At 43.2% G+C, this 144179-nt stretch overlaps 4 protein-coding genes across 8 annotated transcripts; 2 read left to right on the top strand and 2 right to left on the bottom strand.

The window, feature by feature from the left end:
• Positions 1-2876: 2876 nt before the first annotated feature.
• On the top strand, positions 2877-3815 carry LOC121172209 (olfactory receptor 5B3-like). Its single transcript, XM_041004060.1, has one exon. The coding sequence runs from the start codon at positions 2877-2879 to the stop codon at positions 3813-3815; it is 939 nt and encodes a 312-aa protein (XP_040859994.1).
• A 56967-nt stretch (positions 3816-60782) lies between these two features.
• CNTF (ciliary neurotrophic factor) lies at positions 60783-67956 on the bottom strand. Its single transcript, XM_041004241.1, has 3 exons — positions 67869-67956; positions 64696-64861; positions 60783-63284 (listed from the first exon to the last, which is right to left on the bottom strand). Exons 2-3 carry the CDS (start codon positions 64807-64809, stop codon positions 62799-62801), a joined length of 600 nt encoding a protein of 199 aa, XP_040860175.1. The 5' UTR covers positions 64810-64861; positions 67869-67956; the 3' UTR covers positions 60783-62798.
• ZFP91 (ZFP91 zinc finger protein, atypical E3 ubiquitin ligase) lies at positions 65219-91300 on the bottom strand. Of its 3 annotated transcripts, none has more exons than XR_005886215.1 (12): positions 90882-91292; positions 87523-87551; positions 75469-75681; positions 74937-74973; positions 74312-74413; positions 73831-73965; positions 73065-73115; positions 72336-72414; positions 71476-71590; positions 70328-70427; positions 67869-70077; positions 65219-67257 (listed from the first exon to the last, which is right to left on the bottom strand). XR_005886215.1 is itself a non-coding variant. In XM_041004239.1 (12 exons), the coding sequence occupies exons 1-12, from the start codon at positions 91247-91249 to the stop codon at positions 67974-67976; spliced, it is 1617 nt and encodes a 538-aa protein (XP_040860173.1). In that variant the 5' UTR covers positions 91250-91292; the 3' UTR covers positions 67704-67973. The 3 variants fall into 3 exon arrangements, 2 of the variants coding, with proteins under 2 accessions (XP_040860173.1, XP_040860172.1); XM_041004239.1 differs by lacking the exon at positions 65219-67257 and having other exon boundaries at positions 67704-67988; positions 69705-70077; XM_041004238.1 differs by lacking the exon at positions 65219-67257 and having other exon boundaries at positions 69478-70077; positions 74312-74410; positions 90882-91300.
• A 1508-nt stretch (positions 91301-92808) lies between these two features.
• LPXN (leupaxin) lies at positions 92809-136723 on the top strand. 3 transcript variants are annotated; one of them, XM_041003965.1, is made up of 9 exons: positions 94002-94116; positions 99970-100127; positions 108012-108058; positions 113842-113941; positions 118181-118348; positions 119069-119242; positions 119329-119410; positions 135528-135676; positions 135986-136723. In XM_041003965.1, the coding sequence occupies exons 1-9, from the start codon at positions 94104-94106 to the stop codon at positions 136253-136255; spliced, it is 1161 nt and encodes a 386-aa protein (XP_040859899.1). In that variant the 5' UTR covers positions 94002-94103; the 3' UTR covers positions 136256-136723. The 3 variants fall into 3 exon arrangements, with proteins under 3 accessions (XP_040859901.1, XP_040859899.1, XP_040859900.1); XM_041003967.1 differs by lacking the exons at positions 94002-94116; positions 108012-108058 and adding an exon at positions 92809-92922; XM_041003966.1 differs by lacking the exon at positions 108012-108058 and having other exon boundaries at positions 94010-94116.
• The last annotated feature ends 7456 nt before the right edge of the window (positions 136724-144179 follow it).

Raw genomic sequence — 144179 nt, 5'->3', positions numbered from 1 at the left:
GAGGCAGTTTGCTTGCTCAACTTGGAGCACAGAAATGCAAGTTTGTGAAACACTGAAGTTAAGTGGTGTGGGCCATGTCATGATTGCATCAACAGGGTGCTTGATGTTACTTCCTGCAACTATTGACAGAAAGATGGAATAGATGAGGCTTTAATTCACCAGGTGGTGGTTTCAGTTTGTTTATGAGCTGTTGGCTTCTAGTCAAAGATTTAGAATTACATTATGTCTTTCTTTCTGTCAAGCTTATTTCATTTAACATATTGTCCTCCACTGGCATTCATTTTGTTGCAAATGGGAGAATTTCAGTCCTTTTATAGAGCTGTGGAACATTCCATTGTGTGGATGTGTATAGATTTTTTTTTCACTTGTCTTAAACTAGGAATCATGTAAATAAATATTAAAGATATAAATTGCATTTTAATATTTTCCCCATACTCCGTAATCATGTCTTTAGTATTTTTATTGACACATATAAAGTAAGTAGCGATGTTTCTAAAAGCACATACTTTGGATTAGAGCAGAACTCAGAGATGTACTGAATCTTGCTTCTTCACAGTAGCTATAGGGAACTGTAGATATCACTGAACTTCAGAAATCCTCATAATGATAAATCAGAAATAATAGTATCCATCTCAACCACAAACACACACTCTTACCATCACACAGCTATGCATGATTTTTTTAAGATCTTTTTAATTGGTAATTCAGATATACAGAGAGGAAGGTTTTCTGTTTACTGATTCACTTCCCAGACAGCAACAACAGCCAGAGCTGCACCAATTTGGAATCAGGACCCAGGAGCCTCCCCTCGGTCTTCACAAGGTGCAGGGTCTCAATGTTTTGGGCTGTCCTCGACTGCCTTCAGAGGGCACAAGCAGGGAGCAGGATATGGGTCCCAATATTGATCCCAGAGTACATATGGTAAGGACTTTAGCTGCTAGGCTACCAAACCAGCCTCGAGGGCATAGGTCTTAAATTTGTTTAATGTTCACATTTTTGTTGGAGAGCAAAGTATATGATTAAAGTTCTATATGTATTAAGGTATTCAAGCATAGTATAATCAGACTGGTAGAGAAAACTTGTGGAGGATTAAAAGAGGACTGAGCTGGAAGAGCAGTTAATGTGGGATGGAAATGCTGCTTAAGGGACAAAATACTAAATTATGTGAAATATCAGCATGACAGTAAGTGAGATTCTAATTTAAAATGTTAAGCTCCATGCTCCCACCAAAACAGATCTGCAAGATAATGGGAATCTACAGTTCACTATTTCTGATGTCAATGTGGCACAAAAATGGAATTAAAAAAATAGACACAGTCAAACTAAAGACCCATGAGCTCTATGGGCAGAGCATGGACAGAGCATGAACTCCTAGAAGGCACATAAGGTGCCAGCAAATAGTCACACAAAAAGAGAAACACCAAAGCAGCAGAGAGGTGAGGCTTCGAGCCTCAGTGCACACACAAAGCCACTACTTCTTGCCATTGACACTTCTCAAATGATGTAAGGAGTGTCATATGATCTTCATAATAATAGTCAAAACGTCCATCAGGCTGAGCTAAGCATCCAATATTTTGCTACATTAGTTTGTGTTTTTCAAATGTGTTGTCTCATTTAAATCTTACAGTGATATCTTGAGGCAGATCTTGTGTCATCTTCATTGTGTAGGTGAATAAAATCTGAACCAAGGATTTTACGGTGGGAACAGTGATTCCCACATTTTAGATAAAGGATTGGCATGCATCTCCTCCCAGAACTCAAGCTCCATACCCCATACACGCCTTCACCCTCAGAGTTTTATCTGTTGATTAGACATCCCCTGTATTTCACCAAAAATACTACATATGTATTTTTAAATTCTTTTTAGTTTCTATAAAATTTTTAGTTTATATAAAATCAATGGATTCCACATTTTTCATAAAACAGATTTAGAAGCCAAGGGGTTCCACCTTCCCATTTCAGGTTTTCTCTTCATTCCCTTATTATTTTTTCCCAAATTGTTTCAGTAACATTTTCACTCACTTCACAGTAATAAGCTTGATTATCTGATATTTAAAGGTATGTTCACAAAGCAAGTATACGGGGAGAAAAAGGAAAAATAAAAGTAAACTAAAATAAAAATGGATATTTTGGTTTGATTCATGATTACCACTATATAGGTAATAGTTACTCATGCTAATAAGGCCAATTAATTTCCAATGCATTGATCTCACTCACAAGATTACGTGCATTTATGCATGTATTAGTAAATTTGCTGTGGAACTCCAAAGAATGTGGAACAACAGACAATGATTGATTGTAAATGGAGATAAAACTATTGGATTTTGTGGTCATTCTATGTCCAAAGCTTGGCATGCCAGTAAAGAATTCTGCTAATAAAATATATTCCTCAACTTTGGTACCTCACTATCTAAATTAAAGCAGTAGTTGTTCAATATTATAAATGTGTTGTGAAAATAGATGCAAAATTATCTAGACAGAATTGAGCACATTGACAACATAGCATCTAGGAATGTACCAGTGTGGGAAAGGCTGAAGTGCTAGAGTTACTAAACAAATTCAAAATTCAATGCTGGGAAATCCATTAAATTTCTGAACTTGCACGTTACACATAAATAGAATTTAAAGTCTCACAAGTGGGTCTAGGAGCACCTCCTATTCAACCTTTTGGAGCCACATAGAAAATTAATGCACTAAATTTGGATTTTAAATTCATGATTTACTTGTGAAGACTCATGAAACACATGATATTCCTAAATTGAAATAAGGCACATTGCACTTACACATTTAGATTCACTGCAGTCACCCCTAGATTTAATGTGCTGTTCTTTGTTCTTCATCATTACAGGGCATCGTCTTACTTGCAAGCAGCTTTGATGGGAAACAGGACAGAAGCAACAGAGTTCATCCTCTTAGGAATCACCAATGACCCAGAACTGCAAGGCCCCCTCTTTGTATTATTCACTCTTATCTACTTCTCCAACATGACTGGGAACCTGGGACTGATGGTGTTGATTCTCTGGGACTCTCGTCTCCACACTCCCATGTACTTCTTCCTTGGCCACCTGTCTCTGGTGGATGTTTGTTACTCCTCTGCTGTCACTCCCACAGTTCTTGCTGGGCTACTACTAGGAACCACCGTTCTCTCCCGCAGTGCTTGTGCTGCCCAGATGTTTTGTTTTGCAGCCTTTGCCACAGCAGAAAACTTCCTGCTGGCATTAATGGCTTATGATCGCTATGTAGCAGTGTGCCAACCCCTACATTACACCACCATCATGACGAGAAGTGTGTGTGCTGCTCTGACCATTGTCTGCTACGTTGGGGGTTTTCTGAATGCCTCCATCCACACTGGGGACACATTCAGTCTCTCCTTCTGTAACTCCAATACTGTCCATCACTTCTTCTGTGACGTTCCAGCAGTCATGATTCTCTCATGCTCTAACAAACGAGTTAGTGAGATGGTTCTTGTTTATGCAGCCAGTCTTGTTATCTGTTCTGCCCTCCTTGTTATCTTAGTATCTTACACGTTCATCTTTGCAACCATCCTAAAGATGCGTTCCACTGCTGGATACCAGAAAGCCTTATCCACCTGTGTCTCTCACTTCACTGCAGTCTCCATTTTCTATGGGACTCTTATATTCATGTATTTGCAGCCCAGCTCCAGTCATTCCATGGACACAGACAAGGTAGTATCTGTGTTTTACACCATAGTCATCCCCATGCTGAACCCTGTGGTCTACAGCCTGAGGAACAAGGAGGTGAAGGGTGCATTCAGGAAAGTTATTGCAAAGGCAAAATTGCCTCTATGTTTGTGACATGACCAGTGTGGGAAGCCTAATTACTGAGTTACCCTCCTCTCTTCTCCAAGAATTAGTGACCTTTTAAATCCCTCATTAACATGAAATATCAGAAGTTAAAATCTGCATTTTTAAAAAAGCAGACACCTTGATCATGAATGTTACGCCTGGATTGCGAGACCTGAAATACAAAATGTTTGGGTTTTACATGTATAGATAAGAAGACTTGACTTGTTGTATTTTCTCTCTCTCTCTTACGCCAGTACCAACAGAATGTGAAGCATGAGTGAAAACAAGTGTGACCCTGGGCACTTACCCTTGGGAATGGGAGATTAGGTAGGAAAGGGAATGCAGCTTTTCAAATAAATCAACTTACACCGTTAAGCCATTTACTAATGCTGCATTTTTTACTTGAATAAATGTAGCAAAAGTATTAGGTTAAAGTGGCTAATTTGAGAATAAAGTATCGCATTGTTTTAGTTGAAATATCGTTCGAAGGTTATTTAGCTAATGCATTTGAAACTATTTAGTATATTTAATTTGAGCCATTTTGTAAAACCTTCTTTTAAACGTCGCACTTCTCAAAAAGGTAGACCAACCAATGCATAATGAAAATGGAAGAAAACTAAAGGCATATTTGATTTATTAATATGTCACAACTAAGATTTTCTTTATTTAAAATGCCTTGAGGTACAAATAATAATTGTTGCTTATCTCTGTTAGTTTTTAGGAACTGCTAATGCTGCTTATTAACTGTCTTATCACTCCCCCAGTCTTCTGTCCTACTCCCATGGCACTGAGCTTCGTATTTCTCTATAACAGCTACACTTGTAACTTATGGCATTGACACTGTCCACCTGTTCTCTGTCGAACTTTTATTTATTCCCTTCAGTCTCTGCTTAAATAAAAGTTAACTGTCATTGGAGCCCTTCCCTGACGACCTTTATAGAGTAGTCACACTTACCTGCCCATATTTTTCTCACGCAATGTTATTCCTCATACTTTTCTTATCAATACATTCTTAAACTGTATTTACTTACCTACTGGCTATCCATTACCACTACCCCACTATAGCAATAATTTTACTTGGTTTCTTTACATGATTTCTGCTTGGTATAAATATGCTTACTTCACTGTAGGCTTTTCAATAATTATTTGTGATATGAATGAATAAAATAATTAAGTTTTCAGTACAACTGACTCAAAATGATGAGTTATTAAGGATGATAGCAAATCATTCATATTATAAACTTTCTTTTTTTTTTTTAAATTTTGATGATCTTTACATAGTTGATTAGGGCCCAGAGGGTCAAGGGCTACAGGAAAGTGGGTAAAAACATTGTTTCTACATTCTGTTTTTTCTTTCCTGCATCTGAGGGAAGGAGGGAGCTAAAGGAAAAAGCCACACCCAGCCTCCCACCCATCCCAGGGTCCCCGATGTGGCACATGCTCCCAGGGTCCTGCTCAAGTGGTTTCGATAGTTCAACTGTTCTGAATTACTGCCGATCTCACCACTCCAAGCATGATGAAATCTCTCCAGAACCCACTGGTTGACATAGTCCACCTTAGCATCTCCACTTGCCCAGATTTTTAGTGCCAACACATGGCTGGTATAGTTGATCAATTTGTTCTATTCTCTGTTGTGGTACCAGGTATCCTATGCAGGCTCCAATATACTACCATATTCTCCATGTGCACCTGGATATGCTGTCTGTTACTCCACCTGAGACACTGAGGTGGCTCAGCTTTGACACATGGACTCCATGGTCAGATCATGGAACCTACAGTTGTCTTCATGGTTGGGGTTCTGAGCCTGGGAGTTTGATCAGGGGAACCCCAAAGAAATTTCAACTGAAGTGATCCCAGGCCTGATTCTTGTGTGTGCTTGCCAATGCAGGGTCCAGTACAGTCTGTCACCCCAAGCAGTTTATGCACATGCTGGTGGTTGCAATAACTGGGTCAGTTCCAACATTCAGTCAGCCTGTGAAACAAGGTTACGTTCGTCTGGGTTCTATCCCAAAGATTCAAGGGTTATTCAACATTCATAAGTCATTAAACATCAGAATTCACATCAACAGAATGAAGAATAAAAGCCATGTGATCACCTCAGTTGGTGCAGAGACCGTGTCTGACAGAATTCAACATTGCTTCATGTTAGAAAACAATCTTGTACCAATTCCGTTTACAAGGACATACCTCAGAATTGTAAAGGCAGTAAATGGGAAATCAGCAATCAATATCATACTGAGTGGAGAGGTACCGAAAACATTGCCCTTCATATGTGGAACAAAACAAAGATGTCCGCGTTCACCATTCTGATTCCGAAGAGTACCAGAAGTATCAGCAACAATGATTAGGGAGGAGAATGAGATAAAGGTCATCAAAACTGGGAAGGAGGGAATCAAAGCAACTCTATTTGCAGGTGTCATGACTGCTTTATATGGCGCCAAAAACCACCAGAACTGGTGCATGAGTTCTGTAAAGTTGCAGGTTTCAAAGTTAGCATAGGAAAAAAGAATAGCTACTTTATTGGCCAATAATAAACTCACCCAAAGAGAAATCACAAAATAAATCCCATTCATGATAGTCACCAAAAAAATATATATTTAGGAATGAATTTAACCAAAGAAGTGAAAGATCCATGGTATAAGTTACAAAACATTAATAGGAAACATAAAAGGCATGAGAATTGATAAAAAAAAAAAAATGCCCTGTTCATTGATTGGAAGAATCAATAGAATTGAAATGTCTATATTACCTAAGCAATGTACAGCTCCACTAAAATCCTTATCAAAATACCAGTGACATTCTTTACGGAATTAGAAAAAAAAATCTGAAAGTTCACATAGCATCCCAAAAGACCGACAATAGTCAAGCTGATGAGACTGGAGGCAACACTGCACCTGACTTCAAGGCATGCTGCGCTGATGATACTAAGACAGCATAAACATTTAACTCCCTATAAGTAGTAGCCAACTGACTTTTTAAAGGGATTATTTATTTTAGGTGAAAATTAGAATTACCGAGAGGAGCAGGAGAGAAACAGAGATCTTCCATCTGCTGGCTTAGTACCCTGAATGGCCAAAGCTATTCTGGTCTGAGGCTGGAAGCCAAGAGCTGCTTTCGGGTCTCCCGTGAGGATTCAGGGGCCATTGTAATTATTGCTATAATTGTCATTTAAAATTTGCCTTGCATTTGGCCACCAGAGCAACAACAACAAAAGAACAAAACACTGAAATACTTTTTCTAAAATCGTTCATCTCAGGAACATAAAAAGGATGTAATATAATATTACAAACCTTGACTTGTGTTAGTATAATCTGAGTTTATACACATGCATATGCACATACACACATATTTTTTCTCTAATTATTCATAATTTAGAAAGACTCGAGGAGGTATGCAGACTAGTTTTTGTGTGGTTTTTTAAGTTACCCAAATTATTCATGTTATTAATGTCCAGCTTTGTGGAGGCACAATTTATCTTCAATTAAAGTTTTCCATACTCAAAAATGCTATTGTAAAATGCCATTACATCTTCATTCCTGTTTTGAATATACATAAGACAATTAAATGCTTTCCATGTTGTATTTTTAGCTAGACAGATGCTCACTTTGCCTTGTTGGGTTATGAGTTCTGAGACAAGAGGAGAGAGGTACTTCGTAGTTTACTCTGAGCTCACAGCTGCTCATTTTTCAGGACATGTGTATCAAGCAAAAGCCGAAGAGCCAATCTGCTATAGCAAGCCCATCTTTAGGGTCACACATGCTAATTCAGCAGTTCCTGCAGGGCTGACATGGAAGGTGGGAGCACGCAGGAGGCGGCGGGGAAAGGATGGTGAATTCTCTGTGACTTGGCAAGGCGTGGACTTCAACGCAGACAGACTGAGGTCGTCTCCGTGGTTGTTGCCTCTGGCCTTGGGGAACCGTTTTTGGGTTCCTTATGGAAGTGCAGACTTACACACACACACTGTCCAGAGGACAGAGAGGCTGAAGGTGGATCTGGATGTGGGAGACCGTGAAGCACGCGCCAGCCCAGCCGTGCTTCCTCTCCTCGGGGATGACCTATGTGAATGGCTGCACACTTGATTGAATTCTTCAGTTTCTCCAAAAAACAAACAAAAAACCCTCAGTTGTGGCTTCTCATCATCTTCCCACCCAGCATTTCCACCCCTAAAAAATGCACAGGGGAGGGAATTCCAGGGTTTTAGCCTGGGACTATACCATACACAACCGCAATAGTAAGTTCTCGAGTAGTTTGATTGACTTACTGACCAGATGGAATTAGCGAATAAACTGACAGTCGAGTTTCCAGGTTATTCACTAATATCAATCCGTTATGTAGCTGTCACTTAGGAGCTTTTAAATAATAAACACTCTAGACCCAGTTCAGCTGTTTAAAGACACTGCCAGATAGAGGAGGATATTGATTTCAGTAAGGAAAATACCCATATCACAAGATGTGCAAACAGGACAAGGTGGGAACACGGTCTGTACTTTCCTAGGGAGAAGTAAACAAAGTACGCGGAGTATCTTTCTTCACAGAAAGGAACATCTTTCTTCTGGCCGGTGTTAGCCCTGAAGGAGAGTGACTCAAGTTCAGAGTTCTGTGGGGAGGAGAAAAGCTTTCGTTGCATTTGGCCAACAAGCACTTTGTTCCCCTGGGTCCGTGAGGGTCACATTAGTTAACCACTCGCGAGGGAACAACAAACAAAGCTACACAAAACTTAGTGAGAGGGAGAGGGATGATGAAGAGGCAAAGAGGACAATGGCAGATCAGAAATTTGCCTGCGTCCAACCGGTTTTGGTAGTGGTTGTTGGGAAGGGCTGTGAGCTGACTCCCCTGGAGTGGGTAGGGGGACACTGATGTTACAGATTAAATTTCCGGAACAAACAGTGAGCAGAGGGATTTCTTCAACCACGGCTGTTTTCACAGGTCTGGGGTAAAGGTCAACACTGTTAGTGATTCGAAGAATTGCATCTGAAAAACACTTTGGCCTTAACCTTTTGGCTTCACCTAAGAATTAGCTCTGAAGACCTTTTTGCCAAAACAAACTAATTTGAAGAGTATTACAAAAGAGGTTTTTTTAAATTGTGTGTATGGTTCCTAAGTGTGACTGCATAAGAAAAACCACCTGTACATGTGTTACAGATAATATGCAGTAAATGCATTAATGCACTTTATACGCTAATAATGAGAGTGTAAAAGAATGCAGACGCTGGAAAACAGGTTTACCTTATAAAGCTAAAATACACTTACCATACAACCCTGGAAATGCACTCTCCTGGAAATAAAACATAGGTCCACACAAAAATTTGTAGATGAATGTTTGTGATAACTTTTTTCAGAATCCACTTGAACTAGAAAGTACTTAAGGTCCTTCCAAGGATTAACTGGTGAAGACCGGCTGATATGTCTGTGCAATGGAATGACGTTTATCAACAAAAGGAAATATAACACTAACTACACAACCTCTTAGATTTACTGTTTAAAAGAAGTCAGTCTCAAAATGTTACATGAGAAATTATATTCACTTGACCTTCTGTAGACAGGTAACTTCTGATTGCATGAAGTTGGGAGTCAGAGAAGAAATTGGATCATAAAGGAATAAGAATGAATCTTCTGGAAATGTGGGAAACGATCTTGTCATTATTATGATGTTAGAAATACAAGTATCTAAATTTACCACAACTCAAAAAAGATTCATTCAAAATGGATGAATTTAATTAGGTATAAACTGTGCCTCCAAAAAGCTGAACATTAACAACTCAAAAAAATTGGAGAACTTTAAAAATGAAACTAGTCTGCATTCCCCTTAAAGTCTTAAACCACAGGTAGTTGGGGCAGAGCAAAAAAAAAGTGTGTGTGTGTGTGTGTGTGTGTGCAAAAGTCTCAGATTATACTAATACATATTCCAGTTTTACAAAATTGTATTACATCCTGTTATGTTCTTGAGATAAATGACTTTAGGAAAGGTTTCCTTTTTATTGGCTCTGGTGGACAAATAAAAAGCTAAGTTTGAACAATAATTCTAGCAATGGTGATATTGGCTGGTGCATTTAAAAAAAAAAAAAGACTTCTTGGGCCCGGCACCGTGGCCTAGCAGCTAAAGTCCTCGCCTTGAATGCACCAGGATCCCATATGGATGCCGGTTCTAATCCTGGCAGCTCCACTTCCCACCCAGCTCCCTGCTTGTGGCCTGGGAAGGCAGTCGAAGAAGACTCAAAGCCTTGGAACCCTGCACCCGCGTGGGAGACCTGAAGAGGTTCCTGGTTCCTGGCTTCGGATCGGCACAGCACCGGCCATTGTGGTCTCTTGGGGAGTGAGTCATCGGACAGAGGATCTTCCTCTCTGTCTCTCCTCTCTCTATATCTGACTTTGTAATAAAACTAAATAAATCTTTTTTAAAAAAGACTTATTTACTTTTATTGGAAAGTGAGATATACAGAGAGATGGAAAAAGACACAGAGAGGAAGATCTTCTGTCCATTGATTTGCTGCCTAAGTGGCTGTAATGGCTAGAGCTGTGCCAATCCGAAGCCAGGAGCCCTGAGCCTCTTCCGGGTCTCCCACGTGGGTGCAGGGTCCCAAGGCATTGGGCTGTCCTCAACTGCCTTCCCAGGCCACAAACAGGGAGCTGGATGGGAAGCAGGGCTGCATAGGTTAGAACCAGTACCCATATGGGATCCCAGCGTGTGCAAGACGAGGACTTTAGCCACTAGGCTTCCGCATTAGACCCAGCTGGTGCATTTTGAGAACTACTCAAGCCTAAGACTTTGCGGAAAACTTAAAATTCAGCTTCATGTGCCTTATTATTACATGAATCACTCGTATTTAATCCTCTTACATTGGTCTCAAATCTGTAAGAGGTTGTTGTAGTGTAAGTTGAGTGTTACTTCTGCTAATGGCGGTAATAAAACGAGTATTCGCAGTAGTAATTGTTAACTGGGTGCTTACTTATCTCTGATGTTCTAAACATGCTGCATTAACGTACTTGTTTTCGTTTCCTCGGTACTCTGGGTTGTGTAGAATAGTCGTGGGCAATTACAGATGAGAGCGCCAAGGCACTGAGGACTTTCATAACCTGCCCAACGTCATACAGCTCCTAAGTGGCTGCCCGAGCCTTGTCGTGAATAATAACTTAACCTTAATCATTATTTGAGTGTTCATAGTCTAAAAAAAAAAAACCCAGCACATCCTTTATTATTGGAATTTTTCACGTTATATAAGCAAAAAATGGAAAATTCAGAAATATTCTAAACTTTCAAAAATTAAATTAGACATATTTTCTTAAAGGGACACTAGTACTCCCCACTACGTTCATTCTTTCGTGGCGTTAGTGAACCTGCCCGTGAATGGGACGTCACGGAGCAGCGGGATGCAGACCAGACCACCAACTAGAACCGCTTGCCCTGCTTCACGGGTTCCAGCGCCTCTCGTCTCTCAATGCTTCTTCATCATCTTTTGGGTTAAGCTCTCTGCCAACAGGTTCCATTTGCAAACCTGAGTCAATGCAGGTGCTGGAGAAATCTGAGGAAAAGCTTCCCTAAGTCTCTATGGGTGAAAGCGTCAACTTTTTAGGGAATAAAAGACTAGCAACTATGCGTGAAAGAGAATATATGTCTGCTCTGGCCAGGCGCTCATTTAGTTGACACCATCCTGAGCCAAGGTGGGCAGTGTGCATTCCAGCACATGTGGAAGAAATGGAGGCTCTCACACAGCTTGACCGGGATCCTGCCCACAGCAAACAGCTGGACTGTAATTTGTATTGTGTGATGACTCAAAATCATTCCTTTGGACCCCCTTCCCAGAATTAAGTTGCATAACACTGGAAATTTTCCCAGAGTTGCAAAGTTCACCAACACTAGCACATTAATGTTTAATTGGTTCTTTCTAAATAATCTTGTGTATAGCAAGATGACAATGCATAATCCTTGTTTGAAATTAATTACACATTCATTCTATTTTGTCAAATCTTATACGAATTATGCGTAATTTAGAATGGGAACAAAGTTTTGTTTAAAAAATGAGTTGATAATCTTGTGCCATAGAAATTTTTCCCGCAATCATATATGTTGAAGCAGGACTAGAATATTAGCAGCAAAATAGTGCCTTTATATGATGTTAAAGGTGTTAATTCACCCAAATCATAGAAAAATACTGAAACATATACATGTAACAGAGGCTTAACGTATGTAAGACAAACATACACATTTGGTATTGTGGGAATTAATGATTGGAAGCAAAGAGAAAAGATACAGACTTGCCAGTAAAAAGACAAAGGTTTATGAAATGAGGGCATCGCTGGGAACTCCACGGGCCTTTGAAACACAGCGCGAGCGTAGTCTTCTCAAGGTGGCCACCCCTGACCAAAGCCCAGTGAGTGTGAATATAACACATTATCCTGTTTCTATAAGAAAAGCTGATTCTATCATCCAAAACTTTGCAAACTTTGCTGCAAAGTATGATTATTTCTTTCAATCAATGGAGATGGATGATGGCTTTAAGAGCAATTTCTATACCCAAGTGAGGAAAGAAATATTAATCAATTCTACACAAATGCTTTCAAATTCTTGGCGGGGGGGGAAACACTTTTTAGCTTATGTTACGAGACCAGAATTACATTGATATCAGAACCAGAAGTAGACATTACAAAAAAGAAACACTGAACTGTATCCATCGTGCACATAGATGCAAATATCCCCAATAAAATGCTGTCAATTAGTCAATTTGAGTAGCATGTAAAAAGAACAATGAATAACCTGAGGAAATTTATCTTGAGAATTGGTGGTGGCTTCAACATTCAAAAGTTAATCAACATAATTCTCCATATATATGAGGAAGAAAAACCTTTCCAATAAAAATAAATAAATCTTTAAACAAATAAAAGCTGCACTAAAGAAGGCAGAAAGAAAGAATTTCCACATCAGTTTCTCCACCACCTCCCCAGTTCTGAGCAGTTTGAGCTAGGCTTCCCACTAAAGGGAAGGAGAGAGAATCAACCTCAAATCTTAGATTTGAAACTCAGTACCACGCCAGTCACTATAAAACCCAGTACCACCAGTGACCCACGATCCCTGTTCCTAAGGCAGTGTCTCAGAGTGGTCCTTTACACTTCCTCTGCCAAGCGGGATCTGTATGTTAGCAGGCTGGTGGGCAGTGGATGGCTCAGGGAAACAGGTCTGGAGATGTGTGGGAACAAGGACTGCTGAGAGAAAATGTGACAGGTGAGGAGAGACTTCTGGGGGGCTTCCACCAGCCAGGCTACTGCACTTGCAGATAAATGAGGGGGCTGAGAGCAGGTGGCTTGAGGAGGGGACCCGAGGACCTCTCAGAGTCAGACCAATATACCTACCCATGTGGAAATCCTAAACTGGATGGTTGGTATCAACCATGATATACAGCATACACAAAAGCCATAGCTGGGGATGCTTACCTGGCAGGGCTCAACCATGGTACCCGCCAGTGTCAGAGCAGAGTGTGGACATGTTAAGCCGGGCTATAACATTAACCAAAAAATGAGAGAACTGGGTCTGGGGGCAGATTCTGTGTGGGATTTGTGATCTCATCCCTATGGAACTGTCATACCAGCTGGTTTGTTCGAGGGCTGATATGGGGATGGGTCAAGCTAGGCATGACCATAGAACTCACCAACATTCATGGGTACTAGGGTTGGGAAAATGCAAGACTGGTCCAGGCTGCATTACTGGCAGGTACACCCAAGAATTGGATGTGAGCTGAACTGGGCCAGCAATACCTACCAGCACACAGAAAGGTCAACACTGGGAGAACAGACTGTGCCAGGTAAGGGCCTAACACCCACTGGCACAACTGAGATCTGAGTCTGGGAGTGGGCGCATTGGGCCATAGCTCCCACGGTGAGCATGTGAGTCAAGGCTGGGTGCTGATCAGGCTGGGTAGGGCTGCTTCGTTTTTTGGCAGGTAAATGGGTTGGCTCTGGTGGGGTTGGGGTTGCAGCAACTGTGCAGGACTAGGCCAAACCGTAGCTCACTGGCATGTGCGGGAGTCTGGATACAGTGGGCTAATCTCCAACATCTAGTTGTGCTCACAGGAGCCAAGAATCACTGGCATGAGGAAGAACTGCAACTGGGAGCTGACAGAGGAGCTTGGGGAATTCCTCTGTTGGGTGTGATCCCTGCATGTAAGTGCAAGAATCAAGACTGGGAGCAGCCCAGACAAGGCTAGGTTACAGTACCTGCTGGCATATATGTGGGTCAGGTCTCAGAGCAGGCCAGGCTAGGCCGATTCACAGTACCTACTAGCAGATATGAGAAATAGAATGGGTGAAGGACAGGTCAGGTTGGGTCACAACACCACTCAGTTCACATTAGGGCTGGACCTGGAGGTCTGTACGGGATGGGCTAGACTATAGCACCCACCAATATGAGCTCGGACAGACTGGGCAGAGCCAAGCTGTAGCAACCACTGGTGATGACAACTGGACCACAGCACTCACCAGCACACATAAGACCCAATTTGGGGGTGGCGAGTCTGTAGGGGGCCAGTGAGGATTCTCCTGCTTGGCCACTGCTCCTGCTGGTGAGTGTCAGAGCTAGAAATGGGGTCACACTAAGCTGGGCAGGACCGTAACACCTGTCAACCTATGTGTGTGCTGGGTTAGCAGGAGAGCCAGGCTGGACTGAGGGACCGTATCCACTGGTGCATGTATGAGCCAGAGTAAGTGTGGGCTGCTTGGGCTTTGCTGCAACATTGGCCAGCAGGTATTGGGGATGGCCACAAGTACTGTCAGCTTAGATTGTAGAACCATCTGGAAAGTGCGATTCCTTGGGCTGGGAGAAGACCTAGTAGGGAAATTGTGGATACCCCTCTGCTGGATTGCAGCTCCCCCCTCCCAGTGAGCATTAGAACAAGGGCTGACGGTAGACCTGGCTGGACAGGTGGTAGCACTTGCTGGCATTGGATAGTGGGGGCAATCAGGCAGAGCTAGGTTGCAGCACCCACTGGTGTATCTGAGAACCAAATGGGATGCAGAACAGACTGGACCAGTCTGCTGCACATACTGGCATGTACAGTATCCTGGCTGGATGTGATCTGGTGGGGGTTACTGGGGGTCACTCCAACTAAGATGTAATTTCTGCTTCTGTGTGTGAGCATCGAGTGTGTGGTGGGTGGGGATGGGATGCAACACCCATTAGTTTGTGTATAAGATGGGGCTGGGGACAGAACTGACTGGGTGACGACAATCTCCAATGCGTGTGTAGGCTGATATGGCTAATGGACTTCTGGACCTTGAACTGGCTGGCACACACAAGAATCAGGTGTGGGGTCAACTCTAGTGAGGTTTCTTTTGGGACCCCCTCCTGGACCATTGAGCCCAGGACTCCAACCACAGGGAAAACCAAAGGATCTGTGGTCTGACCATGGAATGTGTGTCAGAACTGTGTCTACTCAGTTGTTGACATGACAACAAGTTCACTGAGGTCTGCAGAGGGCATCTAGTACCATGGAGGGCAGGACCAATTGGACAGCTTTCCGAGCCAATCTTTGACAGCAAGTATCTGGGCGAGTAGAGACTCTAAGGTGGACTATGTCAGCCAATGGAATTTCTCAAGCTTGGGGCAATGGAATCAACCACATCTCAGAACTATCAAAACCACTTAAGCAGTGCCCTCAGAACTGGCTCCACACAGGGACCCTAGGATGACATTGGGTGGCCGTCCCCCAGCTCCAGGAACTGATGTGGTTGGGCTGCTGGAAGCTGCCCTTTCTGCTTCTCTCCCCTCAGATACAGGAGGAAAAAGGCATTCCTCCAGTCTCCCTACCCTAATCAGTGGTCCACGTGGGCATGCATCTTTCTCAACTATGTAAACATTATTAAAAATAAAATAAATACGTTTAAGAAGTTTAAAAAAAAAGATTCCAGTCAAAAACTGTCTTGGAACCCAGTGCCGGTCCGGTTGTGGCGAGATTCCCAACCCCAATAAGCTCAATGTTTCCCGCACCGCTGGTCCTCCTCCTCCCTTGTATTTCTAGAAATTCATCCCAAATGTGAATGTGGGCGAGGCCTGGGATGGCGCTCCCTCTGGTGTTGAAACAGGGACAACACACTAATTGCTGCCTTGCGGCTAACGTTAAGTTAGTCTGCCATCTAGTGTTGATATGCTGACACGGCAGCACAGTTCATAAACAGAAAACAGCAGGTTCGTTTAAAATTCTCCGGAAGCAGTTAGATAAAAAGCCAGATTGTGAACACAGGGAAAAAATTTCTAGCTTTTCAATTCACACGATATTTTCTGCCCATCATGTCAACAAGTTTCTGAGAATGAAGACCTCACCTAACGAAGTAAAATATCAGAAATTAGGCAGCAAATTCTCAGATCCTGAGTCCAAGTTAACTGTAATAATGAAACTGCATAAGATTTGGAAATTCTAGAGAGAAATAATTTATTACTTCTTACAGAAAAAAACAAGACACCCAAACAGAAATCTTTCAGTTGGAAAGTACATTAAGCAAAATTAAATTTAAAACCTCAATAGCAGGATGGGCCAACCAGAAAAGGAAGCAGGAGGTCAAATACAGACTATTGGAAAATATACAGTGATTGGAGAGAAAAAGAACCTACAGGAATGGGAAAAGATCATGGGAACTGTGGGTCAGCATTAACAGAGCAAAGTGAGTTACTGGGAACCATTAGGGATTTGAGACTATCACAAGAATAGAATGTATATTCAAAAAAAAAATAATAAAACCAGAGAGCTTCTGAAGCGTGAAGACACAGTTTCCATGTATATAGGAAGGTCACCAGTCACCAGTCAGACTCAGCTCAAGCAAGCCCACCTGAAAGGCATCAAAGTCAAGGTCTCCAAGAGTAAAGACAGAGGCTTTTCAAGGAAGAAAGAGAGCATGCAACACAGAGAGGGTCCCGATTGGCCTGGCTTTTCTTAACAGACATTTAAATAAAAGACCAGGTGAGAGCGAAGCGATATTTTCACTGTACTGAAGGAAAGCTGCCAATCCAGGACACAGTATCCAGTGAAGCTCTCCTTTAGACACCAGAGACGCCAACATTCCTAGACAAAGAAAAGCTGAGGCAACTTCGGACTAGTAGACCTATCCTACCAGACAGGTTAAAGGAAGTTGTGCAAAAATAAAAATAAAAGGTTGTTAACAAAAAAGAAAATAACAGAAGATAGAAACTCATTGAGTAGAGAAGCTAGAAGTAAACCCACTCATCTACAACCAACAGAAGTACTGAGAACATGAATTTGAGAAACGAATGTCTTTTCAATAAGTGATCCTGGAGAAAATGGATATCTATAAGGACACAAATATAACTGCACTTTTACCACACTGGGAAATCGACTAAAAAAGATGGAAGACCTAAATGTAATATCTGAAAATATGCAACTATTGAAGAAACTCCAGGGAAAGGGCTTTGGTAGTTATAATGAACAAGGATTTCATGAGTCAGACTCCCACAAAGCATAGGAAAAGCTAGAGTATTTCATCAGACTGAAATGTTCCCACATAGCAAATGAAGCAATCACTAACGTTAAAAACAGAAAACATAAAGAATGTTAGAAAGAACTTAGAAACTTAGAGCCAGCATGGGGGCACAGCAGCAAGTTCAAGTCCCAGCTGCTCCACTTCTGATCCTGCTTCCTGCCAATGCATTTGGGAAGGCAGCAGAAAATGACACAGTACTTGGGCCCTTACCACCCACATGCCAGACCCAGATGGAATTCTGGGCTTGTGACTTCCTCCGGGACCACCCCAGTCATTGAAGCATACCAGTAGTTGCAAATTAATCCTATTGCAGAGGATGCAACTGACCCCAAGTGACGTCTCTCCAAGAAAGACATACAAACAGCTAACATGATGCATGAGAAAGTCCTCGGTGTTATTTGCCATCAGGCGAGTGCAATGGGAATCACAATGAGAAGTAACCTCCCTCCAGTTAGTAGACAGTGGAGAAAACATTATCATGAGGATGTGGGAAAAAGGAAACTCCTGCTCAGTGTCACTTTGAGCATAAATTATGGTAATCAGTATGGAAATCAGCATGCAAATCCTTCCCCCCAAAATCAAAAGCAGAATGTAAGTCCTAGCCAAGCTAGCACTGTGTCACTCTGGTTGTAGCTAAAGGAGGTGACAGCACTCTGTTAAAGAGACAGCTGCATCCCACGTTTATTGCAGTGCTTCTCTCAACAACCGAGAAGTGGCGGCCATCAGTACGGCCTGCTGATGCAAGAACAGAGAAAGCAGGATTTGCACGTGTAATACTATTCAACCACTGAAGGGATGATAAAATGCTGTCGTCTCAGACAACGTAGAAGTCACTCTGGTAAGGGAGATAAGTCAGCCACACACAGACAAGTGCAAATGTGGAATCTGAATAATAAATGATCTTATGAATGCTAATAATATAACTGCTATCAAAGTCTGAGAAGGAGGGGGAGGAATGTGGAAGAGAGAAAAGAGTGATTAATTAATTCAACATTATAGCTGAATAGGAGAAAGTTCTGGTGTTCTATTGCATTGCCTAGTGACTATAGCCATTAATATAGAATAATGTATATATGTGTGAATGCATATATGTACACACACACTGTAACCAGTGAGGTTACATCATACACACACGCGCGCGAAAAGGTTTTGTATATTTTAACCAAAAAGAGACGATTGAGGTGGGTGTTGTGGTGCCTCAGGTGAAGCCCTGCACTCCCTTTCAGAGTGTGGGGTAGATCAGGCCCAGCTGCTCCACTTCTGATCCAGCTTCCTGCTAATGTACTGGGGAGGAAGCAGGTGATGCCCCAAACATTCGGTTTCCTGGATAGAGCCTGAATGGAGTTCCCAACTCCGGACTGCTGCTTGGTCCAGCCCTGGCTGGTGGATGTGTGACTCCCTGGAGCCTTGCCAGGAATCCTGCTGGGCACGCCTGGCTGGCAATAGAGTTGCAAACATATGCGGCTGATAGAAATTGGACAATGATATCCATTAAAACTCTCCAAAGGTGGGGGACCTCTCAAAGCCCCCAGTCCTTAGAAGTTAGCTGCCTGAAAATAAAGCAAACAAATGCAAAGCAAAATCGTGTGAATTCGCCTGCACAAACGACCCCCTCAGTAAGTCTCTCTAAGTCTCAGACTAATTATCCCTTTCGCTTCAGGATAATTTTGTCCTTTCTGGTTGGGACCGCATTAGCTGTTAATAATGAATTATGCAAATGCAAGGGGCAATTCTCTTCTAACCCTGTAATTTGCATTTTCTAAGCTGTTTACTGGTTTAGTCACTTTAAAGAATTCCTGGAGTTTACTGCTGTGTCATAGCAAGTTAGGCGACCACCTGCAGTGACATGGGTTGAAGGCCTGTCTGCTCCACTGTGATCCGGACTCTGATCTGGGGAAACAGCAGAGTGTTGGAATCGCTGAATCCATGTGGAAGACCCAGAGGAGGCTCCTGGCTCCTGGCTTCATCCCCGCCCAGGAACAGCCATTGCAGACATTTGAGGAATGAACTGGCACATAATTTGTCTTTCAAATAAATAAATTCAAAAAGAATTTCTGGACATGTTACAATTGATGACCATGCATTCCGTTGGTGTTATTAATATTGATTTTGAATAATGATTTTCTGGTCTGCAACTAGCCTTTAGGAAAATTATATAGATATTATTGGAACACATTCATAAAATGCTAGGTGAAATAATACATTTATGAAAATTTGTTAAGAAGAAGCTACTAAATTTTATATAAAAGCTTATGACTTGAACTAATTGAGTCCGGCCAACTCTTAACTATTCCAGCATTTGGTCCACAGTCAGAGAATTTCCTCTGTAGGATAGCAAAGTGAATCGCAAAGGTTCAGACATTTGAGGTTTAGCTATTCATAACACGGTCATGAAACATTCAGAAGTCTCAGGCATAAAAACACCAAAAATAGTATCAAAGGATGTTACTCTATTGTTATCAGTAATATTCCTTTTAGACAGTAGATAAAAGAAGAAAATGTCCTTGTGCTAAAAAAATGGAGATACAAATATTCCTGAGACAAAAATCAGATACAGGAAACTTACAGCATCAGTAGACTTACCCACATCCTCCGAGGAGCTTCTGGCTTCTTGTGCTATAAAGGAGTCAGAGATAATAAGCCATGCTGTCTCATTAGTGTGTGTGTAGCAAAAGCCTGAACCTGAAGGCTTGTGTTAGAATGTAACTTAACACTGGAACTTACAGCAACAGCATCATGGAGTGCTGGTTCAAGTCCTGGTTGCTCCACTGCCACTCAGGCTCTCAGCTAATGTGCATAGGAAGGTTTCAGAAGATGGCCCTGGTGCTTGGGTACTGGTCCCTCACGTGGAAAACCAGGAGGGAATGTGAGGCTCCTGGATTTGGCCGGACGTGGCCCTGGCCATTGTGAACATTTGTGGAGTAAACCACTGGCTGAAAGATTCATTCTCATGTTCTCTCCCCCCAGTGTGTATGTGTGTCTTCCTTTCTCTCTGTCAGTCTTCCTTTCAAATATATAAATCGCTCCTGTAAAAAAAAAAAAAAAGGGCTGAATCTAAAACCCTATGTAAAATCAAATTAGGCCTTTAATTTAATCAAGCCTAATTTAATCAAAGGCTTAATGTTACGTCAAATAAAGGATTCAACTGACCAAAAGCAGAAAGACCGTAGTTCTTTCCTATACGAGGAAACTAAAAATCTACTAAAAATAAAAAAAAGTGTTTAAACTTTGGGGGAGATATATTCGCTTATGTGTGGATTATTTCTGTTTTCATTTAGGAGACATCATTACACATTTGCTCTCCACCAACCCCGCCTGTATCACAGCTTGGCCTTGAAGACCATCAGCGTGTCTGTAGGAAACCTGTTCTTTTGTAAAAGTAACAGCTTCTGCAGGCCACCCATACGTGTTAATACAGGAAGACAACAAACGAAAGAAGTTCTACTCTCCCATACTTTTTTCACATTTCCTAGGAAGAAGAAGAATTGAGTCAAAACATCTTAGAGCTGAAGGGAACTCAAATGGCTTAGATAATATTTAAGACAATTCCTCTTCACAGATGAGAAATCAACCTGAAGAAGTTCAGTAATTTGTCCAAGGGTTAAAAAGAAAAAAGGGGGAGAGACATCTGAACTCAGATCTTATTGCACGAATAGCAGAGTTTTTTCCACTTCATGATTAGATATGGGTAGTCCTGTGGACCTCAAGGGATCATGGGACACAGGAGTTGGGAGTACTGCTGATTGAAGAAGGACACGGGGGACCAAGGAATCCACCATATAAACAGTTTAATGTGAGGCCTGGTGCTGTGGCCTAGTGACTAAAGTCCTCGCCTTGCAGGATCCCATATGGGCACCGGTTCTAATCCCGGCAGCCCTACTTCCCATCCAGCCCCTGCCTGTGGCCTGGGAAAGCAGTCAAGGACGGCCCAAAGCCTTGGGACCCTGCACTCATGTGGGAGACTCAGAAGAAGCTCCAGGCTCCTGGCTTTGGATCGGCTCAGCTCCCTTCATCGCGGCTACTTGGGGAGTGAATCATCGGATGGGAGATTTTCTTCTCTGTCTTCTCTCCTCGCTGTATGCCTGACTTTGCAATAAAAATAAGTAAATATTTTTTTTTAAAGTTTACTGTGGCTCATTTTTGTACTGTGCCTTTCATGCAAAGCCAAAATATCCAGACAATGGTAAGTAAAATATTATACAAAGCAAACCTGCAGTACACATGGACTTTCGCCAGGTGCTTTCATAAGAACACACTTCAAGGAACACTTTCTTCTGGTCAACATGTGGAGGCAGCATTCCAAGAACAGGATAGAATGTAGCCAAGGGACAAAGAGTCACAGAGGCATAGCCTCCGGGGGACCTCTCATGCGTATCCCTGAGTTTTCCCAGGGACCAAAACTCTCCTCTGGGGTTGCTCATGCATGTGCTGATCCTTGTCCCATCCTCATCCCCGCCTGGTTACAGAGTGCAAGGAGTCAGCACGCAGGAGTAGCTGTCAAGCTCAGGGAACTGTGAGGCCTGCAGCCTGTGATATGAAATCAGTCCTTTGCATGACAGAAGCCCCATCAAATCAAAGAGCCTACAGGAGAGACTGCATCGATGCTCCTGGGAAATGCACGGTGGTTGATTCTCACACAGACTCAATTGTGAGAACTAAGTTTGAGAGAGAATGTTTTCAAGTAGGAATCCACTTACATCTTACACAGTTGGATGGGAAGGAGTTTAGGCTTGAGTATCAAACCATTTCCACGAGAAGAAGCCACAGCTAACACATAAATAAAGGACTTGACTGTGTTCCCATGAAATTTTACTTGCAAAACCATGCTGCATTTCCCCACCACCCTGCAGAGCCAGAGCGGTTGGAATGGATGGAGCAAACCACCTGTAGCGTTGTTACATCATCACCCTTGAGCTCTCCAGGTCTTTATTCTCCTGTTGGAAGTCTCTCGACCATCCTTAATGAGATGATTATTTACGATAGGGAGGAAAAAGAACTGACAACTTCAACAGCAATAACAATGGCCAACTTCCTTCTTGGTCATTTTGGAAAAGTCAGGACTGAAGTGTGTTAGCTGCCAGAGTCCCCTGTGCCTGCATCTGTAGGATCATGTTTCATGTTGGACACCCCACATCCCTTTCCTCTGAGCTCTGGACACACATCTGCTCTCCATTCCTTGTCACCGGGTCCAAACTGAGTCAGAATGTGAACACTGCAACACATTGTGTCCACACGAGAGATCATAAAAATGTGAGTTTTTTAAAAAGATTTATTTATTTTTACTGAACAGTCAGATTGACAGTGACACAGAGAAAGATCTTCTGTTTGCTGAATCACTCCCCAAGTGACTGCATCGGCTGGAGCTGAGCTGGTCCAAAGCCAGGAGCCAGGAACTTCTTTCGGTCTCCCACACAGGTGCACGATCCCAAAGCTTTGGGCCATCCTCAACTGCTTTCCCAGACCACAAGCAGGGAAGTGAAATAGAAACCAATGCCCATATAATGCCCGTATAAGATCTTAGTGGGTTCAAGGTAAGGATTTAGTCACTAGGCTATCAAGCCAGGCCTAAAAATTTAACTTCTAGTTGCTAATTTAGTCTCTTTTCTCTTGCATACTCAATCAGACAACAATGGTATTGCTTTTTTCAAGCACACACACACACAGAGAAAACAAAAATTTTTTAAGGGGGAGGAGGGAGAGGCATTGTGGCATAGTCAGTTAAATCAGTACCAGCATCCCATACGGACGCCATCTGATCGCCTAGCTACTATACTTGTGATCCAGCTCCCGGTTAATGTCCAGAGAAGAGCAGAGAAAGCTGGCCCAAGTACCTGAGCCCCCTGTGACTCATGTGAGAGATGTGAAGGAAGTTCCTGCTCCTGTCTTAGGCTTAGCCCAGTCTGGCCCTGGCCATCGTGGTCATTTGGGACATGAACCATCAGATGGAAGATTTCCTCCTCCACTCTCTGCAACTCTGCCTTTCAAATAAATACCTATTTTAAAAATACACATACAGTTAGGGGGCAGGCCTTTGGGTAATAAATGAGCATCTCCCCAGAGCTGACAATCTGGGAAGGTTTCGGTCAAACCAGACGAAGCAGCAGTAGCTCCTTTTTGTGCAGCGTTTACTATGGTGGTAGATCTAAGTGTTTAGAAGAATTGGCTTTTCTAAACCTCACAATGATGTTCACATATCTTTAGACAGGCTCCATCTTTTTGGGCCTTTTCAGGGGAAATTGTGCACTTTTTTCATGGTCTGTGAGATACGTGAAGGCACGTTGTTCCCTTCTGCCCACGAGCAGCCCAGGGATGCTCATGGTTTCATCTCTGGGTTATTGATGTTGTCTTCAAGAGTGAATTCTGAGTTTTCAGAGACAATGAGAGGGGAACCAGAAATTCATCAAGGGTTCCATCTGGAACTCCCTTAGCTTCTGTCTTCTCGAGCCTGAGTGTCCCTCTAGATCCTAGACCCTTAGGGAGCAGGGTAGAGAGTGAGAGGCACCGGGGCTACGTCTGAGGGTCAGACTTGGTTCCAGGGTCATCGCTAGGGCGGGCCCTGGAAAGTTTGACTTCCCTATGTACTACTATATGCACACCCTGCAAAGAGTGGCTCTTTTCCTGTCGTTTATCCATGAGATGTCACTGGAACCAGTGGGATTGCATGCCTCCATAAAGTCAGGCCTGACGGTGCTGGGTGGGATGTGCATGTGGCTGGAAAAATGAGCAGATGAATGGGAAAAAAAGGATTACCTCGTAATGGAGTGGATTCTGAGTTCTGGAAAGCAGAGATAAAGGTGAACAGGATCTTCTGGGTCTCTGCCCATCATAGCTCGCGTGCTTCACCTGGCTCCCTCGGTAGGAAGAAAGACAGACACTCCTGCTTCCAGATCAACACAGCTCCTGCATCGCTGGGGTCTTCATGATGCCTTCCAAGCAGCTGTATTATTATTGTTTGTAAGACAGGGTTACAGAGAGAGACAGAGAGACAGACTTTTCCATCCACTGGGTCACCCTCCAAAATCACTGCAATGGCTGGAGGTGAGCCCATCGAGAGACAGGAGTGTCCTCTTGGTCTCCCACGTGGGTACAGGAGCACAAGGGTTTGAGTCGTCCTCCCCTGCCTTTCCAGCTACAATTTTCCCCTCTGAGTTTTTGTGGCTTTTCTTTTTTTCTTTCTTAAATTGCTATAAAGTAAATGAATTTCATACATTCCATGATGTAGACGTAGAAGCACATGGGGCTCCTCCCTTGCCCCTCCTCCGCCTTAGTTTTTCCCCCAATTCTTTCAATGGCACATTTGTCATTCGCTTTGCAATCACAAGCTTAACATTCCATTAGGTAAAGTGACACAGGAAAGAGAAGAGCAAAGAGAAGAATATATGAAGACCCTATAATTGAGAGGTACGACCCAGGCTGTAAATGGTATTTAAATCCCACAATATTAATCTTGATTATAAAGATCATAATTTTTGTGTGTGTGTTCTGAGTATTACTTGTCACAGATGAGAGAAATAAAAAGCTTTCCAAAGATCTTTGTGTTTTGGTATCATCATGAATCCTTGGGTGTTGTTATAGTGGAGACACTCCAAGAATGCAGGTATTAGGGCCAGAGGGAGACTCTTCAAGTTGGTGTCACAGTCCTTTGGACATTTCCTAGTAAGCTCTGACAGTTTCCTTCCTTGCTAAGTTAAAATGGATTCTCTAGGCTTATCTCATTCATTTCCTTTCTCTGATCTGGAAGGAAGCAGTTCTCTGAAAGTCACCTTCACTTGGAAATCAGAGTTCAAGTTCAAGGTTCATCGTTGTTGGCAGGTGCTTTTCCAGCATGAGCCTGAAACATACGCGTGATCTTAGAAATGTGTGGCTACTTTGTCCTAGGAGAAAAGAAATTGCCATTAATTCATTTTATTTTTGTTTCACTTTCAGATTACATAATTGTTACTTGTTCTTGTTATTCTTCCACTTCATAGTAATATAATCTTGGTTCCTAATACAATTCGTGTAATTACTTAAATGCAAAATATTATTCATTTAGTTGCCTAAGCTTCTTATTACATCATTGTTACTTATTTTTAATTCTTTTATTTCACAGTGATAATCTTGAATCCTAATGAAATAAGCACAATATTTTGAGTTACGGAAATATTTGACTATGTGACACATATAAATACGATATTTCAGATCAGCTCCTATTATTAACAGCAATATTGTTACTAAAAGCATTATTTTGATCTTCTTTCTTTTCATTCCTTAAGACCTATTATACTGTGGACATATAATAAAATTATTGGCTTTAAAGTAAGTAGCAAGAATTTATTTCTGAAGTGGTCCAGTCATAAATGTGAAACAAAACTTGCTTTTGTTTCATCCTGATTTTGACTTTCAATTTTGCTTTATTTTCTATTTTAGAAAATAATTACATTACTAAAATCAAATGCTCAACACCAAGTATATCCAAAGAATTCTAGCTTTATTCCTATCTTCTTTATCCTTTCATTTCCTTCCAATATGATTATCATTTTCATTAAAATGAAGCCAAATATAAACATTGCTGTGTATTTTTCCCAAAACATATACTTGTGAAATATCTCTTAGCAATAAAATAACAGCTCAATTTATTTTTTTTTTCATCATCTGTAGGTGCCATAACTTATTCAACCTATTGAATTGGTGGTTTATAAAGAAACAAAAATAATAACACATAGACACAAATGATATAAATGAGTGTGCATAGATTTGTTATAAGGAATTGAATCATGTGGAGGGTGGGAATTTCTAGACTTGCCATCAGCATCTGGAGACAGATCTAGGAGAGCTGGTGGTGTGCTTACAGTCCAAAGTCAGGAAAAGACCCATGTCTGTCCGAGGCAGTGAGGCAAGACAAGTTTCTGTTGGTCACCTTTTCATTCTATCCAAGTCTTACTGTTTTATTCTTTCTAAATTACCTTTCAACCTATTAGATTGAGATTCCTCATTGCTATTTGCTGGCAATGCTGACAGGTTTTGTGTTTGCTTGTTTTATTGTTGTTTGTTTCTTCGCTTTAGATTGATTTGTTTTTATTCAAAACGCAGATTTGCAGAAAGAAGGAGAGACAAAAAAAAGATCTTCCATCCACTGGTTCACTTCCCAGATGGCTGCTATGGCTGGAGCTGAGCTGACAGGAAGCCAGGAACCAGAGTTTCTTCTGGGTCTCCCTTGCAAGTGCAGAGTCCCAAAGCTTTGGCCCATCTTCTGCTGCTTTCCCAAGCAGAGAGCTGGATGGGAAGTGAAGCATCTAGGACAAGAGCCAGAGCCTGTATGGGATCCTGGCACTTGGAGGTGAAAGATTAGCCATTAGAGCCATGGTGCTGGTCCCTGTTTTGTTCAAGTCTTCAACCGACTTCACGAAGCCAATCCACATTAGAAATAGCCATCTGGGCCCGGTGCGGTGGCACAGTGGTTAAGGTCCTCGCCTTGCACACCCTGGGATCCCATATGGGCGCTGGTTCTAATCCCGGCAGCCCCGCTTCCCTTCCAGCTCCCTGCCTGTGGCTGGGGAAGGCAGCCGAAGACAGCCCAAAGCCTTGTGACCTTGCACCAGCGTGGGAGACCCGGAAGAGGCTCCTGGCTTCGGATTGGCATAGCATCGGCCATTGCGCTCACTTGGGGAGTGAATCATCGGACAGAAGATCTTCCTCTCTGTCTCTCCTCTCTGTGTATCCGCCTTTCCAATAAAAAAATAATAAAAATAAATCTAAAAAAAAAATAGCCATCTGATATACTAAGACTCCTGTTTCCAAAGTTAATCTCATCCAGAAACACCCCCAGAGACACACACAGAATATTTGACGAAATTTCTGGGACTTTTGATCTATTCAAGTTTAAATCACACATGAAATTAACTTATCACAGATACTGATCAACATTTGATTGCATACAAAGTCTCGCATGCACATTACATGCCTTAGACTTGAACTGTACCTCTTCTTCACGTTTTCTGTATTTTGTTTTTGTTCCTTCTACTCTTCTGCTCCAGACATCTTTTTACTACCCCCTCAGCATCTGATTCTTCCCTAGCGGCAAAGAGTTACCTAAAGAGTTGTCATGGATGAACGTTTCAGATTTAGAACTCCCTTATTAGATGTTAAAAAATTACTTGTTCCTGCCTGGAATTTCTGTCTTCTCTGGCCTCCTCCCTAGCTGTGTCTTACTGACTCAACTTGCTTCCTAGGTTTTCCAGGGGAGACCTTGACAGGTGCAGTATGCCGAAACAGAACCAGAATTTGTGATGTAGCACCACTAGAGAGATCAAATATTCACCTTCAGAGGTGAAAGTCTTCCTTAGAAGGAATTCTCACTTTTAACCTCTGAGATTCTTTAGGTTGATGTTTTCCTGGAGTTTAAAAGGAATAAAATTGAAACACAGTGAATATGGAGGAAAATGTGTATAACAAAGCTTTTCAACATTCTTGTTTTATGTTGACACTTGTTACAAAGTTGTAATTCTTATGGGAAATATTTTCTGTGTGATTTTTCTAGGAGGTATACATACCATATTTTCTTTATCTAGATACCAGTCAATGAATATCTGGGTTGATTCCATATCTTAGTTATTGCGGATTGAGCTGCTACGTGGGCGTACAGATAACTTTCTCATATGCTCATTTAATTTCATTTGGGTAAATTCTCGGGAGTGGGATGGCTGGCTCATATCTTAGATCTAGTTTCAGATTTCTGGAGAATCTCCACACTGTCAATAAAATAATAAAATTTAAAGATAAAACCCAAAGCACTCCCTCCTTGTGGAAGTCACTGCATTCAACCATGAGTGAAGCTTGTCCTTATAAGAGATACCTGCCTGTTTAAGCTCTGGAATGTCTAAGTGACACACAGGGATGTTGCCAGTGTGGTGATAACGAATGGCTATTTGCCTTTACATAACGTTGCAAGAGTGCAAGTTTGCTTTTCTTTTCATTCTCTTTTTCTTTCATTCTTTTTCTTTGTTTTTTTCTTTCTTTCTGATTCATGTATTTTTCTTGCAAAGGCAGATTTACAAAAAGAAACAGACACAGAGAGAAAGATCTTCAATTCCGGCCATTCCCAAATGGCCGCAACAGCCAGAGCTGAGCTGATCTGAAGCCAGGAGCTTCTTCTAGGTGTCCCACATGGGTGCAGGGTTCCATGACGTTGGGCCATCCCCAACTGTTTTCCCAGGCCACAAGCAGGGAGCTAGATGGGAAGTGGAGCAGCCAGGACACAAATTGGTGCCCATATAAGATCCCGGCACGTGCAAGGTGAAGATTTAGCCACGGAGTCATTATGCTGGGCTTGTTTTTCTTTGATAAAGTTGCCTCCTGGTATATCATTTCCATCATTTTGTAGTTGGGTTTCTATCTCTGTTTATTTTCTGTTCATTCCAGTTGTAAACATACAATGTCTTCAAAAGAAAACTTCAAAATTTATATTTTGAAAAAAGCTACTCCTAGGATTCAGAAATTTTTGACCAAAGTAAGCTTGCCTTTGTTTTGTTTTTCACAGATATTTTGAAGTACTCTCATAAATCACTTCTTTCATGAGTGACTCTAAAACCTCCAAGGTTTACAACAGCCAGCGTTTGTCTGTCTTGCACACAGGTCTACGGTTTGGCTCTGTTTTAGACCCAGCTGCTGTGTTTATACACGTTCCACATCTTTCTCATTCTCGTCTACTTTCTTCCCGTGATAGAGGATAGAATTGCAAGAGTGGTGAGGGTCTTCAGATAAAACTAGCAAACTGTCAGTGCTGCCTATATTTCTATTGACCAAAGCCAATCCCCAACATCCCTGTGTTTTAAAATGGGGTCTTCTGGTCTGGTAGAAAGTCACGTGACAAGTGAAAGTTGAAGTGTAAGAATGCGGAGTCTCAGCTGAAGACCACCCACCAGGTAATGCGGTGTGGCAGCGGTGTTTTCTCTGTGGAAAAGCACTGGAGGTAGTTAAGGTGAACTCGTCCATTTATTAGTAACCAAGCACAAGTTTATATAGGGTGAGTCAGGAAGTTAAATCTCCAGATAGCAACAGTAATTTTATAGGATATTAATATATATTATGCATTACACGTCAATCAGCCTCAAGCTCATGTACATCTCCGGGTAGCACTGTGTAGCCCACCCACATCCTGAAGTTGTTTATAAAGAAACAGGTTTTTGGTAAGGGTAGGTGGGGGGAGGAGGTGACCCAGTTACCAGAAGGGGTAGAAGGAGGGAGGGAGGTATACTGGGTGATTTGACCCCCTGTTAAACACTTTAGGCCAAGGTCAGGAGGCTTCCAGACATCTGCCGAGTCCAGGGGGACCTCTAGTTGTGCGCCGAGTTTATGGGGTCTTTAGGCAAGTGTTAAGCCTGTGGACCCCCAGATGTGTGCCTTAGTCCAGGGGGTCTCCAGGTTTGTTCCAAGGTCAGGAAGTCTCTAGGTGTACTCTGAAGCTTTGGGAATTCTAGGTGTCTGCCAAGGTCCTGTCTGGGACCTCTGGTCATTAGCATAGGATAGGTAGGCTCAGTCCCATTGGGGCACCGGCTTGCCCACATAAGACGAGAAACTAGAAAGTGAAAGTCCATTCTAGCACATTACTAACAAGAAACCCAAAACATCTTTACCTCCTGAGACATCACAGTTTTTCTATTCACTGCCATCTGCTGCCAATACTTCTACTAACGGTCTGTCTACAGATGCTGCCGGAAAGGATTGAACATAGATGAACCTATCCCTAGGCTGAATGTCTTGCTTGGCTTTCCATTGGTTCCTCAGAGGTAGGCAGTCTTTTACTCTGCCAATAGCCATTTGGATAGTTATAACAGCATGTTCAGGTGTTATAAAGTTATAAGCCTAATATTAGCCTGATACAGTTTTATTGAACTTCAAATGTCACTTGTGGTTGCCTTGGCAAGGCCAGACTAAATTACTTCACAAGTCTTACACAATACGGAGGCTAGATGTTCCCTAGCCCTGCAAGCAGTTACAGCTGCAGTGTATTTCTCATTTCAGAAGCACCTGTTGGATCACATTTCCGTTGATTCCAGGAGCAGGATAAAGGCACAGGATTCATATACAAAAGTGCCTTTATCATGGTTTGATTTGTTTTGTCCACATGGAAGTATACAGGCAGGTTGGAATTATCTACCTTATGAAAACACATACCAACCATAGCGGTCACCAGTCCTTTCCCCTGATATTTGGGAACAGTGCCTGCCACCCTCAGCTCTCTTGTCTGGTCCATCAAGACCCAGGAAACAGGAGTCCTCTCTGGGCCAAGAAGACAAATGTTGGGAAAGTTCTGTATACAACGCTGGATGAATTCCATGCTCCTCTGAGTTCACCGAATGTCCACGACTGATTTACCAGGTGCGCATGGCTTACGTCTGAGGATGCTTCTTTAAACCTGTCATGATTTCTGTAGAGAACAAGGGAAAGGTAAAATGAAACAACATCGAGTTGCTTTCAGAGGCCAGTTCATTATTTTATGCTATTTGATCTTTAAAAATCCATCTGAAAAGGAGATACTGCCATTTACAGTTAGCTAATGACCTGGAGGTCAATATGCTAAGTGAAATGATCCAGGTGCTGACAGAGCACACATTCGCACTTACACAGAAGATCTCACGAAGTTGAACTCAGGATCTGAGCGTGGAATACTGTCAGTTTACAGGCTGGTGGGGGAAGGGCAAGGGGAGTATTGATGAGACACTGGTCGAGGGTATAGAATTTCTTTAGGCACGAGAGATTGTACAACATGGTGACCAAAGCTAATAATAGCATATTAAATACTTGAAAGTAATCGAGAGTAGATGTTCTCACTGCAAAAAGTAAGCATGCATGAATCAGCTGAATTTAGCCATTGTGCAATATATACACATTTCAACACATCAATTATAGCTAACAAATATGCCTTTTAGTTGACAAAAAGTAATAAAAAAAAGAAAATAAATAAACTTGTCAGTGTGAGGTCAACAGCAGAAAAATGTGCATTTGTCAAAAAATAAGGAAATAAGAATGTAAGTTTCATTTATTACAACAGCACATTGAATGCTTAGACATTCAGAGTCTTAGTCTTCTGTGGTTCAACAGCGGCTGGGAGCACCAATGCCAAAGGATTTTACACAAAGGACATTGAAGTCCATTGATTTGGGATTGCTTTTATAAAGTCAATATGAGGCACAGACTAACCTTGGATGCGAATCTCTATGCACCTATTCTGATGTCCTTTGCTCTTTAATTCAAATTTTCCATAAGAGTACTGAGATTTTCTACTTAGACTATAATGGTCAATGGGATTTTATAAGCAGAGAGTCCACTATTCCCTTAGACATAAGATCCCTATTGTATTTCCATTGAAAAAGAATGTGGCCTCAAACCATTAAAGAAAAAAGTTCTGTGTACACAATGAAGTTTGCTAAAATCTGGCTGTCTACAATTTTTAAACTCTGAATATAGAAAGCAGTTTGGGTAATGAGACAGTGCAGAAAATCTACATAAGAAACAAAAGCCTGGATGAATGAACAAAGAAGATGCAGTATGTATATGCAACAGAATATTATTCAGCCATGAAACAGAAAACTTATCAATTGCAGCAAAATAGATGAAACTGAAAGATGTCATGTTGAGTGAAATAAGCCTGACACAGAAAGACAAACACGACATGCTCCTCCTCGTGTGTGGGAGCTTAAAAAATAATCTGTCGATTCCTAGAGGCTGGGAAAAATAATGGAGCACTGAGACAGTTGAGATAGTGGATATCAACCAGAGACTGAAGGAATAGGTCCCTGGCATCACCAAAAATAGAGCGGTGACCCAGCATATATTGTCCACAGAAATGGAATAAAGAAACTCTAAGCATAAAGAAATGTCAAAAGGGAAAAAGTGGTTGCCATGATTTGATCAATGCATATGTATTCAATCATCACAGTACAGTCCACAAAAATGTACAATTATTGCCAGTTCAAAACAGAGCAGCAGTTCAGAATCACATCTCATTTCTGTTGACCAACTGAGTGTGCAATTATCAAATCTGAGTTTCCATATTAAAATTGAGTATATTTTAGACAAATCTTAAGTAGGTCATCCAGAAGTTTAAAGCCACCTTCAATGCTATAACCACAACCTGCCCCCCCCCCCCGCAAAAGTTACGGAAGTAAAAGTCACCATAAGTAAAATAAAATATAAAATAATAGCGGAGTAAAATTAAAAAGTAAAATAAAAGATGAAAGCCACCAGAAGTGAAATGAGCAGAGCTGAACCCATGAGCAGAAGGCCACGCCTCATTCTGCTGCTTGGCATCTTTGTGACCTGTACAAGTTTTCCTATTCCCAAGAAAAGCTTTGCTTATTCGAGAAATCTGCAGGTTGTTCAGATTGACAAGGATCCTCTGCTTAACCAGAATTCAGTCACGTTTGCAACCTTCTCCCGGGACACATATGAACACTTCCTTGGAAAATCCAGTGTTAGCAAAGGATCTTGCCAAATTCTTCACCCTCAATATCTGATCAGTTTCAATATCTGATCGAATACTATCACCTCGCAGGCGATAGCTGGTCGCTGTCCTAGCCCCAACAAGAACCGGCTAGGTCGGTTTAGTGAGTATCTTATTCCTCATGCTCTCTTCTCGTCATGTTTCTACTACCCCCGACACAACTCCTTGACATAGATTCTCCTCTGTTCGTGCCTCAATCAGAACTGGATCTGACCCACCTCCTCCACTCCAAGGCCCCATTGTAGTGGCCCCTATGTCAATCATGATCACGTCGAACAGAAATTTTAGATTGTTTTAACAAGCACCACTCAATAATCTTATCTTTCACAAGATGAAATCAGAAAACATGTTCAGGAACACAGTTTGTATTCCATACATGATTTTGTTCCTTGTGAGGAAGCAATTGGATAGGGTTGTCTCAAGGAGCGGTCAATGGAAAAATGGAATGGAAATCTGGACAGTGACTCTGCTTTCATGGCAGGGGGCACAGTTGGTGTGCTAAGCATGGGACGTGTATGGGGGTGCACATATGCATGCACTGTCCTGGGCTTGGCAGCATACGATATCACTTTCTTTTCATGTAACAGGGAAGAAAGCACTTTCTTTGATGTTTTCAAGGACACAGAGATGACCCGTTTTGATCTTGAGACAGTGAGGGATCTGGAAGCTGCGAAATTCTTATTTAAGCTGGACTGAGAAGCTGTGAAGAGCACAAGAGAATGTGACTGCTCGGCGACAACTCTGGGGAGGGTTGACGTGGAATCCACGCATTCCATAAACATTTGCTAAGTAGGATGCTAGGCGCTGTGCTGACTGACAAAGCAGTGGCTAAAACAGACAATTCCTGACCTCACAGTATTGCAATGCTAAGGATAGTGGGGAATTTAAGACGAGGAGTCTACTGGGGACTGTTGTGCCATTAGAGGCACTGCCCTTGGATGGATTTAGGGTAGTTCTTAGAGTACTGTGGTTCATGCAGGAGACTTATGAGAAAGAGCGAGCCTGAGCATTAGTGTTCAGCGTATTCGTGCTGCCACAGCCTGTATCAGAGCACCTGGGCTCAAGACCCAGCTGCACCTGCCATTCTAGCCTTCTGCTACTGTGCAAGCTGAGAGGCAAACAGATGCTGGCTCAAGTAGTTGGGTTCTTGCCATTCACCTGGGAATCCTGGATTGAGGACACGGCTCCAATCTTCAGGCTTACGTCTGTCTCAATCTCTTGCTGCCCTATCCAGTCTCTCTTGCTCACTATGTGATCTTGCCCTCTCATTAGCACTTGCACCATGATATCATATGCCGTATTGTGATATTGCCAAGGGGACCCTTATCAGAGGCCAGCTGGATAGATGAGGCCATCTGATGTTGGAGTTCAGCCTCCACAACTGTTAGCTAGATAAACTTTTCAAGTTGTCCGGTGTGAGTCATGACAACAATAAGTAGATTTTCCTCTGTGATTCTTTACCCTTGTACTCACTCCCACTTTCTGCTGTGATTGCCTGGTTGCCATTCTCTGTCCACCTCCTGACTGCAAAGAAAACATCTTCAAGGACATCCTGCAGCGTGCTGCCTACAGTGGCGCCTGCAACACACGGGGATGCTTCCTGCCGCTTCTGGGCTGCTCCCTTCACTCTTCTCACACTTTTCTGGAGATACTTAACACAATAGAATCTTCCTTTGTATCAAGTAGCTTTCTGCTGAGATGATGACACAGGTGGTTGTTGACTTCAGAGGCAGGGCTGCCTAACTCCTGGGTAGCTAAATGCCAGGGCTGTCAACTCCAGGGCCACGGGGACTATGGAACTGCCCTCAGCAGTCCAGGTGTGCTCTGATGATAAACGTCTCTTTCCTAATGCTAAGGCAAATGAGTTCATTTGTTTGAATGATTATATCATATTCAAAAAGTCGTCTTGGAAGAAATGAATGTCAAGGTTCAGATGTAAAGTGGGAGTGCTTACACATCCCCGCAAAGATTCCAGGAATGACAGAAATGACCTGGGAGGGTCACATGTGTTGGAATGCCAGGCCTGAACCCACAGCCTGAGGAAACTGAATGCAGAGACCAAATCCAAAGGCTAATGCAGGGCTTCTTGTTCCAGAAAAAAAAAAAAAAAAACATATTTTCCCTATTCCATTCTCCTAAAATAAAGTCTAACCAGTCATCTCCTCTCCTTTGAACTCTAAAATTCTAAACTATAATCTAAAAACCTAACAATGTCAGTAGAAATGGGAGAGTAAAGATAGTTAGCAATCCTCTTGTTGAAGAAAGCAACAAAAACATTAGGAGACTCATAAAATGTCTTATTAGAACAGGTTTGGAGCAGCCCAGAAGCAACATTCTTTGAGGGTTGTCATCTTTTGACCTGTCAGGCAGTCCTCTGCAAGCCCTTACATTATCCAAGCCAGGGCTTGCCCTCTGAAAAAAGTCTTTTTTTTTTTTTTCACTTGATCTTAGCCAAAAGGCCGAGAAGCGATGGCAAAGCCATTTTTCTAAGGCTCAAAACAACCAGCAATAATTATATATCAGCCCACAGCTGCTGGCTGGGGCAAGGACCTTTGGGCAAACAGGAAGCCGAACTAAAGGCTTAAAAGAATGCACTTGGGATTGAAACACCCACAAGGGGCTTTGAAGGTTCTGACATATTTCTAGGATGCTCAAAGATTCCAGGAACGCACAGGGCTGTATGAGTGCCTGATACTGTGGACATGACCAGGAAGGAACACTGAAAGACTCCAAGGTTTTACCTCTGGCTGACCTTGAAACTCTAAACACGCAGGAATTCAAGATTAAGGCAAAGTTGTAAACTTCCTGCCCAACCATTGTGGGCATGACCTAACGCCAATAGTGTGCTCCTCAGCAAATCTAGGGGATGAATGATTCCAGGCAATTAAAACCACGCAATTCATCACTAAGCTAATCAGAGACCAGTGGCAGCACATGACAGACGCTATGAACATACCTCCACCATTCGGCTGTAGACTTCTACTGCAACAAAAATGATTACTAAAAACAAGTGCACAAAAGGTGAGCCAGTTAAAACAACCATTGGCCAAGGTCCAACAGGTAGCTCATAGAGAAAAGATCAGTATCGACAAACATATAAGAGGAGGGGAAGGAAGGGGAGGGAAGGGGAGAGAAAGGGAAGGGGAGAGAAGGGAAGGGGAGGGGAGAGGAGAGGAAAGGAAGGGAGGGAAGAGGAGGGGAGAGGAAGGGGAGGGGAGAGAAGGGAAGGGGAGAGAAGGGAAGGGGAGAGAAGGGGAGGGGAGAGAAGGGAAGGGGAGAGAAGGGGAGGGGAGAAAAGGGAAGAGGAAGGAAGGGGAGAGGGAGGGGAGGGGAGAGGAGGGGAGGGAAGAGGAAGGGAGGGGAGAGGAAGGGGAGGAGACAGGAGGGGAGGGGAGAGGAGGGGAGGAGAGAGGAGGGGAGGGGAGAGGAAGGGAGGGAAGAGGAAGGGAGGGGAGAGGCCAGTTCTTGGCCTTTTGGAGTCGCAGACATTGTCCCAGTAATCCCTTGCACATCAGATCTAGTCCAGATGTCTCAGAGGACCTGGGCTAAGTGAGAGAAGGCGCTCAAGGATGACAACAAGGTCTTCACATCTAGGACACTGCAGAGAGGGAGACGCCATTTCCTGAACGGATGCTCTCATGAAGAATGGCCCCACATCCTTCTATTTGTTGTGTATGTTGCTAGATAATTCCAATCTCTGCTGCCTAAGTGGCCTTGTAAGGACCCTGGCAGTTAACAAGAGAGCTTGCATTCCAAGACAGCCCCTTCCTCTGGATTGTGCCAACTCCATTCAGCCAGCAGAGGGCAGAAGAGAGAGAGCCAAGGCCTGTGGAATAGTAATCTCAGGGTCCCGATGAGATGTCAGTCCACTTCAGCTGGCTGCAATAGTTTCATTGGGTGCTGTCTATCTTACTACAGCCAAGCTTCCGGTGTTTAATTTGTGAACAAGCTGATGTGTTTCACAAAGGTAGCCTTGACTAGTTACTCCTGGAATGTGGGAGCTTTGTGCATCAGTAGGTTATCAGAAGCGCGTACAAAGTGTGGATTTTCACAAAACATTGCCAGGACAACTAAGCACTGTCGACGGCAGTGGCCTACTGGAAACTGACACCTGTGTCACCTGGACCCACCTGTGTATCCGTATTCTTCCCCCGTCATAATCCATAACCATGCACGATCACTATAAATGTAGGATGCATGAAGAGCAGACTGGGTTCATGCTACGGAGATGGCAGAACAAGGATGGTCTTTAACTCCCCACCGTTTCTGAGTATCGATCCTGAACTTCTTCAGAAGTTGGTCATGAAAGAGCCCTCATTCCAGGAAACCTATAAAATCATGGAGTTTTACAAGCTCACCCTCTCATAGCACTTGTAAGGCAGGAGAAAGCACTTGGACATTTTGCTAACAGCTTATGCTGTTCAGTGGCTGCACTACAAAAAGAAGAAAAGAAAAGCACAGACAGAAATGCCACCGGACCAGCCAAGGCACCCTGGGGCACCTGCACACCCGCACGCACCTGATGGGGACTGGCAGGAGAGGCACCCTCCCAGAGACAGGCCTGCAGGGTTGGGTCGGAGCACATGTCCCAGCAAGACAAGTGGCTCTTTTGCCCCAGCCTCGATTTGCACTAGGGCAGGGGCAGATCAGATGTTCTAGGATATGGCCACCTTCTCTTGCATCTGTCTGGCTAAATCCATCCCCGTGTGAGCAGTCTCCTTCTTCAGGTCCTATACCAGCGACCTGATAAGAAATAACAGGACCTGGGCCTGGCGTGGTAACCTAGTAGCTAAAGTCCTCACCTTGTACACATTGGGATCTCATATGGTCACCAGTTCTAATCCCGGCAGCCCTGCTTCCCATCCAGCTCCCTGCTTGTGGCCTGGAAAAGCAGTCAAGGACGGCCCAAGGCCTTGGGATCCTGCACCCACATGTGGGAGACCTGGAGGAGGCTCCTGGCTCCTGGCTTTGGATCGGCCCAGCTCTGGCTGATGTGGCCACCTGGGGAGTAAACCATCAAACAGAAGATCTTCCTCTCTGTCTCTCCTCCTCTTTTTATATCTGACTCTGCAATAAAAATAAAATAAATCTTAAAAAAAAAAAGCAACAACAGCACAAATAAGTAAGTTGATCCCTATGTCCTGGCCACGACCCGTACACCCCTCTTTTTACCTTCCCCCTCCAAAGGGACACGTCGGAAGTTCCACAACCAAGACAGCTTGTCATCTAGCTCAAGGTAAAAACATTCCTCTTTTGACATGCCCTGCCAAACTTCAGTTATTGGTACACCTGTCAAAAACTTTTCTGCCACACACTTCTTCTTAAGAATCATACAAAGACTTTCTGGCTTTTGGTGTTTGGGTTTTTGTTTTGGTTTTATTATTATTATTATTATTTTTACTATCTTACTGAGATGAAAAACATTTAAGTATATTTATTCCCCTGCCAAAAACTCTGACAAGATCCCATGGCTGATGGCAGGAGACGGAGTCCACGCCTGCTCTTTACGGAAAAAAGAAGCGGGCACGAGGTGACTGTGTGGGGACAGCCTCTGCTCTCCAAAGCCTGTGCTCGCCGATGCACCTGCTTTTTTGGTTCATGAAACATCAGCTCTCCCAAGTATCCCATCTTTCTGGGTCCCCTGCAGGCTAAAGATTCAGCTGTATTCCTCGCTGCCTCCAGCTTCCAGCTACTGCTAGTCCTGTGGGAACCAGGAGCTCCAAATCCTTTTGAGTTGACCTTTTGAGTCGGAGTCTGAAGCTCCTAGGGCGTGTGTGTTCAGAAGGGACATACAGTTTGTGATCCCATTAGCACAGTTACTGCCTTCCAGATGTAAACGATTCCCTCAACGTAGTCACAACACGAGAAACCTTGGAGTGCGTGCTCACCATTCACGAATTATCCCGAACAACAGCTCTGCCCAAATCTTTTCCCCTAGCTGTTTTTAATTACTAACACGGTTGCCTTGAGTCACTTTTTCATTGCCCGTGAACTCTTTCTTTGAAGCGCCAAAACCTCAGTGGGTGTGAAGGAAGCACTGGGCAACCTGCCAAAGGTTTCTGACATTTAATACCTGAATATATACAGGCACGTATATGTGTTATTTATCTTGCCTAGCCCCCTGCCAACAAGACAACCAACTAGAGTTTTCAATTCCGCTTGGCGACAACAACAGCTGGTGTTTAAGGTGCGTGCACAGCATGTGCCACGTATCATTTTAAAAAGTGTGCGATTTTCTTTGATGCTTATAACAGGAAGTGCTATTGATACTTCAGTGATAGATCAGGAAACTGAGGCAAAACGTGGTTAAGTAAGTTGAATAAGAGCGTAGCGCAGGGAGCCAGTTCGTCGTATACCAAGCTAACCCCCCGCCTATGGGGCTAGTAGCCCACACAGATGCCAGTTCTAGACCTGGCTGCTCCATTTCCCATCCAGCTCCCTCCTAATGCCGAGGAAAACAGTAGAGGATGGTCCAAGTCCTGGAGCTCCTGCACCCACTCCTGCCTCCTAGACCCCAGCTTCAGATTGGCCCAGCTCTGGCCAGGACGCCATTTGGGGAGTGAACCAGTGAATGGAAGATCTTTCTGTCTTCCCTTCTCTCTCCCTCTGTAATTCTGACTTTTCAGTAAAAATAAACAAATCTTGAGAGAGAGAGAGAGAAGCCCAGACAGGAATCAAACCACACAGTCTGACCATAGGGCAGCATTAGTAACCATCAATATGCATCACTATGCCCAAATAAAAGATCAGTTCTCAATGAAACTCTTAAATATTTCTTGACAATAGGATGCTGGACTTTATAACATTCTCTCTACCTACAAAGTCATGATACACTTTAATGGCAGAATGATAGACCTGTAATTATCGCCAAATAACTATACTATTGTAATAATGTGTGGGAAAGCAGTCAGAGGGAGGGAAGTTATGGAACGAGAAATCCTTGAGCCTACGGAACTGTATAATGAAAAATAAAAAAAATAGTAAAGAAATAGATTTGTTTTAATGGAACTATACAAAAAAAAAAAAAAGCTTCTCAGGTGGCCGTCTCTGCTCTGCCCCCTGCTGGTCAGTGATGACAGTACTGTGAGGCGCTCGGCCTGCAACGTGTGTGTGTGTGTGTGTGTGTGTGTGTGTGTGTGTGTGTGTGTGTACCACTTTTCCCTGGGTGGGAAGGTGGGAGGGAGGTGCTTTTATTGTACAGTCACTATTGGACTTTCAAAAGTTACTCAATTCACTAGCAAAGACTCATTGCTTCCAAAGCCATGAATGGGAACTCCATCTGGGTCTCTCACGTGGGCGTTAGGAATCCGAACACTTGACCCGGTCACCTGCTACATTCCAGTGTGTATTAACAGGAGGTTGGAGCACGTCGGCTCTCAAACCCAATGTCTCCCACATGGGACACGAGGGTTCAGCGTGTGTCTAAAGCACTATTTAAAAATCCTTCAAAAGCGGCAGAGAGTACAGGCACGAGTAAAAACATATGCACAATTTGAATGGTTTTCCTGACACCTCTCATCCTTATTCTTGTTTTTGTAGTTATATGGATTGAATATTCTTTACCCAAAATTCAGGTATGAGAAGTGTTTAAAGTCTAAGTTTTTTGGGAATATTTGCATATATAAGTGGGGCTAGGGCCCAAGTCTACAGACGAACTTCCTATTTCCTACACATATTACCTACGTAGCCCCGAGATAACGTTATGTAATATTTACCATGAGCATTGGTTTAACTAATCTATCAGGTAGATTGGATGTGGAATTTTCCACTGTGTTATTCTGTCAATATTTACAAAGTTTCAGAGGATGGCTCCAGCTTCCAAAAGTTTATGCATCCAGGTGTAGAGAGATGTCTGTCCTGTTTAACTGATTGGAGTCACATGGCCAATAAAGATCAATGACAGGTTAAGACTTCCTAGAGATGTGAATCCTGGTTTCTACTTTTGGAGACCAACTAGATTGTTGGACTGAAACCCTGTCCACAGGGAAAATCACAAAATATGTGGTCTGACCTTGGAGTGCATGTGTTGGGACTGGACCTCCTTGGTTCCTAATGCCCAGATACACATGAGGGACATGACAACCAGCTTATCTAGGCCAGCAAAGGATGTGGTGTCCTCATCAGAGGATGGAAAGCAGAACAGGTTGGACCACCCACCTAACCAAGCTTTGCAGCAAATGTCTGGGTCTGTCTATGCACCAAGGTGGGCGTGGTCAGCCAATAGACCTTGGATTTTCTCAACTCTGATGCAATGAAACCGAAGACATCTCAGAACTATCAAAACCACTCAAGTAATACCCTCAGAACACTCCTCCCCTCACGGGGTCTCCAGGACATCATCCAATGACCACCCCCATCCCTAGGTGCTGAAATAGTTACAGAGCAAGGAGCAGCCTCCTCCACTGTCTCCTCATCCTCCTCCCTCAGCAAACCAGAATAAAAGAACCTGAAACATGTGTCCTACCCACCTTCCTCTGTACCTCCACCCTCCAATCCTAACTGGAGGCCCACGTGGGTGTGCATCCCTCTCAGCTATGTAAACATTATAAATAAAATAAACAAAGTAAGCATTTTTAGGCTTAAGGCAAGTTTCCTCATTAAAACAAAAAGTCTTGAGTCAGTCTGGGAAAGACTGCAGTGCTGTAGCCCAAGGTTGATGTAGAATGTAAGATAAGGCAAAAGATTCACATACTCTTAAGCCAGAACTGTCTGTTGATGCTTTACTTGGAAGCATTGATGGATATTTTGGAAAATTTCTATGATGAATAATCAAGTCATATGTCTGGGCAAGAGTCTTCTGACATAGTAAAGTTATGCTGATGGAAGCAATGGAAGAGTAATGTCATGTTGGTATAGACCATATTCTGTTGGGTGTGGGCAATTTTGTTCTCAGAACATATTTTCTGAAGCTCTGATTCAATTAAATCTAAGAACTTTTTTTTTCCCCACAAGCAAAGCAACAAAGAAAAAGTGACAGGCACAGAAATGGAAAGATCTTTCACCAGTTAGTTCATCTTCCAAACAGGGCTGGGCCGAGTCAAAGCTAGAAGCCCAGAATGCAGCTGGGTCTTCACATAGTGGCAAGGACTCATGAACTTGAGCCATCACCTATTGGATTCCACGGTGCACAAAGCAGCAAGATGGGTAGAGGGTAGCCAAGGCTTAAACCAGGCTCTCTGATACAGAATGTGGGTAGTCCAAGCAGTGATTTACCCACCAGTCAAGGACTGCTTTTAATTGGCTTAACTGGGAATCACTTATGTGAGAAATGAGCCGCTGTGAGTTTCCAAGGAGTCCTTCGGGAGGTGGGGACACTTGTCAGGAGGTCACAGACGCCCAGTGAAGGTGGAGTGATGAGCTGTGAGTCCTGAGTGCACAGGTTAATTCAGCAAGGCTGTAACCAGGGCCTTTGTGGCTTGCCCTCACTGCTTCCTTCCTTTTCTGTTCTCAACGTGAAGTTCAGAGCTTATGGATCTCAAATGCCAAGGAGGACACACCCACAGGAAATCCTGAAAGCAGAATTTCACAATAAAGGCAGGGAACCAGGAAGCAGGAATTCCAAGGGCTTTTGGAAAGAGGGAGGGGCCTGGTAGCTTCATGAAGCCTACAGGTTCCTGGGCAGGTGGTCCTTTCATGTGCCAGGCTTGGGGCACAGAGAGCAAACAGGGCTTGTTTGGAGAGCTAATCTGGAATCCTTCTCAGACTGAGCAGAGCATGAGAAAGGTCTCGGATCCTCACCAGAACCTGGGTCCCTGGGCTATCCTTGACATTGAATTAAACCCATCAGATTTAAGACTTATTTACTTACTTGAAAAATAAGAGTTATACAGACAAAGAGAGATCAGAGACAGAAGGAGAGGTCTTCCTTCTGCTAGTTCATTCCCTAAATAGCCACAATACCCAGGGCTGTGCCAGTCTGAAGTCAGGAGTCCAGAGCCTGAGTCCAAGCATGTGGGCCACCTGCCTCTGCTTTCCCATGAGCACTAGCAGGGATTGGCAGAGACTCGAATTGGCCCATACGGGATGCCAGTGCTGTAGGTAGAGGCTTAATGGACTGTATCACAACGTTGGCCCCAAATCCACTAGCTTTAAAGTCCCTCAGATCCTTTAGCCTATCAGACCCTTAATTGCGTTTTTTTTTTTTTTTTAAGATTTATCTGTTTTCATTGGAAAGGCAGATATACAGAGAAAGGGATATGGAGATAAAGATCTTCTGTCCACTGCTTCTTTCCCCAAGTGGCCTCAAAGGCTAGAGCTGAGCCAATCAGAAGCCAGAAGCCTCTTCCAGATCTCCCACAGGCTTTGAGCTGTCCCAAGGCTTTGGGCCATCCTCATCTGCCACCCCAGGCCACAGGCACAGAGTTGGATGGGAAGTGGAGCAGTCAGGATACAAACTGGCACTCACATAGGATCCCTGGAGCATTGCAAAATGGGTACTTTAGCCACTAGGGTACTGCACTGAGGCCCAAGACACTTAATCATTATAATCCTAATTAAACTACTTTTTGTTCATCTTTTCTTCCTCATGTTATTAAATGTTTACAGAAGACATGCCAAGGAAATGGAACCAATTGTCCAAGTTCACAGAGCCACTAACAGCAGAGCCGTGTCCTAAACCAAATTCCACTGAACTCCATCCTAGTTTCCCTTATCATTTTTGTTGCTTCCCCTTTCAAGGTCCTGATTTTTAAAATGTGGACAGATAATGCTGCAGGTACAGATGTTGTTTATCTATTAAAAAATTTCTTTCCTTCTTTGTGTTATTATTTAAGACCACTTTGCATCTTTAGCCATTCATTTATACATTCCTTATCAATCATGTATTGGGAGACCTGGAAGATATGGAATGAGATCCCATTGAATCAGTAACCTCAGGAAGGCCATTTATAGCTTTGATTAGTTCTGACTGACTGGATCTTCAGGATGTTGAATGGTGTGGCTACCTCGCTTAGAGGTAGGGTCATTGTATTTGTGCTCACTTAGAAAGCGCAGAGCCAAAGAGAGTGAATCAGGGGACAGGCTAGATAGATTGATCCTGTGACTGCAATCGAGAGACAGGGACCCAAGAAGAGCCTGGCCACAATGTGTCTATGTGGGACCTTGGACACCCTGTTCCCCGCCCCCCCCCCAACCCGCCACGCTGCCTGTGAATCAGTAAATCCAGGATAAAACATGCCGGGCCCTGTACCATGTTTGGAAAATAGAATCTGCACATGTGCTGAGTGCATGCCTGCATGCATGGGTACCTATACCCAAAGACATGTGCTCACCTGTTAACACTCATTATCTATGGGGAACACAGCTGAGTAAGGAAAGTCTTCTCTTTTCCACTTTACAGAACCTATTTTCTAACTTTCCATCACAAGCAATTGTTGTCGTTTTTAAATCCCTAGCTTAAAAGTCCTACTTGTTCTTGTTTTAGAGGAAGTCACAATTCTCCTCTGAGGCCATGTGTGGTCTCTGTCTGACCTTGAGGTTGCCCCCTACCTCTGAACAGTCGGGGGATGTGCACCTCGGCCACCAGCCAACCTTTCCTAATCTCCTGGCCTCTGCACATGCTGCCATCGCTGACAACAAAACACCCTTCATCGTATTCCTTGCCCTTCTCCTGCTGGCATCTGACCCACGTCAGCAAATGCTTAGCCACCACTCAGCCAAAACATGTTTACTTTCTCTTGTATCCATAGCTATGAAATGCCCGCAGACTGCCTCACGTCCCAGGGAAGAACCATAACCAAGCATGTCGAATGGCCAGGCTCCTCTGTGTTGACAATGTAAAGAGGTGCCTGTTCCTGGGTCCCAGGGCCGGGGGCCTAAGCAGGACGTGAGAAGCACATGATGACTTGTCCCTGCTGTAGGAAAGAACCCCAAAAGGGAGAAATCAAAGCTTTATTGTTTTCCCAAGAACAGCTTTCTCCCCAGTAAATAACCTGTTCCAAACTACCTTATGGGCAAACAACCACACTTTTAAATCAAAGAATCTAAAACCAGAGATGGGAGGGAAGCAGGAATGCGACAGGGCACTAAGCTGTGCCTTCAGACAAACCTAGATCCTGACCTCGAATGAGTCACCCAGCCCACTTCTCTGAGAGAACACAGCAGGCAGTCTGCTGCCCACTTTCCACACAACAGCTCCAGCCAGAAAAGGTTAACATTGTTCTTATCCTCTGACAAAGGCAAGTAGGATTCAGGGAAGAAAGCCTGGAAGATTAGAGTGCTCGGCCAGTCATAGAATGCTGACTCCTGCAGAGCCACAACTCAGGGTCAGACCTTACGAAGTCAAGAGCAACACTCTTTTTTTCATTGGAAATACAGATCGGATTTATGAAGAGAAGAAGAGAGAGAGAAAGAAAGAGAGAGAGAGAGACAGAGATATCTTCCATCCACTGGTTCACTCCCCAAGGGGCCACAGCTGAGCTGATCTGAAGCTAGGAGCTTCCTTTCAGTCTCCATGTGGGTTCAGGGTCCCAAGGCTTTGGGCTGTTCTCTACTGCTTCCCCAGGCCACAAGCAGGGAGCTGGATCAGAGTGGAGCAGCTGGAACACAAATGAGCATCCACAGGGGATCCTAGCACTTGCAAGGTGAGATTTTAGCCACAGTGTTACTACACCAGTCCCCAAAGCAGCCATCTTAACATTGGCCCGGTGTGGCTTCTCTCCCTATACAAGACTAGAAGCAAACTTCTTCTCCAGGCACAGTTGACACAGCCAATTAGACCAAGAGCAACTCACTTGCCCCTTCCAGGAGCCTTCATGTAACTGTGAATGCCCTAAGAGAGCTTACAAAACATCAGAACCTTGATACTGAGTAGAAAGGAGGGATGGCAGGCACAGATCAGGGAATGGAAACTGTGCTTGGGGCATCTGATGAACCCTGATTCCAATGCTGCTTTGGCCTGACTTTTCTGGGTCTTAATTGCCTGGAGTGTAGACTAGTAAAAGGTTAAAATGGGGGCTCATTCAGCACTTATGATGGGGCTTATTAGAGCAGATACTATTCTCAAGCAGGGCTGGGAGAAGCCCCTAAATGACTTCAAGGACAAAGAATAAGACCAAGAGATGGTTTACAGGGTGTGTGGAGCCATTCTTGAGCAGCTCTGTCCTAACTAAACACCTGGGCTGGGCAGCATCTCAGCCACCTCTCCCCTTAACAAGTGCCAGGAGCCTGCCGCTGTGGAGCGCATCTGTTGACTGCCCACCAAAGCATCAGACAGGAGAGGGCGTGGCCTCCCAGGCACCACGCCCTGCAGGAGGAGAATGAGCCCTACTGTCCAGGTCTGGCAGTAGGTGAGTGCTGGACTCCTCGCCGCCCCCCGGGCATATTCCTTGCTTGTTCTGAGCCCTGCGCTTGCAAACTGTATCCAGCCTGTAACAAAGATCAAGTGAGATTAAAATATTAGTAGCTCCATTAACTGAAGCTGCTTTCCTTCCCAGAGCTGAGTTCAGAAAGGCCCGGGACAGCCTTGGTTCATCCCTTCCCTGCCCAGCCCCAAACCTGGGATCTGTCCCAGTTTCATTCCCGTGGGTGTTTCTGATAAGGGGTGTCCTTGGTATTCTTTCCTCTTAAGACACCAAGGCAAACAGCCTGAGAGGGGACTGCTGCGTGTAGCTGGCCAGCATCGGCGTGAGTCATCATCCCGTGGCTGCACGGATTTCCTCTTCCCCTTGGGCAACCCTCGGCCATGGGGATGCTGAGGAGCCAGCTGCCAAAGCCAAGCCCTTCTGGGCTCTCGCCCCTGCGCCTGGCGCCTCTGCAGGTCCTGCTCCTGGCAGTGCAGGGCAGGCTAGGGAACCTGGGAGTGCCGGGTTTTCTCTTATATCCATAGCTGTGACACAGCGGCCCAAGTGTCCTGCTGGGAGCACGCCTGGCAGCGGCTAGGACAACCTGTGTGACGTGGAGCTGGAGCTGGCACTGTGGCATGACTACTCACAGTACCTCACCATAGAGGATGGGCAGCACCTCATCCCAGCGCACGTGTGCATGCTGGCTAGAGGGAGAGCATTGTGGAGACCGGACCAGGGCTCATTGACCTCTGGCTCAACCACACCAACGCCTGGGCAGCCTAGGTCAACGCCGAGCTCTCCTTCCTGCCCAGTCTCAATTGTAAGTTCTGCCGACTGCCAGAACATCAAGGCATACAACCTGGTGTACCAGACGGTCACGACTAGGGTTCAGGTCCGTCACAGCTTCTTTGCAAAGGCCTAGCTGGGAGAAACTGATGTTCTAATTCGCCTTCCGCCAGCATCACTATCACTCAGTAACCACCTGAAGAACAGTCAGACCCAGGAGGCTCAGGTACAGCATGCACATCCTCACCGACACGGAGGCGGGGGCACCTTGGTGCAGGAGGACCAAGTGAGGCAGGAGCTGCTGGACAGTCAGACCCTAAAGAAGTGCGATATCACCGCGGCCACCTCAGCCCTGTTCTTCCAGATGGTCAATGCTAGTAAGGCTGCAGCTTCCTGGCAGGCCGAGAGCCAGCTGTGCCAGGACCATGTGCAGAACACTGTCGCCTCCTGGACGCACAGCCAAGGCAGTAGGCCTTTTGACCCAGCTAACACTCTAGGGAAGAGGCAGAATGGCATCAGCCATTGGCTGGTGTCTATCAGCAGGTCTGACCCTGCTGGAGCTCACCAGGGACCACCATACACTATGCCACTCCTGAATACAACTCAGTCAATGCCCCACTCCCCCTGCCCGGGCACCTGAGACCTGGTATGCTCATCTTCAACCCCTATGCCCATGTGGATGCCTGCTGGTGGGGGCTGCAGCTACACCAAGTTCAGCCTCGGTGGAGGCTTCCAGGAGTGTGAGGCTGCGCTTGGGCGCGGCGTGAAGTACCTCTGCCAGGAGCTTCGTACTGTGAACCTGATCACCATCACAGCCTTGTGCCCGGCTGCCTACAGGACCCCGACTACTGGCTGCGGTGCCGAATGTGCTGCTCTTCGTGGACCAGCCGCTGACTACTCCCTGGATTCCCCCATTTCTTCCGCGGCCACCCTTGTTCTGTTCAACAGCAGCAGCTCCCACGGGCTCTTGGTTTTGGTGGACTCTGGGTTTCAGAGGGTCTGGGTGAGGCTGCCAGGCTCTGAGAGCTGGCATTGATTTGATGACATCAATAATCCTTCCTTGTTGGCCAAGCTGCTGCACCAGGATAGCTCAGGGCATTGCTGGCATGGCTGTGGGCACTTTGGTGACTCTGGGGGTAGGCGATGGTTGGAGGTGCTGCAAGAAGGGAAGCCATAGGAGGCTGCAGGGGTTACCGTGACAGAGAACAGGGGGACTTTGGGGCCACAGACCAACGGTTGGTCTGAGAGCATGGTGACAGGAATTGTATCCAAACCTGAAAAATAATCTATCATGGCTGTGGCAGCATTACTATATACTAATTAAAGCTTTTACCCATTTGATTCCTTCTATCACTTAGATAAAAAGTGAGATAGCCTTTGCATGCAGGCTGTCTTATATCAGAGAGAACATATGTTTGTCCTCTTGGGACTGGCTTATTTCACAAAGTAGAATGGTCTCCAGTGGGACTGTTTTGTAGCAAACGGCAGGATTTCATCTTTAAATAGTGGAAAGGGAAAACATGGGAAGAAGGGGAGGGAGAAGTGTCATACTTACAAAGCTATCATGGAGAACAATACATATGCTTGAATAATAAAACAAAAAGTTAGTTAGCTCTCCCAAAGAACTGGCTTTGGTTTCATTCCTCCTTCAACACTCTAGCAACTAACACAGCTCAGGTTCTAAAACAATCCTCTTGCCTAACACCCTTTGGCCGAGAAGCTCCACAGTTCCCCCATAGAATGGGTTTTTGTATTGCCCTGCCAGCCTCCTTTGTTTTAGTACTGGGTGCATTCCTGCTAGTCTTGTGGGGGTTAACAGAGAAGACAGAACATTGACCCCAAGACCTGTGATGCAGCTTTGAGATCAGATCTTTTAGTAACCATTCTAGAATTCACAATATCCACCTGCTTCCTTAGAATTATGGCCTTATATCCAAAGACCCAAACTTTCTCTCCTTTCTTAATTCTGAGCCATTTTTCATATAGATCCTGTTTGTGGATCGTGGCGACACATGTGAATTGAGTTGTGACCAGCAATCACAAAAACAAAACAGAAAATGCAATATGTTGTGTGAAGTAAACCTAAGGGTTGTGAAATTCCATTTCAATTCTGTATTAAGTTGGTCATACAGCATTGTTCATATTCAGCCACTATCGATCTACCAAGAAGTGGCAGTTTGGTATGGTTTATATATAGTTATTATAATGAATCATTACACTTGAGTCACACGATCAAATATATTCCAAACTGTGGTCTCAGTCAAACACTGGAAAGCCAACTGTTTTCAGCAGATGCTGCAGGATATTTAGCTTGGCTGTAATTCCCCGCCCCTTAGTCTCATGCAGAAGATACTTCCCTTGGATTCTTGCTTAATAAAACCAATGTAAATTTCCTTCCTTACCTCTTTCAGGAATCTACTGAAGAGAGAGTTGGTTCAGTCTTGTAACACTCCTGAACAACTGGCCTCAGGACAGTTTAATTCCAGAGTTGGGCCTCCAGTCAGAGGAACACACTAAGGGTGTCCCATGAAGCCCTCAGAACCACAGGCCACTTAAGGCCTTGTCCAGATGAGCCCCAGGAGGTGTCAAGTTTTTAGCCAATTCTGGAGGGCTAAGGAGGGACCCTAGAAACTGGTGAGTATGTACTACTTCCTGTATCTTCTCACTGCTGACCCACCAAAAACGGCCTCAGAGGCTTGACACTTCTCTGATCCTTTGCAAGACCCTTTAGCATGCATTGAGTTTGAGCCACATGAGCTACAATTGCAAGGGAGCAGAGGTGCTCTTCTCAGATGCTGATGGCATAATATTGGTGCAAATAGTGAATCCTGAGAGGAAGAGGTAACTGATATCCAAATAATCCTGGGACATATAGGATCATTTGTTCCACTGTTTCTATGAGAGCACATTACCCAGCTGTTGGTTAAGCACCAATGGATTGGCGGCTCTCCCATCTTCTCCTGATTGTCTGTCCCTAATACACATCACTATCCTTGGAGACATTTTTTCCCACGTGGAAATCATCTTCCTGATGCTAGAGCAGTGGCTCAACAGGCTAATGCTCAACCTTGCAGTGCCAGCATGGGTACTGGTTCTAGTCCTGGGTGCTCCACTTCCAAAACAGCTCCCAGCTTGTGGCCTGGGAAAGCGACAGAAGATAGTTCAAGTCCTGGAGATCCTGCACTCATGTGGCAGAAACTCCTGGCTCCTGATCAACTCAGCTCTGGCTGTCGTGGCATTTAAGGAGTGAATCAACAGTTGGAAGGTGTTTTCTTTGCAAATCTGCCTTTCAAATAAAAATAAACTTTTTTTTCTAAATAAAATTTCCTAAAATTTTTTCACTTATTCTTCATAAATTCTAAGGTATCGTAATTCCCATTTTATAGGTGAGGAAGAGGAGGCAATTAACCTGCTCAAAGTCAAATGACAAATTTAAATTTGGCTCCACTATTTAGGATGGTTAGTTTATATCAAATATTTAGAAACTGCCTTTACAAAGATTGAGTATTTTTTAAAAGACTAATTTATTTGAAAGGCAGGCTTGCAGAGATAAAGAGGCAATGAAAGAAAAAGAGCAACAGAAATTGTTCACTCACTGGTTCATTTCCTAAATAGCCATGACGCCAAGGTTGATCTAGGGAGAAGCAGGAGCCAGGAAATCCATCCAGGTCTGCTATGGTGGGTGCATATTAGCAGGGAGCTGGGCTGGAAGTGGAACAACGAGGACTCAAATTGACACTCGTATTGTATGCTAACCCACAGCACCACAATACAGGCCTCAATTTCATTATTTGAAAAACGATGTTGGGCACAGAGAATAACCCTGTTTTAGCAAAGAAACAGGATCAAAGTTAAGTGGTTTTATAGAATACTGCAGCTTAGCAGAGTAGGAAAGCTGTGGGCCTGGTGTGGGTCAAACACTAGTCTCTTATAATTTCAAGTGTCTCAGTTTGATTCTCTATAAAATGGGTTAGTGCATCCAATTCCTAAATCAGTTGAGAATATTTAACGATGTAATGTATGTGACGTATATTAGAACTATGCTTGGCCTTTCTAGATGTGAAAGTTTAAACCTATGATCTTTTGCCACTGCTTTCAGAGTGAAATCCCAGAGTCAAATCAGACGGGCCCTAGCCCACGTCCCTGCACAGCAGGTTACTAACTGTGATCATGGAAAAACTGACTCAACTTTCTGGGAATTAATAATTTATGGTGTATACACTGATGTCATAAATTACTGCAGTGATTAAACAAGAGACTAAAAGGGAAATCCCATCCTACAGTGCCTGGCCTGTCACCTTCAGCTGTTGTGATGGTCACCTGATGGTGATGTGTGGAGGTGACCAATATATCACTAAGTGGTGCCCGTCAGGGGCACACAGGTGAGGTAGACGCATGCACACAAGATGGACATTTCCACACGTCTTGTAAAATCCTACATGGCTTCAAATAGGACTGGGGAAATGAAGGCCAGACAGAAATTGGTGGAGAGTCCTCAGACTTGGAAAGGCATGGGATTTAGCTGGGCCTTGGAGGGAAAAGTAGCTATCGACAAAAGGGCTTTCCCAGAAAGAAACAATACTTGGTTGAGTGCTGGGAAGGGATGCAACAGCCTTGTTCTGGCTTCAGCCAGGAATCTGTTCAAATGTGTTCAGTTCTGCTGGTCTAGGAGGATCCTTTCAACAGCGACTGAATGCCCTTTTCTGATGGGCTCAGTTCAGTTTCTGGAACAGCTCCCCACTCTGCATCTAAAGCCTGAGTCCCCATACTGAGAGACAAGGAAGAGCCCAGGGTAGAGTAGGTCTGAGCTTGCAGTAAGAGCGAAAACAATGCATCATTCTGTCAGCAGGTGACCAGACTCTAACATTCGAATCCAGATGCTGGTTGAGAAGTAAAGGAGGTCATAGTAATCATTTCAGGGGACAATGGCTGTAAACTGGAAAAATGTCAGCCTTACCTTTCCATGTGACTGTTGGCCACCGGGTCATGACCCAGTGATCTCTGGCTGGCCTTTGGTTCTGCACATTGATCCCACCACACAGCATTGTCTGGTTGGGCTTTTAACTGGTGAAATCTGAGTTGTCAAGATGAATTTCCAAAACCACTTCCCTTAGTGTTTCTATCTGTTCCCTCTTTCCTCACGTATCTTGACTCTCAGAGGAAGAACTCATTTCTTCTTTCTCTCAGTATTCTTAATAAGAGCCTTTCGCAAAGCCTTTGCTTTGCATGAAGTCTTTATCCAGCATGACCATAAGCTCTTTCAGTGCGGTAATGACGTCATGCTTACCCTACCTGTTGCCAGAGCTCAGCATTAGAACGTGCTCTAAATGTTTGCTGATTGTTTCTAAGTCAGAAGGGTTCTTGAGAGGTTCCAGGTGACAGGAGTCCGGCTAGCAAATCCTTTTACCTTCCTTGCTGCTGTGAAATTCTTAAACATATTATTAATAAGTCAGTTTTAAAGCCCTGGTTTAAATTTAAGTGTTATGGTAAATACAATAAATAAAGACAAATTAAACTCAAATTTCACTCTCAAAATATTCTAGGCAATTCTGGAAGCTGGGAACTGAATCTGTATCTCTCCAATGTGGTGGGAGAGACCCAACCACTTGAATCATTACTTGCCAGCACATGCATTAGCAGGAAGTCGGAGCTGGGAGTGGAGCTAGGCCTTGATCCTATGGGATGTCGGTGCCCCAAGAGAGGTTTTAATTATTGCATCAAATGTTTACCTCCATAAACAAACGGGAGAGAAAGGGAATGTAATGGTGTTTGGTGAGCATTACGTCTCTGGGTTCCTACTGGGACTCAGTAGCAGGATGAAGAAGCCGCAGTAACTCCATCCCAGCTAGTGACAGAATGGAGACAACCTCTGTTAGGGGCTGTCCCCTGGACATCACTCAACTTTTTTTCCCCCTAGAATAAGGTGGTCTTCCTCTTTAACATCCAGAGAGGTCAGAACCAAAGTTTGGTCCTTTCTATTAAACTCAACTTTAGTTCCACATTTATTTTTCTACTTTTACATTCCCTTTTAATTAACTCATTTTTCAAGATTTTGTAGGATATGTAGTTACACACAAAAATACTTTTTTAAAAAATTTATTTTTATTGGAAAAGCAGATCAGATTTACAGAGACAGTTCCCTTTCCAAATGCTCACAATGCCGCAGCTTCCTCTGGGTTTCCCATGCAGACGCAGAATCCCAAGGCTTTTTTTTTTTTCTTTTAAGATTTATTTTATTTTTATTACAAAGTCAGATATACAGAGAGGAGAACAGATAGGAAGTGGAGCTGCTGGGATTAGAACCAACAACATACAGGATCCTGGCGCATTCAAGGTGAGGACCTTAGCCACTAAGCCACGCCGCCGGGGCCAAGGTTTTGATTCGTCCTCTGCTACTTTCCCAGGTCACAAGTAGGGAGCCAGATGGGAACTGGGACCACCGAGACACAAACTGGCTCCCATATGGGATCCTGGCATGCAAGGCGAGGACTATAGCCACTAGGCTACCATGTCAGGCCCCAATTTATGTATTTAATGTCAGGTCTGGTGTGATGAGGATGGCCCAAAGCCTTGAGACCCTATTCTCATGTGGGAAACCCGGAGGAAGCGCCTGGCTTTGGATGAGCTCAGTTTTGCCTGTTGTGGCCACGTGGGGAGTGAATCAGCGGGCAGATCTTTCTCTCTCTTCTTCTCTGTATATCTGACTTTGCAACAAAAATAAACAGATACCAAAAGACCTGGAAACAACCCTGATGCCCACCCAAAGAGGAGTGGTTAAAGAAACTGTGGTACATCTACTCAATGAAATAATATTTAGCCATTAAAGGAATTAAATTATTTAATTGGCAACCAAATGGTCCCAACAAGAGACCATTATGCTCAGTGAAACACGTCAATCTTAAAAGGACAAATACCATACATTCTCTCTGATATAAGGCAATCTTAATGCAAATTATTATAAGATCAATAACACTTAATACTGTTTGTGCTGTAATCCATGGGTTTTGATGGTGTTTATTTTCATTTCTTCAAAAGTTTTTCTTATTAAATTTTTCACTAACTCATAGATCATATAGTAGCATCATTTTCTCCAAGCAGCTTTTGTGTGTTTTCTTTCCCATTTCTTCATTGACACTTTTGTTATTCAATATCCTGTTACTTAACTCCATGGTGCTGTAAACCTTTTGTTTTATCTTTATTCCTGTTGTTGATTTTGCTTCATGGTTTCCCATTTAAGGGAATATATAGTAACTGTGTAATAGAAACTATCATATCCAGATGTGAAGACACAATGCAGTACGCATCTTTAATTCCAAATCAAAGGATGGACTCCCAATGAAACTGTTGAATATATCCTGACAATACGATGTTGGACTGTCTGCCATTGTCTGTGCTAGCAATGCCAGGACACAAATAACAGAATGATGGACTTAATGAAGGTTTATGAAGGACTAAATAAACTATTGTACTAATATGGGGGAAATCCCAGAATTGGGAATTGCACTATAAAATACTCATAACTCATAGTGTTAGGCTTAGTTCAAATCCCATCCTAGGATTGTTCTTTATGTTCCAAGGAAAGAGGCTGTTCACCAACCAGATATTATCTGGTTGCTGAAAAATTAACTATGATAAAAGAATTTGAAGTAAGTTTAAACTACATTGGGGTTAATGATTTTTTTTTTGGGAAAAAAGCAGGTTAAAGTTTAGGTAATAGTGCAGTGTAAGCATATATATCATAAACAGAATACGTTTTACCATTGAAAGATTGGAAATCACTAATTTAGAGGTAAACAAATCAGCAAGGCTGGGAGCTCAGATATCAGATTAAAGTTCAAGTAATTCCTGTAAGGATTCATGGGTGGGAAAGACTAGGTAGGGTGGAATAGAAGGAAAGAACTTTCATTCTCTCATTTAAATCACTTCTCCAGTTCACTCATTGTCAAGATTCATTTATCCCACTTTCCTAAGTGCCAAAGATTAATGAAGGAAGAAAGAAGAAATATCTTGGGGACTTCCGATTACGCAGATTTTAAAATGTGAGCCCAAAAGCACAATCCACAAGGGAATAAATCAATATATAGAACTCCATCAAAACTGAAAACTGGGCTGAGGGAAGAAAGACTCTAATGCATGCATTCATATAAAACTGCAGTGAATAAACACGGCTTGCTGGCCCGGCGCCTCTTGTAAACAGTGTTATTGGAACACAGCCACAGTTCTAACTACTTCTGTGTTATATTGGCAGAATGAAACGGTTATAATAGAGATCTTATAACTCACAAACTTAAAATATTTATTCACTCCCTTAAAGAAACAGTTTATTAACTCTTGATAGAATGTATAAACTACTCAACAGGTGTTCAAGATGTATCAGCTCTTTTGATGCTATGGGAACCAAAATATGTACAGAGGCTGCCAGACACTCTCTACACACCATGGTCCAGTTGCCGCTGGCCTGGAGTAGTTCCTCCTGTAATCCAGATTCACTCAGTTCACTCCCATGTTCCATGTAAACATCGCTACATTGGCTCCATTACACACCACCTGCATTCCTTTCATCACTATTTCCATCTGTCTTGCTCCTTTTAGTCAGCTAACATTTGGTGAGGACCTACCAACCACCGGGGAAGATACGCCTTCAGAGGCTATCTGCCAGCAGCAGAGAGGCACATCCACAGATAATATGCCATGTGTTAAGTAGTAACAAGCGTGTAAGCGTACGTATGGCTTGTCTATCCGAATACCTCAATTTGAATCCTTGTTCTGCCAGTTACCAGCTTAGTTATTTTTAGCAATCATGTAGCTTTTTTTCACATCAAGGCAGTAATAACATCTAGTGAAATGGGTTGTAACACCAAGACATCTAGTTTGGCGTCAGCGCTACTTAGCGTTAGCAGCACTGATAGTAACTGGTAGCTAGTATAGTAGAAGTAGTGGCGAAGTACCTGGTATAGAAGGTGCACTCCCAGAGGGAAGGAGAGGGCGGTGGTGAAGGGCTATTGATCATGGACACTTTCATCCAATACGAGCAAGCACGTTAATCACGCGGAGCAAGGCTAGTTGTTTTGGGTAAGGGATTCAGTGAAGCATAGTTTTGCTCTGGATTAAATGCTGTAAGAAAGGTAATACTACAATCTTGACAGTTATTTCTTAAATCCAGGAGGAGCTGTTCACTGCTATACCACATAACCATACAGATTTCTGTCAGCGTTGTACACGCGCTGTGTCCAGCAACTGGAATGAAACCTTGATCCATTTCCATCACAATCTTGTCACTAGTCAGAGGAAACGAGCCTCCTCTGTGGTGTCCAGTCGATGTGAGATTCACAGCTGATGTGAGATTCACAGCTGGACTGCCATATCATTACAAGCTGGCCTGAGGCTCACAGCCCAGGGAGCCTCAACAATTTCACAGAATAACTTTCAGAAATTGCTCTGACATCATGATAACAGGGGAAAAGACTACATCATAGTTCCGCCCAAGTATAGATCAAGGCAAGGTCACTGTACCGCTCAGAAAACACCCATAGAGTTGTTCCATTTACTGACAACAACCAGTCTAGAGCACACTTCTGCATCATTGCAACTGTCTCTACTGTTACTCACCCAGACCCTGAACCGAGCCCTGTCTTCCTGAGGCAGCCCACAGCTCCTTGTGGATTCCGTTCTCTTTACTGTGTCACGGCAGTTGCTCCCCCAGGACGTTGCTGAAGGCCACCTGCATTGCTCCCCTGCTCCCCTGGCTACAGTGACACCAGACTCCAGCTACTTAAACGAGAAGTTCCTTTCAACCACAGGGCTCTGGATTTCAGGTTCTTCAACCTACTGACATGTACTGTGGCTGGTTCTTTCTCATGCTTCTTCACGCATTGAGAGAAAACACAATCTTTTATGAATTCAAGATCAGTTGTCAGTTTCTTGAAAATGGTGATGGTAATGATGTGCGTCATACATACTATGGCTACAAAAACAGTTATGCTGTGTTCTCACCTCCACTGGCTGTTGCTGAGGTTTTACCCATAAACAACATAGAACACAAGTCTCTCAAGTCTTCACTCCCCTTTCCTCTGGGTCTTCCCCGGTTGGCATGTTGCCGGGCAGTTCCCAAACAGTTCACTGTTAAGTCCTACGGCCGCTCTAAGCTTCTCACTCTGCTAGTCTGCTATTCTGTATCTCCTTATCAATTTCCTATATGATTCTCAATACACTATTTATGCCGTTTATTGTCCCTCATAAGAATGCAGATCTCCAAGAGGCCAGGGTGGCTGATATGCTCATCTCATGAACGTCTGAAACATCCCTTACCATGAAAAATGTATCCTCTTTTTCACGGATCCTTCTGCTGCTGTCATCTCCAGTTAATTTTCCTGAAACCAAGGAAAACTGAGGACAGCACTGCCTCATGTTCACAAACTTTACAAAGATTTTCTTCAAGTTGTCCTCACCTTGCCCCTCTGGACTGTACTGTGGATCTCAGGGAACCCTCGAGTTCAGTGATGCTCAGGGGTTCCAGCAGCCAAGTCCATACAAGCACTGCTGCTTCTATCTGAAATCTTCTCATGGGGCGAGCATGGTGTACCAAGTTAAACAGCTCCCTGGAACGTCAGCATCTCCTGTAAGTGATGGTTCAGGTTTCAGGTGCTCCACCTCCAATCCAGTTCGCTAACGGCCTGGTAATGGCAGTGTAAGGTGGTCTATGACACTCCTGAGACTCCAACGAAGCTCCGTCTGTTGCGGCTATCTGGGGACTGAACGGGCAGATGCAAGATCTCTCTCTTCCTTTCTCTCCGTAACTGATTTCAATTTTGTTGCTGTTATTGCTGCAAGTGCTTGCTCTCATGTTAATTTTCTCAGGGTCTACTTCTAGTTGTTTTTTCAAGACCTAACTCCCAAAGGGCCTCTCCTGAGAAGTTCTAACCCCACTTTCCTCTGTGCTTCTACAGCTGTACTTTCTTAGCTTGCCACACTTAGTTGTATGGTTGTTGTCTCGCTCAAGAGATCATCAAAGTTACACTGGCAGGGAACTATCAGCTCTGTGCCTGGTCCTACATGTGCAGTATGAGTCCATTATATATAAAACAATGAGACCAGTGTCTGGCACATAGTAAATACGGCTAAACCTTACTATTGGCCTAAAGTGGACATCAACATACCACTGAATCTGGCTGTAGGGGTTTAGGGATCTTCCAAAAGGCTGAAAATTTCAGCTTAGACCAGATGAAGAATATCAATATTTTTGCTCAACAGCCTGTTGTTTTTTTATTGGAAAGTCAGATATACAAAGACAGGAAGATTTGTCCATTGATTTACTCCCTAAGCGACCACAACAGCTGGAGCTGCGCTGACCCGAAGCCAGGAACCAGGAGCCTCCTCCAGGTCTTCCAAATGGGTGCAGGGTCCCAAAGCTTTGGGCCGTCCTCGACTGCTTTCCCAGGCCACAAGTAGGAGCTGGATGGGAAGTGGGGCTAATGGGATATGAACCAGCACCCATATGGGATCCTGGTACATGTAAAGAGTTTAACTGCTAGGCTACCTCACTGGGTTCCAACAGCCTGCTATTTGCATAACCTCCAATCTTCTTGTCATCTTTGGTGTCAGGAACTGTAAGGAAAAGCCAGCTCAAACCCTTTATGTAGTGGTAAGAAGACATGTTGATCTGATCTGAAGGCAACTATCTCTAACTTTTTAAAATTTAACACAGTATTTGTTTTAAAAACTTCCCTGAGGCACGCATTTGGTACAGCAGTTGGGCTGCTGCTTGGAACACAAGTATTGCATTTCAAGATGCCCGATTTGTGTTTCAATGATTCCACACCCTGAAAGGCAGCAGAGCAGAGGATGGCTACTGTACTTGGGAGCCTGGCCCAACCCCAGCTGTTACTGGCATTTTGGGAGTGCATTCAGAAGACAAACTCCCTTCCCATTTCTTTTCAAATACGGTAGAGATAAAAGCATACTTAAACCAAACCTTCCCTTAGTTCAGTGTCCTGTTCACAACACCCTTACCCTAGGAAGAACTGCATGTTGAGCCACTGTGTCCACTTTTCCCTTTGGATAGATGAATGAGTGGTCAAGAGGGGGATGCAGAGGCAAAACACAAGGGTCAGGAAGCTGTCCTAAGACCTTCCAAAGGACCATTAGAGGAGAGGGAGCAAGCAGCGTGGAAAGAGCTTCCTTGGACCAGCTCAGTCTTGCGGACGTACGGTGTGAAATCCACCAGGTTACTCTGTGGTTCTTTATTCTACTTTCTAGCTGGGATACTGGCACAGATCAGTAAATCTCATTGCAGTCCTTCTGTATTAAGAGTGCAGGTATGCTCTGGGACGATTCTAAATGCATGCTTTAGCACAGTCTGCTGATAAACCAGTGTCCTACTTTTCATGTTCTCTTGTTCCCTACAGCATGTGGAGCTTCTTCATGACTTGTCTAGCCCTGCCTACTATGGAAACCATCTTCCGGGTACAGTGAACAGGCCAGGTTTCAACAACAAATGATTCTGCCAGTCCCATGCTACTGCAGGAAGAAACTCAGACAATATATGCTAATGCTCATCCTCATTTCCCTTATTTGCCAGACACTAATCTCAGAGCTAATGACATAGTGCAGTGCTGCCTGACATGGTAAATAAAAGCATTATTTCCTTTCACACTATCTTAAACACGTGGACAGAAACACAAAATAGTTTGTGTGTGTACTGCTTTTCCTCTCCCCCGCATTTTCTACAACTTAATTTCTACCTTCAAGCACACAAGAAAATGGGTTCTTTTCAGTCAGAAGGGTCACTGGGGGATTAAGTGCTTGAAATTAAAACCATGTAAAAGGAAAACTTTTCTTGTTTTCAGGCTACCTGACAGAACTATGTGTTCAGAGGGCAAAGTGTCACTGGCCTGGTGGGAATCCATCTTTTCTAGGTTGTATGGCTTTGGCAGTTTTGCCCAAGGGCCTGGCATCAGGGAGATTTCCCCAACAAGCCTGATGAAGCATGGCCCCAACTGGGAGGATTACATCTCTTCCAATGTTGAAATCACTTGAAATTCCTCTTGTTCATCCCAACAGAAAGGAAGAAAAGCAGTAACTCAGGGCCTTGCTGAGAACTTTGTCAGCCATTCTTGCGTTTTATTTTCTATGTGCCAAAAACAGATCACAGAAATACAAATTTTATATCAGGAATCACAGAACATGGATTCTTTTTAAATCTTTCATCTTGCACATATTTTACCAAAAGTTAAAATTATCTTTTTGCTTTTTCTCTGTAGTGCTTAGATCTCTAGATCAGCTTTTGTGCAGCATGATGAGGGTTGCATAATATTTTACTCTGTGAATGCACTAGTGTCTGGAGGGTTCATTCTTCAGTCTGATGCTCTGAAGCCTGAAGTACATGGAAGCATGAGGCGGGCGGCCAAAAGCCTTCTTCTAAAAGAATGACCTGGCATAGACACTGCATTAGCATCACACACAGCGGATGTTAATCCACTGAAGTCAAACTGAAATACTATCCAACCCTGCCCTCTTTTTTAGGAACCCTTTCTTAAATCCTGGTGGAGATCTCTCTGCTTCCTGCATCTGACTCCCAACTAAACCAAGACAATACCCAGAGCACTTCATGACAAGCTAAGGCTTCGTAACCAAAAATTCAAAAACTTTTTAAGATACCACGCTGACATATTCACTCACGCTCCCTCTGCAGTTGGCCAGCGGTCACAACAGTGAGTCATCTCTTAGGCTTTAATCCACAGCGGCCTGAAATAACAGTAATGCCAGAGCCATGACTTTACACTTTCCATTTTTATAAAAACTCTCACTTCCTTTTAACCTATGTGAAAGCTAATTTTATTCCATGCTTGGCCTGTAAGTCTGTGCCAATTTACAAACCTTTTCCAAATCACCCTGTTAAAATCAACATGAGGAAGATCTATCAATTTTCTTTCATACAAGTCTGACGTACTCAGGCAAACAACTTCTCTTACCACAGACAGAACTTCACTGGAGGCAACGGATGGAAGGAATCCTTTTTATTGTCAGGGGCTAGTGACTAAATTAAAGCATTTTATTGCAACTATAAAGTTACATAGGTATAAGTTCCCAAAGATTCTAACTATATATGGATTCAAGAGATAAATAATATCTAAGCAACGTACTTTTGGGGTTGTTAACCCCGCCTTTACTACTAGACACACTTCTAGAACACTGGGTCCCTGTTAGTTTATCAACCTGGTATCTTCAGCAGTCACTGCTGGTGCCTTTTCTAGACCTCTGCTCCTTCAAAGCTGCTACTCCAGTTAGCAGAGAGCTTCAGCCAGCCTCTGCTGAGTTTTGAAATTTGTGCAGATATTTGCCCTGCCACATCTGCTGGATACAAAAACATTTGGACAGGAGTCACTCATTTCAGATCCAACAAGCCGACTATAGCTGCTTTTCATCAAGAAATTTTAGCCACACCTTTCTCAATTAAGGAAGAGCTTCATCCAGGTAAATTTAAGAGTTTCATAGTAACAATCACAACACTTCATTAACTGAAAATGCCACTCCTAAGCAGAAACTATCCGGATAAGAAAAAGCTTGAATGGAATAAGCTTGCATGCAATCATTGTGAACTACATATTGTGATAAAGTCACAAGTACAGTTCAACAACAGGACCCTCTTGGCAGATCCTTACTCCAGCTTTTGTTCTAAGCAGGCTAGTTTTACATTTCTCTCCTTGTGATTGCTAGCTTTGTATTCAGCTGGCTCTTCAACTCTAATAGATAAATCCTGGGCACCATAATTCCAAGCAAGTACTGATTCTGCTTATACAACTGTATCACCACAAATACATGCTAGCACACAGGCTGTCACAACGCTGAGTGCTCTTGAGTCCTTTTGTAATACTGACTCCAGGCAGCTGGAAACATATGGGAAATGACGTAAGCCAAGCTGCTCATCCCCAACTCATGCATTCTTTTGGAGCTAGTCCTGGGACGCAAGGTTCGCCCCTTGGTCAATTAAACTAAGTTGACTTGGGCTCTCAATCTGGAGTTTAACTCTGCTGTTAAGTCTGATACTGAGTCGACTAGTGCACCAGGAGACAGGTTTTGTGGCAAATGACCATTTCCAACAGTGGCCCTCATTCAACATACAGCACTGCCCTTTTACTTGTATGTCACCCAGCCCTTACTGTATAATTCAGATTCTTTGGCATTCCCAGTAGCAACAGAGTGGGCCACATCACCTCACCATCTCCACATGACGAAGTCCAGAGAATGTGGTGACAAAAGTGCTTAAATAGTATTCCAGCCACCTTGTATGAATCCTTGGGTCAGAATGCCTGTATTTCTACATCACATGAGGCAAATTAGCTTAGGCTGTGCCTAAACCAATATTCAGGCAGGTTCAGTGGATTCTAAGACTGACGTGATATCATTTATCTAGCTTCCAATGTCTGAAAGTTTGCTGACTAATCCTTTTTCCCAAGGAAATCTTAACATTTTTAGCTGCTGCAACTTTTTCTCTTCTATCGAATGGGAATTCTACTTTCCTTACAACTTTGTGTTGCTATACAGACATACATAAAGCTTCTGGCACACTGTTTCAACATAGTAGATAATAAATGTTAGCTATTGTTACTTTTATTATCTAAGTATATGAGTTAACTGTAGTCAAGATTTTTGCATCACTGGCTTTTTATTTTCCCAGAAGAGTCACCCAAACTCAGAATTAAAATCTTTTTTTTCTGCTGCTAAGGCTGTTAGACCCTTTAACAGGCCCTAAAGCAGGCCCATGTCCCCAGTAACCACTCTTCCATCCCCACTCCCACAACCTGTGTTCACCTGACTTCTCTGTCCATTTGTCTTTAATTCTACTTGATGAGATTTACTATAGTTTTAATGCTTTCAATAAACTTAAGGTGGGAAAGTGAGACCCCAAGAAAACTTTGTACATTTTACGAGAAATGAAAACAAAGCACAGAGGGACACCCGCTACATTTTCTTGTCACTGGCAATATAATGGTTCCCCCGTGTGGGAATCCCAGTTGGATGATGAGAAATGACACGGAGGTCATGAATGGATCTCACTGTCCAGTGTGAAAGCTCTTGCAGCACCTTTAGGCCCCACAGCTTTTTCTCAAAGAGCCCACCTCCTCCCGCAACAGGAGACCCATCAGACTCTTTGGGAGGAATACTATATTCCAACAGCGCCATTAATTCCTCTAGCTGGTAAGCAAAGGCAGCAACCTGGAGCAGAAGGGTATGGATAGCTTGATGGAAGTCACCTTCATTTGGGGTAAAATGCACCTGTTGGTCTTCTAAAAGTCTGGCCAACATAACATGGAAGGCCCGATAAGCTTGGAGGTTCTCTTGGAGTCGCTTTGCCTCGGTCAGCTCACTCCACTGATCAGTGCTTGCCATTGGCACACCATCCACAGAGTCAAGGCTGATGTTCTTGTTCAGGCCCTGATGCTTCACCTGCATGGCAATATAGAAAACAGTCACATCTGTACATCACCCTGTTCTGGCTTCAGCCATCCCTAAATCTCATATAAAATCTTACACGGTCTTCCTAGTGCAGAATACAGTTTGTGAAGGAAGCAGAACTGTCTAGAATGGGCTCTTCATTAGGGATTACCTGGATTTTAGTAAGACTTTTTGAACTGTGTAAAATTATTTGTCCATTTTTCTTGAGTTAATGGACAACGTTTTAAGCTCTAAAAGTTGAAATCACTGACACAATTTTTCCTTCCCATTTCAGAGTCTGTTGAAACTGGATTCCAATCATACTGCTCTCAAGTATTTCAAACATACTTGAAGACTATGTTCATCACCCAAAAGTCCTAAAAGCAAGCCATCACAGAATTTCTCTAGCTTCCACTTCCCATTGCCTAACTCGCAGGGGAGAGTTGCAACAGCAATCGGCTTTGATACATACATACAGGTAAATAAGATGGTGCTCAGACTGATTTCTGACTGGTGTGTGTGTGTGAAAAACAAACCCATTTCCAGGAAATCTACATTTCTATAGATCTTGGGTGGAGATTGATGGGATTTATTGGCTTCACCAAAATCCTAAAGTTCTATAGCTAACTGAAATATTGGACAAGTTACTGATGAACAGTACATGAGAAGTCCCTTTCAAAGTGTAGGCAGACCTCATCTGACACCAGAATATTTCTCATGTCTAACATTAAAATTTGGAGAGACCAATACTTCAAGGGAAATGCAGCTGGACTTACAAATTTCTCCCAGGTTCACACTGCTCTTCCTCACAATCCTATAAACCTTCCTCATTTACATAGGTCAAAACTGCAAACTGATGTATGTAAACAACCCACACATAGGCAATCCAGTTAAGAAGTGCATTTAGCTAGAACCTATAAACATACTTTCTCATTCAGGCAACGTGTGTCCTAAACATTCTAGAGGAGGAAGGTAAGGTGGCTCGAGTTTCTTCAAGTGAGAGGATGTCAAGGGCCCAGCATGATGGCCTTCCCTTGTACATGCCGGGGTCTCCTAAGGGTGCCAGTTCCAAAGCCGGTGCCCCCAATTCCCATCCAGCTCCCTGCTTGTGGCCTGGGAAAGCAGTACAGGACGGCCCAAAGCCTTGGGACCCAGCACCCATACATGGGAGACCTGGATGAAGCTCCTGGCTTCAGATCGGCGGAGCACTGGGGAGTGAATCCATGGACGAAAGATCTTACTCTCTGTATTTCTTACTTTCCAGTCAAAATAATAAATAAAAATTGAAAAAAGTATCAAACAATACATTTTTGATATATGAACAACTATTAGTGAACAGGGCTTAGACTACTGGAGTATGATGTCTTATACAAAGCTAGTCAGGAGAGGTGAAGGAAAGTAAATAGCAAAATAAACAACTTACGTAAGATTCCATCAGAGCAGTCAGGTCTGAATGTATCTTCCTTGCTAGCCAGATAGTACGGCTGCAGAGGTCGCGGCGGTGAGGTATCAGTGGTGAACGCTCCATGAAAGCCATCTCCTAACTCAACCGTCCCAGGAAACAAGAGAGCCGGCTTGGCTTGTCTACACTGGTCCAGATAAGAAATGTGACTCTCACAGACTAAATCCACTGGGCATTCTCTACTAATGGGATCGTGCACCCCGCACCCCCACCCCCTGCCTGACTCAGAGGTGGCAGCAAATTCCTGGCTGTGGATTTTTGTGCCTGTGGAATCAAAGAGCCCTTTTAAATCAGCTTTTTTTTTTTTTTCCAGTGGCGTCTGCCTCCATCCCTCTCCTCCACTCAGTACTTGGCACACTTGTTTCTATGTCATTGTTTTGCTTTTGCACTTAGCAACAAGGTCACTATCACACCAATCCTCATGACATCCCTGCCTAATCTATTTTATATACACGTATAGTCAGTTTATCCTCTACCTCTCTTGTATTTTCATGAATTTTTTATTTTTCAAAATTTTCTGACAAGTTTTCAGTAATACTATGTTGCTAATGATATAGTTGCCAATTATTAAGCATCCTGGGTAAGACATCCTGTTAAAAGCTTTAAAGTATTTCCATCTGATTTTTCAACTAATTCCAGGATAAATATTTTTCTCATTATTTTAAGAAACTGAAACTTAAGGAAACAATCACATAAACAATCACTTGCTCACACGTAGAGGTTTTGGATTCAACAGTTGTTTTTCCTACATTTTCTCACTTTTTTTGGGGAATTTGCATCTTCTTGAAGAAATAAAGGGTTACATTAAATAGTCTCTTTAAACAGCATCTTAAAACTTCCATTTTTTGGTATTTTCTTGGATTTGACTAAAAACCAACCAAGGCAGCATCTCCAATTTCAACACTTCTGATTTCAAGCTTTCTTCCTTGTAGCTACAGGATAAGAAAAGTATTGCTTAGTCCTGTTCCCCAAAGGACAGGAAATTCCCAACCTAACTTGGTAATATTTCTAAAGTATTCTGGCTCAAGTGAAAACATGCCTTCCTCTTTATTTCCTAAGCAAATCGTATCACATGCTCAACGAAATTGTAGAAAAGGAATGAAGTCATTCCACCGTAAGATGTTAACTGGTTAAGAGTTGCCAAGTTTCATCCCCACATTAATTGACTTTGACCATTTTATATCACAGTCAGTAAACTGAAATGCATTCTATTGAAAGGAGCAAATTTACATAGGTCAATAAAAATGAGGCACATATGCGGAAAAGAAATAAAACCTGGAAGGAAGGTACAGAGAGTGCAGTTTTTTTTCCCTTTTTCTCAAAGGTAGCATTTGATGATGAGCACTGCATTCTGTGCACAAACACTATTATTCACTATCAAGGTTCTGTCATTTTCTGAATGAAACCAACGTCACTGCATCTTCTAAGCTCTCCTCTGTTAGGTCAAAACAATGACTACTTTCCTAGAAAGAACTGGAGTGTAAGTTTCCAAGTTTCTTGGATGATAATAGAATCATGGGATTTTTGCTCTAGAAATAATTATTATGATTTTCAGAACAACATAGCAAAACCTGCTCGGAAGGCACTTGGTGTTTTCATTCACAGTTTCAGCCCTTGGAGAACTGTAATTCAGTACAACCAAGGAAGACGAGCTTCTCCCGGAAGACCTTTATTGTTCTACTTCACATACTTATTTTGAATATGTCTTACCTAGATCAAGAGAAAAACAAGGATTTGAAAAGCAGAGTAATCCCTTTTATTATAATTTCTTTTTTACATAACCTTTTCAACCTAGATTCAGGTAACTACCTGTCTCTCCCAGCAAAGGAGAAGGGTCCTGCACATTACAACAGGTAAAAGGCTTTTAGGAAATAAAAATGTAAATCGATTCATTACAATTTATAAAGTTTTTGAGTACATTTGAAAGTGGGAAAAACAAACAGGGGGGAAAAAAAGGTACTTCAAACAAGGAGACCGTAATCACCTTATTTAGGTTAGTAGTATGTTTGCATTTTTTCCTCCAGACAACAAGAGGCTCAAGTGCTCTGTGTGAGTGCTTCTCCATAGCTTCCTTTTTGCACTCCCAGGATTCCCAAACCAGTGTTTATCCGAACACCTTGAAGCACATGAAGGAGTCTAATTATGGCAAAAGAACCCTGGGCAATCATGACGAGGAAGTACATCTCTCAGAGATACTTAATAGCTATATCCAAAACTCTGTTATCAGAATTTAGGATTGCCAACTCAAGATGGCTAACATGCAGTGGTTATGGGTTGCTTAGAAGGTAACGTAATTTATCTAATGAGAATTGGAAAGGCAAAATCTAAAGACTGGAAGACCTTTGAGTAAGGACAATGAAGCAGCATGGAGAACTGACAGGAGATGGGAAGAGAACCTAGTTTACTTACACAAACTCACCATCCTAGCACCCCTTTCTCAAAAGCAAAATGAATAGTTCCTAAGAATATTTTTAAAATTCTATTGCAAGGCGCTACAATAATTTACTGTAGGCAATGATAGTTCTGGGAAAAAAAAAAAAAGAGAAAAAAGAACACAGGACTATTCAGTTAGTTTTAGTAGGCAGGAACAACATATTTTCCCCTATCTCATACAAAGATAGTTTGCTTTTGTGTAGGTAGTTAAAATATCTGATGACTAATCACTGCAAATTAGATTTATGGAGACAAAGTTCACATGTGGCAAAGGCAAAACTAAGTGTGGAATACAGGTACTAACTAATCCAACAGTACAAAACAGACTTATTTGGGAGCAGAACAACTTTGCTGAAGAGGCATCCAATCAATTCTATTTTTAAATCTACTCAACATATCAAAGTCAACTCTGAATATTTACTGTGGGCAGGGAAGCACACTCTGCATCCCTTCTATCATCCCATTTTCTTCCCCCACAATGAGGAACACTGTGAGAAACAATAGTGCACTTCAGCCTGCTCCCTGTAGGTGTCTCCCTCCCTGTTCCCTGGCACCCTGACCACTGACACAGCGGGTTGCACAGTAAGTCTCTTTCAGAGATGACATTTATTATCCTCCTTTCGGGGGGGGGGGGGGAAATCAGAGAGAAAACTGATAAATTTCGTAGTTTTAGTGTTTGTGAAAAACAAGCTGTTCCTTACTTTGTTCTCAGCAAATCTTCATTCTTTCCAACAGCCATCATACACTCTTAACAATGAACAACGAACAGGGCAAGTCTTCAACTCCTAAGCTCTACAGAATAGGAGTCATCCTCTTGTTCTCTAAAAATGAGCCCAAATACATTTTTGGTCTTGCGGTGTTAGGAACTTTTACATACCCGTGGAAATCACTCTATCAAGGGAAGTGGCAATCCCCAGAATTTCAGGTGAAAGCCAAAGCCTTTATTACAAAGATAACCAACTTGTCCATTAAAGTGTCTCTCTTCTGAAGCATTACTAAAGGAAACAGAGCAGCTTTCTTAGACTTAAAAACTTTAGGACTGGTAGACTTTGTTCCTTCACTAATGGCAATATTCTTCACTAACAGGGAACCGGAATGAACCAATGATAAGGCAAAGCAAAAAACAAAACAGAAAGCAAGAGGCCAAGTTGCACCAACAGGGAGGTATACATAAAGAAATGGTGGGAACAAAAAAAAAAAGTAGAATTTACAAGAATAATCTGTTATCTGTAATTCAGACCCTGAACACCCTCTGACATCCCCTTAAAATAACTAAATCTCAACGCTCTACAAATTTCCAAGAGCACACTAGTTACCACAAACCTAGTAACATCCTTCCCTAAGAAGGCTGACAAAGGAACAGTAGGCTATTGTAGTGAATCTGTTAGTGCTGAGGACCAGCTTTCTTTAAAGGCCACTGGAAAGCTATGATTTGAGAGGCTGGCTGTGCTTCTTTAACCCTATGCCTTGCCTTCAAAGTACCTCATGTGGAAAGGGTCCCATGTCAGAATAATCTAATCTCTCACAGCCCCACAAAATATAGCAACAAAGACCCTCCCCCACCCACCCCCCAAAAATCAGACTTTCCATTAATAAATAAGGAATCTCAGGTTCCACAACACAAAAACACACATGTTCAAAGTGCAAATTTCTGCCATTAGCCTGGGACTTTTCTGTCTCACTGATACAGAGCTCTGTCTTACAAAGGGACTGTGCTGAGGGCAGCCCCTCCCCCTGGAGCCTGCTTCCAAGCAAGTGAGCACCATTAAGAGCCATGTGGAGGTGTGAAAGGGGGACTGAGGTGCTGGGATCAGAGAAGGGAGGTGGTCCCCGCATATCCTTCCTTTCCAAAACCAAGTTGGGAATGGAGGAAGAGAGGGCGAGAGATGTGTGCTGTGTTAACAGCTTACCCTACTAAGGGGTCCTAAAGTGCCAAGTCAAGCTGCCAGCCTCCAGAGATTAGAATTATATATTTGAGGGTAAGTGTGCTGCAGTGGGTAGAAGCCAGAACCATAGGGCAGCAATAGAGGAGAAGGGATTTATAAGACAGTAATGTACTATTAAGTTAAAAGCTGATCCAGAGCACATCAGTTATAGGTCGGAATAAGGGGTGTGCCAGTGACCAGGAAATCTGCACTGGCCGGAACTATGAGGATAACCCTCACGTAAGAGCTGCTGCTGTATTTTTGTCTACCTTGCTGGTAAAGGCAACATCAGTGTTTATAAGGGGGGCAACAGAAGGAGGACAGGGGATGGGTGTGTATGTGCTATGATCCACAATGGAAAAAGCAGGCCCTTCAGTTATTTTACTAGATTTTAAATGCTTTACATTTTTTTTGTCCTTTTATATTTTAAATACAAAGTCTGAGCTGTTCCAGTGCCCAAAGTCTTCTTTCCCACTAAGGTCCAGTAGAGTCTGAATCTTCAATGAGAACCTCCGTGGTAGCACCGAGTATATCCGAGTTCATGACCAGCCCTTCAGTGCCCCCACTGCTCCCGCTTCCCACAAAGATCTTCCCATCAGCCATCAGGCTCACCCGTTCTGCACCACTGCAGTATGACTTTGACACCCCCTCAGCTTCTAGCAGCAGGCACTCTCCAGAGGTTGAGTTTCCCAAAGGCTCAGGAAGAAGAGGAAGACTCTGCCCGTCCGCAGGTTGTGTCAGGGACTCTGGGTTAGTGCCCAAGATATCTGTGCTGGTGATGAGGGCGCCTGCATTGGCAGCAAGAGCTTCTGCGATCAGCACCTCAGGATGGCTTTTTGCTTTGTGAGCCACCACGCTGTCCTTCTTCTCAAATTTTTTGCCACAGATATTGCAAGAAAACTGGTAGAAGGAGTCTGCATCATGCTTCTTCATGTGCCAATTAAGGGACGCCTTTTGTCGACAAGTAAATCCACAGATCTCACATCTGAAAAAGAGAGGAACTGGCTGACCAAACAGAAATAAAGCAACTTTTATTCAAGGTCAAGTAAGAATACAGATCTGATAAAAATGAAGAAAAAGGTCACTAAGTAGATCCCCAAGCCACAAATAAATATCCACTCTTTGATCCAATGAAAATTAATAACCGTGCCAGCTGAAACGTGTAAAGTAACAAACCTTTGAGTGAGGTACATGCACTTGTCACCCAGACATTCACTAGTAAATGAAGAACTCACTGTAATGGCTTCTCGCCAGTGTGAATCATCCTGTGTACTGCCAGGTTGTGGGAGCTCTTAAAGGCCCGAGCACAATATTCACAGATATAATCTCTTTGATCTAAAAAGAAAAATAATGTGATTAGTGTTTTGTTCTGATGTATGAGGAAGGTCATTTTAAAGTATAAGCAGTGCTGCTTTCAATGTAAGCAAAATGCAAATTACGAAAAAAAAAAAACCAAACCATGAAACTGGAATTCTCACCTATTCTATTACTAAACTAGTTGTCTGGGAAATAAGCAACTACAACTACATTTTCTATGGATTTTGTTCTTTAAAACCAGGTTTTGCAGGCAAGAACTACTCAATGTCTACACAGGAAGAATTTATATTCAAATAAAAACAAAACCGCTTCTTGGCCTTTTGACCAAGATTAAGTGTAGTACCAAATAAAACCAAAATAGAAATCAGAACTCCTTAGGAAAGCGTGACCGATATCAGAAACGACAATTATACCCTACATCAAGTTTAAAAAGTGTCATCAGGACAATGTCAACTTCCCTTGATCAAATGCATGCAAAACATGCTGTTTCCCCTTCCCCATTATTTTCCACACTATTCAACCAACTCCTCTTTGGCCATACCCAATCCTCCATTCCCGACACAGATCACCCTCCTCCAGCCCCACAGGTCTTCTGGTCAACTTGGTAATCTGGTGTGGAATCTTCAGGACAAAGAAGCACTGGGCTTCTTTCTTTCTTTACCCACTGGCAAGCCTATGGCTAAACAGGTACTCAACAATTTGTTGAATGATGACAACAGTTTTGAAGCCTTTCACTTTAAATTACTGAACACTGGGACAGGTATTTTTGGCTCTGCAGTTAAGAAACCTGCATCCCACATCCGACTGCTTGGTTTTGAGTCCAGTTTCAGATTCCAGCTTCCTGTTAATGTGTACCCTGTTACCTACAGGGAGACCCAGATTGCGTTCTGGGCTTCTGGATTCAGTCTGGCCCAGTTGCAGCTGTTGTGGGTTATTTAGGGAGTGAGCTAAGAGATGGAAAATCAATCTGTCAGCTTTCAAATAAAAACTGTCTCTCACTCTCTGTCCTGCAAACAGTAATAACCCACACACGTGCAGCACCCAGCGAGCTTCAGTCAGTAAGTACCTGTGTGATGCTTGGCATGTCGCAGAAGTTGCTTCTGGAGCCTGAAAAGTCGTCCACAGGAGGGATGGGGACATACATACTTCTTCTTCAGCAAATGCTGGTACTTAATATGGTGCTAAAACAGTAAGACAAAGTAAAAAGCAATAAACATCAAGGGTTCCTGGAAGCTTTTGCTTTTTAAGTCCAAAGCGCTTAAAAAAAAAAAAAAAAAAACTGTCAGTCTGCACACATAGGAAGCTAGTAGATTCAAATGATTAAAAAAACACAGGCTATTAAAACACACAGAAATGGGTTCAAAAGTGGGTTTGTTACTCACTAGCAGTGATCTTAGATACAGTAAACATTTCAAGCTCCAGTTCATACAAAAAAAAAAAAAACAGAAAAGGAGAACTGTCTCTGTGTTGTTACAGAAATAGACATCATACACTGTCTAGTTTGGCACAGTAAATGCTCACAGAAAAGAATATTAGCTACCACTATTAGAATCATTGTCCACGAGCAAGGCTTCAGTCTCATACTTGCCACCGAAGATCAAACACCGTTTTCTGAACAGTAATTTATTTTCATGCATATATTCTATCATATTTAAGCATATGCTGTATCTGGAATCACTTTAAAGCCTCAATCAAAAAATTTCTATTCATTCTAAGCAGTATTTAAGAAATCAATGGTTTGAGCTGATTTTATTATTTTTAAAAAACATATTAAAATGTAACGCTGCTTCAGTGTTTGTTACAATTGCCTCTTCGAAGCACTTACATCACATTGGGAAGTACTGTAGTATTTCAAGGTTCAAAGGAAAGGTTCAAGTCCTTAGTCATTTGCCTTAATGACTGACTTACATAAACCACCTCACTGACCTGCAAGTAACGAGGGTGAGCAAGAACAGTTCCACATCCTTCCATCTCACAACGGACATACTGAATTGGAGGTTTTTTCCTATTACCAAAATGTAAGTGAAAAGTTAACAGAAAGCATCCTCCAGAGTGGTCTTTAGCTGAAACTGTATTTCAAGAAACAGTTACTTTACAACACAAAGAATTAAATTAAAATCTCTTCATTAGTGGGACGGGATGATGGCACAGTGTTATCAGAGCGCCACTTGGGCCCTGGCTGCTGTGTCCTATGCAGCTCCCTCCTGACGGGAGCAGTGCTGGGGCCCCTCCTTTCTACCTAGAGCCAGGAGGGCGTTCCTGGCTCCTTGCTCTACCCAGGCCCCAGTCCTCGTCGTTTGGGGAGTAAGCCAGCGGTGCATGAAGAGCTCTCCATCGCTCCTTCCATGTACCCCTCTGACTTTCAAGTAAGTATTATTTTTAAAATCCGTTAACCAGCACATTGTGTGCACAGAACTGATACAAGAAGTAATCTAAAATATGTCTGGCAGTTTCAAAACAGCAAAGAACTAAATAGTAACAAGAAGTAAAGATAAAATACAAAAATTCTTAGAAATATCAAGATTTAGCAATGAAAATATTACATCTCCACATCAAAAAACTTATGTGGAATTTTCACATAGATCCACAGATTATTACGGGGTAAGGCATCTAACGTCAGAAATCGGGTAGGAAGCAGGAGTATAAATTCCTCACCTTCTTTTGGGTAAACGTGGACTTTTATCATCTTTTCGTCTTCTTCCCCTCCTATAATAAAAGATAAAGTTACTAACTGTGCACATATCTAGACTGAAGCTTACAGAAATCAACTTAAACTAAAGGTGAAAGAGGGAGCGGCAGACACTCAGGATAACCCAGAATAAATTATGTCAAAGAAACTCGCATCTGGCAAATTAAGCAATATTTTATCTCTGTCAAATCACTCTGCCACAAATTATACACCTTCTATAAATTATGCATTGCTAAAGATTTAGCTATATCTCACATGTTATTACTTCAAGAATTATTAAATTGTAGTCTTTTACCAAAATAGAGTGAAGATATTAATAAAATGAGAATTTCTTATGTAACCTACAGTCTGCTTATAATAATGCCTACACATCTAAGATTTTCTGAAACACAAAAGAATCGTTTGGCAAAATTTTTTAAATCCAATTAGTTATAAGGTTTGCTCTGTTTGTTCTGATGTACAATTGCCCTATGTTTGTTTTGGCTCTCTCGGCATTCCTATAGACAACCTTTTCTGCTCCTTTCGATTGCTACGATTTAAATGTAACTTCATCAATTTCAGCAGTATGTTGAGTGAAAGTAGCAGATGCTTTAGGCTAAATATTTTTTATTTAAAAAGTGATACATCACTAAGTATGTTTATGTGAACATCTTTTCTCACATTGCAATCCTTCATTCCACTAGATTTCCAAAGTTGCTAGCTTCCATTCTGACAGGTTAACTGCGCACTCACTTCCTAGGAGGCTCCTCGTCTTCTCTCAGCTCACTCTCCTCTTCTTTCACCTCCACCTCCACTTCCACTTTGATTTCCTTCTTCTCCTTCTCTTCTTTGACCTTCGCTGATTTTCTCCGTGGCTTTGGAGTTTCCCTGAAAACACAAATTCATCTTTTTAACAGTGATATCGCACAAAGTACGTTTTGCAGGAAGGAAGACCATGACAACAGGTTCAAGTTTCCGTTCATGTTTTCTCACATTCACAGCAATGACATGTACTGGACACCCGTGAGATGCTTCTCCTTTCGCTCAGGCACAAGATTCCTACGAAGGACCTCACTTTAGACTTAAGAAAAATAAGCTGATATGCAAAGCAAGAACAAAATTCATTACTCAAAACTAACCATTACTCTGGTAACAGAACAAAACAGGAGTGTGAGACAGTACTTTCCTACTAATGTTTTACTGAGGTTATCTGGAATAAAATTAAGAGGCTTACCTTTCTAAGTGGGGTTTGTAGGTCTCATCTCGTGGGTCATCTTTAAAAGGTATTTCCTCTTCACTGATTAACATCTCTTCCTCCTCCTCTTCCTCATCACTACTAGAGAAATAAAACACAAAACTAACTAGGTTGAAAGGCTCACATGTGAGTAGACTGTCTGGTACTCTATGTCCTTATCTAATTGCTGGATCTTAAGACTAATGATTGGAACAAAACCATGTAAATCTTAGATATTCTATCACATTCTAAAACAGAGATAAGATCACTATGCAACAATAGCAAGAAATAAAAAACTGACATTGTAATACTATGTGGTAATGTGCTTTATCAGAAAATACCCAACAGAACAAAATCAAGACTTGTCCTGAAAGATAATAAAATTAAAGCTCTCATCAAAACACAACATAAGGAACTAAGGACACAGTTTCTAAACTAGTAGGATTCCACAGCTAAAGCTCTAATCAACATCAATACAGAACTTAAATCTAGTAACAGTGAACTTGATTTCTCTGGATTTCCTAACAATTGGAAAATAACTTCCGACTCATTCACTGTGATAACGCTCTACAGTTAACTCAAGTTTAATACAAAATATGCAGGTGAAAGTTTCGCCCCTGCTTACCTAATGCCACCTGGAGACTGATGTTCTTCTGCAACTTCTGGAGAAAGCAAGCACAAATAAAATTTTACTTAGATGTATTTTTCCCCTATACCAAAAGGTTTAAATCGCTGCACTCCCTGTGCTATGACAGCTGTCCTTGAAAGCTAACCTGTTCAACTTTACATTAAAAAAAATTACTGATTATTTATTAAGGCATACACAGAGATAGGTAGACAGAGACACAAACAGAAAGAGGTATTTCCCCACACAGTCACCCCTAATTGCCCTCAACAGTCACGGATAGGCCAAGCTAAAATCAAGAACCAAGAATTCAATGCGAGTTTCCCATGTGGTACAACCACTCAAACCATCACCTGCTTGTGTCGGGGGGTATGCACTGGCAGTAGAGCCAGGACTTGCACCCAGGAACATCTCTGGGAAGCGGGTACCATGCAGTGTTGTAACAGCTGTGTCAAATGCCCACTTTCAACATTACATTTAAGATAAAAACAGCAATTGGCCACTGAGCAAGCATACTCCACTTGCACTGTACCATAATCCAGCTGATCTGTATTTGGTTCTGACTTGCAGATGAGCTGTAATGAACCGGTCTTGGACCTGGAGCTTCGAGTATTCTCTGCGTCGCGATGGCGAGAGACAGAGGTCCTGCTGCTACTGCGCCAGCCCCGGGCAGGTCGGGTCGCAACAGCGGGAACTTCCTGAGAGAGGGCAGAGTTGGGTTCTTCCTCCTTCTCTTCCTTGGGATCTAGGTGAAAACACACCACCATTCCCGTTAATAGTTAACCAACAGTCAGCAAGTATCTACCAACTGTGAAAGTTACTGAACTGAAGACGCTTCTAAAAGAAAAACACACAACAACAAAAATCTTATAGCAGTAACAGAAACATAAGAGGAAAACTGGATAAAACCTACAGTGTTACTTTTAATACTTCAAATTAACAAAGAAACAATTTTATCTTGCCTATGTACCACTAAACACAATGCTTAAGAGAAACAAAAGCTACTTTTGATTAACAAAACTCTAGCATCTTGGTCAAACTAAAGAAACTAAAGTGGTTCTAAAGTGTTAGAAAGAAGTAACTACAGGTGTAGATGTTTTAACAACTGAACACACCATCAAGAATTTCTGTTAACCTACAGAACACCCCCATGGCACAATTCAGTCCCAGTGCAGTTTTCCAGTTGCACAGGAAACTGTGCCCAGGCCCAGACACACCATCTGTTACTGCTACCCTTGTTATTCCACATTTCCTCACATCACGAGGTTGAATAAAATGAGGTGGGCCCTTCTCCCCAAGCAATAAATAACAAAAACCAAATTAGGAATTGGCATTCACATTTGGAATGGCTTTTTTACTTATGCAAAGATATTATGTTTGAAGTAAACCAATTTTGACAGAAGATTCTTCGTAAAAATCAACTATAGAAATCAAATACCTTACTGGTATTAAATTCATGGCTTTCAAACACAGAAACTAAAAGTAAAAAAATCTCAGCACATTTATAACAGAAACTCAAATGAAAACAACAGTGTGACACCAATTTTCATCTATACACTGACAATGATACCAAGGTTCAATCGGTCATATTGACAAGGCTGTAGGAAATAGGCGCTCAAACATGCAGGTGAGGATGTCGTAAAGCAAGCTTTTTTTTTAAACTGGAAAATCAGCTTTTACAGAGAGGAGAGAGAAATATCTTCCATCTGCTGGTTCACTACCCAAGTGAATACCACATGTTTGCCTTAATTTAACCTGTATTTTTTTTTATCCTGTCATTGGTACTGTCTCAACACATGTGTTTTGAAAAATTGAACTTGCATTATTTTCAACATATTGTTTACTCAATACTATGTCAATTCCATAACACTATATATTGTTGCTGATGTTTTGTTGGGGCTTTTAACTGACCGGGATTTTACTCTGTTAGCTTTGCCTTCAGACCAGAGAAGGTCTCCCCAAGAAGCCGTTAAAATTATCAGGACAATAAGATGCTGGACTCAATGCTGGGTATGTGCTTGCAATGAAGGAATCTCAACTGAACTTGAACTGTGGTTATGCAGCAAGGTGGAGGAATCTACCATGGGGGGAGGGTTGGGGGAGGAGCGGGGGAAATCCAAGCACCTATAAAAATGTATCACATAATACAATGTTGTTAACGATAAAAAACAAACAAACAAAAAACCTGGGAAGTCAGCTTTTACAGAGAGGAGAGAGAAAGATCTTCCATCTGCTGGTTCACTGCCCAAGTGGCTGTCAAAGGCCAGAACAGAGAAGATCTGATGCCAAGATCCAGGAGCTTCCTCCAGGTCTCCCATGCTGGTGGCAGGGTCCCAAGACCTTGGGCCATCCTCAACTGCTTTCCCAGGCCATGAGCAAGGAGTTTTATCACGCTGTACCACAATGACAGGCAGCAGCACTGAGCCACAGTTCAGGTAGCAATGTGATCACATGAGCAAAAACACTCAATAACATACCAGGTGATAAAGTGCATTAAATTTATTTTTGACTCAATATTTTCAACTTAAAATTGGTTTATCAGGATGTAATTCCATCACAAATAGAGGACAATAAACGTGCAAAATGGTTGAATCTTCAGTATTCCATTTTTTATTTATTAATTTTTATTGGAAAGACAGATATACAGAGAGAAGCAGAGACAGAGGGAGGAAGATCTTCCATCCGATGGTTCACTCCCCAAGTGACCACAATGATTGGAGCTGAGCCAATTGGAAGCAAGGAGCTTTTCCGGTCTCCCACGCAGGTGCAGGGTCCCAAGGCTTTGGGCTGTCCTCAACTGCTTTCCCAGGCCACAAGCAGTGAGAGCTGGACGGGAAGCGGGGCTGCCGGGATTAGAACCGGTGCCCACATGGGATCCTGGTGTGTGCAAGGCGAGGATCCTAACCACTATGCTATTGCGCCAGACCCTCAGTATTCCATTTTAAAAAGAGAGATTTTATGTATCTGAAAGGCAGAGTTGGACTTCTTTCCATTTGCTGATGTACTGCACTAATGGCCCCAACAGTCCCAGATGGGCCAGACAGAAGTTAGAAGCCTAGAACAATACCTGGGTCTCCCGCATGGCTGGCAAGCACCCCAGCACCTGGGCCATGTTCTCCTGCTTTCCCAGAATTTTGGGGAGCCAGATTGGAAGTAGAGTAGCCAGGACCTGATATGGTGCCCAATGCCAGCATCTCAGGCAGCATCTCAAACTGCTGTAACAGATCTGTCCAGTATTCCACTTTTAAAAACAAACAATCTGAAGTGAAATAAGGAAATACAGGATTTGAACAACACTGAAAAAAAATAAGAACTATCAGATACAGAGTAAGTCAAACTACAACAGAATACACATTTTCAAGTATCCACAGAAGATTCTGCTAGGTACACTGTATGATTAGACCGACGTCTCTTGAGCTCAAAGAATGAAGCTAGAAGATACACAAATCTTTGGAAATTAAACAGCATTCTCAAACAAAGCCTAACGGAGCAAAGAAATCACAAGATAAACTGCAATACTTAAAGATGAATGAGAAGGAAAAGATACATACAAACGTAGGGGCTCAGCACTGCTCAGAGGGACAGGACAGGTAGACATAAGAAACACGACAAATCAAAGAAAAGTTGCACATATCATCAATGCCTAACACTACGTTTTAAGTTAGAATTAGGGGGAAAAAAGGAACAATGTCAAAAGAACTAGTGAGGAGCACCATGGTGAATGAAACTGGGAAAGAACACAATCTAGACAAATCAGTGAAACCAAAAAGCTGATTCTTAAAAAATATCAACAATGTCAACAGTCCTTTAACTTAAACCAGTAAAAAACAAACTATTGAAATTGAAAACACTGAAATAAAAAGAACTACAAGACAACACAGAACTGCTACACAAAAAATAACCTAGAACCTCCCTGACACATAAAACCACAGAAGCTAACTGGAGAGAAAATAAAAATCCCAACACACTTTTAGCAAGTGAAGATATCAAATTAACAAAGGAAAAACCTCTCAAATAAAAAGACCAAGGAACTCATGGTTTAACAAACAATTCTACTACACATTTAAAGAACTATCTCATTTTTCTCAAACTCTTCAAAAAAAGACAGAATAATTCCCTATTTCTGAGCATGACAAAGGCACTACAGAAAAACTAAGGCACTTACCCCTTGCAGATTTAATACAGCAGCATTTTATGAGGGTCTGAAGTGCTGATGGCAGCGGGTATCCTTCCACATTAAAAAACAAAACTGTGACTGAATGGGATCTATTCCAAGACTACAAAGGTGGTTCAATACACACGGATAAACGTAAATCACAGTAGCAGAATGAGAGAAAACATTTCAGTAAAATTTCAGTCACCTCAACTGACCTAGAAAAGGTATTTGACAAAATTAAATGAACTTCGCTGATAAGAACGCATAACAAACTAGAATGAGGTTTTAACTTCCTCACCCCGATAACGGTCAACTACTGAAAATCCAAGATATAATGTTAAACTCACTGGCAAGAGTGAAAATTCTCCCTCCAGGATCAAGAATTAGACAAGGATGTCCTTTCTTCACTTACTTAGTACTGAAATAGCAGCGCTGGGCAAAGCAGTGAGGCAAGGAGAAAAGGCACTAGCAGGAAAGGAAGAAGTAGTTGCAGTTGAAAGGACTTCACAAAGACAACTTAAATATGTGTGCCCATGTACAAACTTAAAGGTAACACAAATACAGCCAACTAGAAGGATCTTAAGTCAACACACAAATCTGCTTTTAATATATGAGCAATAATCTATAATGGAACTTTTTTTGCTGAGTCACAGAAGGGCATAAAACTACCAATACATGCTACCACAGATAAGTCAGAAACATTACACTAAATGATACAAAGGTTACATACTGTATGATTCCATGTGAATGAAATGGAGACAAGGCAGATTAGGAAACTAAGGAACCACTGCTTGAAATGGTTACAAGAGTCTTTGGAGATGGGGAAGAAAGCAGAAATGCTTGAAATTAACACGATTTTTGTCATGGAAGTTTCACATCAACATGCACACACATGCAGTTAATCGCCAACAGAATGGTAATTCATGTATCAGTGTAAGTAATCAAGAAGAAGCCAGTTTCTTCAGTATGGCACTTTAGATAATTTGTTTGTGTATGAGTTAACTTCGAATCAGAAAAAAAAATCCAGACCATCTGAAGTGAAACCACACCCCAGGCCAGCCCCGACTGCACAACAGAGATGACTGAATACAGGTACATACATTTTTTTTCATGCAACATATTCTCTGCTTTTCGGTCAAGTTTATTTAAAAAATTAGGAAATCACAGAAGCACATTCAGGAAGAGTGGCAGAGGGGAAAAATGTGGGAGAGATCTCTGTACATGTACCTCACATCCGTGGGTAGAGCCCAAGACTCTCCTCCCGGTGCTGTGGGATCAGCTGGAGGATGCCACCCTCCAGTGACAGAAGTGCAGCCTGCCTAACGTGTAGCATCCACTTCTGAGTCTAACCTTGCTACCTGTTGGTCTCATTTTAGGCCCTCTTGAGACTGCCAACCTTATTCTTAAGAGTTCCTGAAGAATGTTGTAAAACTACATTCCTGAAAGGATCAGGAAACACAGTTTCGTTCTATGAATTGACACAATAAGATACAGCTGTTAATATTTATATGTTCTTTTCCTTTTAATTCTTACTAGGTAGGAAAAGATGAAACATGATTCATCTCAATTGTACAGCCAAAGAGAATTCTAAGTAAGCTAACTCAACAAATGCCAAAAGATGACGATCATTTAGACATGACAAAATATTTCAAGTTAGAAGGGCCACCCTACTAGTTGTACAATCTGGACTTCTGATCTTCACGTTGCCCCATTTTTTTCTAACTGAAGCACAGAGAAATTGAACAAAGGCAGAAACCTGACTGGTGGCTGAAACATGGCCTGGTTGTTTGATAGGTTTGGAAGAATAAAAACTACAGTTGTAACTTCTCAGCCTTTTGGCTAAGATCAAGTGCAGAAAATTACAATTGTTTAACTATCTGATTCTCGTTTTGGAAAACTAACAAACTTAATATTTACTAAATGCCAGGCATCAACCAGGTTTTCCATTTCCCTAGTTCTTACAATCTTGTCAATTACGTTATTATCTTTAGAAATGAGGAAAGCAAGCAACTACGTGGCTTTTCCACAAAGCACCCATGCAGCTGGGAACGAACCTGGCTATAGTGCAGATCAAAGTCCATACTCCTTACAATGCCACTCCCAGCCATATACAGGTGCAATCAAATCAAAGGCAGCTGGCCAGGGCTCAGCTCCTAGCTGGAACATTTCCACAAGCCTCGGTCTAAGTGTTGAGAGGATGCTCTTCATACTAACAACACACCCGATAAAAATTCTATGAAAGCACATTTTAAAAAAAGATTTATTTATTCTTATTGGAAAGGCAGATATACAGAGAGGAGAAGAGACAGAGAGGAAGATCTTCCGTCTGATGGTTCACTCCCCAAACGGCAGCAATGGCTGGAGCTGAGCCAATTCAAAGCAAGGAGCTGCTTCTGAGTCTCCCACACAGGTGCAGGGTCCCAAGGCTTTGGGCCGTCCTCGACTGCTTTCCCAGGCCACAGGCAGGGAGCTGGATGGGAAGCAGGGCTGCCGGGATTAGAACCAGTGCCCATATGGGATCTTGGTGCGTGCAAGGCGAGGACTTAAGCCACTATGCTATTGTGCTGGGCCCAAAAGTACATTTTTAATCTGAAACTGTATGTGGTACTTTCTTATGTTTCAAAAAACAGAACCAGAGTAACGTCTTTTATAATTAAAAAACCAGGGGAAAAAAGGATCGCTAGACTAAGAAATTAGCTGACCTGTCCAGAGTGAGGACACACTCTACAGAATGGGAGAAAATATTTGCACATTACATATTTGGGCATAAGATCCAGTAATTCCACTTATGAGTACATCATTCTAACAGGCATTTACACTCCTATGTTTGTTGCAGTACTACTCACAATAGCCAAGAAACGAAAATAGCTTAAGTCTCCATGAAACAATGAATGGACAAAGAAAATGTGTTATGCACATAAGGGAACAGAAGGATGAGATTTTGTCATCTGTACCAATACGGACAGAACTAGAGGTCATTATGTTTTGTGCGATAAATACAGAAGACAAAAATTGCATAAACTCACATATTCTTGGAATATGACCCTGTTTCACAGGAGTTAAGAATGTTGGGGACCAGCTCTGTTTTAAAATGGATTAAGTCCCTGCCTGTGACACTGGCACCTCTATCAGAGTGCTGGTTTAAGTCCTAGCTGCAGTTTCCAAATCAGTTCCCTGCCAAGGTCCTTGGGGGAGCAGAAGATGGTCCAAGCATTCCTGACGCACAGAAGTTCCTGGCTCGAGCCTGTCTCCGCACCAACCAGACTGGCCATTTGGGAAGTGAAGCAACAGATGGGATCTCTCTCTTTGCAAGTTTTAAATACAATTTTTCACACACACACACACTGGTTACCAACGGTAATCTGAAAGGGAGAGGAAAAAGTTAATATGGTTAGATAGGAATAAGAAATTGTGGTGTAGTTTTGTGCAGTCTTATTTCTGTAAAACAGTAACAAAACAAACAAGAGAAAGACTGGAAAAGATTTTTAAAAAATATTTTCACCAGGAAGAAATGCGTACAAAAACAACACATGGCCCCACACAAAAAAGCACAATTTTGTTTCCAGAAGATACATTTGTTTGTTATTTGAAAGGCAGGAAGGAAAGACAGACAGACTGCCAAACACAGTCTCATTCCCTTGAAGCCCAACAACAACCAGACCGAGCCCAGGATCCCACTCAGATCTCTAACTTGGTAGCAGGGGCCCAACCATTAGGGCTTCCACCTTCTACCTTCCCAAGTGCTTAGGAAGAAGCTAGACTAGAAGCTGAGTACCTGGGGCTTGAATCAGCACTCAGAAATCATGATGTTGTGTCACAAGTTCCATAATACCTGTTCAAAAAGGTACAGTTTATGTTGGTTGTTAATGAGAAAGTACTTTATAAGCAGGTATTCTGATTAGGGATGGGTTTTAACCACATCAGCAATGCTGCCCCAGGCTGCCTTTCAATAACCAAACTGCACAACACACACAATTGGAAATAGAGAAAATCACTGGTTTTTTTTTTTAAGTATTACTAAGTAGTTATTGGGCCTTACATTTTACTAAATTCTAATAATATTTCATGAGATAATCATTATTACTTTCCTCACGAAGATGGGCAAACTGAGACATGAAAATTACAGAAAATTTCCCATGGTCATATAGTTTTTTTCAAATGCTATAACCGCAAGGTAACTTTCTAATCATTTTGTTTCATGATAAAACATGGAACATTTTATTGATAAGAAAAGGTCAACACGCAACTGCATCTGAGTTGAGAATTTTCCCACCATTGCAAATGTAACAAAAGACAGATCTGAAAGTCACTGCCGTAGCAGGACTGTCCTTTTACATCTTACATCATTGCCCCGAGACAGCCACGTAACAAGCTGGTCTAGTCTAGCAGGAATGAGGCACAGCATGTACACCCCAGCCACAGCTGGCGAGAGCCTCGTCCGGGAGACCGCCTTGCTCCTGTGGCCCATCAGCTGCTCTCTGACTACAAGTGCACACTCAGCACAGCAGAGCAGCAGCTCATCCGAGCAATCCAAACAATCAAAACAAGTAATATGGTTTGAAGACAGTAAATTTAGAAAGGTTTGTTATGAAGTAAAAACTAGCTTATTAAGAACCCATCATAAGCCTCCTCGTCTTAAAAGTCCAGGTCTATAAAATGAAGAACCAGAGATGATCACCAGAACCATATTAAACTTAAAAATGATTAGCGATTCACATTTCAAGATAAAAACAAAATATAACAAATTCGATGAGCATCACGTTACTTAGTTCAGATAGAATAAAAGGAATTACTAGAATTAATCAATGTTTAAGAGAAACTAAGAAACATACAGACAATAGATACCATGTAACTTCATTTCTATGAAATTTTAGAAGACCAAAACTAAATGATCTGTAAGCTGTAACTCCAAGCTTAAACTAGGAACAAGCATAAATGTATACTTTCTAAAAAAATCAAGGTATACATTTAACAACAGCAGAAAGGGTTGAGAGTTACAGTCCCAAGGCACCTCCGAGACGGGGGTGCAGAAGCCGCACAGAATTTTTTTTTTAAATATCTATTTAACCGGAAAGGCAGATTTACAGACAGGAGGAGACAGATCATTTGTCTGCTGGTTCACCCCTCAGGTAGTCGCAATGGCCGGGGCTGATCCAATTAGAAGCCAGGAGCTTCTTCCGGGTCTCCAGGCTTTGGGCAGTCCTTGACCGCCTTCCCAGGCCACAGGCAGGGAGCTGGAAGGGAAGTGGAGCAGCTGGGACATGAACTAGCACTCATATGGGATTCTGGCACGTGCAACGCAAGGATTTAGCCACTAAGCTATTGCGCTGGGTCCCTGCACAGAAATTTTTAAAGGGGGAATCTCAAATCATAGGAGAAAAGCATAGTATTTAACAAAATATGCTCAAAAATACCCACACAAACCAGAAATACAGCAAAACTAAAATCTTGAAAGGAATGGTATAAATTATGCTGAGAAAATCTCTTAACAGAAACAACCACAGGCTAAGAAAAAGATACAAGATAAAGACAGGAGTGGGACTGTGGCACTGTAGCCTAATGGGTTAAACCATCAGCAATGCCCTCAGCCCATGTGGATGCAGGTTCAAGAAATTGCTACAGGCCCGGCAGCGTGGCCTAGCGGCTCAGTCCTCACCTTGAATGCGCCCGGGATCCCATATGGGCGCCGGTTCTAATCCCGGCAGCTCCATTTCCCATTCAGCTCCCTGCTTGTGGCCTGGGAAAGCAGTCGAGGACGGCCCAAAGCCTTGGGACCCTGCACCTGCGTGGGAGACCCGGAAGAAGTTCCTGGCTCCTGGCTTCGGATCGGCATAGCACTGGCCGTTGCGCTCACTTGGGGAGTGAATCATTGGACGGAAGATCTTCCTCTCTGTCTCTCCTCCTCTCTGTATATCTGACTTTCCAATAAATAAACAAATCTTTAAAAAAAAAAGAACTTGCTACTCCACTTTGGTACAGCTCCTGCCCACTGCATCTGGGAAAGCAGATGAGCCCCTGCAGCCACATGGGAGACTAGGATGAAGGTCCTGGCTCTAGCTGGGTCCCATTTTGTGAGTGAACTGGTGCTGGGAGATGGCTCTGTCATTCTTTCTCCCAAATAAATTGAACAGAAACCTGAATAACTTTGCTCTAATACAGTATCATTAGCAGTGGTCACCACAGTACAATTCAGCATTAAAATGATTCCTCAAGTCTCAGCATTTCACTCTGGCCCATCCTTTCCAGCCTGAGAACTCTCCCAGACTCTGGTTATTGACAGCAATTACAGAAAACCACCTTAGGGACACATGTTCTGTGCTCACTCTAGATTTCTGGAATTCGCTCTCTGCTCTGATCAGACAGTAGGAAATGTTTCCAACAGTAATAAAATCACTAATCGCACAGTGACATAAATACGCAAAACCCCGCCAACGGACTGCCTTAATCACACATTTAGAAGAGGTAAGGTTCTGGTGATGGTACACTTGGTTCCTTACTGGTGAAACAATGAGTTGAAAAAATTAACTTGTTGCTTGTAAATACAAAATGCAAATGAGGCAAGAAAACAATGTTTTAAAATTCCTAGTTCACATCACCTCACGACCTGAAAGTTTCTATGTCTGCCCTGAAATATTGATCTCCTGCTGCTTAAGTGAGACTGCTGAAAACCAAATCAAGACAGTCTTTACACCGGGGGTGGCCACTGCCCTCAAACGCCCCGCCATGTGGCACTGATGCCAGGGTGACTCCTCACACGGGGCAGTCCCTCAGACTCCCTCCCTAATAAAACCGCCTGACTGAAAGCCGCTTGTCAAATTGCCTCTAACTTAACTAAATTCATGTAGTCACGAAAAGCAATGATACTGTTTTGTATGTACATACTTACTTATTCCTAAAACTATATCTGAACATGACATCGATTTTGTTAACTTAGAATATCAGCTTAATGGGGTGTGCCATCATCTTCCGACCTTTTCGGCACTTCCCCGGGCAAACCTTGGTGAAATCTGAGAATACATTAACATGCAAATGAACTCAAAAGCCACTTCCAGGCTCCTATGTGGGCAATGGTTCATGTCCCACTGCTCCACTTGCAATCCAGCTCCCTGCTGAGTGGCTTGGGAAAGCAGTCGAGGACGGCCCAAAACCTTGGGACCCTGGCACCTGCATGGGAGACCCAAAAGAAGCTCCAGGCTCCTGGCTTTGGATAGGCTCAGCTCCGGCTGTTGGGGCCACTTGGAGAGTGAATCACTGGACGGAAAATTCCTCTTTGTCTTTCCTTCTTTCTGTTAATTTGTTTTTCAAATAAAAATAATGTAAATCCAAAAAGAAAAAACAAAATCTACTTCTGAAATTCTGAAAACATGGGTTATTAATACACCAAGAGTTCTGAAAATGCCTCAACCTCTGAAATGAACATGACTTTATTTAAAATTCAACAGATGTAACATGAAGACTATTTCAGAGTAACAGGATAATTGTTTGAAAATTATAAGGAAAAAAAACCAAAAGAAACAGGGTGACTTCTTCTAAATATTAAAAATCACAGGAAAGATCAAGTACAAGAAGTCTATTTCTTTATTCATGAATCTCAACATATGCTAGCTACAGTTCTTATATACCCAAATGCTTTTCAGAGCTGAACAGCTACTTTAATAGGTAAATTACACAGGAGTTTGAGAATGCATCTAACTAATGGATTAAAGTGGGATTTGTGTGGAGATTGAATAACCCAGAATGCAACTTTAATCTCTCCATAGTTGTACAACAGAACATGTCAACGCCTGGTTTAAGACTTCTAAAAAGACCCCTTAATGCCCAAGTTTTCCTGAAACAACACAGTGTAATTTCTTTAGTTCCAATAAAACATGTTATTTTGTTTCAGTAAGAATAGCTCTAACATCTGATGCTCACCTATCCACATTTTTCTCACCCATAAAAATCTACAAAATTGGGGGGCCTGGTTAATTATCTGCGGCAACAGTGGTATTCCATGAGTACCAGTTTGAGTCCTGGTTGCTCCCGGAAGAGCAGAAGAGAGCAGTCCCATCCCTCAGGCTCCTGGCTGCAGCCCAGCGCAGCTATGACAGTGTGGCCATTTGGGAGTGAACCAATGGATCATTTCTTTTTTTCCCCCCATCTCTGTAATTCTGCCTTTCAACTAAACACAGATAAATCTTAAGAACAAAATTTATACAATTATTTCTGAATAAGGAACGTAAGGTTTTTCATTTTTAAAGTATCTGAAAGGCAGACACATACACCATTTAATAAAAGATAGACCAAGATAGAGAAAAGTTTTTACTGAATAAGAGTCACTTTTAAGTAGAAAACAATCTGAATGACCAGGCTCAGGTTCACGCTACTGTCTACAAGAACATGAAATGGCTTTAAATCTACACACAAAAGGTAGCACTCATCACATCTTACCTTTATCAGTTGCTACTTTGTCTACACATCTGTAAGAAATAAGAATCAAGCATTCAGTCAGCAGTCTGCACACTGTCTTAAAACATAAACATAGAACTCTATAACTTAGCCCCAGAGTGACAGAATCGGGAACGGCACCAACTCTCAGGCCCAACTCTCTCCGAAGTGAAGGAAATGACGTCACCTACACAGTTCAACACGTTGCTTGCAAATGCTGCTGCTAACTGAGGAATCTAACTTTAATTGTTAACATAAACAGCCCCATGTAGAGCTAGAACATCATACAGAAAAGTTAACCACAAACTGACACCAATGCAAAGAAAATATTACCAGTTTTTAAAATGGTAAAAGAAAATGTATGTGATTGTTTTATATAAATGAAGTAAGTAGCAATGAAATGACTTTTCTATTCTAGCATTATTTTTGTCAAATAAATACAATGGAGGAAGGAGAATGTCAAAGTCTCAAATTGTTCCATCTAGGTAATAAATACTGGGTTTCCGTTACACAGATTTATCTTTTGGGGAACATGTAATAAATTTTCTAGCAAACATTTAATGAAGCAATCAGAAAGACGCTAAAATTGCTAATCTCAAACCAAAATCTAGATAAGGCAACAGCTGGATGCAGCAATGAACAGAACTTGGACTTTACAAGCTAGAACAGTAAAGAGCTGGCTCTTCACCACTTTCTAGAGGGAGCAGCAAGGTGAGCGAGCCTAATGCAGGTGCTCCGGAAGATACAAGCAGATTCAAAAGCCACAACCAATAATCTATTCTCTTTAGAAGGAATAGCTATCATTTCTAATGTTCTGTGTATCTTTTTGAAAAGCTGTTTTTTTTTTCATTTTAATCTAACTGCAGTCTGAGAATTTCATTGGTCCTGTAGTAGTAGAGAAGATGGATTTTTTTTTGCTTTTAATCAGCAAAAATTATCCAGAAACCCCTCTAATAGCGCTTTCAAATACTTTCTGTGGGATGTAATTATATTAAAAAATTATAAACACTCCACTTGAAATAAAGTTATTTGAGAATCTAAGCTCTGTACTACATTGACTGAGAAGCAAATGATGAACCTAATTTTTAGCCTGTACTTGCAAGGGTACTTCAAAAAGTTCATGCTAAATGTATTTAAAGTTTACTTTGGTACAAAACACTTTGAAATCTACGCATATGTATTTAAACTTTGATCAAATTTGGTTAGTCTTTCCTTGGCATTAACTTGTTTTGGTTTTAACTTATGATTCTGGCATTTAACTTTCTCTTGGGCACCTTTACTGAAAACATTTTTTCCCTTTCCATTCACAAATACCTCCTTTACTCTTCCAATTCTACCAGTGTAACACACATATGAAGTTGCTTTGCGCTTCTGACTTACGAAATTTCAACAATTATCCAATTATAAAGCTGGCTTCATGAATTCATAAAATACCAATTACACATGAAGCAGGTCCAAAGAGGTCAAGTGAACTGTCTTAATGCCCACTGGGCAACCAACGCACAGCGGGCACTCGGAATCCCAGCTAGCTAGCATTTTTTTCCCCAGTGTTTTTTCCACTATATTATTCTGCCTTCTAATAGAAACAGATCTCAGAAAACTCACACATCTGGACGTGAGACCTGAGTTTTTATACGCTATGCCATCTCCTTGACTAAGGGAAGGATGTCCAGGATCACAGCTGATTATTAGGAGTTTGAAGGGGAAAAAAAGAGAAATACGGAAAAAGGGTCTGAGTGAGGTTAATTACTAAATCACATTCTTTACTTCCTTTCAAAAACTGTCACATTCTTTGGGAAACAGAGACAAATGAACCAAGGTCAGGGGTTCAACAAACAGATCAAATCTCCTAAAATGTCTCAGAGCATTATGCTGGGAAAATTAGTTTTAAAATGTATTTTATCATTGGAAGTCCGTAAGCCATGTACATACACATCTGAGAAATCTCCAGGAATCCATGTTTAATTTGCACCGTAAGGGGAACGTGGTCTGCCTAACCTGGCACTCAGCGTCAGGCCGTCCCCGCTCAAGCAAGAATGCCAAGTTGAAACGTTTCCCAGCTGGACAGAAAATGGAAAACGTTTGTCAAAAACAGTATTCCGGCAAACCCTAGCGATCTGATCAAACTACCTAACTTTAAAGCCACCGTCAGGACACCTGGTGCTCAACGTCAGGCACCGGCATCTCCACGGCCTGCCTGGATGGATGACGAGCAGGGACCTGCTTTGACCGCCGACAAGCAGGGACCGGCATGGGGGCATCAGACTAGTGTTTCCTGCCCACGGGAACTTTGTGGAGAACAGTCCGAGGACTTAGGAAGTCGTCTTCACGCAGGCTCAACCGTTCAACATTTATATTGTGGAAGTCAAATGATGCGTTAGTACCCTGCCAGAAGTTATGGGAAAAAAATTAACGATGACTCCACATATCTTAAATGATACAGGTATATTCAACTCTTCAAAGAGTAGGAGAAAATGAGAGTATTTAAAATATATCTTATTAGCCTCTCTAGAACACAAACCCAAAACTATCACCAAATGTCATTGGAATCTTTTACTTAGTAGTTACTATGCGCCAGGCCTAGTAGCAAGTGTCAATTCTCACAGGCTCACAGTATGGCAACTATTTCACATCCCTAACTCGGCACAGCCAGAGGGCCCAGCAGGCCAAAGGACTTACCCAAGGCACCTACTTCTAAGTGAGGCTAATGGACCACATGTGTCCACATTCAATAAGTCAACATAAGCTTTGTAAAAAAGAAAATGAATCTACAGCAACTAAGGTTTTAATTGCAACTGGTTTGTATGTGTATATTTCTGTCATCAGAAAAATAGTCACAACAAATTTAGCAAACCCTGTTGCCCTTCAAATGCACATGTAACACCACAGTGACACATCTTTAAACCTTATTCCTCTGTCGGGGCGTTTCTAAGGCAAAGCCGCCAAGTCAGAGACTTAATTTTGGAACCTATCTATTTCAAGGTTTAAATTTTCCTAACGTAAGCGAGCCGCGCCACTATTGCTGCTGGGGTTCCGGGAATACTCACTCCGGACTTCTCCCTCTCCCTTCAACCCTCCCTGCTCTTACTAACACCTTAACTGCAAAGGCAAACGACAATGGTGTTTTCTGCACTCAATCTAATAGCTAGATCGATTCATCTCTAGCGCTTACAAACTCGAGTGTTTTGAGTAACCTCACCGGGAGCAGTCGTTTTATAAACACTTTTAACCTATTTACGTTCGTGGCCCGCGGGAACTCCCCTTGCAGATGCGTCCACTTCGGAGAACCGCTCTACACCAAACAAACTAGAAACACGGAGGCCGGCCCGGAGCCCGAGCTGCCCCTTCCCCACGCCACTCACCCGAGCCGCGGACTCCTCTTGCCCTGAGCCGGAGACGGGGGCTTGCTGGCCTGCGACGGCTGCCCCGGGGCGTCCAGAGGCCTGGCGCTCGGGCTGCTCCTCCGCCGGCGGGGATACTCGGCCTTCCTCCGGCGGGACACGGCGGCCGCGGCGGCAGCAGCAGCAGCGGCCGCGGCGGCGGCCCGGCCTCGGTCCCGACCTCCCCTCAGCACGCGGCTGCTCGTGGTCCCCGCGGGCGTCCCTCCCGCCGCCGCCGCCTCAGGGGGCCGTGGCTTGGCGTGCCCCGGGGCCGCCTGTGCCGCCGCCTGCGCCCCTTCCGGGTCCTGCTGCTGCTCCGGGGGTCTCGGCTCTTCCGTCTCCCCCGGCATCGGGGCTCGCCCGTCCCCCACCCCCTCGGGCCAGGCGGCGGCGGGCGGAGGCGGCGGCCGCCCGGAGCGTCCGGCTCCCTGGGGCTCCGAGCGCTCGCTCCTTCCCCCTCCCCGCCCCGCCCCTCCCGCCCGCCGCCGCCGCCGGGCTCCGAGGGCGACCCGCCGCTGCCACTCAAGGCCCGCGACCGCCGACGGCACACGCGCGCACGCGCGCCCGCTCGCAGCGGACCCGCACGGCCGGCCAATCGGAAGGCGAGAGCCGCGGCCCGGCCCCGCCCCCCGGGCAGGGCTCCCGCCCGCGACCCTCGCCGCAGCCAATCAGGACGCGGCTCCGGGGGGAGCGCGCGAGGTTTCCTTCCCCGCGCACCCCTTCTCGCCGTTAAACGGCTGCGTCTCGCGACAATCCCCAAAGTGACCTTTCCTCCCGTCCGCCCGCCCGCCTGCCGCCAACCCCGGCTCCGGAGCCCGGCGCGCGCTCGGGGCCCGAACCCGGCCTCTCCCCGCCTCGCGCGGACGGGCTGCGCGCGCACCTGCCTCCCCGCGGGACCCGCAAATGCCACAAGGGCTCTCTCTGTCCTTCCTAAAGGCCGCACAAGTTCAGCCCGGCTGTCCTTCCGTCTCCCACCCCCGAACCCCGAACCCACTTCCCTGTCTCTGCTTTTTCTCTGTCCCCCAGCGTCGCCACGTCTCGCGGTGGGGAAGAGGGCAAATTTTTGAGTTGTCGCTTCTCCTTTAAGAAAAAAAGCCCAGGCGGCTGCCGGAGGAAAAGTCTCCGCAAAAATGGCGGCGGCAGAGGCGAGGCGGGGTCGAGGGAGTCACGAGGCCCCGCGTCGGCGCAGGCGCACGACCACGCTCAGCCGAGAGCATCTTGGGAGATGAAGTCCTGTTTATCAAGACCCTAAAACTATGTGGGAAAGCCGGGGCCGAGAGGATGCCGGGAGATTAGTGGCTGGCGACGGGAAAGGTAGTTTCCCCGACAGCCGGGGTGACTTCCCCCCCACAGTGCTTCCGGGTTAGGTCGGGATGCGTGCGCACGTCCTAGCTGGAGCGCGCAGCCAATGGGCGGTCGAGACCGCCCGGAAGGGTGCACGTGACCTGGGAAGACTTTGGAACTCGGAGTGGCCGGGGAGCTGACCCTGCTGGCTCGGTGGATGACCCCTCCCTCGGGGCGGGCCGGCCTTCGCGCCTGCACCGTTGGTGTGGTCCGCGCGTCCTGCTCCGCAGGCTTCTTGCTTGCTCGACACTCAGGAACGCGTTGCGGGGGCGCGAGGGGCTGGCGTGGGCCGTGGTCCCCGGCCGCGCGGACTCGCGGCGACCCTCACGGGGTGGCCGGAGCTGCATCCTCCGCCCCGCCGCGGGGCCTGCGGCTAGTGCGGTTCGTCAGCGTCCCTGGGCTGCGCAGGAAGCGGGCTCAAGTCATTCGTGACGGCTCGCGTGTGTGAGGTGTCTCTTTTGTCACCAGGGAGATTCCGACTCCCCCGGGTCGCCCCCATCCTCTCCCCTGCCTTCTTTTTAAAAAATCAGTTACAATAGGGAATGATGGACAAACTCAGTTGCTTGGCCCTTGGAAAATACAACTTCCTGGGTGCTGAGGATTTAAGCCTCGGAAACAAGAGCTGGGAATCCCGCCCTACGTTTCACGTTAAGCTGGGAAACTACGGACAGGTGCCGAAGTATGTTTTTGCTCTGCAGCGTTTTGACTCCGTCACCACTTAAGATTGGAAAGTTTTTTTCCAATATCCTAGGGTATTTTGGATTTTTGCAATGTCATTTTTAGTTGTAAAAATGGTCTGACATAGCGTCAATGGAAATTTTGTCAAATTGCATTTCCAGTGAGTGTTAACTTTTGGAACAGCACTGACATCCAATGGCTGTTTAAAGTAACACAGAGTTCCATTAAAAGCGGAGTCTCACTGACAGTAGTATTCGTGGATGACTTCTGCCTTTTAAGACCACTGTGTGGCGAAACGATGGTAACTTTGTTGCTTTAGTACTGAGGTGGTCCCCGAAGCTGTTTGCTGTGAGAACAGAGCCACGGTTAGAGTTCTTGATATATGGCCAGCTCCCAGGAAGCTTTCTGTTAGGTTTGATGTCCTGGAAGGTAGATGAAGTCACATGGTAAGGAGTTGATATGCAGCTCCCAGGGAACCTGGTACCCAGCTGTTTGCAGCCAGGTCTCATTGAAGCATGTACAGGCCTGGTGTCTTAAAACCTTCCGGTTCTGTTCTTGATGACTCCTGACGTTTGGGTCCTGCTCGAATTCGGTCGGCCCCGAGACAGAAATGTGAACCCGTTTCTAGTTTTGAAGGAAAGCAGGGGGTGAGCATTATGTCTGAATAGCTAAGTAAATACAGCCAAAAGGGCTAAGTGCTGACTAACTGTTCAGAGAATTTTAAGAATATTCCTCCTTGGTCCCCCAGGTTTGTGGAAGGGGAACAAAATGGCAGATGCTCATTCAGAACAGGATGTGTATCTTTGAGGGGGCTTGCGGGGGGGGGGGGGTTAGCACCACCATGTGTGTCAGTCTGTTGCCACGAACTCAAGGCATACAGTAGTTACTCAAGTTTTACAAGATTGATTTAGAATCTTTATCACCGTAGCCATTGCACTACCAGAACTCAGAGCTTATCAACCCATTTCTCTAAGGCTCCTTTTTAAAAGCCGTGACCTACTTAAAAAGTAGAAGAAGAAGTGTACCAAATCAAAGGAGAGGAAGTGCTAAGCAAATGCAGTCACCAAAAAAGGGTGCTAAGGGCCACGTGCCGCCGTCCCACTCAGTTCCTTTGTGGTCCTCTGCTGAGCACACGCCAGAGCAGTTCCCCACAGCGGGTGAGGCTGGAGCATCCTAGGGGCCATGGAGGAGCTGGGTGAGTGAGCAGCTGCTCTTTGGCGGCGAAACGGAGGGTACACAGCAGCAGCTACCACCTGGCTGCGTGGTGGGTAGGGTGGATGGAGGCTTGGCAGCAGGTTTTAATTTCACTTTTGTCCTCAGTTCAGGCAGGAGGGAACTGAGGAACTCGGACTGTTGAGGAACGTTGTGGGTTCACGGTTGGCAGTGATAAGCAGAGAATTCAGTGTTGACCACAGGATACCTTTGAACTGCAGCATTTCACAATCTTTTTTGGTTTTTTTCGAAGTTGACATTTTCCTGTGGCTTTTTCCTCCAGGAGGGCTCCTGGAGATCATTGTTTGGCCTCACAGCCAGGCAATTGCAGAGTTGTGGAACATGGGTGGAAAAATTAAAAAAAAAAAAAGAATCAGGAGTTGGCAAAAAATGTTAGGAGAAGAAACGGAAGAGACATGCACGAATGAGGGTTCTGCAGAATTTGGAGAAAGGTGGTTTACATTTTTCTGTGACTTGGTGTTCAATCAAGACAGTGTAGAACTCCAGTGATTTTTGTGGCTGAGCTTTTTATTCAGAGAAAATCTGAATGTTCCTTCGGATTACCGTGACATGAAAATGTTGCTTCCTTCTGCTTCAAGGCAAGTAAAAGCAGCTGCGGAGCCATGACCATGATTTCAGACCTTTGGGGCCATGGCAGGTCTGTCGGTGTTGGAACTCAGTCCCTAGCCTTGGCCAGCCTTCATTTCTGCCCTTCTCACCATACAGCAGGAAGTAACTCACCTGTACCCAGTGCCCGTCCAAGCTGTGGCGATTCCACAAACACCATAAATGCCACATCTTATATTTTGACTTTTAAAAAATTGGGATTTGAGAGCAGAAGAAACAGCGGAAGCAGCAAAGGCAGATAACTGGAGTGAAGAGCTGTTAAGATGAAAAGGAGGCGCTTAGCTGTTGAGGAGGTAAAGTCCACCTACCACTGTATTGGTGCTGGGCAGGCTGACTGTAGACTGGAGTAGAGTCCAGACTCTTGTTCTGTGAGAGTTTTGAGAGAATTGGAATTCCTCTCTTGGGTTCTATTGGAGTGCACAGTTGTTTCTATAAAGATACCTAATTTTATGCAGACAATTTAAAAAGGGAACTAAGATTTATTCAATGACTTGGGCTAAAACTAGACATTTGTACGTATTGTGATCATTTCCATATTTGCAGCAACCATCTGAAATAAATTCAGTATTACTCCTAGGAACACCAAAATCAATCAAGCCATGAGATGTTCTTTCTTTCTTTATTTTATTTGAGAGACATGGAGGGATAGAGCCTCCGTCTTCTGCTTCGTTTCCCAAGCTCGAGCCAGGTGTCCGACGTGGTGGCAGGGACGCAGCTCATTGAGCAGTCACTTCCTGGTTGCCAGTGCACTTCAGCCGAAGGCTGGAATTGCAGGAGCTGGGCTGGGACGGGCTCCCAGGCTCTCTGACACGGAGACTGCTGTCCCAGTGGAGGCTTAGCCACTAGGCCCAAAGGCTGCCCTCTCTTTTGTTTTGGAAGTGTTGTCATTTCAAAAGTTTTGATCCATGTAATAGCCCAGATTTTAAAATTTGTGCTGTTTTGCATTTCCTGAGCAGCATGGGTGGTGAAGGAATCTTGTCCAGCCCTGTAGAAAGTAGGAAGTGTTGTGGAAACTTGCATGTGTGTAGGTTATTACAGTTAGGCACGTCTTAGCATGCTGCTGGTGGCTTCACGCCAGCGGTTCCTTCCGATGGGCAGCAGCCCAGCTGATGCGTGTGTGCTCCCAGCCTGCAGGGGACTAATGTCCCGGACCTGTTAGATCAGGGGAGCAAATATTTCCTGTCTGCAGTTCAGGCTTAGAGCTTGGCCACTTGTGCCTCTCTGTGCGGTACCCAGAGATGATAGGTAGAAGGAGGCAGGAGCAGTGCCCAGCTCCCAGTCATCACAGCATGTGGAGATCGCCCCGCACCCCAAGAAACCTCACTTGATTTTTCTCGTGTTCATACATATCACTTGATTTCCACAAGTAGGAGATTATACAATGATTTTTAGGGTTTTTGGATGAGTACTTCCCTTTCTCCTGCCAGCCCCACCCCCATTGTAATCTTGGATTTGTCATACTGAAATTAGTTATCCTCAAACAGCAGAATCTGGCCAAAGGCCTGATCTTGGGGTGTTAGTGATATGTACACTCAGGAAGCAGGAAGAAGGCGGATCAGAAGGAGAACTTGGGTCGTTTTGCTTAGCTGGTGCTTGCAGGGTAACTTCCCTGCGCTCAGGGCCCTGCTCTCCCTGCCCCTGTAAGCTCTGTGCAAATTGTTACGAACAATTTACAAAGATTCGGGAGGATCTTTGACTTTCTGTTTAGAGCAAAGTTTAGAAAATAGGAAAGAGGCTCAATCTCTTTTAAAAAGATTTGTTTGTTTTTATTGAAAAAGCAGCTACAGAGGGAGAAGGAGAGACAGAGATCCACCTGCTGATTTGTTCCCCAAATGGCCATAATGTCCGGAACTGGGCCTATCCAAAGCCAGGAGTCGGGAACTTCTTCCGGGTCTCCCATGTAGGTGCAGGGAGCCCCATGACTTGTACCTTCTGCTACTTTTCTTGGCCAAAAGGGAAGAGTTGGATTGCAAGTGGAGCAGCCAGACCTGTGCCTTTATGGGATGCTGGTGCCTGCTATGCCACTGTGCCGACCCTTTTCATTTTAAAAATTGCTTATCAAAGAGAATTTTAATATATAAAAAGGGAAAATAGTTCAATGAAATCATATATTCCCTTCAAACGTTGAACAATCAACTTTTTTATCAGTCTTAATTCGTGTGATTACCACCCTTGTCCTCTATACTTTATTGTTTAAAATTGCAGATCTTGCATGATTTCATTATAAATGTTTTATCATTAATCTATAAAACATATACAAGTCACCAAAATACCTTTATAATACCATAGCAGCCATGAGTATCTCAATATTGTGAAACAATGCTAGCATATCTAAAAAAAAATGAAAAATACTTAGTATTGTCAAGTATCTAAAACAAATAGATAATGCTTGATTTTTTAAAAAGTGTAGTCATTAAATAAGATTGATAGGTTGAAATTATGCCTCTTAAGTGTCTGAAAATGTAGATTCCCTTTTCTTCTTTTTTTATCCCACCACAATTTATTGTGTTTTTTCCTATGTATTTTTTAAAGATTTATTTTATTTTTATTGGAAAGTCAGATATACAGAAAGGAGGAGAGACAGAGAGAAAGATCTTTTGTCTGATAACTCACTCCCCAAGCACTGCAACGACTGGTGCTGTGCTGATCTGAAGCCAAGAGGCAGGAACTTCTAGGTCTCCCACTCGGGCGCAGAGTCCCAAGACTTTGGGCTGTCCTTGACTGCTTTCCCAGGCCACAAGCAGGGAGCTGAATGGGAAGTGGAGCTGCTGGGATTAGAACCAGCTCCCATATAGGATCCTGGCGGGTTCAAGGCGAGGACTTTAGCTGCTAGGTCACGCTGCCGGACCTGACCACAATTTATTCTTGAGAAATAGGCCCAAGTCTATGGCCATACTACGCGGACCGCACCGGATCTTGTCTGATCTCGAAAGCTAAGCAGGGTCAGGCCTAGTTAGTACTTGCTTGGGAGAGAAATAGGCCTGAACAGTTTAGCTAAGATCTCAAAAATGGGACAGAGAAGTCAGCATTTTTCTAAGATGTAAGACTGAGAAAAGTCTAAGGAAGATGTCATTTATAACAAATAGATATTTCTTTGTACCATCTGGTATTCGGAAGCAGATGTTCGAGTAGCAGTTGACACACCACTTTGAATGCCCACGTCCCACGTCAGAGGGCCTGACTTCTAGGCCTGGCTGCACTCTGATTTCCGTTCCTGGGTCCTAGGCACTCTGGGTAGGTGATGCCTCCGGTTGATGAGTCAGTTCTGCACACCCACAAGACTCGCGTGGAGTCCCAGCTCGGGACTCAGGCCTGGCCAGCCCTGGCTGGTGTGGACGTGTGGGCAGTGAACCAGCAGACGGGAGCTCTTTTTTCTGTTTGTATGCCTTTACAATAGAATAGAAATATCCGTTCCTCCCCAAATGATAAGTAGATGAAAGTCTGCTGTTTTTGTTTTTGATGGTCTATAAAGTTCATTTCCTTACAGAGAAATTCAGAACTAGACAGGCCCTTGCAAACAACCTAAGCCAGTTTTTCAAACTTAAAAACTAACCTGTGATAAGAAATTCACTAGAGATCCACTGATGGAGTACCATTTGAAAAATGCTGTTCCGATGCAGTTACTTCCTCACATAGGTGAAGGGACAGCTGCAGGGTAGATGTCGTGTTCTTGATCACCCAGGGGGTTCTTGGGAAATGAGGACTGGAGCTGCTAGCTTGACGCACAGAGGCTAGCGACAAGATAACCCCAGCGCAAGTCCGGGCTGTGGATTCATGAACACAGGCACGCTATTGTCTCTTTCTTGACCTACAAAATGAGTAGAAATAATACCATCCTTTCTGAGGTATTAGAATGATCCAATGAAGTATATAAAGTGGAACTGCTATCATATGATAATTTTTATTGATTATTCACATCCCCAGTAATTTCATCACAACAAGAAAGGTACAGAATAATACTTCTGAAGTCAATTTGCTTTATCCTCAAACTGTCAGAGTAATAAACCCCAACTATTTTGATTGTGTCACTGTTTATTTTGTATTATCTCAGCTTTCAGTTTTTTCTTCTCAGGCTCTTTTCCCTTCCGCATCTCAAAAGGTTAAAAGAAAAAAAAAAGAAAGTTTACACTTTGCTTTATAATGTACTTGGGATAAAAACATAATCAAGATAAAAATGTAATCAGGATAAAGAATAATCACTAAGATAAAGAATTTTCCTGGCATACTTTGGAAAACAGTAATATTTTTTTTCTAATAGGAAAAATACTGAGATTTTTTTTCTTGGAGATCTTTGTGAGTTATCTTCCTTTAATGAGTAATAAAAATTAATGCCTTCAATATTAATGCTCTAGAGCATTCCTGAAACTGAAAGGAGAAATTGCGATGGAAACCCTAAAGCTGGGTCTTCCCACCCAACACGCAGCATGTCAGTTACTGCCACTGAGGTGGTACAAAGGTCACAGCCAGCAGCTGGGGACCTAGTGCTTAACTCCAGGGCTCTTTGAGGAGTCAGGAATGAGGGTCCTTCCGTACTGAAGTTGTTTGAGAGGTGTGTGTGTCTCTAGCTCTCATTCAGGTCCCCGGTGGTTCTGCATGCTCATTGCTCTCCTTCCAGTGGTCAGCAATGTAATGTGTTTGGGGATTTTTTTGATGGCATAGCAGACTCTAGTCAGGGGGCAGTTCCTTTTTCCTTGGAACCTCTGGTTCCTGGAAAAGAAAGCTCTCAAGACGAGTCTGAACATCAAAATGTCTTCTACGGGGAAAGCAGAAGACCTTATGAGTCTTCTAACCAAAGACCTGTGAGGCTGGCTGTGCCACTCGCTCAAATCAATGAATGAATTTTAGAGGTTGATTTGCAATCCTGTGAGTCGGGCACAGAAACTAATAGAGGAAGGTTGGGAGGCTGGGGGAGAACCTCAGAGAAAGACATTGTATGGGCATCTGATTTCAAGAGGAAGACTATGAAATTGAATGCAACTATACAAAATAATGAACAAGCTGCACTATGTGGAGAGGTTAAGTGTCTCCTGGTAGAATAAAGCAAAGTCTTAGAGTGAAATGGGAGTAAGAGAAGGTATTTAAAGTAGTTTTATCCAGGAAGAGAGATGAATGGTGACACATGGGGCTGGAATGCTTAATATTTTAGGGGAAAATGGTTCCAGAGACTCGCATGTTCTGTTTTATGATTCATTTGTTTCTTATGACAAAGATGCCTTGTTGGAGGAACTGGAACGCTCCACCCTGCAGGATAGCGATGAATATTCCAGTTCTACTTCTCTTCCGCTGGATCAGCCTTCCAGAAAGGAGGATAACCAAGCAGAAACTTCAACCACACCTGCTGCCGAGGACAGCACCAGGCCCTTGCTGGTAAACTTTTCATTTTTTATTGACTCTTAAGTGTAGAGCTCTGAGTACATTTCTGAAAACCAATTGTACCCAGTATAAAATGATTTGAAAGGAGTCATTCATACCAAGAAAAAGAGAAAATAACCCCTCAGTATTAAAGACTTGGTGTGCATATGTGAATGCTTCGCTCTGGGTTGTTTCGTTAGTTTGAACAGCAGAAACTTTTCTCACCATTCTCTAACAGTCCAGGGCCAAGATGGGGATAATTTGGGTGTTGGTGTCAGGACAGAGCAGGTCTGGTTTGCCCCGGGGCCTCTTTCCTTGGCTTGCAAATAAGGCCTTCTCACTGGATCCTGGTATTTTGAAGCTTTCTGTATCTTTGAGCATTTGAGATCTAGTTTTGTAATGAGGAAGAGACTTGAGAGGATCACCACTGAAGAATGCGTATGAGAACTGTGTGGTCCCCTGCACTCCCTGTGGTGACCTGTTAGCAGGCTGGGCATTGCCTGTGTCACTTGGAATATTCCACTGTTACCATCCAGCCATCAAAGCTACCTATTGCACTTTGACTAGAATGGCACTCAGGCCAGGACTGCTTAGGGGAAGGCCTGGTGCCAGGCTAAACAGGTCTTTTCTGCTGAACAGATTATGGAATTCAGTTTTTATTTATCTGGAGATGATTTGGCTTTTCAGAACCAATGCTAAGTAAACTCACTAAAAATATGATGTATCTGTATATATATATATATATAATAGAAACAAAAACATTTCGCTTAGTTTATGGGTTAGGGTTAAAACTGTCAAGTTATTGTGTTTGCTGGTACTTGTATCTTCATCCTATGGGGAAATTTATGCAAACTTGCATTATAAGTTGAGGTTTGCTTGTTAACGATGGGTAGTGTAAGAGGAATTAAGTAGCTGCTGTTCTTGAAATATGATACCCTGACTCATTCTTGTCTACTGTGTGGAACAGCCAGTATCACAGACCTGAAACTTGTACTTATGGATAGAAGCCTCCCCTGTTCTTCTCTCTAGATGTTTCTGTTAAGGAGCTGTTGTCTTCATTTGCGTTATTGGGTCACAGCCAAAGGCTTCTGTTCTTTTGTCCTTGCCTCCATGCAATCTAAAGAGTGATCCTTTAAAAACTCAAGCTGGTTGATGCTATTAAAAATATTTCTAACAGCTTTATTATCATGCTTGTTAAGGCAGAGCAGCCAGTATGGAGACTGGCGCAAGAGATTTCCCATCTACTGCGTCATTTTTCAAATCCCCGTAACAGCCTGGGCTGGACTAGCCCAAGGCAAGGATCCCGGCCTTCCGTTTTGGATCCTCCATGTGGATGAAAACTTGAGCCACCACCTCCTGCTTCACAAGATGCATTAGCAGCAACGCACGGAGGGTCTCTCTGTCTCTCCTCCTCTCTGTATGCCTGATTTTCCAATAAAAATAAATAAATTTTAAAATAAAAAAAGAAATGCATTAGCAGGCCACTGGACCAGATAAGCAGAGTAGGGAGGACTCAGGCCGCATTCCTAGATGGAAACTTAATCCACTGAGCCACAGTATTCACTCTCCTGCAGTTTTTAAAATTCAGTACCCCACAGTGACTTCCCATTTCATCTGAAATGAAAACTGCTGCCTTTACACTGACTCTTTTGGGGTTAACATAATGAAGACACCAGGTGCTTCATGAAAAATTCGCACTACCATTTTTAAAAAGTTTTATTTATATTTATTGGAAAGGGAGATCAGACTTAAGGAGGGAAGGAGACATGGAGGGAAAGACCTTCCATCTGCTGGTCTACTCCCCGAATGGCCACCCTGGCTGTTCCATTTCCCATCCAGCTCCCTGCTTATGGTCTGCACTACCATTTTTTAACATGTAAGAGAGCGCGAAAGAGCACCCAATGCTCTGCTTCACTCCTCAGATGCCCGCATTGGCCTGGGCAAGGCTCTAGCTACCCTAGTCATCATCAGCTGCCTTCTAGGGACCACGTTAACAAGAACCGGAGTCAGGAGTGGAGCTCAGACTGGAACTAGAACTCTGTATGTGACATGGGACACAAGGTCAACTCTCAGGCCAGGTATACACTTCTGTGTTATCTTTTTTTTTAAGGAAAAAAAGATTTATTTTTATTAAAGGCAGATATATAGATAGGAGGAGAGACAGAGAAGATCTTCCATTCACTGGTTCACTCCTCAAATGGCTGCATCTGCCAGAGCTGAGCCAATCCGAAGCCAGGAGCCAGGAGCTTCTTTTAGGTCTCCCATTTGGGTGCAGGGTCCCAAGGCTTTGGACCGTTCCCGACTGCTTTCCCAGGCCACAGGCAGGGAGCTGGATGGGAAGTGGAGCTGCCGGAATTAGAATTTGCGCCCATATGGGTTCCTGGTGCATTCAAGATGAGAACTTTAGCCACTAGGCTACCGTACCAGGCTCCAATGTTATCTTTAATTTTATTTTCCATTAACGTTTTGAAGCACCCTCACATGTCCTAGTTTACCTAAAGACGACTTGATTTTTGCATGCTTTTCTGACATTCTAATTACTTTACTATTAACAGGCATTTTTTTCTTTTAAGTTCTCTTGCTATTTTGCAGACTTGCTTTTATCTTCTTCCCTCTTCCATAATCTTACTAATTGTGTGAAAAACACATATGCAGTGATCCGAGTTCTTTCTTTAATGTGACTCATGATAACGTAGAGAAATGATAAAGGAAATCCTAACGAGCCAGCGTCCCTCCAAGGAGAACATGCAGACTGCTGGATGGAGAAACTTAAAACTGGTGTGCAGGAAGTCAGAAGTAATTAATTTCTGTGGTCTCAGGTGGTGCAGGAAAATTGTTGTGTCTTTTCTGTTGTGGGTCAGTTGGTGTCCCAGCATTTATCCCTCGCCGTGGCGTCTGTAGTCATCTATGAGATGCAGAGTCTCCTCAGGGCCCGAGAGAAGCACGGGAAGTTATGCTGTGATGTTTTGCCTATCACGTTTGGGAAGTAAAGAGTAGGCATTCTCGCTGCGGGCATAATATAATCAATGTTCTTGTTAAAGGGTTTGGAGATTATTTGTATATATAGAGCTCTGTTTACTTAGTAACAATTTAAAAAAATTTTACAATAAACCCTTTCAGCAGTTTGCTCAAAAACGAGCCAAGACTGAAACTACTTGTTCAGTTTTGTTAAAGTTGATGATGATTGTGTAACTTGCATAAAATATACTTGTCAACAACTAGCATCTACCACAGAGATGAGTGGAGGTATCACCATCCCTTTGCAAACCCAGAAGACAATTACAGTAAAGAAGCGTTGGCATCTACCTGAGAAGTCAGTGCAGAGTTTAAGAAGGACGTGTCAGAAAAGGACACTCGGACACGGGCAGCTCTTAATGGGGGTCTCCGTCCCGTTGTGGAGGACACCTTGCTTTGCTATCAGATACCTTTCCTAAAGCCATTGGGCACATTTTCAATTTAGTGAGTTGATTCCCTGGGCAAATTGTCAAGTAGCGTCCTTTTTGTATCAGTGCAACAGAAGCTTCGATTAGAGAATCTGTTCACTCCAGATTGATTCCCATTTCTTTGATTTAATTGAAAGAATCAAAATCAAACGTTTGGCAGTTCACTCTCCAGCTAAAAAGTGAAACATCTCATGTTAATGTCATTGCAAATTTAGTTGTAAAGTTTATTACTGAAGATAAAAGGTTCGTTTTTGTGGTGAGAAGATGAATGCAAATGTTGGTGGAGCACAGGATTGTGGTAATAGCAGCTTCAAAACCCGAGAAATAGAAACACGCTTGGTACTCGCTGTGATGAGACAGAATTCACGACTGCGCCTGAACAAACCACAGTCTGGCCAATCAACATACAGCAACCACAGTTATGAAAACTTGCAAATGTTATACAGAGTGTATAAGTAACCGATCTGTAAACTTTGGTGGCTTAAATAAGTATCCAACAGAAAGAAAGATTTCAGCACTGCTGTGTGTCTTTTCTCTCCGTGCTGCCTGTCATTGGTTGCATTTTGCAAATGCCTGTGAGCTTTGGAGAAGTCACTGTAAAGTCATCCAAATTTAGGTTATTATCCAGAAGTAAATGGAAGTCTTGAATCAAATCACTGAAAAAATGTAGCAGGAAAGTCCAGCTTTTGAGACATTCAGCAAGCTGCAGGTTTCTAAAGTAGACCTTGCAAAAAAGGAGGCGGTTCAGATTTCTCCCTGCAGAAGCTGAGAAGACATTGAATCAATCAAGACGAGGGGTCGTATGTTTTCATTACTTAATTTGGAAGTTGTATTTCAGGAAAATCTTGACTTTGATGGTTTTTTGACTCCTAATCTTAAATGGAAAAATTTGTATCCTTCACTAAATAGAATGAAATTGTGAAAGTCTTGTGATTTTGAAGCATCTGTATTTAGCAAAATATTAAAAACCATTATAAACAGAGACAGTGTGGAAGTTTTATAGGAATATTATTGAGGAACGGAGGAGGCAGGAAGGCAGCTGTTGTGTAAACAGCTGTCTGAACTACTCACCCACTCTAAAATAAAAATAGGGTTGAGACTATTCTCCATTTAGCAGGATTTGCTGCGAACTTAGAGGTTCATTGATTTCTAGAACAAGATCATTTTCTCAAGAACTGTAGAGCAGCATCAAAGAACAAACATCTTCAGATATCTTAATCATAAAACACAACTTTGAAGAAACTTGTAGTTTTATGAAAATGACCCCATTTTTTATTCATAAAGGAAAGATATTTATTATTTCTGAATTATTTTTATTTTTGATGATTTTTACATAGTTGATTAGGATGATTAGGGTCAAGGGCTACAGGAAGATGGGTAAGATCAGCATTTTCACATTCTCTTTTTTCCTTCCTGTATGGGGGTGGAGGGGAGAGACAAGGAGAGAAGCCACACCCAGCCTCCCAAACACTTCTGCACCTTGGGAGGGAGGACAGCTACCTGACATCACCTCAGGATCTCTGATGTAGGGCATGCTTTGAGGGTCCTGCTCACGAGATTTTCATAATTCAACAGTTCTGATTTACTGCTGATCTCGACACTCTAAGCATAATGAAATCTCTCCAGAATCCACTGGTTGACATAGTCTACCTTAGAGTCTCCATTTGCCTACTTATTCACTGCCAACACTTGGCTGGGGTAGTTGGTCCATTTGTTCTGTCCTCTGTTGTGGTTTCAGATATCCTCTGCAGACTCCATTGTACTGCCATATCCTCCAGTGCACCTGGATATGCTGTTAACTGCTCTGTCTGAGCAACTGAGGAGGCTCAGCTCTGACACATGTGTTCCATGATCAGACCATGGCAATTCCCTCCATGGTTGGGGTTCTGAGTCCAGCAATTCAGCTGGGGGCATCCCCATAGAGACTTCATCTGAGGTGATCCCAGACCTGATTCTTGTGTGTGTACCAATATGGTGTCTGGCACAGTCTCATAGTCTGTCATCCTAATCAGCTTATGCATATGTTGGTGGTTGTAACTGCTGGGTCAGTTCTGTCACTAGTCCAGTCTTATACACAAACTAATGGGTGTTATAGCCCAGTCCAGTCATGCCCACCACACACTCAGTCTTCATGTACACTAGCGGGAGCTGCAGCCTAGATCTTCTGGTCTTTCTCCTCCAAGCCACCAGGTCTCAGTCCCCTCAGTTAGTTGCTAGTACAGCGGCCCTGCTGTTGAGTATCCCTCAGGATTCATTCTTCACCTGCATGTACTGTGTCCTTATCCATGGATATCCCTAGGCAGTAATTCTAGAACCCCAAGATCCCCAAGCTTATTACTGGGCAGCCAGCGGGCGAAGCTCATAAGCTCAGGATTCATCACTGCTTGGCTTGATGGACTGGGAGCTAGGATCCCTAGCAGGAAGCCTGGCACAGGTTCTCACAGCCATATGGGCGATTCGGACACCTGCACCTCTGAGCAGACTTACCTGGACTCTGCCCACCAACATGGTGGCAGTGGGTGGAGCCATGATCCTGAGCATGCCCAGAGCTGTCCCCGATTCTGCCCACAGCATGATGGCTGTGGAGGAGAAAATTCTCTGACCTTGAGCTTGGACAAGCCCAGGATTCATCCACACTTTGGCAGCAGTGGATGGGGAGCTAGGATCCCCACTAGAAAGCCTGGCTCAGCACAGCTTCTCCCAGCCACAGGCACGTGACTGGGAGGTTCAGGCACTCACATCTCTAAGCAGACTTACCTGGATTCCCAACACCGTATTTTGAAACATATTTTCCAGAAAGTTTTCCACGTCACAGTGCTCGAGGCAGCAATGGCAAATAAAATAAAAGTTGATTTTATTGAAATAGCTTGAAGGAAGAATAGTGTTCATGAGAGCGGGGAAAGAGAAAGGGAGGTTAGATAATGGCAGGCAGAGCACTACTTTTTGGAGAAGTCAGCCCCATGTTTCCCAGCATAGTAAGGTGGCTGTACTTCACACAAACTCTCGCAGATTTTATAAAGAAGGAGAAGATAGGAGCTCAAAGGTTCTCAATACCAAGAAATGCAAAATGTCTGAGGAGCTGGCAGTGCCAAATTGCCTCACTTTGAGCATCACACTTAAATACATGCACCTACTTATTCACACTAACCCATAAAAACGTGCAAATAGCGTGAGTAGGAAATAAAGTATATTTTAAAAATGATTAACTAACCGATTTGGGTACATAATTATAGAAGAATGATTTATTTGTCTGATATTCAGATTTTCTCATAGCCAATATGACTGTTCTTTAAAAAATTGCTTGAATGTTCATGGGCACATGTCATTCAAAACATTTTAGAATATTGGGAAATAAGCTTCTAATAGAATTGTTTCACAGGCATAGCATATATTAAAATCACATTTTTGATCACTAAATATTATGTTTTAAAAATACGAGCGGGAGTTTGGTGTCGTAGTTAAGATGCCTCTGGATAGCTAAGTCCACTTCCTGGTTCTGGTTCCTATTCCACTTCCCACTGATGTGCATCCTGTCAGGAAGCAGGTGCTGGGCCACATAGTTGGGTCCCTGCTGCTTCTAGAGGAGCTCTGGATTGAATCCTCAGTTCCTAGTCTCAGTCAACCCGAGCATTTGGCAAGTGAATGACCAGAATGGGCAGAATAAACTGAAATTATGTAGTAGGAATTATTTTTACAGCCCCTTTTCACTTTAGAAAGTGACCCAATAAACCGTACACTGTGTGGACATGTTCGCTCTGTTCAGGCTGTATACTTTGTTCCACAGATCCTGCAGCGTGCTTTCCTGCCTGTTCTTCCATCTGGACCGTGTTTCTCCAGGCTGTCTGTTTACTCCCCTCACTCCAGTGTCTTAATCAATAGAAGAGTATTTTCCCTGCTCTCCCCCACTTCTCATCTCCTGCCCATGATTAATTTTTCATATTGATTTGTCTATGACCTATATCTTGCCACCAGATTGTAAACTCTCAGGCAGACAGTCTTTATTTGATTGTTTTGGTTTGCTTTTCGAGTGTCACATTGCCAGATGACAGGTGCACAGTAAATATGCTTTCCATAAATAAGTGGATGAATGGCCAAGTACCCTGTAGATCCACACATTGTCTCTCTTTAAATGTGGCGTTGTTCACAGTACAATCAGCTGGGTGAGGGACTTTTCCTGACCCATTTTGTTTGTTTTCTGGTTTCTATGTGAGAATGGGCCACTTCTCTGTTTCAATGCCTTTTAGGCAGAGAAGGGTTACTCGTATTTGGCTACTGTGTTGAGGTTTGAACTTCCCGTCTGGCAGTTCCTCTGCATTAGAAAGGAGGAGATCTCAGAGATATGCCAATATTGGTCCCTTTTAGAAGTTAAAAATAACTTCTAGCTCTAGGTAGCTAAAAACACCCATATTGTAGTAACCAAAATTCATTCCTTGTTCTGTTCTCTTTTATTTATTAGGCGCAGCTCGTGTATATCACCAATATGCAGGACCGCAATGTCTACAGGTATTTTTAAAGTTAACTGCTTTTACAAATTGAGCGTATGAAATAATTATTATCAATCCGTCGGCAATCATTTGCTGTGTGTTTGCTATTAGTTTTGACATCCTTTTTCATGATCCAGTTTTTGAGCAGAGTTGGAATTCTGATAAGCAAACTGCAGCTTCTCAGTGTACCTGGATTCCAGTGGGGTTGTTTAGGCTGGTGGGCCCTGCTGTTCCTTTGTCACCTGAAACAGCATCAGTAGGCCCCAGAATCATTACTGCTGCATTGGCCTGACTATTTCCGGATGCACACCCTGGTTCACAGAAGGGAAAACCCATATGAAAAAACTGAAGCAAAATTCCAGCAGTATCGGCGCTGTGATCAGTCAGGCTAACCAAGGCCGTGGGCGCCCATCACGGTTTATAGACTTTTCACATTTGCTCACAGGTCATGAAGTGGGTGGAGGTATTTTTTTTTTTCCACTAACATTTCACTCAGTAAAATCAGGCAGTCCCAAAAGGACAGGTACTATGTGTTCTTGCTGCTATCAGGTAGCCATCGTGCAACATACGAAGCAAATCTTTATAAAGGTGAGCAAGCATATACATATATTTTCTCAGACTAACTGGATGATGGGGACTAGCATACTGGGAAGTGAAGATATGTTGTAGTATGCATCCCTACCCCCAATGAAACCGTTAACTATACCTTGGCAATAGGACACCATTACATATACCTACCATGAACAGCAGAATGTCGGACTTGTGACTGTTGTTGGAGAGCTATCCTAGTGTCATAATATGGGGACAATGGTGGTGGTGGAGGGAGGGAAACTGGGAAGGGAGTCCTTATACCTACAAAACTATATTATGGGAATAATAACAATAAAAAAATTACATGTTGGAACAGAATTATTTGCTAAATTATATATTTTTTCCTGGCCAAAGCAGAGTAGACAGACTGAAAAAAGTGAAAAGGTTATTTTTTGTGTTTCTTCAGCTATAGGTTGCAGTTATTATCATTTTTTTTAAAAAAACAGAACAGCATACTGGGAAGCCAGTGAAGGGGCTTAAAGCACAGATCGTAAAGGGCATGCTTAGTAAAAAGTGCTACACCATACCTTATTTGGTTTCAGAACTGCAGGCAACAGTGCACACACAGGACAAAGGAAAAAAAAAATACTCTGGTGCTATCAGCAGTGTTTCTAGAACCTTCTCCTCGGAGCACTTTCTGTTTTGGTAGAAGCTGACTATTTACGGATGTGAACTCCAGTTCATTCCAGTTGTAGGAAGTTACCCAGTGAGCATCCATCCTGCTCTCTGTTCTTTCCGCTCCCAGCCCTGGGAAAAAACGCAAAACAAGCCAGACAACATCAGGCCTGGCATAAAACAGGCTCTTAGTAACCGTTTGTTTTCTTCAAGCTTAGAACACAAAGGCTTCAATAGAAATACAAATTAATATCAGAACATACAGTAAGGGGAAAAAAAGCAGTCCAGACAAGGGTAGTTTCACTGTACATCTGGCTTTGAGATTTATTTGTGAAATCCAGGTGTTCACTTGCTGGCACCCACTTCCTTGTAGTATGAGGCTGTAGCTTGTTTCTCTTCACTTCCTCTTCCTTCTCTTGCGCTCCACACCTGGGGAGCTGATTCTGCAGGTTGGATGTTACAAGGCCCTGGGCCAGTCAGCGCCCTTTGGCCATGACCAGTGGGAGACGCTGTGCAGAGACAGGAGGGTGCAAAGCAGGAAATCTAGGGCATTTCCCCCCAGTTCTCTTTTTTCTAAGCCGTCTGTAGATAGCTACCCCTTGTTAGCTTCAATGACACATCTGCTTTAGTTTCAGCTTTCCACTCTTTGACAAGGGTCCATAGTACGACTCTCAGAGGCAGTGGTGATGGCTTGAGTAAGTTGGATACCTGCCACCTACGTGGGAGGCTTGGATTGAGTTCCTAGCCCCTGACTTAGCCAGCCCCATCCCAGCCTGTACACCTGGGGAGTGATTCAGTGAGTGGGCTCCCTCTAATAAAAAGTCAAAATAAAAATAAATATGTACTATACCAATACAGATTCCCAAGCCTGGTATAATTCCACATAATATAAGATGTGGTCTTATATTCTCTATGATTTACTTTTTAGAATTTATCAAGTTTTATTTTATATCCTCACATAATTAAATTTCATTAATGATTATCAGGGACTTGAATAGAATCCGTATTTTGTTAGGCATAGAGTTTTATAGATTTGTCATGTATATATATATGAATAGGAAATTATAGTCATATGCATTATATGAACTTTGTATACCAAGAATTTTTTTTTTCTAGAAAAGGCCAGATAATAAATACGTTAGACTTGGTGGACCATAAGGTCTATGCAACAACTACTGACGTCTATAGGAACGCAGTTGTAGGGATTAGGTAGATGACTGGACATGGCCATATCTGGCCCATGGGCCTTAGTTTGTTGATGCCCGTTCTATCTTCTCATTTATTTTTTGTTTGATGTTTGACAATAACTGAAAGGAGTTAGAATACTTTATGACTTAACTTCTTTTTTTGAAGATTTATCTTTTTTTGGGGGGGTGGGGAAGTCAGATATGAAGAGAGAAGGAGAGACAAAGATTTTCCGTCCACTGATCACTCCACAAGTGGCTGCAATACCCAGAGCTAAGCTAATGTGAAGCCAAGAGCCAGGAGCCTCTTCTAGGTCTCCCATTCGGGTGCAGGGTCCCAAGGCTTTGGGCCATCCTCAACTACTTTCCACAAGCAGGGAGCTGGATGGGAAGCAGGGCCGCCGGGATTAGAACTGGTGCCCATATGGGATCTTAGCACATGCAAGGCGAAAGCTTTAGCTGCTAAGCTGGGCCTTAGGACTTAATGTCTTAAAAATAGTTTTTATTTTATTTCTAATATTGTTTCCATAGTTGAGAGGGATGCATGCCCGTGTGGTCCTCTGATCATGGTGGGGAGGGTAGAGCTATGGAGGAAGGTGGGTGAAATGTTTTTATTTTCCCCTCCCGAGTCTGCAGGGTAGAGGGAAGTGGGGGACTTTACTATCAAACCACATCAGTTCCCTGAAATAGAGATGGTTATTTCATGATGCTCTAGAGACCTTGATGTTGGGGGAAGAATGTTCCAAGGGTGCTGCTTGAGTGGTTTTGATAGTTCTGAGACATTGTCGGCTTTATTTCACCAAGGTTGAGAAAATATTTCTAAGGTCTATTGGCTCACCAGGTCTACTTTGGTGTATCCATAGACCTAGACATTTGCTGCCAAGTGTGGCCAGGAGAGTTGCCTAACTTTTTCTGCTTTCCACCTTTTGGTGAGATACACAACGACCTCTCTTAGCTTAGATGATCTGGCTGTCATCTCTTTTGTGAGCATCTGTGTATGTTTTCTATCACATGAGCATAAGCAAGTGAGGAGGCCCAGTCCTGATACTTGTTGGACCACGTAACTTGTGATTCTCCCCAAGGCCAGGATTTTGAATCCTGGGGTCTAGCTGGGGAGTCCCTGAAGAAGCTTCACATGGGAGTCCTCAGACTTGACTCTTATGTGCTTCACGTAGTGCAGGGTCAGGTTCAGTCTGTCTCCTGCACCAGCCAGTGCACAAACCACTAGAAGCAGGTGCCTAGTCAGTTTTGCTCCCAGCCCCATCTTTCATGCAAACCTATATAGCTGCTGCTTCCTACCCCTTTCCTGGCACAGGTCTGGCTCTTGCACTCAGCATCAGGTGTTGCTGCTTAGTTCTGGTGATCCCAAAACCCCCCACCAGACTCCTCCCCCACCCCAGTTTGTGTGTTGGCAACTGTTACAGCTAGCCCAGCCTGGCTCACCCCAAGCTCCAGCTCTCATGTGAACTGGTGGTTGCTGTGGTCTAGCCCAGCCTGTCTTGCTCCCCATTTGTCTCTTGTATGTTCCATTTGGTGCTGTGGCTTAGTCTATTCTGGCCCACACCCAGCCCACACATGCCGTAGCCTTGCCTGGTTCAGCCTGTCCCCAGTCCCACTCTTGCTCTTACCAGAGGGAGCTGCAATAGCAGGGGAGTTCCCCAAATTCCCCTACTAGGCCCACTCCCATCCCTAGATCTCACGTGGGCTGTGGCTCAGCCCGTCGTGGCATTCTTCAAGCTCAGCTCTTGTGTGAACAGGCGAGTGCTACTGCCTAACCTGGCCCAGCCCCACCCCTTCCAACTCTTGCATATACCAGTGGATGCTATGGCCTGGCCCAGATTGACCCACCTCCACAACCAGCCCACAGACATGCTAACTGATACTGCTTTACCTGGCCCACCCTAAGCCCTAGAATTTGTACTCACCAGCGGGAACTACAGCCTAGTCCCCAAAGTTCCCCTACCAGGCTTGTTCACAGGTCTGATTCTTGTGTCCAGTGAATTCTGCAGCCCAGCCTGGCATAGTCTGCCCCAGTCTTGGCAGTCGCTGGTGGATGCTGCAATCTGGCCTAGCCTGACCTGACTCCATTTCCAGCTCTCATATGAACCAGCAGATGCTGCTATGGCCTAGCCTGACTGTCTCCTACCACTTCCTGGCTCTTGTGTGTGCCAGTGGGTGCTGTGGCTTGGACCATACTGATCTGCCCCCATATCTATCCCACACACATGTTGACTAGTACTGCAGCCTTGTCTGACCTGGCCCATCCCCAACTCTGGCTCTCATGCTCACCAGTAGGAGCTGAAGCCTAGCAGGAGAGTCCCCAGAGTTCCCCTACCAGAACTGTTTCCAGCCCTGGGTTACATGCAAACCAGTGGCTGCTGCAGCCCAGCCTGGTAGGTGGGCCTCCCCAGTCCTGGCCTTGGCTATGACCTAATCCAGCCTGTTTCACTGCTGGACCCAGTTCTTGGGTGCTCTGGTGGCGGTGGCGGTGGCGGTGGCAGTGGCGGTGGTTGCTGCAGCCTTATGCGGTCTGGCCTGCTGCTAGCCACAACTCTTTTGAGTGTCATTGTGTTCTGTGGTTTGTCCTGCTCAGCCCATCACCAATCCCAGCTCTTACAGAGGGTGTTATATTCTAGCAGAGGTGATTCTACAAATCCCCTACAGAATCTGCTCCCAGCCCCAGTTCTCTCATCTAGTGATGGATGCTGCAGCCCAGCCCGATGTGGCCCACCTCCTCCCCCAACACATGCTGGCAGGTGCTGTGGCATACTGTGTGGCTTGCTTCCCAGCCCCAAGCTCTCAGGTTTACTGGTGGGTAGTGGCAGGCGAAGGTACCTAGCCCATCACAGATCTCCTATGTGGGCAGGTACCTTTGCCTGTCCCAGACATGCCCTACAGATTCCCCTTATAAGGTACCCTATACCAGTTCCCCTGAATACATACAAGTGTAGTGGCCTGGTCTGTGGAAACCCCCAGAAATGATTCCACACCTGTCAAACATGCCCTCACTGGCCAATCTGTAGCACCCCCATACCACTGGGGCCAATGTTGCATTAACTTAAAATGCTGTTAAAATCAAACACAGAGCTGTGGTTTCAAAAACTTTTTCGGAGGCTGCTTTGCAGCTGGTAGTTGGGAGTGGACAGCTCATCGCACTGCATGTCCAGTACTTCCCTCTGTGCTTTGGAGGATACTGATGAACTTTTTTGAGATGACTAGGGAGAAATGAATAAAGGATAGAGACACATTGATCAGATTTTCAGTCAGCACCTGTTTTTAAAATACCCTGTGGTTCTACACTCACATCTAAAGAGTTAACTGAACATTGTGTGTCTTCTGGTATTTTGTACGTGGCTTAACATTTGCTTGGGTTTTGATGCATTAGTATGATTCTGTTGTTTTTCCTCTATAGTGAGGTCCAGGAGCCAAAGAAGTCACCTCCACCTGCTAAAACCTCAGCAGCTGCCCAGCTGGACGAGCTCATGGCCCACCTGAGTGCAATGCAGGCCAAGGTGGGTGTAGACACTAGGGATAAAGCCCCTAGCGCACAGGGGACATGAGCTGCTCAGTGCAGAACTCAACGTTTCATTCCTCCTTCTTAAGAATTTTCTAGAGTTGACATTCATTTTCCATACCTAATTTAATATATTGGAAAAAGTCAAGTTTGTGCTACAGTATTATTTGTATACAAAAGATAATATGATAAAAGCCTCTGTACCATTTAAATAATGCAAATATAGTTTTTTTTTCCCCAAAAATATTTAAAGCACGCAAAGGGGATGTGGAGAAGTTATGAAAACATTTTTGAGGTATAAATGGAGTGATTATGGTATCTGAAAGAGTGGGTGAGACTTAGAGAAGAGGGGAGAGGTCCTTTCAGTTGGAGTGGCCTTGAGGACACGGGCATCTTCCTGCTGATGGGCTAGAACTATTGAAGAGACCTGCCCTGGTAAGGCCGAGGAGACTCAGAGAAAGCCCATGCTGAGAGGACATCGGCCTCCTTTTTCTAGCCTGGCAAACTCACGTGGTCTAGCAGGGAGTGGGAATAAGGTAAATGGGCTTAAGACAATCCTACTTTCCTAGATGTGGTTAGAACATCTGACATAGTAAGAAATCATTTTAAGGCAATATATAAATATATGTGTGATTTGGGATGGTGAGAACCTCATCTTTGTGGTTAACCTTGGGATGTCTCATACGCAGACTACTCAGGAGATTTGCTTGCATTATGTTTCCTGACTGATTTTGTATATGCCTTAAACTTAAATTGAAAGGAACTTTGTTTTTGGACTAAGCTATTTGTTCACATTGTACAAAAATAAAAAAAAATTCAGGTTAAGTTTAAATGAATTGTTTCCCTTTAGTCCTGGCTCCCAAATAACCAAATATCTGCCCTCCAGAGATCTTTTTCTTATGTTGCTAGTCAGAAGTATTGCTAATGCACAAGCCAGGTGATGCTGATGTAGATGAGATATTTCAAAAAGACCCTGGGGCAAAGACCTGTAGCCTAGCAGTTAAGGTGCCTGCCATCCCCATCAGAGCAGCTGGGTTGAATTCACAGTCTGGATCTTGCCTCTGGTGTCCTGCTAATGCAGAGCCCAGGAGGAAGTAGCAGTGAGGGCTCCGGGGGGGGGGACCTGGATAAAGTTTCCAGTGTCCACCCGTGGATCTGCCCCAGTGCTATCCACGCTCCAGATGGTGGAATGCTTCTCTCTGTGTATCTCCTCACACCTGCTTCCCTTTCAAATAAATACATTAGTTAATTTTAATATAAATTTGAAGCAGGCAACTAAGGGGTTTCCTAGGTTGCCATATACTAGAGTACCTGGGTCTGAGTGCCTGGGTCTGAGTTTCAAGTTCATTTCCAATCTAGCTTTCTAATAATGAGCACCCTGGGTGGCGACAGGTGATGGCCCAAGTACTTGGGTCCTTGACAGCTATCCGGGGGACCCAAATAGATCTAGTCTCAGCTGTTGCAGACATTAAGGAAGTAAACCAGTAAATGGAAAATTTGTCTGAGTCTCTCTGCTGCTGCTCTACCTTTCAAATAAGTAGAAAACAAAAACTTTTTAAAATGAAAAGTACATTTTGGATAAAAAAAAAAATTGTGAAATCTGTTATCAGAAATGCCCAGTGGGTTCTTTCCTCATTTGTACAGAAATAAAAAGCCAGAATTTTGTTGCAGACAGAAAAGCTTATTTACAAAAGGACCAGGTGAGCAGGGAAGGGAGAGGGAAGGGGAAAAAGAGAAAAGGCGGGAGGTGGGGCGCCTCTCCAAAGAGGAGGGAGAGAGACACTAAAGGTTTGAGGAAGGGTCTTCGGATTTTAAGCATTCCCTGACCCCTCCTTGTCGGGTGGGAACCTACAGGTAAGATGTTCCCCATTGGTGGTCTCTTAATTAGTTAGGAAATGGGTGGGTAATGCTGGTGCCGCCCACCTGAAAGTGTGGGCAAGATCTCAGAAGGCCTGGACAGTCTCAAAATCCATGTATAGTTTCTTTATTACATGATTTTCCAGGAACTTTTAAAAGTCTTATAGAAACATTGTAGCATTTTCCCAGCTGCTTTTCTCAACATCAGTCACCATTTCAGGTCCTTCAGACATTGACCTGTTGAACCTCTTGAAGGTAACTAACATTATATGCTAGAGGAGGAAGGAGATGTTCAGATTATCAAAATTTCTTGAACAGAAATGAGCATTTTAATTGATGAGATAACATGAAATTGTTCTACACAGTCAAAACAGGATAGTCAGAGGCCCCAAAACAGATAGTAACAGGTTGTTTTCAGGAGTTGTAGTGAACTTGGCTGTCTTTAAACAAGGGAGGATTTTAACTGCATAATGAAAAAATGAGATTGGAAAGGTGAAGTGAGGGCAGTGGACTGGAGGTTTTGGGGGTTTGTGTGATTAGACCAAATCTGGGAGCAATGGAGAGGCATTGTAGTTTTCTAACCCAAAAATTATTAGGTAGATGATAGCAAAAAGAGAGCCAGGATCGGCATAAAGGGTGCTGAAGGGCAAGTTAGGCAGATTTTTGATCATCTCTGTATGAATGCTTTTCAACAATTGTTTTAGAATTTCGCGTAAACAAAGGGAGCATGTCGGCAAGTCTCACCTGACTGTTACCCATCACTTCGTCTTGTAACACCTGCCTGGGTCCTTGTGCAGCAGTCTCCCTGTTTCCACTCTGGCTTTCAGCACTTAATCTTTCCTTCCCTATTCCAGGGTTGATACGAACAGTCTGATTGTTTTGACTCTCTTGCTTGGAATCCTTTCATGGTTCCCATCACCGTGGAGTAAAACCCAAGTGTTTTCCAGAGGGGCGCTGTGTGCTGTGGTCTTGGCTTCTCTATGAGTCGTCTGCTGCCGTGCACAGTCTCAGTCTCATTCCGTCTGCTCTAACCCTCTGGTTTTCTTTCTTTCTTTTTTTTTTTTTTAAGATTTAATTTTATTCAAAAGGCAGAATCACAGAGAAGAAGAAATAGAGAGAGCTTTTCCATCTGCAGGCCAAAGCTGAGCTTATCCAAAGCCAGGAACCAGGAGCCAGGAACGTCTTCTAGGTCTTCCTTGTGGGTGCAGGGGTCTGTGGATTTGAACGATCCTTCTCTCCCTTCTCAGGCCATAAACAGGAAGCTGTATTGGAGGTGAAGGAGCTGGAACAGGAACTGGTGCCCACTTAGGATACTGCTGCTGTGGGCGGAGGATTAGCTTGCTACACTACTGCACCAGTCCCTTGACTTTTCATGACTTTTCTTTTTAAAATATTAAATCTCTTTCTTTGCTCAGGGCACTCTCTCCCTCTAGAATGCTCTGCCAGCATCAGTATTTCTGGGTACCGTCATAATCATTCCAATATCTCAAATATCACTTCCTTAGACATGTGTTTTTGGGCTAAGCCTGATAGCCTAGTGACAAAATCCTTGTCTTGCTTGCACCGGGATCCTGTATAAGCAACAGTTCTGTGTCCAGATGCTCCACTTCTAGTTCAGATCCCTGCTTATAGCCTGGGAAAGCAATGGAGGATGGTCCAAAGCCTTAGGATGCTGCACTCAAGTGGGAGACCCAGAAACTCCTGGCTCCTGGTTTCGGATCAGTTTAGCTTCAGCTCTGGCCATTGCGAACACTAAGGGTAGTGAGCCAGCAAACAGAAAATCTTTCTATCTCTCCTTTCTCTTAAATCTGACTTTCCAATACAAAGAAGGAAATGTGTTCTTTGAATCTCTGCATCTAAATCAGTTCTCCCTCACCATCTTCTGTCACTTCCATCTTTTTGTGGAACTTACCTCCACCCAAGATTGCACGACCTCTTTGTCTGTTGTCTATTACCCATAGAATGCAAATTCTGTAGAAGCACACACTTGGCCTGGCTTATAATATGCTTTATTCTGAGCACACAGAGCAGTGATTAACAAGCTAGTGTTCAACAAATAATAAGGAATAAAGGAATAAAATGAAGATGAAACTAAATTGCCCCAGGTCATCCTAATAGCTAGAATAAGTATCTTCCTAGTACACTCAATTTCTCTGTGGTCAGAGAAGACTTAGAAATAGCGGAAGGTGAGTCACATTCCATTCAGCTTGAGAAGGAAGAGAGTGAAAGTGTTTTCATTGGTGTAGATGTGTTGGCAGGAGGTAAGGGGATGACCCAAATGTTGGTCAGTAGAGGGAAGCACGGAGAGTTGTGTGGAAAATGTCCATGAGAGTGGAGTGTGTGGAGACTGATTCTCTTCTTGGCTCTTTCCTTGTATCAGGTGTCAGTGAAAGCAGATGCTGGCAAGAGACCTGCGGCCGACAAGCAGGAACACAACGCTTCCCTGGACTCAATGCTTGGGGGTTTGGAGCAGGAACTGCAGGACCTTGGGATCCCAACAGTGCCAAAGGGCCATTGTGCTTCCTGCCAGAAACCCATTGCTGGAAAGGTGGGAGGGGCAGAGATGTTGGTCCTGTGGGCTCTGCGCATGCCTGAGTCCACCTTCCCCTACTGCAAGATTGTTCTTTCTCCTTGTTCTCCAGCGCCTTTCAGTTGTTAGTAGTGGTTGCTTACAGTGAGAAGGGCTTTCCCAGTGTTCCCTCCTGTAATCATCACTTGTGCCCTGCAAGGAAACTATTGATGTTTCTTCTATAAGAACAGGAAACTCAAGGATCAGAGATGCGTACTGACATGTCCACGTTTGAGAAAGAGCTGGTGGTAAACCTGGAGAGAATGATCTGTAAGTGCAGAGGACTGCACGGCCCCCGCTGAGGGATCGCTCACTGAGTGCTCCCCGTGTCCACGCACTGCCAGTCTCAGCTGATGGCTGACAAATCCCAGCTGGATTCAGCCTCAGACTCTGTGTCTCACCCTTCATGCAGCTAAGACAAAGGGCTTGGAGACTTGAACCTTTGTGTAGCGTGAGGTGAGGTATTTAGAGGAAGCCAAACTGTCGCTTATGCTTTTCCTGGAGTTGCATCTGTTCTTTCACCCCCTGGGACAGTAAAGTGAAGGTTTCTGGCAGAGTGATCATTGGGAAGACAGCCACTCTTACACTCGCAAACCTCAGAGTAGCAAACCTGTAGTGTGCTTTACCCAGAATACAGCGTCCTCAGTAAGCCTGGAGCACTCCGTTGTGGTCCTGAGTCAGGCTTGCTACCTCCCCTAGGTGATCCATGCCCTGGGCCAGTCCTGGCATCCGGAGCACTTCATCTGCTCTCGCTGCAAGGAAGAGATCGGCTCCAATCCCTTCTTCGAGCGGAACGGCCTGCCCTACTGCCCCAAGGACTACCACAACCTTTTCTCTCCGCGCTGTGCCTACTGCGCAGCCCCCATTCTGGACGTGAGTACAGTCCTCCCACCCCTCGTCAAGCTTTCATGGAGCTCTTAGGGGTCATGCTTGATAAAGGCTGTGCGTTCCTTTTCCAGAAAGTGCTGACGGCGATGAACCAGACCTGGCATCCAGAACACTTCTTCTGTGCTCACTGTGGAGAGGTGTTTGGTACAGAAGGTATGGCTCCCGGGGGAGGACTGTGCTCAGCAGTGCTTGCCTTGTGGCCTGCCGCCCACCTGCTGTCAGACTCCTGGCTTCTGCCTCCTAGGTATCTGCTGGTCCAGAGTTCATTCCTCCCTTTCTCCAACGTTTGTACCTCCTGTTTAATTAAAGAAATGTAGATTCAGAGCTTAAAGTTGTTAATATTAAATTAATATTAAGTATTAAATATTACTTCAAAATCAGTATTTTTGAAGAATAAGTGCACTGCTTTTCCCTTGACCATCTCCAAATCCAGTTCTACAAGTTATTTAAGCTGATTCTTTTATTTGCTTGTACGTTTTGAGTAGCAATTTATATTATTATGTACTGATTTCCCCCAATTGTTACCATTATAGATTGATTCCTACCATGAAGGATGAGGTTAAGAAATATTATTGCCACTCCACTCATGTCTGATATATACTTGGCTGTTTTTTAAACAAAATTATTTACTTGAAAGCCAGAAAGGAGAAAGAAGTGGGGAGGGAGAGAAAGAAGGAAAGAGGTTGAGACACACACACACAGAAGGCTCCCCTCTGTTGTGTCCCTGCTCAATTTCTTGAGGCATTGCTGTTACCTCCTAGCTGAAGACAGGAGCCAGAGACAGGCATTAACCCAGGAATTCCAACTTCAGCGTGCAAATGTCTTCATTGCCAGACCAAATGCCCACTCCCAAGGATACTAAGTGTGATTTCATAATTTTTGGTTAAATTAGTGACATGCAGGCAGGCACACGTTTACAATTTGGCCACTTAGCAAACTATGATTACCGTGAAGCATGGATTTTGGAGTCAGACTTCCTGGTTCAAATCTGGGCTATGTTATTTATGAGCTACATGATCTTGATCAAGGTATTTAATCTCTCTGTATCTCACTTTTCTCATCATTCACATAGATCTAATAGTAGTGCCTATCTTATAAAATAATGCAAGTATTATATTTGGCATGGTGAGTGATAGGGAGTCATAGTGATGATTAATATTACTATCATGATGTCTTCTGGAGTTAACGTTTGAACTCCCTTTTCATTAGATTAGTTTTCTTTATACTAATCCCTATTTTACCTAAGAGAAATGTGAAATTCTTCTCAAAATGTCCAGCTACTTTTGGAAATCAGTTTCATTTTTTGCCCCTTGGTTACACATCTCTAGGAGATTTGCAACCTCCTATTCCAATTTGAAATGCTTTCTTTGTGCTGAGTGTTGTCACTCTATTCTGTTAACTCCAGGATTTCTTTCACTACTTGCCTCTTTGGATCCTTCATTTCCAGAATAACATATCTTTTCCACATGTTACCGCCTTATGTTGAAGTATCACATCCTCTAGTGGCTTTCTGAGAAATAATAGGAGCTAATGTTCTTGCATAAAGTGAATGTATTAAAATGCTTTTTGTCTTTGCCCTTAAGTTGACTAGAGCATAGGATTCTGGTTATAAATTATTTTAAAGATTTATTTTTGTTGGAAAGGTCGAGTTTTACACACACACACACACACACACACACACACACACACAGAGATTGAGTTCCACCATGAAAGATGAGGTTAAGAAATATTATTGCCTCTCCACTCATGTCTGATATATTCTTGGGTACTTTTTTTTATTCAAACAAAGTTGTTTACTTGAAAGCCAGTAAGGAGAAAGAAGTGGGGAGGGAGAGAAAGAAGGAAAGAGGTTGCCTCTGGCTCCTGTCTTCAGCTAGGAGGTAACAGCAATGCCTCCATCTGGTTCACTCCCCAAATGGCTGCCCATGGCTGGAGCTGAGCTGATTCAAAACCAGGATCCAGCAACTCCTGCTCCTGTTTGTTGAAGCTCATGCAAAGGACTGGTTTTGCAAGACTTGAGAGGGAATAAGCAGGAGTGGGTACAGGGTTTAGGTCCAGGCTGGGTAACTCTTTAGGGATGGTCCCATGTAAGCAAAGTCTGTCTATTTGTACTCATTCCAGACTTCTTGCTACTCCAAATCAAGGAAAGTTTACTTTTTAATATTTATGTTATCATTTTAAAATATTTATTTATTTTTATTGGAAAGTCAGATTTGTAGAGAGAAGGAGATACAAAGAGGAAAATCTGCCTTGCTGATTCATTCTCCCAATGGCCACAGTGGCCAGAGCATAGCCAATCTGAAGCTGGGAGCCAGGAGCTCCTGAGTCACCCAGGTGGGTGCAGAGTCGCAAGGTTTTGGATGGTCCTCTACTGCTTTCCCAGGCCACAAGCAGGGAGCTGGATGGAAACAGTTGGGACAGGAACCGGTTTACACATGGGATCCTGGCGCGGGCAAGGTGAGGACTTTAGCCACTAGGCTACCATGCCAGGCCGTAAGATTTATGTTATTTTTATTGGTAAGGTGGAGTCACAGAAAACACACACACACACACACACACACACACACACACACACACACACACACACACACACACACACAAAATGAGAGAGAGAAACAGAGACCGAGTGGGAGAAACTGATCTTCCAGCCACTGGTCCATCCCCTAAACGGCTGTAGCTGTGAGGGCTGAGACACTCTGAGGCCAGGGGCCAGGAGCTTCCTCTGGGTGACTCACATGGGTGTAAGGACCCAAGGACTTAAACCATCCTCCACTGCTTTTTCAGGCTCTAAGCAGGGAGCCGGAGGGGAAGTGAGGCTGCTAGATTGTAAGCTGGCGCCTTATGGGATGCCAGTGCTACTGGTGGCGTCTCAGCACAAGGCCCTGGAGGTAAAACGTTTTTGCTCATAATTCCAAAGGTACTGTTTAGCTGCCTTCCAGATTCCGTGTTAGGAATATTTAATACGATTTTATTCTTATTGTTGAACTTTCCTATGTGATGTGTTTTATCCCTCTTTGCAAGCTTTTTTCTCTTATTTGCTGCTTTGTCCTAATTTCCTTCCCATTTCCTATTTGTTTTGAACAAATATGATTCATGCATGGGATCAGAATACTTCTTTATTTGTATTCTCATGTTCTTTTATATATTTTAAGATCATCTTATTTAATTTTTTAAAATCAAGTCATGTCGTACTTGCATGTTTTTATGGGGTAGAGTATACACAGGATAAACCAATCAGTTAACCCTGGAGGAAAAGTTTTTTCCTTTTTCTTAAAAAGCTTTGTGCATGTGTGCTGATTATTTTTCTAAAAGAGAAAACACATTGTTTACATAGCTGATGAGGATGCAGGCCCATGCAGGCATCTAGTTAGGGTGGGGAGGGTGTAGGTGTGGAGGAAGGTAGGTGGGACAAAGGTTTCGGGTTTTTTCCTCCTGTGTCTGCTGGAAGGGAAGAAGAGGGCGCCATTGCTTGCTGTGAAATTACATCAGCACCTGGATGTGGTGGATGGTCATTTGATGACTTCTTGGGAGACCCTGATGTGGGGAAGTGTTCTGAGCACGTCACTTGAAGGTTTTTTTTTTTTTATTACATTTCATTTTATGACACAGTTTCATAGGCTTTGGGATTCCCCCAGCCCCTTCCCGTACCCTCCCCCCCATGGTGGATTTCTCCACCTTGTTGCAGTATTACAGTTCAAATCCAATCATGATTCTTTCATCGCAAGCATGTACTTTGCATAGTGTCCAGCATCTTATTGTCCAGATAAATTCAACAATTTCTTGAAGGGGTTTTGATAATACTGGGACATTATTAGCTTTGTTACACCAGGGTTGAGAAAATCTTTCCAAGTCCTGTTGCCTGACCGAGACCACCTTAGTGCATCCCCAGACCCCAACACTTGCTGCAAAGCTTGGCCAGGAGAGTGGTTCATTGTGTTCTGCTTTCTGTTCTCTGATGAAGCACTCAATGTCCAGTGCTGGCCTAGATGATCTGGTTGTCATGTCTCCCACGTGCATCTGGGCATGCTGTCCACTGCGCAGGCGGCAGGAGCAGAGGAGGCCCAGTCCCAATACATGTAGTTCAGGGTTGGGCCACTTATCATATGATTTTTTTCTCTGGCGTTTGAGTCAAATGATTTAGCTGGGGAATCCTCAGACTTGATTCTTGTATGCTCCAGCTAGTGCTTGGTCCAGTTTGGTCCATTGCCCACACTAGCCAATGTACATACTAGTGGATGCAGCTGTCGGTCAGTTTTGCTCCCAAACCCCATCTGGCATGTGACTTAAAGGATGATGTAGCCAATCCCACCCCAGTCCTGACTCGTGCCCTCACCAGTAGGAGCAGCTTATGACTAGCAGGGGAGTTCCCCAAGTTACCCTACCAGGCTCACTTCCAGACCCCAGATCTCGTATGTTCTGACAGGTAAGTCAGCCCCCCAGTCCTGACATTCACTAGTGGGTTCTGTGGCCTAGTCCTACTGGCCCATACCCATTCTGGATCTTGCTGATAGATGCTATTGCTTAGCCCAGCCCCTCCTGAACTCATCCTGGCTCTTTAGAGTGCCAGCAGGTGATGGGGCATAGTCCAGCCAGGCTGCCCCTAGTCTCAAAACACATGTGTGCTGATGGGTACTGCAGCCTTGCCTGGCCTAGTACTCCTGGCCCTCCCCAGCCTTGGCTCTTGTGCTCACACATGGGAGTTGTAGCCCAATAGATGAGTCTCCAAAGTTCCTCTACTAGGTCTGTTCCCAACGCAGAATCTTGACTAGAACAGTGGGTGCTTTGAGCCAGAGCCAGCTCTCACTGGCAGATGTTGCAGCGTAGCCCAGCCTGGTATGGCCCACACACTGTCTTTACAGTTGCATGTGTTAGTGGTGCTGTGTCCTGGCCCAGCCTGGCCTGCTCCCACACTGAGTCCACACACGTGCTGAGTATTGCAGCTTTTCCTGGCCTGGCCCATCTCCACCTCCAGCTTCCATGTTCTCCAGTGGAAGCTGCAGTCCTGTAGGGAAATTGTGTAAGTTCTACCGGGCCTGCTCTCCACCATGGATCTTATGCATGCCAGTGGGCACTGTAGGCTTGCCTGGCTTGGTCTGCCCACAGTCCTGGCCTTTGTATATGTTGGCAGCTGCCTCCCAGCCCCGAATCCTACAAGAATTGGTGAATTCTGTGGTCCAACCTGGCTTGACTCATCACTGTCCTCAGCTGTCATGCAAACTGGTGTGTGCTGTATTCCCACAGATGAAAGGACACAAGTCCCCGGCAGAATCTGCCCCATATCCGGTTCTCTCACTTTCCCTTGGGTGTTGCAGCCCAGCCTGATGTGACTCAGCCACTGTCCTGGGACTTGCTGGTTGGTGTGGCCTTGCCCAGCCAGGCATGCCCCAGCCTCAGCTTTTACATGCACTGGTGGGTAGTGGGTGATGCTGCTTAGCCCAGCTCAGGTCTTGCACATGACCCAAAAACGCCTTCCAGTTTCCACCCTCTAAACGACCTCATTTTAGCTGCTTCACCTGTCCACAAGCACTGTTCTGGATTTGTGAAGCCCAGAGAAATCACTGCTCCCTTGTCAAACATATCCTCAGTGGCCTTGACTCCAACATGTTTTCAGAACCCCTTTCCTGGGTAGTCTGCAGCCCATCCGGAACCCTTTCTCTACTGCATGGTGGTGTGTGGTGTGCCTGGAGGCTGGGATAATGTGTTCTGGCCTACCATCCCTGCGCTGTGTTGCGTGGCAGTGCACCAAGTTCCCAGCATGTCTTTTGAAAAATTAAAGAATGGAATAAGCAACTATGCTGGCATACTGGTATAGTTAACACAGATTTGGGTTAGCCAGACCCAGAATGCATGCCAGCAGTTGGCTGCTTTCCTCCCAACAGTGTAGCACTTACCTTGATACAAGACAGCCTAGGCTGTTGCCTACAGCTGGAGCTGTGATTACTGTTAATGAACACGCATATAATCAATGTAAGATACAAAACACAAAAACAGCTCTTAGGTAGCTCAGTTTGTTTTTTTAAAGATTTATTTATCTTACTTGAAAGGTAAATTTACAGAGAGAAGGAGAGATAGAGAGGTCTTATATCTGCTGTTTTACTCCCCAGATGACTGCAGTCGCTAGAGCCAGGCCACCCTGAAGCTAGAAGCAAGGAACCTCCTCTGGGTCTCCCACAGGGGCCCAAGGCTTCAGGCCGTTCTCTGCTGCCTTCCCTGGTCATTGGCAGGAAGCTGGATCAGAAGTGGAGCAACTGGGACTCCAATGCATGCACATTTAGGATGCTGGTGTCACAGGCAGATTAGGCCCCTATTCAATCTATTAATAACTTAAATTTCCAACTATTTAAAAGTAGCAGCTACTCCATCCCTCTGGTAGAACCTTCAAGCTGCAGAAGACCAGTAAAGGACTATGACCTTACACCCCCTCACTCTTTTTAAAAAAGATTTATTTGTTTTTATTGGAAAGTCAGATATACAAAGAGGATCAGAGACAGAGAGGAAGATCTCCCGTCCGCTGATTTACTCCCTAAGTGGCCACAATGGCTGGAACTGAGTCAATCTGAAGCCAGTAGCCAGGAGCTTCTGGGTCTCCCATGTGCAGAGTGCCAAGGTTTTGGGCCATCCCTGACTGTTTCCAGGCCACAAGCAGAGAATGGATGAAAAGTGGAGCCCATATGGGATCCTGGTACGTGTAAGGTGAGGACTTTAGCCACTAGGCTGTTGTGCTGGGCCCTTTCACCTCTTAATCTGACCCTAACATCTGTCTTCCTCAAGAATTTTTTTTTAAACCTTGTCTGCCCTTCAGGGTTGAAATGTAGGGGAGGAAGGAGATGAGAATGGAGGACAAGGGAGTTCTCTCTTGGCTAGGGCTGCAGTTGGCTTGGTTTTGTGCTCCCTTGACCTGGCTGATGTTTGACTCTTTTCTTGGATGCTTTTGCGGGTTGGTTGTAAGTTCAGCAGGGAACTCTTGATTTCCTTTTACGTGCCCTGACTGGCTTTGTCCCCTCAGCACATTCCTTTGAGGGTACGTTCTGCAGATCTTTTTTTTTGATGGAATTTCCCTCAGCTCTTCTTAAGGATCCTTTAGAAATGATTGAAACGTTCACTTGAAATTTCATTTAAGGGACTTAGGAAATGTATACTTTTCTCACATAGTCAATGGAATTGTAGTTCATTTTTTGCCATATATGTATTCGAATTCCCCATGAGCCACGCCAAAGTAGTATTCTTTGCCAACATGCTGAGATTAAAAACAAAAAGGCGGTAGGGAGCAGAGAAGGAGGAATGGCATTCTTCACTGTTCAGCATTTCCAGTTTTACTTCCCATTTTTTTTCAGCAGAAAACTTGAGCTCATTCTTCATGGTCCCCACTCTTGCTGGTCACTAAGACTTGCTTGTTCAGTTATTTCAGAAATAATCACTACATCTGACCTCCAGCGGGATCCCAGGCCTTCCAACAATCGCATGTCTAGCTGTGGGAGTTATCTTGTATGTTCAGTCTCTCAGCCCTTCTAAGCTTGATGCTTATTGCCATCTTTCATCTGTAAGGATGCGGGTTTCAGTTTTCTTATATTGAACTAGTTACCACCCCTAAAGCTTACTTTAGGCTTTTGATAGACTTATTACTGTTTTATTTGCTTGCATCTTTTGCTTTTCTCTTTTTCCTTATAAATATTTACAATTTACTTGCTTAATTGTTGTTGTTGTGAGTGATATTATAGGAAGTAGTTCAGGATAATTCTACTAGCGTTCAGGACTTTCACCTATGAGGATATTCTCGTAAATATTAGGCATGGTGTTTTGTACATTGTTGGCTTGTTCATTTGATCCACACCACAACCCATGAGAGCAAATTTATTCTGTAATTTACTTAGTTATAAATGAGAAGATAAAATCTCATGGAAGTAAAAATAATTTTCTGAAAGTCATACAGAGTCACAGGTGGAATTAAACTCAGATCTCATTTCTGCAGATTCTCTTTATAATATCACATCTATCATTTAATCAAAAACTCAGTTCTGTTCTTGGTGTCTCCCTTTTCTTGGCACCAATATGATACACTTTGTTTCACCATAGACCCAAATACAGAAGCACCAGCAGAGCACTTTGCAATAATTTGCTTCTTTACTGGAGCTTGTTCAATGCTTTCCACAAATTGTTATTCTACTTCTAGATTAAACTTCAGTTAATCAGCATCATTCATTGCAGCTTAATTGAATCATATTGAAATGTGTCACAATAAATTTGTATTGTCCTGGGAATCATGAAGGGCTGTGAGTTAGTGGAGTAGAACCATGAATGGTTATGATGTGGAAGTTGTCCAGCATCAGAACCGTGGGTTACATAAGCATTTTAAGTAGAGCTATGCCCATTCCATGGGATGCCAGAAGGCACCATGAAAGTTCTTAATTCTGGTTGTTTTTAATTTGGGTATCTACTAAGAAGACACGGCTTATAGAGTCATTTATGTAACTTTATACAGAAATGAAAGTCCCTTAAAATATTTATAGAGTCCTCTATATATTAATCAAAAGCTCCTTTTAGGTTATATTTCTGTCTTTATCCCTTGCTTTTTCTGAGTGAGTTTAATACCATATTATCAGACCATTAATTGGGTGACATCCAACCTTATGCTAAATCACATAGTCACACACAGTTTCTATAATGACAGGTTAAGCACCGACCCTCCTGAGAAATTAATTCATTTGTATTTTTTTTCCTTCTGTTCAGAGAATTCTTTAAGGCTCAAATTTCTAAGTACATCAGGTGTTACCCTCCTCCAGGGATGAGATCCTCAGTGCCCACCTGTCTTCTCTTTAATTGTTCATTATCTGGGTCATGCAAGGGCTTTCTGATTTCCCCTATGACCAACAGTGTCTCACTGGAGTCTAAATACCTTCCTCCCTGTGACACTGTTAATTGTCAGTGTTTCTTATTCATCCTCCAGAGGTAATTGGCCCCAGAGAGCCTCAGCAAAAAGTAAATGCTGAAACTTTGTTAGTTTTAGACTGCTAAACACACAGTTTGTCTGATTGCTTTTGATTCCTCTCCTGAGACTCACCCAAGTTGAAGAAGAGTAGTTAGACTCTTCCTTTCCCACTCTAGAGACTTGCTTCCTTGCAAATACTTAGATGAGAGTCAATCCTAGGTTAGCTAGTACTTCTTACCCTTTTCTCAAGGAGTTCCTGCTTATACGCCAGCTCAGGTTGGTGTCACCTGCCTAATGGCATCTCAGTGTCACCTGGAGACTGGTTAGAACTATGGAAGTCTTAAGTCCCATTCTTCACCCACTGAATGAAAAATTCTGGGAGGAGGACTCAGTTATGTGCACCTTAACTGGTTCTCAGGTGAGTGATATGTGTTCAGGCTTGAGAAGTACCCCACACAAAAGCAGGAAAGAAGATTGTGGTGTTTGTTAAATAGCAGGACTTCTTGCATTTAGTTTGCCTTAAGCAAACTCCAGAAATCCTTTGATAAAGTCAATAAAAGTCAAGCCAGCTCCTCTGTTTCTTGAGTTTAGTGTGAAAGATCATTGGGAAGCATAGAAAATGACTAGTCTGGAGGTCAGCACCAAGGTGGACCAGCCTCTGCCTGTGGTTGGGTATCCTATAGGACACTGCTTTGAGTCCCAGCTGCTCCGTTTCTGCTCCCTGCTAACGGCCAGTGGTCTGGGAGAGCAGTGCAGGATGGCTCAAGTGCTTGTGCGCCCACATGGGAGACTCAGAAGAAACTCCTGGCTCCTGGCTTCAAGTTGGGCCTTGTTCTTGCAGTTGCCAGCTTCTGGAGAGAGTGAAGTAGCAGATAAAAGGTCTCTCTCTCTCTCTCTCTGTTTCTCCTCTCTGTGTAACTCTGCTTTTCAAATAAGCGAATCTTTTTCTTTTTTAAGAAAACTAGTTTAGGTATTTAGATCTATAGGCCTCAAAATTGTGCTAAATTGTCTTCTTTTCAATGAAACATAGTTGTAAAGGAAGATGTATTATCGAATTGGTCAGAGGTAGTGGGAAAACTACAGCTTCTTGATCTGGCTGCTGCTGTTGCATTTTCACCCCATCCAAGTAGGTTTCATAGGTGATGCTTTGGTAGGCTGCTTCCCAGTCCATCCTCCACTTGACTCATGTGCTGTTCACCAGAGCATAGGAAGAGCACTCATAAAACTGCTGGGCTGTGGTGTTGGAGCTCAGCAATACCATTTCTTCTCAGAGAACAGTCAAGTTGGAGATGGGACTTTTAAGTCAGGCTTTAAAATCAAGCCTACATTTGAATCTCAGCTCCTTTACTTTCAAGTCAGCTGTGTATTAATTCAGAGCTCCTGTTTGCTCATTTATAAAATGGGACTCAAACCTATTTTAGAGGATTACTGTAAAGAATCTAATTTCAGTTTGGGACCCTGCACCCACAATGGGAGACCCGAAAGAGGCTCCTGGTTTTGGATCGGCTCGGTTCCTGCTATTACACCCATTTGGGGGAATGAACCAGCGTATAGAACATCTTTTTCTCTTTCTGTAAATCTTCCCTTTCAATGTAAACGAGTAAATCTTAAACAAATTGGCACATTGTTTTCCACAGTGGTAGCACCAACTTGCATTCCCAGCGACAGCCTGTCGATGTCCTTTGCCCACATTCACAGCTCCGTTCATTACTGTCTGTGTTTTGGATTTTAGGGTGATAGCTCATTGTTTGATTTCCATTCTAGTGGTTAGCAGTGTTGAGCATTTTTTTTTATATATTTGTTGGCCATTTGTATTTCTTTTTTAGAATTGGCTACTGAGATTGTTTGCCCATTTCTTAATTTATTGTTCACCTTTTTTTTTTAAATTTTGCTGATATATTCAGGATATTAGTTCTTTGTCAGATATGTGGTTTGCAAATATTTTTACCTGTTCTACTGAGTGTCTCTTGATTCCTTTGATTGTTTCCTTTTTTCGTACAAAAGCTTCTGAATTTGATACAGTTGTATTTGTTTTGTTTTGCTTTTGTTTCCTGTTTTGGAGTTTTTTCCAAAAAGCTGTGCGTTGAAGCCTTGGAGTATTTCACCTACATTTTCTTCCAACAGCTTCATCAGCTTAGATCTTAAATGTAGGTCTTTGATCATTTAGAGTTGAATTCTGTGTATGCTGAGAGGTATGCATCTAATTTCATTCATACACACACACACACACACACACGTGTGGTTAATTTCTGGACTCTTCTGTTCCATGCATCTGTGTTATCAGTTTTCATGTAATTTCATACTGCTTTAATTACTGTAGCTTTGTAGTATGCTTCAAGTGTGATTTTTTTTTTCTTGTTCAGCATTGCTTTGGCTAGTCTAAGTTTTTTGTGATTCCATGAACATTTTAGGATTACTTTCTCTAATTCTATAAAGTATGTCATTTGTATTTTTAAGGGATTGGATTGAATTTGTAAATTGCTTTAGGTGTATATACATTTTAATTATATTGATTCTTCCTATCCATCAGAGAGAAAAGTCTTCCCATTTTGTGTGTTCTTGATGATTTCTGTCTTCAATGTTTTGTAAATTTCATAGTAGAGATTTTTTTTTTTTTACTTATTTGGTTGAATTAATTTGTAAATATTTTAATTTTTGTGCTGCTATTGCAGATGGGATTTCTTGATTTTCCTGTGAGTTTAACATTAGTTTCCAAAAGCCTATTCTTTGTAACATTATTTTGCAACATGAAACTTTACTAAATTGATCGATTCTAACAGCTTTCTGGTGGAGAGTTTAGGATTTTTGCTGTACAGCATCAGCATCATTTGCTCTGCAAATTTGGGTAATTTGGCTTCCTCGTTTCTGATTTTGATGCCCTTTATTTCTTTCTCGTCCCTGATTGCTCCTGTTGAATCTTTCGGTAATGTATTGAATAGTAGTGGCAGAAGTGGACAGCCTTATCTTGTTCCAGATCTACGGGCATAAATACTTGTGGCTGTACTCCCCCTGGTATGATATTGCTTGTTTGTGATATATAACCTTTATAATTGTGAGGAATACTCCCTTTCTGCCTAGTTCATTGACAGTTTTTATCATGAAGGAGAAGTTGAATCTGATGTTTTTTCTGTGTTGATTGAAATGACCATGTGGTTTTTGTTCTTGACTCTTGGGACGTACGATGTTCTTCAGTGGTTTGCAAACATTGATTCACTTTGTATTTTTGGGATAAGTCCCACTGGATTGTGATGTATGATCTTTTTGACGTTGTTTTGGATTTGATTTGCTACTTATTTTGCTGAGAATCTTTGTGTCTGTTTTCATTACATGTACAGGTCAGTGGTTTTCTTTTGCACTGTGTGTTTTATTATGGTTTCAAAGTAATGCTGGCCTCAGAGCAAGAGTTTGGCAGAGTTCCATCCTGTCCAATATTTTGAAATACTTTAAAGAGTGTTGGAGTTACTTCCTCTTTGAATATTTTATAGAATTTAGTAATAAAGCTGTCAGGCTTGGAACTTTTCCTTTTTATAAGACTTGAATATTGCTTCAGTCTCATTGCTTGTTACTAGTCTGTTTAGGTTGTCCTTATCTTCTTTTTCTTTTTTTAAAGGATTTATTTATTTTTATTGGGAAGCCAGATTTACAGAGAGAAGGAGAGAGCAAATTCAAATCATCCACTGATTCATTCACCAAGTTGCTGCAGTAGCTGGCGCTGAGTCAGTCCAGTGCCAGGAGTCAGGAACTTCTGGGTTTCCCATGCGGGTGCAGGGCCCCAAGGATTTGGGCCATCCTCTACTGCTTTCCCAGGCCACAAGCAGAGAAATGGATGGGAAGTGGAGCCGCCGGGACACGAAGTGGTGCCCATATGGGATCCCAGTGCATGCAAAGTGAGGATTTAGCCACTAGGCTGTTGCACAAGATCCTGTCCATTTTTTCTTGATTTAATGTTGGCAAGTTGTGGGTTCCAATGCAGTGGCCTAGCAGCTATGGTCCTTGCTTTGCACATGCCAGGATCCTATGTGGACAACTCTTCATGTCCCAGCAGCCCAACTTCCCATCCAGCTCCCTGCTTGTGGGCTGGGAAGGCAGTTGAAGATGGCCCAAAACCTTGGGACCCTGTGCCTGGCATCGGAGACCCTGAAGAGGCTCTGGGCTCCTGGCTTCAGATTGGCTTATCTCCGGCCATTGTGGCCACCTGGAGAGTGAATCAGCAGACGGAGGATCTTCCTCTCTGTTTCTCATCCTCTCTGTACATCTGACTTCCCAATTTAAGAAAAAATTCTTTATGTTGGCAAGTTGTAAGAATACAGTAATTTATCGTTACCTTAGAAGTTTCCAAGATTGTTAGCATATAGTTTTCTATATTTCTTGGTATTTTGGTGGCGTTGGTTGTAATGTTTCCTTATTCACCTTTGATTTTGAGGTTTTTTTTCTTTTTTTTTTCTTTGTTAGATCTGGTTAGAGCTTTGTCCATTTGGTTTATTTTCTCAAAACCCAACCTTTTGCTTCATTGATCTTCTGTATTGTTTTCTTAGTTTCAGTTTTATTTCTGCTTTGATCCTTGTTATTTCTTTCCTCCTGCTGAGTTGGGATTTGGCTGGTTCTTGTGTTTTTAAGTCTCCAAGATGCATCGTTAAATCTTTGAGATGTTTCTCTTCATTAATGTAAGCACTTAATACTGTAAACTTTTGTCATAATACTGTATCCCAGTATTTTAATATTTTGATATTTTTCCACTTGCTTTTATTTCAAGGATGTTTTTGAATTTTCTTTTTAATTCCTTGAGTGATCTATTCAATAGCATGTTTAATTTTCAAGTATTTATGCGTGTTGCATTATTGTGTTGTTGATTTCTAGTTTTACTACTTTATCATAGTCTGAGGAGATACATGGTATGATTTCAGTCTTTTTAAATTTGCTAAGACTTGATTTGTGGCATACTAATGTGGTCTGTCCTAGAAAATGTTCCATGGGCATTTAATGAGAAGAGTGTGTACTCTGTTGCTATGTGGCGAAATGTCCCATAAATGCCTCTCACATCCATTTGCTCAGTGGTATCTTTTAAGTCTAATATAGCCTTATTGATTTTACTTTCTGGATGATCTGCACATTGATGAGAGTGGAGTGTTGATGTCATCCACTGTTATTGTATTGGAGTCTCTCTTCCTCTTGGTCAACTAGTATTTGGTGTATGCATCTGAATGGTCTTGTGTTGGGTATGTGTATGTTCATAGTTGCTATTTCTTTTTGCTAAATTGAATCTTCTCAAAATATAATGTCCTTCTTTATCTTGTTTTACAGTTTGATTTAAAGTCTGTTTTATCCTTTATCTGTTTTATCTGAGGTAGCTACTCCTGGTTACTTTTGGGTTCAATTTTCCTTGTGTATCTTTTTCCATCCCTTCACTTTCAGTCTATGTGGATCCTTGTTTGTGAAGTGAGTTTCTTGTAGGCAATAAATAGTGGGGTTGTAGTTTTTTATTCCTTTAACCAATAGAAGTTTTTAAGGCATTCACATTCAAGGTTAGTATTGATGGATAAGAACTAAGACCTGTCATGTTATTCCTTGCATCGTGATTCTATATGTTCTGTTAATGAATTAGGTAATGACACATGTCTCATGTTTTCTTCTTTTTTAAAAAACATATTTTTATTATTTCCCATGACATATTTTTGTAGGAATAGGGATTCCCATCCTGCCCTCACATTTCTTCCTCTCTTCCCCTACGTTTTCGCCACATTATTATAGTAATATAGTCCTTTAGTAACAGTTACAAGTTTAAGATTCGGCTATTCAAGTATATCATGGAATTGCAGGTATAGACAATGATAGAAAATCTAGTATCGTATTGTCATTTGACTGTTTCAGTGGGAGTTCCCCATTTATTCAGAAGTAGAGATGCAGACTGAATATCTTCACTTCCTGGTATGCTAGTCTTCATTATACAGTTTGTGAGAGTCTATGTGTGTGTGTGTGTGTGTGTATTTGTTCACCTATGTGTCTGTTAGTTTTATATTTTGCATGAATGTTACCTTATATCAGAGAGAATATGTAATGTTTGTCTTTTTGGGATTGGCTTATTTCGCTAAGCATCATGGTCTCTAGCTGGGACCATTTTATTGCAAATGGTAGAATTTAATTCTTTTTTTTTAAAGATTTATTTTTATTATTTTTTTATTGGAAAGGCGGATATACAGAGAGGAGAGACAGAGAGGAAGATCTTCCGTCCGATGATTCACTCCCCAAGTGAGCGCAACGGGCCGATACTATGCCGATCCGAAGCTAGGAGCCTCTTCCAGGTCTCCCACGCGGGTGCAGGGTCCCAAGGCTTTGGGCCGTCCTTGACTGCTTTCCCAGGCCACAGGCAGGGAGCTGGAAGGGAAGCGGGGCTGCCGGGATTAGAACCGGCGCCCATATGGGATCCCGGGTGTGCAAGGCGAGGACCTTTAACCACTTGCGCCACCGCGCCGGGCCCGGTAGAATTTAATTCTTTTGTTTACTTCTAATGCAGGACATAATTCAGAATTTCTTCTAAGACTGGTGTTTTGCTTAGCTGGAGAATACTTTATTCTTTACTTCTAAAGGATAGCTTTACTGGATATAATATTCTTGGTTGGAGTGAGTTTTGTTTGTTTTCTTTTAAGGCCTTGAATGTATCATCTCGCTGTCTCTGGCCTGGAAGGTTTCCATTTGCAAGTCTGCTGTCACACAGTTTAACTGGTTTTCCTTTATGTGTAACTTGATGTTTTTTTCTTGTTTTGGGGATTTTCTTCTCTTCTTTGACAATTTGATGACCATGTCTTGGAGAAGACCTTTTTGAATTGAGTCTGCTTGGGACCTTTGGAGCTTGTGTCTGGACGGCCTTATTTCTTTCAAAACCAGCAAAATTTTTAGGCATTATTTCATTTAGCAGGTTTTCTAGGCTTTTTTACTTTTCTTCACTGTCAAGAATACCTATTATATGAATATTTGGTTGCTTAATAGTATCTGTATTTCTTGTAGACTCTCAGGCACACCCGTATGAGACATGGGCATCTCAATGACGTCTTGCTCCCTAGGCCATGCTGTCTTAGGGTCTGCAGCAGAAACATCTGAGACCAAGGGAATGCTTAGCACAAAGACATCGAGGAGGAACAGTTGTTAACTTACACAATGCTAAAACACAATGCTTGCCCTGTGTCATTTATTTTTTATAACATGTTGAGGTAGGTTCCTATAATTAGCCCAATTTTGAGTGTGGAGTCCCTGGGTTTAGGAGAGTAAGACTGTAGATCATTGGTGCCTTCTCGTTCTCTAACATGGCTTTAGGGTTCAAACTGTGACTCCTTGATTTTATCTTTCCAGGCTTTCACGAGAAAGACAAGAAGCCATATTGCCGAAAGGATTTCTTAGCCATGTTCTCTCCCAAGTGTGGTGGTTGCAACCGCCCAGTGTTGGAGAACTACCTTACAGCCATGGACACCGTCTGGCATCCAGAGTGCTTTGTGTGTGGGGTCTGTATAGCCTGCATCTTCATGCATCCTTTGGGTTCAGGGAAAGTCAGGGCTCTTGTCTTCTACAAGAGGAGCTCCTCATAGCCCTAGATAAGGCATTTATGTGGGAGGACTTCCTCAGGGGAAAACGAAGAAACATTTGTGTGGGCATGTGCTGGTCTGCTGACTAAGAGGGACACGCTAGCCTCATTTGTCAGGGATCCAAGTGAAATGCCTGCAGCTAGTTGTAATGTCAAGGCTGAATATTGGACTTTGCTGATGACTCACCTCTTACTGTGTTCCTTCCTTCTCCCGCCCCACCCCAAACAGGACTGCTTCAGTGGTTTTTCTACTGGTTCCTTCTATGAACTGGATGGCCGTCCGTTCTGTGAGCTGCATTACCACCAGCGCCAAGGAACCCTCTGCCGTGGATGTGGGCAGCCCATCACTGGCCGCTGCATCAGCGCCATGGGGCACAAGTTCCACCCTGAGCACTTTGTGTGCGCATTCTGCCTGGCGCAGCTGTCGAAGGGCATCTTCAGGGAGCAGAATGACAAGACCTACTGTCAGTCTTGCTTCACCAAGCTCTTCTCTCTGTAATCTCAACCGACCCACAGCCTCTTCAGGTCCCTGTTACAACTGAAAGCTAGTGACCCGTGGCTTCATATGTTTACAGAATGAAGGCAGTGAGCAAATAAGGGAACTTAGAGTTGTTCTATGTATAGGCATATAGTCTTTATTTTTAATACTTAGGTTTAGATCTGGGTCCTGCTAACAGTCCGCTCAAGATGGCTTTTCCACATGCACAGTTTCTTTCACTGCTGGTTTTCTTAGATTTCTGTTTTTCCACTTCGGCTGATGTCACTGCTGCTAACTGTCCTCTTCCATGTTTCCTCCATTTCCCAGTGGCACACTATTCCACGTTCACTGCTACGATTTTATTCTTACTGTCAGGAATCGTAAAACCATTCTTAAGCGCCCTGTTTCTCCCTCCAGTGCATTTCTCATTTTCAAGAGGAAGTAACCTTTAGATAAAATAAATAAATAAAATAGCTGTGGTTTTAATGACTCACTGTCATACTTGTTTGGTAGATAAACTTGCCTTTTTGTTTGTTATATACTATGCACTTTGAATTAAATTTGTACTCTTGTGTTTTCTTGCGTAAAATGGGGATTTAGAAATACTAGAAGTAATGAAAAGGAAGGACTCTTTACTTTAGACCCATAATCATCACATATGTTTGGATTTAGATGATTGGATCCTATTAAAAGAACAACAAAGCTTTGTAAAATTGATGATGTAAGGAGAGAATCTGTCCATTAGAAGTTCAAACACCCATCTCTACTTCACAAAGTCAAGTCTGAACACAATTTAAAGCCCGTTCTCTGAGTTTCTTCAAGAAGTGTTGCTGTAAGGGATTTTGTCATTCTGAGGGCTGGGTTAGGAAAGGCACGGCCCAAAGAAAGACTTTCTTCAAGTGCCTCCCTCGTGTCTTCTCATTTTGTTACTAACACTGCGGGAGGAGTCATGCTTCCTTAGAGAGGATACTGATAAAATTTATGCTTTTCTCCGATCATTAAAAATAATTTCTTGATTAATTGTTATAACAAAAACCAATCTTTTAGATTTCTTTAGTTTGAAGCAATTTACAAAAATGTCTGTTGATATTTGTAAATATGTGAATAAAATTTTTTTTTAAATTGTAGACAAATGAAATTAAAGGATAAGTTTAGGGCCTGGCACAGTAGCCTATTGGCTAAAATTCTCACCTTGCACATGCCAGGATCCCATATGGGTGCTGGTTTGTATCCCTGATATTCCACTTCTCATCTAGCTTCCTGCTTATGGGCTGGGAACATGGATGAGGACGGCCAAAAGCCTTGGGACTCTGCACCTGCGTGGGAGACCCAGAAGAAGCTTCTGGCTCTGTGCTTTGAATCAGCTCAGCCCTGGCCATTGCAGTCACTTGAGGAATGAACCAGTGCATGGAGATCCTTCTCTCTGTAAACCGGACTTTCTAATAAATAAATAAAATTTTAAAGACAAATATTTTGTGCAAAATGTCTTGACATCTGTACCTCGTTCTTTTTAGTGTACACCTTCTGTGGGCTTTCTGAAGACTCTTTGGCATGGATTTCAATATATCTCTTCACCAATATAAACTCACCTTCTAATACCATTTTCTGCGTGCATTTTGGAGTAGCATCAAACTTGGCATCTTTATTTAAATCATTATTGGAAATAGTACTTGAAAACAGGAATGGACTAAATGATTCTTGCCTGGTTTTTTTGTATCTGTGTTATTTGTTGGGACACGTAATAAAGGAGTTTTGAGAGTCAAGAGGAAGTAATACCAGTTACTTCTGTAAAATAGTAACTCCAACTGTATGTAAGAAATGTGGGGGGTCACGCAGAAGTACAGCCATCTGGGCCTCTCTCTTCCTCGCCAGCTGAGACTTCCAGGCCCTGCAAAATGCACATTTAACTTCTAAACATCCTTTTTACAGCATCTTCACTCTGTGATGTCATGTGCAGGTGTTAATACGATAGTGTTCATGGTTGCCATGGCAATTCGACAAAGTAAACTTAGACATGTAGCATTAAAAGGAATGTGCAGGTGCTGTAACTGCTTTTAATGAATAACTATTTTGAAATTTTCAGTGGAATCTAAATATTTAAGAATATCAGAAAAGCTAGAACTCATTAAGCTGTAAAGACGACTTCTCACAGTGAATGTATGTGGTTATATTTGTTCAAGAAGAGATAGTGAAGGGGCCAGTGCAGTGGCATATGGGTACAAATTCATGTCCAGGCTGCTTGAGTTCTGATGACACTCCCTGCTTGTGACCTGGGAAAGCAGCAGACTGGAGTCTGGCAAGGTGAGTTTCTGCTGAAATTTCTCTCCTTGTCTTGCACGTAGCTGCCGCCTTTATGTGTTTTCTGTTTCCCTCAAGGGAGGGACGGAACACTGCCTAGAGTCTCTCCTATTAATGATCTTAATTTTATTCTGTTCAATGTCCCACCCTTATGATTTCATTTAAAATCATTTAATTCCTTACCACAAATACAACCATACCGACTTTCATGTATCTAGGAGGGCCACATACAATCAGTTCATAGCATCCGGAAAATTTCTCCTTAAAGAAAATAGGTATACAAAAAGTTGAGAAAGGAAAAAAAGAACATTTATCATGATTCTGAGGCAGAATCTCAAACACACTTTTCTGTGCTTCGGAAGTCAGGAGTGATGATTTTTATTATGTTCAACAACCCTTAGAAAATAGAATTTTTATTCACTGGAAATGCTCTTATATATTCACACATGAGTAAAGAAATATAGGAAGATCAAAAATAGAAATGAGCTTAGGGACAGGTTTTCATAAGATAATCCAACAATTCTGAAAAGGAGGAAAAATAGGTGAGGATAAAGAGGAGAATACAACAGAACTTGTGAGTTGGGCAAGGTGAAGTTCCCAGAGTTTCTAGAAAAATGGCAACATGTGAAAATAAACAAGGGTAATGGTCAGATTTTTTTTCTTTTAATGGGAAAGGTAGAATACAAAGAGAAGGAAATACAGAGAAAGAGGTCTTCCACTGCTGAATTGCTCCCCAAATGGCTTCAGTGGCCAGAGCTGCGCTGATACTGGAATCCAGAAGCTTTTCCCAGGCTCGCTCATGTATACAGGGACCTAAGGGGTTGGGCCATCCTCAGGTGCCTTCCCAGGCCATAAGCAGGTTGCTGGATTGGAAGTGGAGCAGTTGGGAGACAAACCGACACCTGTATAGGACTCCATATCACAGGTGGAGGGTGAGCTTGCTTTGTCATTGCATCAATCCCAGTGTCAGTTTTTCATCACTTTAAATTCTGGAGAGGAGATTCCAAAGAAGAAAAGGTGTTAGTTAGTTTTTAGTTTACAGGTTTTGGCTTACGGTTGGAGATACATAGTCCAATATTCCAAGATTAGGGCAGCCCCATCAGTCCAGTGTCAGAAGGAGGTTGGCAGAGGCCGGAGATAGACGCAAGAAGCAAGCTGGGCTTATGCAACCATCCCTATCGGGACCATCACCTTCAGAGAGCAAGCTTCAACAGCTTCCTGCCAGGCCCGTCAGATAAACTCTCCACCTGAATCTGTCCCGTGTTAACATAACACTCTGCAATGTAAACATTCCTGTCAGTTTTAGGAGCCAAATTTCAATCCATAACAGACACAGAGCACAAGCACTGTGAAGGAAAGCCAGTGTAGGCCAGGCCTGTTCCTCACTCCCTTTACGCAATCTGGCGATGCTGTGGATTATCCTGGAGTGTCTCTTTAGTTTGCATTTTGCTAGAAATAGACCTTGAGACACGGACATGTGCACTATGTATTCAGGAGTGATCTCCGTGTACGCAGGTAGGAGAGTGAGGAGGAAGAGCAGCAAAGGAAAACAAGACAATTCCACACACGGGTTGCAGCTCTGGGCAGTTAGAAGGCAACACCTTTGAGCATCTGGGACTTGTCGCAGGACACCGACACTCACGCCCAAGCCCATCACTGTGTGCAAGCTGAGTGTGTTTCCATGTCTAAGAAAACCTCTTTTCTAAGTCGTAGATGTCTGGTGATAGAGGTGTCTGAGAGTGTCTATTAGCTGCTTATTCTAAGATGTCTTCTTAAATGTCTATTCTAAGTCTACTGATGTGAACAGAAAGCATTGATGTTCACCTACAAGTGAGTACCCACAGATATGAACGGGGAACTGATAGCATCCGTTGGGGAACTGCAGAGGTCGTTATGACACCTTGAAAGTGTGGTAAGGCATTCATTTTCAAAACTTTAGTCCAAGTCTTCGGATGATTCATGTGTTTTATGGAGGGTAGTGGTGGCAGAAGAGACTGATGAAGTGAGTTCACAGGCAAATATCATTAGTTCCGTTTGTGAATGGAAAAAGTGACCACTTGAATAGACCAAAGCCACTCAATTTGATGGCAAGACTAGAGCAGGTATTCAAGTTTGCTAATTCCATGTCTGGGCTGCAATCTCTTAGCTTCTGTATTAGCGATGTAAAGCTCATCTAGGAAATATGGCCCAGGAAATGAATTTTCAAAGGATAAGCAAGGGTGCTAGGGCATGAAAGTAATCTAGTTCAGCAGGCCGTGCTATTGAGAGTGTACGTCAAGAAGAGCAGCCCTGGCATCAGACTCAAGTTGAAGTGCTGCTTCTACTTCTTACCGACTGTGCGAACCTTGGTTAAGCTGCTTGTCTTCCCCCCACCTCAGTTTCATAATATGCTAAGTGTGGGTGATAATACTTCCCATGTGGGTTTGCCAAGAGGATTAACTGAGATAATAAAAGACAGAGGATTTTGTAAACCAGCAAGTATCATATGTAAAAGGCATTAGTGAAATAGTTTAAGAGATACGTGGAGAAGTGAATGCGGCATCCAGCCCCAGCATTTCCATGGAAACGGTAACACCATAGCAGGTTCTTAGTTTTTTTTTTTTTTTTTTTTTTTTTATGATTTTAGAAGTCTTTTTTTTTTTTTTAGGGCTCAGGATGAAAGTGGGTGGAATCCAAAATCCTGAGAGATTAAGAGAAGTGTGCTTGGGTTTGAGCTCATAATCTTCCTTTTCTGAAACAAATTGAAAAAGTAATGCTCAGGAGTGAATGGTTTCAGAAATCCATGCAGTTAGCTGCATCCCAAAGATAGGAAAGATGTAACCTAAGTGAAGGGATCGCAGCCATGGGAAAATAGTTCAGAAATCTTCCAAGGACAAAATTTGTATGATTCTCCAACGATCCTCCCACACTCCAAGGGAAAATGCTAAGAGAATCTTCGAAACCACCAGTACTTCCTTCAACATCAGAGCTAGGACTCCACAGCAAGATGGTGTCACTCTGTCGGCCAATCCCAAATCTACCAAAGGGAAAATTATATTGTGTGTTTGTGTGTGTCCCATCATTTTGGACTCATGCTTTTGAGTTAGTGTTGGCAGGCAGGGGGAGCTTGTCAATGTGGGTCTTGATCTCAGGAACGATTCTTTGCCCAAGCTTTGTCACATGTTACCGTCCCTTCATAAATCCCATCGAGATCTTGCTAACCCTTCAGCCCTTCACTCTGGGGACACGAAAGTGAACTCGGTGGACTAAGGACAAATACATTTCCCTGTTGTAGGTTTCACAGTGAATATCTCTGTAGCTAACCTATTAAACAGAGAAAAAGGTAGCATTTTTTTATTTTTTGCGTAATTTGTCATGCCCAGGCACTGTTCTAGGTTCCAGGAGAAAACCTAAGAGGAGCAGGCATCACTTCTACCCTCAAAGGATTTACAGTTTAGTGCTGAATACAGGGGCACCCTTACAGAATATGACCTCCCTGGACACAGACGTCAAGGTCACAGAATAAAAAGAACACAAGGACAGGAAAAGCTGGATGGGGAGGTGAAAGAAGGCCTGTGCACAAAACTAAGAAACAACACTTGGAGAAGCGTGGTTAGGACACAGGCATGTTCTTACAAACTCAGAAAGTAACGTCACCATGGAAATCACTGTAATCTGAATCTGTGAGTGAGAGGCATAAACCTACAGCCTGAGGAAGCGGCATGAACCTAGGTGATGGAGAAACATACTCATGGTGTGGTCGATGGGGGAGAGCTGGTGCGCCGGGGCTCTGTTCTGTGCCAGACACCGTGATTCAGGCACTTAGAAGTGCAGATCGAGAGTAAGTGATGCAGTGGTTATAAAGGAAGAAATAATGGGAAAACTTGGGATGAAACTAAATGGCAGGCTAAGTAGGATGGACGGTATCTTATAAGCAAAAATCAAGTCTGTGAAAGCAGAAATCCTTATTACCAACACCCTTCTCTGCACAGCTCAGAGCAGAAATAATTCCTTCATATTTGGAACATTTTGTGCAAATTACTTGAAAGGTAGATCCAGCCCCAAACTGACCATTGACCGTGATGTTGAAGATCATTGTGTGGTTAACCACACCTGGCAGTGGGCAGAGGCAGCAACCGTGGTGTCTCAAAAATACAACTTGAAACACGAAGTTTTTAAGAATTTGAAGATGGCAACCAAAGGGCAACAAACACTGTGTCCGTGTGCCGTCTGTGCAGCTGGGTCTCCACTGTGGTGGAGTGGTCCTTGAGAACACAGTTGGAGTGGAATGGACTAGTTAAGGCCATGGCTCGAGGAGAGAGTGAGAAATGCGGTGAACTTCTGTTGATCACTTTGAAGGCAGAATACTGGTACGGCACAGAAATAACTTAGGCTGGAAAGCAATGCTGAAATTTGGGGGGAAAAAAGGGATGGGTAACTAAAGCATGACTTTGGACAAATGAGGTAGCAGTGCTTAAGGCTGGGTGCTGGGGAAGGACGTAATTGCTGTACTAAGATTTCACAAAAGTAGAAGATGTGGGGAATCTGACCTGCGTCCTCTCACCACCCCTCCAAAAGAGAGGGGAGATGTTCTGAGATGGTCAAGTAGAAGAGGACAGGACGGGTTTAGATGGAGAGAGCGAAGTGAACATCAGACAGCCTTAATCTTAATCTAGGCGATGCCAGCGACAGAGCACAGACAGATAAGCACTGTTCAGCTAGCAGATCCTTGGGGATTTTTTGAAGAAATCAATGCATAGAATTCAACGAGAGGTCTTGGAGCCAAGGGTTTCTGCTGTGTCACTAATCAGCTGTGTGGCATGGAGGTTGCTTCATTTCTTCTAGTGTCACTTTTTGACAAAATTGGTGTTTATATTAACCGCACTGGACTTAGCATTCTAAATACATCCACCAAAGCCATCAGTTCTCTCAGCAACTCATAATGAGAGAGAGAAGGCTGGGGATGTTGGGTGACTTGCATCAGCCTGCTAGAGCTGGAAGTCGAGCCTGTGCATCCGGTTCTAGAATTTTAATTGTCACCTATGGACTGCCGTTCCTTCTGTGGCTTATCACCTAGCTGATAATGTTCCAAGAAATGTGGTCATAAAATTAAGTCTTTAGACAGACTTGTAGCTTCTCAATATTTTTCATAATTTCACATCACTACTCTTCTTTGAAGCTAGTAGTTCGTGCTGCAGGGAACGTGAGAACTCCCTTTTCAAGTCTTGGGCTGGGAATAGCACATGGCATGAAAAGCTGGAAATGGCCTCTAGGTGGCAGCATTAACTCAAAGATGCATTGCTTTTTGGTCTGGAGCAAATCCCAAAGTCACAATTGATCCCTTAAATATCTTTTTTTTTTTTTTTTTTTTTTTTCTGTTTGGAAATGAAGAGTAAACTTGAACTTGTGTTGAAGCTAAATGGTGCAGGAGCCAAAGGAGTCATTGCTGCCCCAAGAACTAAAAGCTCTGATAGAGGAAAGGAAGATGTATTCAATGTCATGAGGATGATGAGATTCAAAGAGATTAATAACTTACCTGTGTCATGCATTTAATAAGTGCAGATCCTACGCCTCTCCAGGGCAAGAACACAGGATCATTTGTGATATTAATAGTCTTCAGTTTAGGTTATTTAAATTTTTAGAATATAAAATCCCATTGAAAGACAGC

Source organism: Ochotona curzoniae, unplaced genomic scaffold (genome assembly GCF_017591425.1).
Source record: "Ochotona curzoniae isolate NIBS_2020 unplaced genomic scaffold, NIBS_Ocur_1.0 scaffold_3171, whole genome shotgun sequence".
NCBI classification, from domain to species: Eukaryota; Metazoa; Chordata; class Mammalia; order Lagomorpha; family Ochotonidae; genus Ochotona; species Ochotona curzoniae.
The sequence above is the reverse complement of the archived record's forward strand: the minus strand, read 5'-3'. Positions and strand labels throughout refer to the sequence as shown.

Coding starts and splice junctions, on each gene's coding strand:
- LOC121172209 (XM_041004060.1), top strand. CDS start 2,877: ATGGGAAACAGGACAGAAGCAACAGAGTTCATCCTCTTAGGAATCACC.
- CNTF (XM_041004241.1), bottom strand. CDS start 64,809: ATGGCTTTCATGGAGCGTTCACCACTGATACCTCACCGCCGCGACCTC. Junction 63,285..64,695: donor CTGCTCTGATGGAATCTTAC/GTAAGTTGTTTA, acceptor ATTGCCATGCAG/GTGAAGCATCAGGGCCTGAA.
- ZFP91 (XM_041004238.1), bottom strand. CDS start 91,249: ATGCCGGGGGAGACGGAAGAGCCGAGACCCCCGGAGCAGCAGCAGGAC. Junction 75,682..87,522: donor CAAAGTAGCAACTGATAAAG/GTAAGATGTGAT, acceptor GTTTTCACCTAG/ATCCCAAGGAAGAGAAGGAG. Junction 70,428..71,475: donor ACATGCCAAGCATCACACAG/GTACTTACTGAC, acceptor TTTTCTTTTTAG/ATCAAAGAGATTATATCTGT.
- LPXN (XM_041003965.1), top strand. Junction 108,059..113,841: donor CAGGACCGCAATGTCTACAG/GTATTTTTAAAG, acceptor TTTCCTCTATAG/TGAGGTCCAGGAGCCAAAGA. Junction 113,942..118,180: donor TGAGTGCAATGCAGGCCAAG/GTGGGTGTAGAC, acceptor TCCTTGTATCAG/GTGTCAGTGAAAGCAGATGC.